The 144,179-nt window shown below is 44.2% G+C and overlaps 2 long non-coding RNA genes across 3 annotated transcripts in view; both read left to right on the forward strand.

The window, feature by feature from the left end:
* Nucleotides 1-41,055: 41,055 nt before the first annotated feature.
* On the forward strand, nucleotides 41,056-110,298 carry LOC136287584 (uncharacterized). 2 transcript variants are annotated; one of them, XR_010720179.1, is made up of 4 exons: nucleotides 41,056-41,269; nucleotides 102,934-103,053; nucleotides 107,884-108,009; nucleotides 109,549-110,298. It is a non-coding gene; the product is annotated as an uncharacterized lncRNA (long non-coding RNA). The 2 variants fall into 2 exon arrangements; XR_010720181.1 differs by lacking the exon at nucleotides 102,934-103,053.
* Nucleotides 110,299-142,678: 32,380 nt separating this feature from the next.
* LOC136286392 (uncharacterized) overlaps nucleotides 142,679-144,179 on the forward strand; it is a 4,838-nt gene continuing 3,337 nt past the window's right edge. Inside the window, exon 1 of the long non-coding RNA XR_010719890.1 lies at nucleotides 142,679-142,874. This is a non-coding gene — a long non-coding RNA (uncharacterized lncRNA). The remainder of the gene's footprint in view (nucleotides 142,875-144,179) is intronic.

Genomic DNA, 144,179 nt, shown 5'->3' on the forward strand with positions numbered 1-144,179 from the left:
CGCGGACCAACTGTCTGGTCAAGATGCTGCTTTTTGAAAGAAACATGTCTTAGAAATTCCTGAAAGTCGCTGCTCAGTGTGTGACATGTCAAGTTACATCTGCTGTGTCACGAAACATCAGTGTGTTGCGGAAGACCATAATGAAAGGTGACAAGACACGCTGTAAACAGTTTCAGTCGATGTTTTTATTTATCCCAGAGCAAATTTCATGCAATATCACGATCGCGGGGAGAATTCAGCTTCTGTTCCATCACTCAGCTAAACTTTTGCCTGTGGTGCTTCTGTCAACTGACCCTGAACATTTTGGGTGTGGAGGGAGGTCAGCCTTCAAGCCGAGTGCTCTCAGGGTCACCGCCCCTGCCCCAGCACTCGTGGTGGTGGGTCTGTGCTCAGCGACCCCTGAGTGGTCAGGAGTCCTGGGGTGGGTGGCATTTCCCCCAGCCTCAGCTGTGTCCCACCACCCATGCAGGTGCTGCATGAGGAATTCCCCCCCCGTCTCCCAGCAAACATGTGGCCAGGCACAGGGCTCCCTGAGAGGAGCTGTGCAGGATAACTCGGGGTTCCCACGATGTGCCGGGGCCCTTTGTGGGGCTTTCTTTGCCTCTCAGAGAAAGCTCATAAACCCATTTGCAAATCCTCCATTTGAGCTGTACAGGTGGCTCATGTTTATCGAGGTTTTCTACTTGGAGCTCATTTCCTTAAAATCTGTCCTTATGTTTGCTAAAATCCACACAGTCCCTGTTCCAAGCTGTGCAAGGCTTTTAGCTCCTTTTTTCCTCTCAGCATTTTTTGCCTATATTGTTGCAGGAGTCAAATGGGGAAATGCACAGAGCTGGGAGATTAAAGATGTAAATTTTATAAACAGAAATCAAAGGTCCTAAATCCTGAGCAAAGAAAAGCCTACATAAGTATGAACATTAAAAAACATACATAAATAGTACTTCAAGGCTGAATGTGTTAAATTATTCAACAGTTAAGTCATAAGTGTTCTTAAACTTAAGTATAAAAATGCCCTTGACAATATTTCATAGCTGTGCATTTCTTTAAAATATTTAGCATTCTCATTAAAGAGAATGACTTTATTTTATATATTAGTTACACTCCTGCTTGTTAATATGAAGGAATTTAGTAGCAAAGAGCATTCTTATGTATATAAGCCAAAGACAATTTACATATAAAGTTGGACGACTATTCACTTTTTATTTATTCCTGGATCATCTGCATCCATGCAGAGCTATATAGCATTTAAACAAATTTGTTCCTTAATGTGTAGTATTAATATCTCCTGCCCCAAAATATCATTTGCTAATGCCATCGCAGAGACAGGTTCATTCAAAGCTACATGGAAGTTCTTGCCTTTGAAAGACTTAATGAACCTTACATTTTTGGTATACTGCACAGTGTAATGCCTATTACATATTCATTGCCAGAATGGAAGATTTCCTTTAACTCTGAGCTTCCTGGTCTAGTTCACTGTAAAACATTGTCAAAAGTCACAAGAGACTTTCACTGAAAATTGTGACTCTTGATAGCAGGATGTAATGGGGAGGTTTAGAATAGAAGAACCAGTGGTATATGGGCCCAGGGGGAATCGTTCTGACAGACAAATGGATGGATAATACAGTTTTTGACATAATGGGATGAAAAAGTTTATGCCAGAAAGAACTGAATTAAAGTTATTACTTTGAGGAAATTTTGAAGTTCTCAAGACCAGCGGTATTACCTGCGTGTGTTTCATTTTACTGCATCTCTGCATACCAGGTTTTTAAACAGGGTTCGTTTTGAATTGATTTATAAGCTTACTCACAAATCTGCAATCAAAATTGTAGCTACTTTCCTGGAAGTAACCCCAGTAACATCATTTTAATGGGGGTTGTTTTGGGAGCAGGATTTTTTGATCTCTCTGGTTTTGGCAAGTCCTGCATCATCAGTTTGCCTCTCAGCTCCCTTTTGTAAGGACAGCAAAACAAAAAAGGCTATTATTCTGCATTTTCCTCTGGAATAGTAGGAGGTTGCATAGAGCTATGTTATTTTGTATAAATTTCTTTTTCTCAGTGCTTTGTGAACTTTGGAAATTCACAGCTCTGAGATCCCCGAGTCCTGGTGAGACACAGAAATCGGCTGATGCACAAACCATTACAAATCCGAGGCCTTAGTTAATCAAGGCCGTCCAGAAAAAAAAAAAAAAAAAAAAAAAAAGGGCACTGTACGTTTTTCTACTTGTTATTTTTAGGTGATGGCAGGGCTGGGCTGCCAGTCAGACACGTTTCTGAGGGGTGCTGTGTGCACGTGTGCACCCAAGGGTTTGACCACAGGTCTCTGGAGAGGGGACAGTGCAATAACAGCCGCCACTCCCCGGAGCCTCTGCCTGAGCTGTGTTTCATTTTAGCTGGCAGGGACTAAGCCAACGGCTGAAACACAGAAACAAGAGCGGCAGAGAGAGGCCCTCATAATGGCAGAGATGAAAAATGTGTTAGCGCAGAACAATGAAGTGATGGTAAATCTGAGATGTAGGCACCAGTCACCACTTGTACCATGCTGTTGTCAGAAGTGTGTTGAGATATCGGAGGGAGCAGGCTGAGAAAGGGAAGCTAATTATACCACATTATTCACTTCTGCTCATTAGGTGTAGTACAAAGGCCCTGCTTTTTATGTATATATTAAAGTGCTGAGGACTACAGGAATAGATAACTTCATGTTTCTTTTGTCTCTCTAGTGGGTCAGTTCAGACAGAAAAATTGTGTTTTCACCAACATGCAGCTTTCCATCCTGCAGAATTAGGGATTTCCGCCTGCATCACCTCTAAGAAAGAGAAAAAGACAACTCCTCTCCCTCTTGAAACCCAACAAGCAAAGCTCCTGTTCCCTGTGACAATTCCTCACGCAATGCCTGTGTGAGGATGTGTGGGATGGTTCCCACCTTCTCCCCTCTGCTGAGTGTAGGCACCAGTGTCCATGAAAAAGCTCTTCCTGCTTAGTCCCACTTCCCCACATAGCCCCAGGGGCAATTTAACAGCCCCTAACCTTCTCCACTGCTGACATCCATGCCTGGGTCACACTGTCCGTCCCTTCATGCTGCCACTTATCTCTCTGCCATCTCAAGACCACAGACACCTTTCCAGCTGAGTGTCAGTGAAATTAATGCAGCTGTTTAATAAACTTTGGGTGGCACATATAATACATTCTACCTTTGATATTTTACCTGCCTCACAATCCTTGTATTGCATTCGGATCTGTAAATGAGCCATTAGGAAAAGATGAAGAGGAAGGCAGAGGATCGGTTTATTGAAATTATTTATATACGAGAAATACCTGACTTTCAAAATCCATGGCTCTTTAATGCTCAAGTTACAGAGAACATATTAAATCTAAGAGGAGAGGAACAAGTATTGCACTTCCACACTGAGGTGAATGAAATCAGATTTGGGCATTGAAAACTACCTTTCTCCACAATGAAAATTGCCTTGCTCTTCTAATTATGAGCATCACAAAAGTCACTGCTTCAGTGAAATACCCTGCAGCTACACAAAAGGATAGACTGGAGAAGCACACATCTACCAATAAGTGGCACTGAGCATCTACTCCATTTCTCACACAGGTTGGCATATCTCTCAGTGGTCCATCTGGTAGAATTGGATGGCATTTATCAGGAAATAATCCAATTGTGGCATGCCAAAACCTGAACATGAAAAGTACTTGTGCCTAGTGTCAATCATTCACCCTCTGACAGTTCAATAAACATCCTTTCTGTGAGGGTTTTCAGGAACACTGACACCCAAAATGCTGGAAACAATGCCAGAGATGGAAATGACAATGCTTCTGTGAAACATCAAAAGGGGCCGACACAACCTGGCATGGATTTTGCCAAGTGTTGCTTAGCAATACATCGTGCTTGTGGGCCACTGGCGTGTCAAGATTAGCTGCGAGGGGAGCGATATTCACACCTTAGCTGAGAACGCATCCTTCCCAAATAAAGCAGCACAAGGCAGGGAAGTGCAGCATCAGCAGGAGCAGGGGATGCCACAGCCACAATATACAATTCTAGGCTTCCGAAAAGCCATCTGCTCTCCCCAGTTGTCTCCCTTGGGCGTGGAAAGACAAAGTGCCTCATCCCAGTGCCACGGGACAGGGTGCTGTCCTGCCCAGCTTGTGGGCTTGGAGGGTACAAGGAGGTCTCGTGGCCTTTTTCTTTCAGAGGGGGCTAAACTTTGCTGCCAGCAGCTCATGCAGACAGAATTTGACCTGAATTGGGTTGGCCTCTGGGCTCACAGGGTGGTGACAACATACGGGAACAAAGACTGAACCTGGAATTAGGAGGTGAATGACCAACAGGACTCCGAATGAAACATGAAATAGGAATGGTTATTTTAACAGCAAAATTAGTGGCAGCAGTAAGAGGATGTAAGGAGCTCTTGGTAACAAAAGAAAAAACTTGTTCACTTCCTGAATTTCCCTAGCGAGCCCCTCTCCCCCAGTGCCTGGATGTGTCTCTGCAGCCACCCCCACCCTGTGAGGGACCCTGAAGGGCAAAAGCAGCTTTTCCAGAAAAACGAAGCATGTGCAGTGGCCAAAGGGAAAACATATTATTTGATATTGCAGGCACCACTTTGCCACTGAGGAGGAAACTGAATCAGGGAAAGTGAAATAACTTGCCTGAAGCCACCGACAGACCTGGGAACTAAATTCTAGCCTCCTTCATGTGCCAAATCCTGGAGCAGAGGCTCACGAGGTCTAACCAAATTGCCTTTTATCTTTGTGCCTGGTAAATGGGAGTGGGAGGAATGTCTGCATATCAAATCAGGGGGTTTTGTCCGTCTCGAAATTCCAGGTTTTCAGATCCAGGAACCAACTGACACCTGGAGCATACAAACTGCCTTTTTGGTGTGGTGAGGACAGACCTGAGGGTCCAAACACAGACGTGCCAGCCAAGCCTGTCCAAACAGAGGTGCTGGGATCTGCTGTGAGAGCTGTCCAGAGCCTGGAGGGAGGCAACTGCCTGGGGAAGCACTTCTGGGGCAGTGCTTGTTTACCACTACTCCTTTTGGCCCAGGGCTGTCTAGTCCACAGACACCATGGTGGTGGTGGGGCTGCAAATTCCATGGAAAAGTTGCTTTCCAACAGAGTGCTCTGAACAGAAATCCTGAGGTGTGCAGATCCTTATATATACTTATGACAGTTTTCCAGGGAGAAGTGCAAGCTAACTCCATCAGTGCCTTTGAGCCTTGACTTGTTAATTGGCATTACTTCTAATTCCCAGCTATATTTTAAGGTATGAACCTAAGGAATTTTAAAGTCATTATGTGGGTGAGGGACTGATAAAAATAAATCCTTCAGGTTTGAAAGTGGCAGAGAGGGAATAAAAGGTGTTAAGAAATCCAGGAGTTTTCAGCCAATTGGTTCAAAAAAGCATCCGGGTGGACTGCAGCTCCTAGAGAAAGGTCACTGATACTACTCTGGATACCTCTTTTTATGAACTTTATGCATCACATAAAATACATTTAAAGCAGTTTAATTTAACAGTCTAATTAGTCATGGTTTTTTCATCTTGTCTATTTAACTATACATGGAACAAAGAGAAAGACACAGGGCCAAATTTGGAGCTGGCACAAATCAGCTCTGCAAGTCCAGGAAGCCATTCCTGCTCATCCAGGGCTGAATACAGATGCCCGTGGCCAAATTTGTCCCTGGGGATAACACCCCTTGTGTCTGAAGACTTGAATTTGGCTGCCAGGCATTAAGTTTCCACAGAGCAGGTCCTTAGGTCTCAGTGTTCAGAGCTTGAGCCAGGCGAGCTGAAAGGTGGGTTGAACACTCAGCAGAAATGGCTTAAAGACTCAACATAGTTTGGAACAAAATTCTTCTGTGTGTTGGCTTCACAGAGGCTCCTGCACACATTTCCCTTCACCTCAGCCAGCTTAATTCACTCCTGATTTCGCTTTAAATTTCAGTGTTCATATAATCTCATGATCTCCAGCAAAGAGCAGTCACATGAGTGCACCCTGCACTGGAAAAGAGTGTCTCTCCACTGCCTTTGATGTGGTCACATTGGTTATGGCATTGCACAAAGTCAGCCTTGCTCTTCAGCTCATGCACAGAAACCCAGAGCACTAACCAGGCCTTGATGCAGGGACATAAATCGATCCACGTGTACCAAGGTGAAGTTTTTGAGCAGATCTCCAGCTCATAAAGCCTTAGGCCAGCCGAAGCCTAGACCTCCAAGTCCATGGCTATATCGTGGTATTTGGGAGTGTTGTGATCCTACTGCTGTCTGTCACTTATGAAACAAATTATTTTTCAGATGTTCTGGATTCCAGCAAAACTCTGCCTCCCATCAGTCAAGGTGTTTGCTTTGCAATGTCCTTTCACGAGAGCATGTACTGGGGCAGGTTGCCATCTGATGCTGGCAGGCATTGGAGGGGCTTGGGAGGAGGCCGAGGTAGCTTAGCCACATGTCATCCCAACCCCGAGGGACACGAGTCCCTTCCAAATGGCTCTTTTCAAAGTTCCTGCGAGGTACCATTTCCCCAGCCAAAAATAACTACAACAAACAACATGAGCACAATAAAGAAATTCAAATATGTCTTAAACCACCTAATAATTAACCATGTTCAATTAGTCTCCGGGGTTTTCTGTGCTGCTGTGTGGTCTCCCTGGAGGCACCACCAGCGCCACAGCAGTGAGTTAATGAGTTCTGGTTGTGTCTTGTCCGCATGCTCAGCTGCCTCACCGTGCTCCGCCTCTGGCCTGATGCTCCTAGGAAGAACACCCACTTCAGAGGACTTTCTCCCTTTTCCTGCTGGAAGCTGATGAAAGGCTGGGTCCTCCCCTGTAATGCATTTACCAGGGCTCTGCAGGGCCATGTGAGTTCAGGGCTCAGCAGGGTGCTACCCCATGCCCCTTCCTGGGCATCACGGCTGAGCTTGCCTCTTTGCTTGCAGGGTGAGGGGTTCCCACATCTGTCACATAAAGCCTGCATCTCTCTTTAGACAACGTAGTTTCAAGAGTGTGGCTTAATTCTCTCTTTGGGGAGGTCTGTAGACATCAGTGCTTCCTGCCAGATCTGGCATATGTACAGGTTACTCCTGTTTCTTCTGAAATCTGGTGTCACTGGACCATCGGGCCTTTTAGCACATCTTTTTCTTACCTTTAATTCATGTTTCGTGTAGCTTTTGCACAGCAATGCACTCTTCCCAAAGTTTTTTGAAGCTCTGATTCTATTTTTTTATCCCTCATGTCTTCAGGTTCAGCCAGAACCTGTGCAGATCCTGTGTCTCTGCAAGAAATTGCATTTTCCTGTGAAATGCTGCACAATCCCAATGGCACTGCGTGAATCCCCAAAGTGAATCATGAGCATGAAGGAAAGGGACCCTGAGGACATATCCAACACACTGGGCATTAGCATAGCTTCCAAGTGTACCTCTCTGTTAGGTAATGGAAAACGTTATTTCCCATCTAGGTAAACACCTGTATGACAGGATGAGGCCTGCATCAGCTCCTTCAGCTGTGCTCTGCTGGGAGATTCCATCTTTAACTTTTCCACTTCCTTATTGTACCTGGGGTATTTTTTTCCATAATACCACTGGGATTGGCCCCATGCCGACTTGTGCAGCTTTTCTGGACTCATAGCCACAAATTCTCCTTTTATTCTTGGGGATAAGTCCACACATACCCAGAGGCACCAGCAGTGGCCCACAGCCAGCACCGTTGCTGCCACCATTTTGCGTCCCCCATGCTCCACATCCCTCTCCTCTGTAATTTCCCACAGTGGACACCTTACTGCACCATTTTCTGCAGACTCCCAATTTCACTGCCCCATGCTTCCCTGGTTGGGGGCCGTTTTCTTGCAGCACTTTGCATGAAGCTTCTCACAGTGCTGCTTTCCAGGAATTCTGTTCTGGACATGATGAATTCCTCTGTGTGGCAAATTTTAATTGTTTTATCACGGAATTTTTTTTTTCTCTGAGTTTTCCAATCTCTTTCCCTGGTGTTTTGCCTCAAATCCCAGCCATAATATATTTCTTCTAATAAGGGATTCCTACCTGACAGTTGTAAGATTGGCACAGCCACCACATGTTACAAAATCTGGAGTTTGCACCCTGTTATCTTTTTCCATGGAAAAATAAGACACTGGCATATGGCATCTCTCAAGAGAGTGGAGGCTGAGAGTGGGAGGCCAAGAAAGTAGAGGGTAAGAGATTTGGAGGCCAGTAATGGGAGCTGAGAGAAGAGAAGCCAAAAGTGGGAAGCCCAAAGAATGGATGCTGAAGGACACCATAATCTGCTCCCTGGCTCTTGCTGGTTTTTTCCCCTACATTCCCTCAGTTTCCCACTTGGTGGCCGCTGACCTGCACTAGTGTGTGATCCCCCACACTTGAGGTGAGGGCAGGAGCTGCCTCAGCCCGCTCACTGCAGCTCCAGACTCCGAGCAGGCCCTTTGGCTCCGAGAGGATCATAGCCCCTGAGTTGTGTCTAATCAGGCAGCATCTGAGATTAATTGTGAGGGCTTTCCTCTACCCACCCACAGAGATAAATGCAGAGGAGCCAATTTGGTAATTGCCTTGAGTCCTGGTGTGCTTCTGAGTTGTTCCCGGGCCAGGATAAGGTTGGGTGAGGGAATATTTGCAGAGACACGAATGGAGCATTTACTGTAGGCTCTGCTCATAAAGATACCAGGGTGTCTTTAACAGGGTAGAGCCAGAGATGTCATAGGTGAATATGAGAGAGGAATCCCCTGCCTTGGCTTTGCTTAGGCTCCCTCTTGCTTTCAAACAGCTCTGGAGCCTGCTCTTGGGGCTTCCTACATCTCCCTTGAACCAGAAAGAAGGGGGCAACCATTTTGACCATCCCCGCTGAACAGGCTATACCTCGGAAGTGATATTGTGAGGACTCAACTGACAGTGCCATCACCCAAAGGTGATATGCTCTTGTTTTTTGGGTGACCTACAGCTTTACCAGGATGGTGTAGGACATATCTTGCTGTGTCATCCAAGATGTTGGGGGGTAAAGATAAATAGTAAAGGATGGGGTGGGGGGAGATGGGTGCTTTACTGGCTGTGGGTAGATAGAGAAGGGAAAAGCAGCCTTGGCACCTGTTAGTGGCCATTAAAAACTCCCATGTTCTGCTAATCTGTGCTCGTAAAAAGGCCATCTGCTAATGCTCAAAGGTCATTAAGTTACCAGCCCTGTTTACTCCTCCTGCGCTGCTGGGCCAAGCCTTTCTCAGAAAAGAGGGCTTAAATGGTTATTATGGTGGCGCCTGCTCACACTGCCGGGTGGTTCAGGATCTGGCAGTATTTTCATTGGAAACACAGACTTTCAGAGATTTTTAAAGTTGGCCATTAAAGCATTTGCTTCTCTCTGCCTGGCTGCACTTTGAAGAGGGAAGTTTTGTGTTGGACGGGTTTGTGATGAAACTGCTTATTGTCTTTATGTTTTCCTTACGAGAAACAAAGGAAAAGCATAGAAAACAGAAGCCCACTTGACGTGCAGCCCTAGGGGCTGTGCTGGGTGTTGGTTTTGGGGTTAGAGGAGGCAGCAGTATGGTCTGCCCGTATAAATGACACTGTCCCCAAACAGGCAGCGTTTGTGTCTCACACGGTCCCAGCACTACGGGTGGCTTAGAGAAGAAGCTGAGGCCTGGACTGTGAGTTGCCTTGATTTCATAGGTTTTAGTCAAACCTTTAAGGTTACATTAACATAGTTTTCTTGTGGTTAAATGGAACTATCAAAAACTTTGATAATTCTTTTTTCCTTCTGAGACTTCCCAGCGATAAAATAAGACGTAGCTGCTCAAGTTTTTATCCTTCATTTCTGATAATGATGGTGTCTGTCTCATAAAAACCTGCCTTTTATCTTCCCCAATTAGCTGAGTTGCTGCACCCTTGTTCTGGGAAGTTCTGAGTGCAGTCAAAGCACCCCCTCCCCAGCTCCATGGGGCCAAGCTGTCCACAGCACCCACCCTCCCAGCCCCGCTTCCATCAGCACCAGTTTAATCTTTTGCTTTCTGCATAGCATAAAGAAGAAACCTGGGTCAATGAATAATGAAAGCTCATTCAAAACCTGGACTCTTAGAGTTTGGTCTCTGCTGCCTTTTATTTTAAGTGGAACTTCTTTCACAGATCTCTTAATTTTTTTTTTTTCCTGGTTAATGCATTCAGGCTTTCCCTTGTGGATTTTGTGAGGTTTTTTTTATCCAGGATTTAGGGGAAGATCACACTGATTGTGTGATTCGCTTGTTCTTCAGATTATTTTTATTTCTGTTCTGACTGAGTTCTGAGGCCAGCTGGGGACAGAAGGGTGCTGTGCTGGCCACTGCGTGTAAATAAGGCACATGGAATTCTTTAGAGAGCTAAGTCAGGAATGGATATCAAAACCAGGAAGGATATAGCTCAGGTTTTTTATACAGTCTTTTCAAACCATTTTGTGAACTTAAAAAATAAAAAATAGAAATAAAATTAAAACCAAAAAATATCCCTAGGTCTTCCTAACTCAGCAGAGATGTTTTTTGCCAGAACCTTCTCACCAGCCAGTCCTTCTTAAATCTGTAACAACCCAACAGGTAGTTAAAATAGTCTCAGCTAATTGTAACCAGGACTGCTGGCTTCTTCTGAGCTATTGTTCTGATTAGGCACCACAGCCAAAATCTTCAGGAGGTATATAGGCAAAGTAGTCAGTGTAAGAACTCAAAACAAGAACTACAGGCCTGGAGTTTTTAAAATTTATTATTTAACTGCTGTAAAAGGAGGCCCCAAGTCTCTGCTGTGATGTGTATGCCATGGGCTGGCTCATCACTTGGTCCAGCTCAGTGTTGCTCTGTTGACTTCATGAGAAGAATGGATTAAAGTGTTACAAGTTTAGGGTTTAATTCAGATTTTCTCGAAGCACAGAAGAGATAAAATTTGTGCAACTTCACACCACCATTCTAACATCAGCTTTTCCAGGAAAGTCCTTTTTTAAAAACACAGCCAAGCTCAGGAGTCCCTAAGACAAGAGACTGGGGGAGAAATTATCTTGTGATAGACACAGTAAGGTATTTGGAAAGGCAATGGTGTAGTGAGCAGCCATCCGTCCTCAGCACCAGAGCGGTGCAAATGCCATTTTCCTTCCCCCTTGATCCCTGCGTTTGAACGAAGTACTAAAAAAGGTGTTTCATCTTTTTGCAGTAGTCAGTACTTGAAATATTTTGGTTCCTTATAGATAGTGACACAGTCTGTTTTGGTGGTACACATGAAAACAAACAAGGAAAGAGACAGAAAGCACAGGCAAATCCTTGGATGTTGTGTTTTGCTGAGGCTACAAAGTGGAGGAGGCAGAGATTTGTTGGGATTCTTGCTCAGCACACACAGAGCCAAATTATTGGTGAGTTTTAGAGTTGAGGGAATAAAATATTTTGCCCAGGGAAGGGTAAGGGATTTCACTTTGCAGATATGCCTCTGTTTTACTGGGTATATTTATTTGTCTATCTTTTGCTTAGGAGTGTTGGGTAGGTCTGCTCCATAGGATTAAATCATATCCCAAACCATCCTGGCTTTGTGACAATACAAACATTATTGGATTTAGTTCCCTTCTGCTTATCCACCTCCCGTCCTCCAAGATCCCCATTATTATTATAATAATACACACAAAACTCCTGCTCTGAGATCAGAGAGGTTTTCAAGTGCCAAAGCAATCAACAAAACATACCTGGTCCTTTTAATCTCCTTTAATCCCATCTTGTGGGACTCTCCCAATAAATGATCGCGTATCCAAAAACTCTTTCTCCGTAATGACATTTGAATTTTAGCTCACAATTTTAATGAAATTGTCTCAAATATGAAGGAAGATGTACTGGAGCCTTCTTATGCCATCAATAAAATAAAAGTTTGAGTTGAAAAATTATCTTATGGAATAAAACAGAATAACAAAAATCCATCATTATCTATGTTTCAGAAAAGGATGGTGTTTTGTTTAGCATTTTAGTTAGAAATGATGTATGACTACATCATAAAACACTTATATTAAAAAAGATCTTCTCACCCTGAATTCAAAATATATATTGTACTCTCTTATCATCCAGTCATTTCAGAGTGAAAGTTAAAAATGCTCATCCTATGGTATTAGTCACTGGTATTATATCTTATAGCTGATGCATTCTTCTAATACTTTTACTTAAAGGGGCTTTTACTCGGGGCCCATGAGCGCAGACATTTATTCTGTTATTAAAATGGTGATTCCATGGGTGGTGGGTTTGTATTATTTTGCCAAGGTTTGATCTGCCCTTTCTCTTTTTTGTTTTGTTTTGTTTTGTTTGTTTTTGGGTTGGTTTTTTTTTTAATTATTTTTTTATTTTTTTATTTTTTTTTTTGGTTGGTATTTTTTTTGTTGTTGTTGTGGTTTGGTTTGATTTGGGTTTTTTTTGGTGCAAACCCACTCAGTTTTAAAGAAAATCAAGTGTTAGCAGAATAAAGGGTGGCCCATGCCATGGTTCAAAGTCTTGAGGGTGTGAGCTGTCCAGGAGTTTTCACAAAACTCCTTGTATTGGGAGCAGGCAATATGACAAAAAACAGGACTCTGCAGCATCCTGGTTTGATGTTTTAGAGATGAAAAGTTTCTCCTGCCTGAGGCATAAATTTGGCTTGAATGAAAGAGCCTAACCCTAAGGCGAAGATGCTGGCACCCAGATTCCTGTTACTGGTTTGAACCACACAGAGCAGAGTCTTATAGCTGACTTCATCTTGTCCTAAGTGAACGCCTTCACCACTAAAAAGTGAATATTGTCAGGAGAAAAAAAGAAAGGGGAGTTATTTTCTGGTGGCAGGTTTTTTGATTTGTTTCTTTTGGGTTTTTCTCTAAAGGAACATGGATCCATGCAGAACATCAGCTTCTCTGAAAACCCAAAGTTTTGCAAGGACGGGGAAAAAAACCCCTTTCCTACACATTTGATAAGAGATTGTCTCAAGCTGTGAGAGTGTGAGGCAGAACTGGGTTAAGTCAGGCTGGTCACTTTTGTGGGAAAGCAAACACTGGGAAATCTGCAGAGTTACTAAGCTGGACACCCCTCTCTGGCCTGCAGAACAATTTACTGAGGGGGTGGTAAAATGGCACAGATTAAGCTCATTAAAGGTTCAGATATTTGCTTGGTTTACACAATGCTGTCCTGCAAATTATATTGATGCTTGACATAATTATTGTCATTATTTATTTTGCTGTAAGCCAGATTTATAGATATTTGTAGCTTTTGTAAGACTAAACATAAGAAACATTAATAGCTTTACTAATTATATCACTGCTTTAGAGATATAGATAGTGATAAAAATTCAGAGTAAAGTGAGCTAGTAAAACATTTTAAAGAGAATTTTAAAGTGAGCTACTGATTGATGATCCCTTGGGTCAGTCTTAAGTTTTGAATGTGAGAGTGGTGCTTCCCATCAGGGCACGAGGGCCTTTTGCCTCCATCAGCTCTTACAGCAGAGACGAGGAAGAACAAGACTTGTATTGAGCGACTGATTATTAAATCAGATTGCATAATCTGAAAAATATTGAAATCCTATAATAGCATAAACAGAGGCTGAACTTATTAAACACAACATGGTTGTTTGTTTGTTTTTTTCACCTTTTCCTTGTCCTCAACCCCTCCTGCCTCCTGGATGGTTCATCTGTACTTCTTTGTCTCTTACATGCTAAAATTGCAACCTCTTTAGAGCAGGAGCTGCCTCCTCCCTCTCTCTCATTATAAATATGAACAGGCCTTAGCACAGCTCTGATTAGGAATAATAATTTCATGGCTGTTAAAAAAGAAATAAAATCTTTAATTGGTAAGCAGAGTCTATAGAGGGCTGTATACAAATTAAAGGTGGGCTTTTACACAGCTGTCAAATGAAAAATCTGTTTTCCTAACTATTGATCCCAGTTTTGCTGTGAGCACCCTTTTAAGGAGGGAGATAATGGGTGAGAAAAGAGTTAATAAATGTTCAGCCATTACTGCAAGCATGAATGGAAATCCATCATCAGTTTAAGTACTGGACAGGCTCTGGATGATAATCCAAGGCTGCTTGACCACTGTCAGTGCCACTGGGAAGAAACCCGCAGGGCCCTGGGAACTGTAATCCTTAGGGACACACCTGGCTCCCTGTTTTTCTCTGATGAGCAGCACTGCAAAGCCCCAGTTTTATTTTTCTCTGGGTTTAGTAATGACCTGGTTGAAACTCCCTTTAAGCCGCTGGGAAGACTGGCAGTCTCTAATGGCCTTTGGATCAGGATGGTGGCACCGTTTCCTTGGAGCGAACAATCAGTGGGAATTTTCTCCCAGGTGCAAGAAAAATACAATTTTCTTTTTTTTTTCTTTTCCTGCCCCCCTCCCCTCCCTTGCTTTGCAATTTCTGATTAATTGGTCTTCCTAACACACTTGTGATTAGTGTATTGCGGATGTGCCCAGGAGGAGAAACTTGGGCCCCACCTCATCTGTGGCGACATCCCACTGCTGTTTGATAGGATGAACACAAGGATGGTGGATTATGGGCAAAGTTTTAGAGCAGACCACGATGAGCCTGTAAAAAAGTCATGGCATGTGATCCTGAATCCACTGAAATTCTCAGTGTTTGGGCTGCCTCCTTGCAGTATGACAACATATCAAGGAAGTGACATTTAGGTGAGATTTATAATTCTCATTGGGAAATCAGGATGAGGCATCACCACTGAGGCTGGTAGAGCTGGAAAAGTTTGGCACTGGCACCCCTATGCTCATCCACTCCATGTCAGAATCTTGGCCATGCAGAGCAACTCAGAAAACTCATAGGGACTTGGTTGTAAGATTCCTGGGGTTTCTTTCTAGGCCTGCTGTAAATATCACAGGGGCTGTTCTCCCTTTGATCCCAAACTAGAGATGAAAGGAACAATTCACACACATTTTTGAACCATAAAAAACATGTGGCTTGACATTGGTTCCAGAAACAGGTCAAGATGTAGGATAATCTTATTTTTTTCCTGAAATATTTGAACTGTCTCTTCTCACCACGTTATGAAGCTGTGCCATAGCCTTAGAATATAAACAAATGAGTGTGCTGTGGGATTTAATTCTCAAAACATGGGTAAGAGGAAAAGTCTGTTTGACATACATTAGCAGAACTTTCTATTCAATATTGAAACTAAAGCCAGATCACTGTGCCACTCCCCGATTTCCTTCTTCTCTAATATAGTCACTGTTCAGTTTTTGTGGGTTGTGATTATGGAGAAAAAGCTTCATGTATTCTTCTAGCTTGGAAAATGACAAGATAACAAATGATTTTATCGAGTAGTCCTACTCATTACTACTACTACTGTGTATCCTACTTTTATGAGCATGTCTTGGACCATTGCTCTCCACCTGCACTCAGGTTCATGGATTTCCTTCACTTCTACTTTGCTTACCAAGACACCTGTTCAACTTGCAGATATTTTAAACTTCTTAGAGGCCCCAAATCTGGTCAGCTATCCTAAAAAGATGACACCCACTAGTTTGTGCACGGAACCCTGAATTTACAGGTAAAATCAGAAATTGTATTTGCCCTCTGATGACCTTCAAAGGAAATTATGAAAAAAATTAGGAGGGCTGAAGTGGTTTCATGGTTGCCAAGGACTACCAGTCCTGAAGTTCCAGAAGGGTAGTGACTGTCTGCATTGATGAAGGATACAGCCACGTTTAGCTGTCTTGCACCAATAAGGATGAAGGCTTGGCAGTTGACTAAAATTATGTCAGGACTAGTCAGATAATATCAGTATTTTTTACCTCCATGCTTTTTCCCCCAAAAAGGGGGATGTAGCATCTTTAATTAAGTGTTATATGAATACATTCCAGATAGACCCAAACACAGGGCAACTGTGTTTCAGAAATGCTGTTTCTAGATTTAAAATGTATTTGAAATGTAATTTAAGAAAAAAGATAATGGAAAAAAAAGGCCCTAAAATAACTCGAAACAAGCCAGAATATAGTAGCTCATCATTACGCTAATATATCAAACAATATGAGCTTAGCTTAATTATCCCCTTTGAGAGTTGAGAAAACTAAGCACAACCTTCAATTTACAGCTGTTTGGTGCCGGGAACCTGAATTATTATTTGAGAAGAAGGGGGGAAAAAAAAGTTTATTTATTGTGACCTACACTCAGTTTTTATTCATCATGGAAAATCTGTATATTCACAAATGAGGGCTATTCATCTGCAGACTGCAGCATTCTTCAGCTGTCCGGGGCTGCATCAGCCGCACTTCTTCAGCTTTTGTGTTCATCTCGAAGCCTCTTCATCCAAATTGTTCATCATCTTGATGGCGGAGCTTTATCTTGCTCTAGTGCAGCTGCATTCCCCTTATCCAAAGTGCCGAGAGATACAAGGGAGAGGGAGAGAGCGAGAGGCAGAATAGAAAAGAGAAAAAGCAATGGCCAGTGCTCATATGAGGATAATTTGTAGTTTCTCAATAATAATAATAAAAAAAAAGGAGGACAGGCTAATTACTGGCTTAACTAGGGCAGCCTGTGGATCCTCATGTCAAAAGGACTAGCGTAATTATTTGCCATCAAAGCACATTCATATTGTGGTACAAAAGAAGGGCCTTTCGCAAATGGATCTCACTAATAAACAGGGCTGAGAGGAGCATTATGTGTCTTCCTGGATGCAAGCGCATTAACACAGTGACATGGAGCATAACTCTCAGCCTGGAGAGGGGGGGTGGAGAGGAAGAATGATAATTATCCCCCCTCCCCAGCTTTCCTCTCCTTTTCCTTTGTGTTGGGCTAGCAAGCCGAACGAGACCCGCTGGAAGGCCCAAGGCAGGCTATTAGTGACCTCTGAGCATTGACAAGGTGGCTACACTCTTAAAAGCCCAGCTCTCCATGTCAGGAGGGTCGCAGGAGCCCGGGAGAGGAGCTTTAAATGGTCCAGCAAACACTTCAACCTTAAAGACACCTGGAAGGTCATGACCAATTTAATGTAGATGAATCTGGCATGAAGAGGGCTCTTTTGAATCCACGGACAAAAGTTTTCAGTTGATTTTTTTTTTTTTCTTTTTCTTGGGTGGTTTTTTTTCCCCCCATATTGTTTTTTCACAGATCTTAGCATAAGGGATGCTGGAGAAAGAGACTTGATTCTGGAGACCACTCCTGCGCTCACTGAGCAGATGTGGTGCCAGGCGGCCTCCAAGGCTGTGGCTTTCCATGAGGAAAAGTAAACACTTTTGGGAAGAAAGAGAAGGGACTTGGATGCACCTTCCAGGCATTTCTGGAAGCGCTGATTTGCTAACACATTTCAAACTCAGATATATTGCAAAACTTTTGTGTGTATCTATAGGTTTATATGTGTATGCAAAGAGGATTGTTTGTTTCTGGGTTTTTTAGTATTCCAGCTACACCAGGCCCCCCCACCAATGCCCACTGGCAGCCCCTGTTCCTTGCCCGCCAGCTGTGGAATTTATCTGTTAAGATGGTGTCTGAGTGAGCCCACTGCTCATGATGGGTTAAAGGGAGAGCTGAGGGAAATGTTCAGCACCACAATTTAGTTTTCCCCAATCTCCTCCCTTAGAGCTGTACAACCTCAGCCGTCCGGGGCATGAGCTGCCTTGTCTGTGCTGATTTTCCCCAGGAAATCCCTTCTGCTCCTCCTCATCTTTTCACGAAGAGGAGGTTTCTATAGGGGCATCTGTGAATAATGGGGATGAGCCACCCACTCCCAATGCTCCACTGCTCTGGAGGAACTTAGAGGTTTACAATGTAGATTTTGCTTCATTTTCAGAAAGAACCCTTCTTTCAGTGCTCATGTCCCAACTTCTTTTAAGTAATTTGGCTCTGTGCATTAAAACAGCTCTGCTGGCCATCAGAACAGTAAACTGGGATAGTCCTTTCTTGTGACAGCCTGGTCTGACAGCACAAAACACGGCAAGTGCAGCTGGCAGGAGGGAGGGTGCCGGTCTGAGTTGGGAGTGCATGGCGCACGGTGACATGGATCCGGGCGTGCAGCCACATGTGACTGGGATAAAGGATTCTGAAGCCCCACTCGTCCGTGCAACAGAGCGCTGAAAGCCAAAGTTGTTTATTTTCCAGTGCTCTTCTAGGTCACATCTAGGTCACGTTACAGAGAGGAGCCCCTTTTCCTTGTCACAGCACTTGGGGACATTACTGTCCATGTCACCTTGATGGGCAGGAGGAGGCCAGGTCTGCACACGCCTGTTAGCAGGAACAGCTCATGGAGCCACTGGGCTTAGGAGGAGAATTGCCAGATTGTCAACCAATCTGTGAATCAGATTTGAAAACTGAGCAAATGAGGTGGCTTTAAAAATTGTGGAATTAAACTGGTGCAAGTTCTTTTGCTGTTTCTTTTTTTCTTCTCTCACCTTTTTTTTTTTTTTTTTTTTTTTTTTTTTTTTTTTTTTTTTTTCCCTCCCCAGTTCTTCTTGCTTGGTAACTTTAGAAAGGAATTGGATGCTTTCTCCATACTCTCCTTTGCAAGGAAAAAAGTAAACATGGGTTTGAAGGGGGAGAAAATAACCCAAGAGGAAGCTCTTTAGAAACCTGATGCAACTCATGGTGAAATAGCAAATATTGATAGTACAGGAGTACAGACACACTCCTACTCAGGCAGGGATTGGGGACTGGGGAGTGCTTCTGAGACATGACCTATGCCTGTAGCATTAAAATTACAAATTTTCACCCATCCAGGAGCTGTACAACCCCTCATCCCCAGCATGGAATGCTGGAGGGATGGACACCCATAGGAGGAGTTGACAGCAGCGGCCCTCCACCCAGGAGACACAAAACTGCTTGTCCTCCTACGTTTCCTTGTCTCTGTAGCCCTACAATATTTTTTCCTTTTCCTCCTATTTTCCTGGATGTTACAAAATTCTGCATACAGCAAATTTTGCCTTTAGTTTATAGGAAATTGTAAACAGGGACTCAGCAGCAGATTTGGATCCACTGAGGTGTGGATATTCTGGAGGATAAGGAACATAATTCATACCATTTAAAAATAAATATCTCTAGGAGAGGTATTAGAAAAGTTACCTTTATAAGGTTGGGAGAGTGGGATTTTTTGTATTTTTAAATGAATCCAGGTAAACTTTCCTGGCTTAGTTGTATTCAGCCATGCCAAGGACCAAGTGCTGATATTAGCAATAAAGACAATGTTATTAGTAGCATTACATCAATGTAAAGAAGGTTATAGAGTTAGCATTTGTTTAAAAAAAATCTGTTAATGGTGACTTTTTGCCATTAACTCACTCTTTTGCAGTATTTTATGCAGTGTTTATGAACCTGGGCATGTATTTCTAGTGTTGCCAAGAATAATCAAAGGCAAATATAGCAGTTGCAGGATTTCTTTCCTGATGAATTCTTACTGCAGCTTCTAAACCCAGAGCTGGCCTCCAGTAAGGGACTGTGTCCTCTTGGAGTCAAAGCCTGCTGCTTGAACTTACCACATAATGCTTTTGAGGTTGCTTGTCTAAAGTGACTTAATTTGTACTGCAGGAGTAGCCTTGTACCCACAAACACACCAAAAGCCACAGTGAGCCAGGGCAGCAGGGTTATTACTAATTTTTTATTAAAATCCCTTAGGCACACACAGAAGGCCCAAAAGCAGCTTTAATAATAGACAACATACAGCACATTTTTCTTGTATTGCCATGTAATCAAATCTAAAGCTTCTGTTCACTTTCTTTGTTTTACCTAGAGGACCAGCTTCCAATTTAGTTGTGGCCTGCACTAAACTGATTTTTCATTGTAATTAATGCCTACTTTGGCCTCAGCCACTTATACAACTTTCCATTAGAGGTTTGCAGCCATCCGCAGAGAATTTCACCAAGTTACCCTCCCGATCCTGCTACACTTGCAATTTTTGTTAAAGTGCCTTTTTTTTTTCTTTTTACTTTATTATTATTTTGCAAAGAATGTTTAAATTACTGGGCCAAATAGGTTTCTTTTTCCCTTTTATTTTTCTCTTTTTTCTTCCCCCCCTCCCTCTTTTTTTCTTCCCCCCTGCCTGCTGCACCTATTAAAGTGGTTGGGCAGGAGTCCAACTGGAAGGAAAGCCTTTAAGTGATTTCAGAAAGGGCTAGTGGAACTTATTTAGGCCTGGGGTCTGCTGTGGTTAATTTTCAGTCTGTGTTTTGTGCTGTCCATTTCCTCTGAAATACTACCTGGGGTTTAAGGTTCCTCAGCACAGGATGTTAATAGGCCTCTGCAAACATTCAAAAGGCAGCTTTCCCACCACTAACCTTAAAAAGATTGTGGCACCGGGCCCAGGGTCAGATTGAATAGATGAAAAAGTATATGCTGTGCTTTTGCTTGCTCCTTGGACCTTTCCCTGTTGGCTTGCCTGACATTTTCAGTGACTTTTTCTTAGTACCTTATTTTCAGCGTGCTTCCTAGAAAATTCTGCTTATTACCTTCTCCTATCCCCCAACAGCATTGCTAACTCGGGCAGCACAACAATTTGTAGCCATACCTCACTGTCCTCTTGGACTTTTCCCTTGCTGCCGCTTCCCCTGGCCCCGATGGACCAGCCGGGCCCTTGGTGTGTCCTCCACATGCCATCACCCAGGGATACCAGGATGCTCCCTGTGGATCTCTGGTGTGCCTCTCCCAAGGAGAGCAGCCCTGCTGCAAGGCTAAAGCAGAGCTAATGATCAATTATGAGCATCTCTGCTACCCTCGCTTTCCTCCCTGCAGCAGGAAATGCAGCCATGGGAGCTCCGGGGTGGTGTGCTGGTTTTTGGGCACTGGAGCCACACATTTCCCAATGTTTGGATTCTGGTACCAACATTCTTGCCTCGATGTGGCACGGTTCAAAAGGAGCTGAAGGGTGCTGACTCAGTGTGCACCCTTCTACATGTGCACTCACCTCTCTTCTAATTGCACCTGAGAAATTAGACAGGCCCAGTGCCAGAAGGTGCCTGGTGTCCCCTGCTCTGAGCTGGCAGCTTGGTGGTGGTGCTGGCCAAATGTGCTGCCCTGATGGGCTCTGTGCTAAGGGGCCAGTTCTGCTGGTCCTCTTTATGTGGGTGCAACTCGTCTTAGGAAAGCAGTAGGATGAATTTAACTGGATTTGATTTGAGGGCTCTCTTGGGTACCATAGATGGGTTTTTACAAATGTGTCCTGTTAGACTTCCCGGGACTGAGGAGGAGAGGTGGATGGGGATTTGGGATCACACAGGTCAGCTCTGTGGTGTTACTGTGCCAGATGTCCCATCTGAATGTGGGAAGAGTAAGAAGCATATTTTATTATTTTTAAAATTAATTTTAAATAAAATATAAGCATTTTTATTAATTTTATTTAATGCCTATTTTTATAATGCTTATTATTTTATTAAAATTACAAGCATTTACTTTTTTTTTTTTTTCTACAATAGAGGTAGCTCTTCTTTAATTGACAGGGGAACTAAAGTAGCATTTGAGAAGAGTACACGGAGACTCCCAGAAGTTCCAGGTGATGGCCACAAGTTAGGCCTTGAATCCCAAACAGTGGACTTACACCCCTAACCAAGCCAGCTGCCCTTCTGGCTTTTGACTGGATCACAACTGGACTCATTTGCAAGCTCAGTCCTTTCTGGCATCCCTGGAAACCAGAGGTGTTTCAGGTGAAGCAGAATGAGAAGGACAACCAGACTAACGGAAAGACAGAGCATTCTGTGCTCTGTGTGGGCTGGGGTTGGGAAGTATGGATACACTGAATCCGAGATATGCGTGGCCCACCTTCTGTTGGGAGGATCCACCCCTTTGCACCCAGTGGCACAACTTCCAGGGATATTTCCTCCAGGAGTCACCTGCAGGACTGTGCCCCTCTGCAAGTACAGCGGCTGCAAAGCCCTCGCTGTCCATGTGCCTATGTGAGCACCCCCACAGCACAGCAACTGATATTGGTCTAAACACATTTGTGTATCTCTGCCTGACATTTGCTCTGTTAAAAGGTCAGGCTTCTGCAGCAGAGACAGGAGCCGTCTTCCTCATTATCACATATTACTGCCAATTTCCAGTTCCAAAGTTTCCAGTGATTTCTGCTGCTGCTCTGGCGGGGGCAGTCCAGCAGAAAGTGCCATGTGCCAGCCTGGAAGCTCTGCTCTGAATCACGCCAACGATGCTCAGGGAGAGAATAAATGACAATTTGGGGAAAATTTGTGGAAACCTGGCAAATTTCTTGCTGCAACAAGTTCATTGCTTGCAGTGACGAGTTGGGAAAATATGTGACAAATTTAACTTAGAAATGCAAGTCCGCAGGAAGAAAGGGCTGTTCTGCAAAGAGCCATTCATATTTTTCAGTCTTCCCACAGAAGTGCTGCTCTCAGTTTCTCTGTAATCTCTGATATTTCCTAATATCAGAGCACAGTGCTGGCAGAAGCAGAACCTGGGGCTAAACTTCAGTCTGTGTTCTTGCTCAGAGGAAGTGGATTCTGGGATCTCTTTGGCTTTTGAATGTCTAGAGGCCAGGCTCAGAAGCAAAGGAGAGGGAGGAAAAAAAAAGTTGTATTTTTCTTGTTAAACGAAGGTCTTGCTGATGGGAAGACACATATGCCAAAATAAAAGTGTGTGTGACACTGAAGTTGGGCAGGCTCTTTGGGAGTTCACTGTGGAGGGTTGTTTGCTCTCTGTTTTCCATATTCTCCCTCCCTCCCACCAACCTCAGGAGCAGTTATACAGATCTTTAGATATAAAAGGGACTCTAAATGTCTGCGGGGTAACACCGTTGTGGAGAGAGCAGATTTTGTTCTTGCTTTTTTGCATTTATCTGGTTATGTCCAAAGAAGAGGCTCAGGAAAAACATTTCCTTGATTGGTAGATGACCTGGCTGGGAGAAGAATGAGCATCTTGCTGGTCCTGCTCCAAGTCCCACGTGCAGTGTGGATGGCCACTGGCTGACATTCCCGATTTTTCCGCTGACTGTTAACGTGCTGTAAGGTGGCCACTCAATGGTGGCCTTGGGAGAGGGGATAATAAACTGCTGATTTAGTAATGGAAGAGTTGGGGGAGAGGAAGGGCCTTACTTACTTTGGCCTCAGATAAGGGTGACACCTGGGGAGCCTTTTACAACAACAACGTTGAAAGAACAAATGCCTCACAGCACAGTTTTAATGTAGGTTTGGTTTTTTTTTTTTTCCCCCAATAACAACCATAAAGAAAATATACTTTGCAAGCAAAATATTTTTTTCACATTCTTCCCCTTAGTTTTCATCCTTCATGTGGTGGTGGCAGACCACAGAGCTGCAGTCAGAGAAGGCAAAATCCATGCTGGTATCTGCTCTGAAAATATTCAGATACTACAGATGATGGTGTAGTAATTTCTCTAAGTGATGCACTTACCTGATCAGCTCTGTAATTCAGGTGGGTGTCCACTGGAGAAGGATTTCCTTTCAGATGGGCTACCACAGAAGCAGGGTGAGTCTGCAGGATGCTTTAGCCATATTCCTACCCTAATTACCCCTAGTTTTTCCCTCCTTGCCAGATCTGGAGTGAGGGAAATGCCTGATTAGGAAAAAGTATTTCACATAATTTCCTTGCTCTTGCATTTTTGTCTTACAGAAAACATTAATTGGTCTAATGTTTCTAGGTGCTTGGGGTGTCCCTTTCCCTTGTGCCAGTTTATTTATGCTAATTCAGTGAAGCAAAAGGGCTCCATCTGAATTCATTGCCATTGAAGTTGTGACTGAGGACAGTTGCAATATAACAAGATGAGGATGACCTCCTTTTATCTGCTCTTGCCGCTATGGAAAGTTAGTGCTGGCTTAAACCCTGGCTGCCATTAATGAAAAATTCCACTATTTTTATTAAATTTCAGAATCATCTCAGCTAGCATGAAAAACAATGATATTGGATTTCTTTTTAAAATTAACAATGTATGTAACACAGTGAAAAAAGCTGACATTTACTTAGTGCCTGGGAGCAAAGAGACTGCAAGGCAGACGGTGAGCTCTCCTTCATCCTGCAGCCTGGGAATGTGAGCTGGAAACATGGGGAGAGGTGGCTCGGGGTGGATCACACAGCCAGGATGAAAGCCAAGAAACACCACCACTATTGCTACCTTTTTGCAGTAGGAGAACATCAGGGCTCGCGGGGGAAGGAAAAAAAAAAAGATTTATTTTAGCAGCTGGCCTGGATGTCTGCCAAAATGAGAGGGAACTCAGAAGTGGAGCCCAGGATCTTGGTTCAAGGATGCAGGAGGTGTGAGCTGGGGCTGGACAGTCACCAGCTCTGATCTGTTCCATGGTCAGGCTGGGAAGGGACCTTGAACCCCCTTCAGATGTCGAGGGACATTCACTGACCAACTGATGTGCACCATTCCCGCTTCTTACAGAGCGAGGAGCCAGCCAGCGAGGGGAGCTGATGTTACTCTTGACTTTAGATTTTTAAGGCATGTTTATTTATGGTTTGAAATTATGGCGTTAGCATTTTACCTTGGGTTCATTTCAAAATTCACTCTCTTTAGGAAGTTTCTACTGCAATCAGCAGAATCCCTTATAAAAGTAAAAGCAGGGAGTTGCTTCATACCTGTTTGCAGGCATTGCAGAGGATGCAGTGTCTAGTAGAGATCCGCCTATCTCAGTGGAAGTGTTATTTGATTAACAGTCTGGGCCAATCTGGAAATGAGCTTGCCATTGAGAAGAGTCCACAGATCACCAGGAACGTATTCTTATAGGGAAGCATCCCCACTCTCTTCCTAATTCATTCCTCCCCACTTTATCCAACGTGCACTGCTGCTGGATTATTGACTATGTGATTTCTTTGCTTGCTGCCACAATAGAAAAGGCATTACTGTACCAGACAGGGAAATAAAGCAGGGCTCTGTGTGTTAGACTTGTGGTAATGCTGAGTAGGGCTGGTACAGGGCATCCTCCTCATCTAGGGCTTGGTCCCCACCTTCCACTGTGGATGCTTAGAGGATGCTCTGGACGTGTAGAGCAAACGTGGGATGAGAGATCTCCCTCCACCCTTGCTGTGGGGGATTCCTGATGCATCTGGGGGGCCCATGTAGCACAGAAATTGCTCAGTTCCAATGATGGCAGGCAGGACCAGCCCTCACAATCTAGGTTGTAAACTGATTTACCTGGAGCTGCAAAAAGTCATCCCACCTGCAAACATAGACAAGTGCTGAGTATCCAAGGGAGACTGTGCAGGAAACTCATGCTAAGTTCTGTCCCTTGTGAAAATATCAGTGCCACAAATCGGCTCTTGGCACGGGAGTGGCTCTAAATATCCCAATCCACTCTGCTTCCCCAGGCTTTCAGGAGCAGGATCTCACTGTTGTGTTTAAATTCCCTCCTCACAAGGAGAGCTTGGGAGAGGTGCTGCAGATTTCTCCTGTTACCTACCTTGGTTCCCAGCCTTGGGTTGGGTGCATTAAGCACAGTGCAAAGATACATTAAAAAAGACATGTAAAGGGTGCTCTGTCCATCTATACCATCACCTGATCAATCCTGATCAGCAGTTGGGAATTATAAATAGCCTAAAAGCAGCTCACCATCATCCTACGCCACCATGGTAATAAATAAGTGCATATTTTTTAAAAGGCTTTTTACTCTTAGAAGAGAAAAAGATATAATAGCTTTTTTAAAAAATATGTCACATAATTTATTCCAACAAACAGATGTATTTTGTTGTTGCCATTATCATTTGATGAAATACTTTAAAGCTGGTCCAAGGTGGTGCATTTTCAAATATAATGTATACAGTACATCGAGCAGTTAGTGGAATTTGGATGTGCAGCATAGAATGGTCATTATTTTTACTGAAAAAAATAAAGGCACTAATTACTTACAGACAAGATACTTAGCACAAACAGATAAGCTTCAAAATGAAAAATTCTCGGTTTATGATAATTATGTTCTCTGCTTTGTTTTCAGAGACTGATAATTTGAGGCTTTAAAATCACCAGGAAGCCATTAATTGGAATTCTTCAATAAAAAATAAATTACATAGAAGTTCATGATGAGTTGTAAAAACACAGAGACTGTATTATGCAGTGAGCGACATTGCTCTACTATTTATAGACATGTGGAGCTATGTAGCAGCAAAAACTGTAAAGAATTTGAGATATGCAGATAGCAATTATTCACGGATCCCAACGATCTGCAGATATTTCAAATAACTGCTTTTAGCAGATCAGCTATCCAATAAAAGCAGGGCTTTATTTCCAAGTGGCACTCTTCTAGCATGTTGCTTCTTGTTTTTGACATCTTGTATGACATTATTCTCCTAGAGCTGATCGTTATGAGAAGACATGGAAATCCGCATACAGGAGCAGGGACTCCGTTGCATGTGTGTGTTTATCGAGAGGAGCTGAGGGGATTTCTCTTAGACAGGTTGGTCACTGTGGTCCTTTCTCCTGTAGCAGGCTGAGATCCTGAAATCCATAGCAGTTGACCAAAACAAACTGTAGTGTTTTTCTTTCCTGCCCCATTTTTCTGCTGTCCCCTTTTTCTTTGCTTTTGCCTGGGACCACATCCTCAGGAATGATCCTGCTAATGGAAGGACTAAGGATCTGCCGGGTAGCACTGAGCACAAAATTTCTCTTGACTTAGGAAGGAGGCAGACTGACTCCTCACTGGAGCTATGTGAGCAATTTGGGGGTATTTAGAGCTACTGTGGAGATCTTCTGTCCACCCACACCCTTCAAACACTCACTTCTGTCCTTCTGGACATGGGGCAGGGCCACCAGGCTTCCAGCAGCTTTGGACTCTTCCATGAGGACACCGGTGTTCCTGCTTTCCTGAGGGCTATCTGACACCTCTTTGCAATTGTTTGGATGCAGCCCTGAGACTCCAGGCACTAATGGGACTCAGTTAATGTTCCGCCCAGAGGATATAAAATACTGCTATATTCCAGCTATGCTCTTTTCATGACCACTGACACCCTGGGCTCCTGCAAGGAGCTCTTTAGATAAAGCAAGGAAAAAAGTGATCGCAGGGATCCTTGACACATGCCACCTAGAGCAGGTTTCAGCTCATTCACCACTGAGCTGAAGGGGATGCACAAAAGAGTGAAGTGGCCTTGGTAGAGCCTGGTCTAAAGTTACACTTCAGGAAGACAGAGGAAGTGTTTCCTGAGGACCTGATCAAAGGTTCACTCTTCAATGCCAGTTTAGTGCCTTCCGGCCACCTTCGTTTGCAGGTACCATTCAAGGGTTTGACGTGACTCCCAGGTGGGTTCATTCTCACCGTATCAGCAAACACAGAGCTGAAAACCATCCTTTTAATATTTTGTGGCTAGAATTCATCGAAAGTATCAGCTGGTTTATTCCCCCCTCCCTTGTTTGTTTAGATCTGTATTAGCGCAATGACAGGGAAGGCTGGACAATGCAAGGGAGACAAGGATAATGTGAGACAATGGAAAAGAGTCTGCAGGGAAGCTGCTACAGTGTCAAGACCAAATGGCATCGTGTCAGAAGACAAAGCCATACAACAAAATTATTGGGTCTCTGCTGCCACTCGAGGAGTATCGTAATTCTTGGAGAACAAAACCTCCCATACATCATCCAAAATCAATTGATAAGAGATCTCAGAGAGATTAAAAACTGTTCCCTCCCATTCATTAGTAAAGGTGGCTTCTGTCCAAAGCTGATTGTTGGTGTGGGCCAACTATGATAAATGCTCTCTTATGCACCAAAAAGAAACACGTCTTAATGAGCGATCAGCTTGTGTACATTTTAATTTCCAAATTGCTATTGAGTCCATACGCAGTTCCCCAGAAGTGACAGTGCTGCTCAGAGGCATGCTCTCCTAAGCAACACTTTGCTTTCTTTGTAGGCTCATGGAACTTTTTAATGCCAAGGCAATCCCAGGACTCAGTGTCTGTGTATGACTAATATTGCAACAGTGAGCTATTAACTTCTATTTTCATGTATTGTAAAACAAGAAGTATTCCTACGTGGTTAGTGCATGTCACCTCAGCATTTGTGGGGTGTGATTGCAGTGACATGGCACCCACAGCTCCTGTTCACTCACAGTTCCTGATGCTCAGTACCTTTGAGTTTTAGGACATTTCACTGCAAGAAAAGCTGATTCCCAACGGGATGGTTCTGCCTGTTCTCCATGACTTGGTTATGTTCTCTTTCTCCATGTGTGCCCTAGCCTAAAAAATGTCCTTCTGCAGTTCCTGTGCTCCTTTGGGAGGGCAGGGACCAGGATGTCCCACACAGCTGCCCCCAAGGCAGCACAGAGAAGATGACACAGAGTCTGCCTTTGCTTTCCTCCTGCATCCCTGAAGTTTACAGCTCAGCATGGAGCCAGTTCTCAGTCCTGGAAAAGCTGTGAGTGTCCCATCCTGACACGAACCCCACAGCTCTTAAGGAGCATCGGTGACATTTACCCTGTGTCTCTAAATTATTCTCAGTAGAGTGGTTCTTGGGCCAGTGACAGTGATGCTGCAAAAGGCCACTTGATGGACCTTGATGCCCTGTTTTATTTATTTAGTTTATTTGGCTTGCAATGGAGACAGGACATGCTTAATATGTTGGCCACATCACGGGTAGCCAAGCTCCAGTGCCCAGCACCTCTTCAGATTAAAGCATTTGTAGGAGGTGTCAGAAGAAATGGAAGGAGTTCAGCATATTTTTTTGGTATGTCAGAATTTCAAAGGATTTCTGAAATTTAATGAACTCATTTAATAGGCATAATTGTCTTGAGTACATGTGAGAAAACTTCTGAAATAGCAGAATTAGGCATGCTCCATTTTGTAGCCTTTCAATGACCTCCAGCAAACGTGTGACCCAGATATGAGAGCCTCCTGTCCACTTGCATAAACATGATGTTTTAAAAAGGCGGGGGGGGGGGGGGGTGAATAAAAGAATTGAGCTCTTAATGGCACATGGACAGAGACATACTGCAATTGCAAAACAAATTCAGATAGAGAATCGCCTCCAGACTCTGCACACCCAAAACTCCGCTGCCTCCTGCGAGACGGAGCTTTGATGGCCGGGGACCTTCGGTCCCAAGTGCCCTGGATTTCCCTGCACAAAGGCTCAAGTGGTAGCAAGGGGCACCGAGCTGCTTCGGGCCCAGGAAAAGCTCTGCTTTAATGCTTGAGTGATGTCCAAGCTGCTATTACGCGATTTATTCAGGGTGCCCTGGAACATACGGCACTTTTTTTGTTTCCTGGCCTCGATGAAGGACATGTAGGGGCTGTAGTGGCTATGCCAGGCAGCGAGGAGGTGGCAGCTGCTTGCTCCAGCCCTCCTGCCACTTGCATACCAGTTATGGTGTGAGCAAAAGCTATAATTTTAAAAATCTCATTAATTAACATGCATTTTTAATACATCATTAACTTCCCATCACATGTCTTGATCCAGAGGAGCTCTGTGGCTGGGTTCTGACCATGGGCTTCTTCGTCCCTACACACAGAGAGGGGTGAGTGGCTCTTCATTAGTTTAGGCCCACCACTGCCATAGTAACCAGCCCTGATTGACAGGACTCTGAATTAATATGCACACTTAGGAGAAGGGGAGGGGGTCCTGCCAGGGGTACCACTGCTGGCCGTGCTCATGGCAGGCTGCGGCTCCAGCATCCCACCTACCCAATCCCCACTCCATTCATTGCTATGAGTAAGGTTTAATTAAAAGCAGGAACCTGCAAAGTGTGGCTGGGTTTTAAAATTATATGCTGTTAGTTATTAACTGCTACAAATTAGGTAGATGTTTTTTCAAGGAGACCAATTTCCACAGCCGGCGCTGGTGGAGCGAAGTTGGCGTGGGGTATGGCACAACTTTCCAAAGCAGGGATTGCCAGCTTTCTCAGAAAACCACTTTTTTGGCCACTTCTTGGGTTTTACGCATGACTGAGATTCAGCATTGTTCATGCTTGCTTGCAGCAATGATACTTCCCTGTCTATGAAAACTCATTTTTCATTTTAACAATAATTCCCAGGCAGGAAAAAACACGTCCTGGCTTCTCCACTGAGCCAAGCACTGAAACAGAATATTGGGCCAAATTATGTTCTGATTTTGCAACTTTAAAATCTGCCATTGCAAGTTAGTGCTGAATTTAGTTTGTTTCCCTCAGGCATTTTCCATGCAATAAAAATTGTGTTTCTTTTTCCTTTTCTTTTTATTTATTTTTTTTTTTCTCATTTTTCTCCTGCCATTTGGGGAAAAGGAAAACACAAATGAGAGAATTAAGTCAGTTGTTATATTAACATTATCTGAACTCTTGGTGTTAGAGGAAAACCATAAGGAAGGCTCAATCCAAGTATCTTGCCTGGAAATCTGAATTATCAGTGTGACTAACTGCTGATACAGTATGAGGTATTTTGAGTCGTGGCAGCCAGTCATTACAAAAAACTCTGAAAAACAAAACTCAGAGAAAAGCAAAACTTTGAGAATTCAACACTTCTGTTCAGCAGTTTAAAGGGAGAAAGCAGTGAGCTGGTTTGAAGATTTTTTCCTTCCCCACTACTTCTGCTGCTTCCACAACCCTGCAGGGGAGAAGCAAACAGTCTTTGAGCTGTAATAGGTGTCAAACCAAGCAAATTCAACAAAGTTTTAGTGAGTGAGAACGGAGAGCAGCATTCACAACATTTTATTTGGCAGTCCCTTTATAGGTACTCAGATGTGGAGACTGGGAGTGTGATACACAGAGACAGATTGCTCTGGGATGGAGAATGAGGAATTTGAGGTACCATGCATAGCACAACTTTTATTGGACTAAGAAATGCAGAGTGCAAACCATGATCTTTGTTACAAAGGAAAAAGAAAACGCTTTTCAGACCAAAGTTTTTGTGTTAATCTGCTAAAAATTATTACAGAAATTATCACTGGTAGCTTTTTTAAAGCCAGTAAGGCTGAAGACCACAACCTACCCATATCTTCAGAGTAGATAATATTTTTTCCAGGAGTAAACCAATAAATGGCATGTAGGGGTGTGTGCATGTTTGAGTGTGTACATGTTTTCCTGCAAGTGTGAGAAATAAAGTAGTTAGTGAGGGAATTTAAAAGCTCATTATTGTTTGTCATCAAGTGTGGCAAAGGGACACAAAGAAATTGAAGAGGCTCGGGGGGGGGGGGGGGGGGAACAAGCAGCCATAGCTGTACTGACACCAATAACTTTTTACCAGGGTGAGGCAAAGCATCAGGATGTGAGACCCTCACTCCTGCCCTTTTGAACTTGCTTCTATAGATCAGGATGAAATAGAGAAGTGAGAGAAAGCCTTCTGTCCCCAGTGGGGAGAGAGGAAACCAGTGGCTCATGCAAATAGCTCAGATGAGAAGCTGAACACACGCCCTGCTCACATCCGCAGTGCTGGCCACGTTGAACAACACCAACGTGTTTCAGACATGGAAACAGGTCTGAAGTAACAAGTACATGAGGGAAACCTGCACCTTCCTCATGTCCACTGATGTGAAGTGTAAAAGATCAATTGAGCTGGGTGGGGCCCTGCAAATTCACCAAGTGCAGTGATGGTGTCCCTAAACATGGGTGATGTGAGGTGCAGGAGGATGAGCTCTGTGGGACATTCTGGCCAGGCTGGGGCTCAGCTGTCCCCAGGCACAGGCAGCAGCTCAGCAGGTCGTGCTCTTGTCCTGGGCACCTGACTGGTGACTCTGCCTGCAAGAGCCAAGGATGTCACATCCCTGCTGCCACTGCCTGCTGGGCAGTTCACGAGTTGCCCTGTGGATCTATGTAAGGAGGTATTTGTGCTTGGAGTGTTTTGTCCCTGAGAGCTGGCCCTGAATGTCCCCTCCACTCTGGGGATGAGCAGGGACATGACGTGGCAGCAAACCTGCTGCTGAGGCTGCTGGTCCTGCCTTTGAGGTGGCCACGGGGCTTTCCACCAGGCCCCGCCTTGCAGGTGTCGGATGTGGGGTGGCCAACACACCCCAGTGGCTTTTCAGAGGTTTTTGGTGTCTGTCTGCTGCTCAAATGGCCGTGGCTGAGGTCCTGCTGGGTCTGGAGGCTTTGTGCCTTAGTGTCATGTGGCATTGCGTGGCCTACAGTTTGCTTCTAAAAGCAAATTGAGAAGTGAGAGGCAGCTGCCACACTCACGGACCCTTCATGAAGACATGGCCCCCAGCTTGGCCTCTTGGACAAAGAAACAAAGTCATTCGCAAGACCCAAATTCCCCACTGTGGTAGCATAGGCTGCCTTTTCACTCACCTTAAGAAACGGAGATAGCAAGGAACGCTCAAAGTTGAACAATACCCAAGCGTATTTTGCTCTTTTGGATTAAAACAAACCCCCTGTGAAATCAGATTTCTGCTGAGGCCAAGGGGTGCTGCTTCACTCCTGCCAGCTCTTTCTGCTTGATTTCCTACTGCACTACCTCAAGGTCCTGGCCGAGACACAAGTCCCACCGTGGCAGGAACTGTGCACCCCATTGAAGGAAAACATTTGCCGTCTCACAGAGCTTCATGTTTAAACAGAAAATGTTGTTCGGGGAAGAAAGCAAATAAAGTGACTCAGGGTTGCTGGGCTGGCTAGTGGCAGGTGTGGGGCTGGGGTCTGCACTCCTGCTGTTCTGGTGGCCTCAGGATGAAGCCAGGCTTCGTCCCGGTGTGCTGAATGTCTGACAACCCAGCCTGTCTAAACTTCACCATGGCATTAAGCAACAGCAAAAAATTGGGGGTTTATGTCTCTATGTATGGTGAGTGTCATCATCAATATTACAATGAATTATCATTGCTTAGGAAGTTCAACTGCATTGCACCGACCTGGACAGAAAAGCTGGAGGCACCCATATTTCCAGAAAACATCTGTATTTTCAGACAGCACCATGGCTACTCAGCAGAGCGCTGGAGAAGAGATTTTACATGAGTGGATGTGTTATTTAAAAATGCAAAGATCTCTTGTTTTACATGAAGAGGCACATTTTCAAACAGGGAAATGGGTACATAATATCCTCTGAAAGCCCCTGGAAGTATGAGTGTCATTAGTATCTCTGCAAAAGTTGCCCTGTCTGCACTCCTTTCACAGTGCTTTGGTGACAATTTGCGAGCGACACTTCAAGGCTGATTTTAGTAAGCCTGACTCTGCCTGTGCTTTCCAGACCTTATTACTCGCTCTTCAGTTGTCCAGGATTTGCTGGTATTTCAAAAAACTACAAGTCCCGAGAAAAAGTTCTGTGGGTTAGCTCAGAGTTTGATCATCCGCATCTGTTTTAAAGTGTCTCCAATAGTATTTAGATAGTCTGGGGACTTGTGAGGGATAGTTGCCCTTTCTGCACTTCAAATTTTCACATACTGACATGAGGGTTTATTCTTGACTGTGAGTTGTTCAAAGGGAGCTTTGGTCCAACCTCCCTGATGGTAAATATTGCATATCCATAGCTGCCTTCACCCTTAACAGTGTAGAACATTTTCTGCATTGTTTTGTTTTATATTCAGCATTCCTTTCTTTTCTACCAACATTTGAGCAATTTGAGTCCCAAGCCTCACCCTGAACATATTTTAACATTATTAGGTTGCATAACCTTTCTCAGGTAAAAAACAGTGAGCATGTTACTCCTATTTAATTTATTAAAGAAAACCCTCCATGACCCTAATGGCTGCCCAGAGTTTCAGGGAGATTCTCTGCTCACACAACTCTTGAACTGCAGGTTCAAATACTCTAAGTATTTTGGTGATACCTCATCACACAGGTCAGTGTTCACCCAAGCCTCTGCTGCTGCTGGGGACCACAGACTACAAAGCAAAATACTAAATTCAAATGCTGAGAGGTAGAGATGTTCTTTTAGGGAGAAATATTCAAACAAAGTGCACAAACACCAGTGGAAAAGTGGAATGGGGCAGGAGTCAGGGAGCAGCAGCCTGTCCCTTGCAAGAGAAAGCAGCAAATAACGAGTTGGTTATAGGAGAGATAAAAGAAAAGCTGACCTCTGCGATAAGCATGGAGGTGGTGGAACGATGAAGCAAGGAGGCAATTATCCCAACTCTCTGGGATGAAGTGGGTACAAGAGCTAACAGAGCTGAGCAGTGAATTTCAGCAGCAAAATTAAAAAAAAAAAAAATGGATCGTGCACAGCTGCAGGGGTTACTGCCGGAGACTGTATCAGAAAGAAGAAAAATGGATATTGCCTGCAGAGGGACTCAACAGGAGAAGTCGGCTCCAGCGTACGCACGAATTTCTGAGATGATTTTCCAGCTACTTTAGATTCACTGCAAACAGGTTTCAAGTGATAAAATTCTTTGGGGGATATGGGTTGTAATGAATGATCCGTTTTAGAAGAGGAAACAAATAGTGGGATGTTGCAATGTTTTAGCAGGGAGAAAGCCATTGTTTCCAGATTTGTATTAATGATACGGAGTAGAAGGAGAATGGCAAGATGACAGCATTCATAAATGAGGGAAGTGATCAAAGATCAGCACCAGTCCCAGGAGGAAGGGTGAGAGCAGTTAGAAAATAGTAAATTTCAGCTCCAATTCTCATATACCCCCTAGGATCTTTTATAAATTTATTTATTCCTGAAGAGTTTTCTGGGCACCCCAACTCAAGGCAGTGTATGAAGCCTGCACACCTCTGTGATTTTGCCAGCAGTTAAATCCAGCTTCAGCTCCTAGTACGGATGGGCCTGGAGTGGGAGAGATCACAGTGCTCCTTTCCTGTAAGCAACAGACACCTGACATTGTTCCAAGGCTACAGTCATGAGTACAGCCTTTGCCATGTGAACAAATGTGTGTATTACTCACAACTTGTAAGAACAAAGTAAAGAACAGTATTTGAACTGCATTTTCTAAACAACCACATGAACTATACTTTGAAAGAGAAAACTTCCTGTCAGGTTTTATATTCAACATTTCTTTCTTTTTAGGAGACATCAGGAAAAAAAAAAAAATTACCTGCCCTGGAGATCTAGATCTGTAGGCAGAAAGATGTAAACTAGGAAATCCCAAAACACACAAAAATTACCTTGCTCAACTAAGATTATATTACTTGCATGATAATAATTATAAACAGACGCACCATTTGATGATTTACAGATTAATTTCTCTTCTCTATTTAGTTCAGCTAAAATTTGTAGAGTATTTCCCCTCATTTGCTGAGTAATTGACTTGTTCTGATGACATCCCTGGGCTTACAAGACAAAGCTGAGTGTGATCTTTCCCTCGAAGCTGGATGTCTCTGTGAAACAAGTGCTGGGATTTCATTGCATCTTTCTGGGCTCAGGACAAAAATTGCTGTTGAGATGCAAACACCTGGACTGTGCAGAAAGGGATGCCAGGGGAGTGGAGGGGTGGCTTGCACCCTTTACAGTCACTGAAACAGCAAACCCAGAGGCTGTACCCTTTAAACAATGTCTGTAGTTCTGCCAAACCCAGAAGCTTTGGAGATACAAACATTTCGAAGAAGTCCATGTCAGGGGCCAGCACAAGAAGGCTTTCCATTTCCAGCACTGTGTAGGCTCTCTGGGGCAACCTGCTCTGCCATGGCCGTGGGTTCCCCACATTTCCTTTGCTTCCCCTGCTCCCAGTGTCACCACCCCAGATTGCCTCATCTCCTCTGGTGAAGGATAATTTCTGCTGTTGACATGTTCTCTGGGCAAGTTGGCCGGTTGTCCTGCAGGGCTGTTTGATGTCTTGGCACAAGATCAGCTATGCCACGGCTGGGCTTTGTCGCTGGGCTCCTCCTCAAGCGAAGCCCTTGTGTATGCTTCATTAGCCCCTGGCACCCTGATGCCTTCCTCTGGTCGGGGTGAGGAGACACCTGGGCTCCAGAATCTCCCTCCTCTTATCAGCCTTTCCCTGTCCTTGTGTGAGTGTAGCCCTGGAGGAAGGCTCTCCTGTGCCATGGAGTGAACAACCTGTCTCATGTCTGAAGGCACAGGTAGCTGCCACATGTGGCACAAAATACCTGTCTGTGCATACAGAGTGACCTTCTGCCTGCAATCAGAGCCCTGGTCACACAAGGTTTCAAGTGCTATTCTTGGCAACACTGTCTCGTTCAGCTCAGCCTCCTCTCCCCAGTGATCATGTACTGGTTCCTCATCTTTATCAGAATGGGCAGTCTTGTACTTAAAACCTGCTTTGGTTTTTGCTGCTTTGTGTTGGTGTTGGGCATTTTTTGGTGGGGCTCTTGTTTTCCCTGTGGACCACACTCCTTCACACTCCCAGTTTGGTCTGTGTCTCCTCACTTCCTGATTTTCCTGAGGAGCTGGTCCCAAGCAGAAATGGGAGGTCAGCTCTTGTGTGTTCCAAAAATTTGTAAGAAGTATTCACTTCTGAATGAGATACTAAGATATTAAATGTGCACATAGAGTTAGAAGAGAAAGTATTAGTGGCATAACCCTTTTTATGATATTCCCTACAGATCTTAACCATAAATATTTTCAGTGCTGAACAAGTGCTACCTTAAATCATTCAATCACTCTCTGTAGGCTACAGCTCACTCAACAGCAAAGTTTAGTCCTGTTTTCAACCTCTCCTCAACAGGGAACACGGGATTGCTCCATCATATTCACTATGGTTTCTTCTGCTGTCCTCTTCCATCCTTCTTGGTTGAGTACTTTTTCCCCAGCACGGCAACTGGTAAGTAACCAGTATCTCACTGGGATTATTTGACTCCGTTGATTTAGTCTTTGCCTGTAATCAAGTCCAAATCTAACCTCTAGCAGAGGGTCGAGAGCTTTTTTCATAAGGGTGACACAGCATCGGTGACCGGGGCCAGGCTCCCATGGACATCTTGTCCTGTTCTGTCAGCAGATTGACACCAGGGAAAGGTTTGGCACAGGCTTTAAAAACTAAACCTTGACCCAGCCGTGAGCAAATGAGAGTGAGGCAGCTGTTTAAAATGCCTGATGGTGAATTCAGATTAAGCCATTTCAATATTGACTGAAATGCTTAATTTTATTGGCACTGGCTACTGTGAACCCACTTCCCTCTCAGTGACAAGCAAGGGGATTGACAGTGACAAGCTCAGAGGTCACCAGGTGGACTTGCCATCCTTGGCTCCTCTCTGAGGGCAGGGCTGGGAGAAGGGATGATCCTTCACACAGACCATCATCCCTGTGGCCTCACACCTCTGCCCTTGAACAGTGGGAGAAAACGACCCAGATGCAACTGGCTGGTGATCTGGTTTTCAGCCCAGCATTTCTGACCAGGGGATGTTGGACTGTGTGGCCAGAAGCCAGTGAGCTGCCAGCAAAGTGTTTGTGTGAAGACACATGTAACATCTTTTGGCTGACAAACTGCATTACATGTCTGTCCCCGTGCCCAGGAGTAGGCAGAGCAGTTCTCTGCTTCAATTCCCTGTGATATATATATAGATATATATATATCTGTATAAACATTGCCAAAAATGTGAACTTCTTGTGTGGTGATTTCTCCAAGCTATTGCCCAAGACAAAGCCAATGCCCCCAGGATCTGTCTAGAGAAGGAGAAGGCGTTCCGTCTCAACTACTGCTGCTCAAACAACTTGCTGACACCAGAGTCCCTAAAAATTGGCTTAGCACAGGGCACTGTCTGATCTAAAACTGGCAGATCAGCAGCTGCTGGAAGCAGACACTCCTTCGCAAGTTCTGGTCCTCTCTGGTGTCACCCAAGCTGCTTCCCTGACTTTTAGCTATGGCTTTTTGTTAATTAGGTCACGCGTGGCCCTGCGTGTGAAGTGCCACACGACGCAGCAGGAACAGTTGAGTGCCGGTGTGTCTTCTCACTTTGTAAGTCTCGCATTTTCTTTGCTCTCCAGGTTATGCCGAGACAGAAGGAGGGACTTGGAGAGGGAAGATTAACCTTTCGCTGGCCACAATTCCTTCCCTCTTATCGCAGAGGCTTCGGCAACGCGTCCCCCTCCCACCCAGCCTATCTGTCTGAACTGCTGAAAGCATAATGCTCCCATATGAGAGATAAGTAAGTGAGCTCTCTTTCTTTTCCATAGGGATGAACTATAGTGTATGCAGATTATTAGGAGAAGAAAATAATATCAGAGAAAGGTGGCTTTCTTAAAAGGCATCGGTAGCATTAGTGTCATGTGTGAAGCACCCATTTGTGACAACTGTACAGACCTTTCAATGGAAAATTGTGCTGTGCTACCTTTTAAAGTATGAAATGCTAATTTTGGATTTACAGTTTTTGAACTGGAGGGCTGCATTTTGCATGGAATTTTGTTTAATTTCCCAGAGAAAAAAGGCATTTGAAACACAACTGCCTACAGCCAACTGTCAACAAAAATCAACTGTAATAACACGCGGCCTGTCACTGATTTATGTGGTGATGTGGTAATCTTCTCAATTTAGCTGGATATTTCTTCTTCATACCAAATAGCTGAAAGTCTTGCTAGACATTTATGAATATCGGGAGGTGCTATTAGGATGATAATGGGGCAAGATTAAAGAGGTGCTCACTAGTTCAAAGTGCCAGTTAAAGAGACAGGGAATCGAGAGGTGTAGATATATATGGCCCATTGGTATAAGTGAACTTTATATTTTCAGTGTTGCTTAAGATTTGGGAGACGGCATATTGAGATCCATCTGCCAGGAGAGCATCTTTCTAAAGGGAGGCTGAGGGAAGCAGCTATAGGCTTCTTTTTTTTCCCCCTAAAAAATATGCTTTTATTTAGCGGGGGGTGTGGGTTGAAAATCTTAGGTATTGAAGCTGGAGCAAAGGACTACGGACGGTGTTATAGCAAGCAGAATGCTGGGAGTTTTCCTCCTTTCCCCCAAAGGTCTAAGCCTTAGCCATGGTCATTTTGCAGCTGGCTGTGTCTCAGCCAGGACTGGCAAGTAACATATCACACTACATGTTACAGCTAAGAAAAGTAAATGGCCTCTCATAAAAAGCTAGAACTAATGCAGACAAAACGATATTGCAAGACTTGAGCTGCAAATAAAGAGACAAGTTTGTGTTTTACAAAAATGTATAATTTACCAGGCATTTCATTATGCTGTATAAAAAGGCAAAAATGATAATTGAAAATAAATGCGGCTGCCTAGCTACAGTATATGCTGCCAGCGTTACTGGAAATAGAAGTGCTTTCTTGCTGAAGAGAGTTAAAATTTTCATACAACTTCTGTCTGCAGACTTGTGTAATGTATCTTGTTAAATTTGTTTCAGTTTGGGTATTTGTTACAGAGAAGCAGGCAAAATGTGAGGCTCTGTCTGTGTATTTTTATATCTAGGGGGTTGTACAATTATATTAATTATTAACAGCATCTTCTGCAGATGCACACATCTGTGGAGTCTGAGGCAGGATTCATGTTGCTGAGTTTATTCCAGAGTGGGAAAAGTACATCAGTTGCCTTCAAGGTTGCCAGAAATATTCCACAGCAGTCCTGTCTTCTAAGGAACATGGTTACAAATATAGATAAACCAAAGTAATGTTGTTGGGGTATTTTGCCCTGAAGCAAAGGGAACTCTGAACTGCCATTTTTCCTCAATACATGGGGCTACTTGGGGATGCTGAGAATTAGTGGAAGAGGAGAACACAGGTCTAGGAATTGTAATTGCTTCTGCACTGAAAGCTTCTTTCTGGCCTCCTCATTCTCTGGTAAGAGGGAGTTGCCACAAACGTGGTGTCCCTCTGGGTCCAAATGTATGAGTCTCCCTTCAGCAGCCCCAGTGCTCTGCACACCCAGTGTGAGAAAACCTACCCAAGGGAGCTTTGGGGGAAAAAAAACCTCCTCTGGATTGAGATTTTTCCTCCAAGGTCTTCAATTTTTCAACGGAGAGAGCTGCAAATGGCTCTCGGCTCAATTCTTCCCAGGGTCTGCTCATGCCCCACAGCAACAAAATGCGGTTGCCCAAGTTACGAGTGAAACTACTGAGTTTCCATTTGCTCTGGAATTAAGCTAAAAAAGAAAAGGTGAGTGGTCTTCCCTTGGCTGCAAGCAGCTGGACACCACTGAGATGGCTTTAGAGGCCAGGGAGGAAGGGGCAGAGAAACAGCAAATGGGAGGAGTTCCTTTTTGGCATTCACATTCCACAGATCCCTCACCAGGGTGGATGGGATGGCAACGGAGTGGACAAGGTACTGGGAACAGAACTCATCAGCAGGAAGGTTATACTTTCATGTGTGTGTTTAAATCCACTGTTTGAAAGTTTCTTATTTTCCATTCTTTCTTTCCATTTGGGCTCTTTTTTTTATCTATAGACTCAGCTGGGCTGCATTGTTCAGAGTAGCGGTTGTGTTTGGATGGGTCAGGCCCTGTGAATTCACTTGGCCTTGAAGCAAAAAAACTCATCATGAATAATGAAAGAAAGGAAAATAATGCCTGAGACAGAAAGATTCTAAAAATTATTAATATCTATTCTTTCCCTCATAATTTGCCTCCAGACTCTTCCCTTTTCAAAATAGCTTGCCATTAGCAGTTGAACTTTCAATAGTCAGTGCTTTGATGGAACTGGTGCTCTGAAGCCATAGGGAACATTATTATTATTATTATTATTATTATTATTATTATTATTATTACTACTACTACTACTACCACCACCACTATATAGAATCAAGGTTCATTTTGATAAGTTCAAAGCCCTGGATGAATATACAAAGGCCCAAGTTCTGCCCTCCACCACATCTAGCCGGCTCAAACTGGCCACTTGAAACACAGCAATGTTTGCCAGGCAGACACTGAAATTCTTGTGACCGTGGACATGTAAACACCAGTGTCAGTTCCCATCCAGTAACTGCTGACAGGAAAGCTGGTCCTGTGCAGAGCAGCACCAAGGGGATTTGCAATTATGAAGGAATGGGATAAATCAGGGATGCAACTGACTGCCACTAAGTAGCTCAGCAACTCTCGGGGGTCTCCACTCAGGCTCCCAATGCCTCGTCTCAGGCAGGAGATTTTCTTGCTTCAAAGGCTTTTATTAAAAACCAGTTCAGGTAAATGCTGACAATAAGCAAGCAAACCTGTTGAGCCTCAAGTCCACAACTTGCCAGGCAACAGGATGCTTCTCTGTGACATTTAAGAGTGCTAACACCTGAAGAAAATATTGCATGTTTTACCCTTTCTGCTTAAAATAACATAAAAATGTGCTGCTCTTACAGTTGCATTTAGGAGCATTTTCAGCAAGCTGTCCCCACCTCAGTCCCAGAATCAAAGGGCTCCCAGCTGCCCCCCATTAAAGGAAACCTTCTCCATCAGTGCCCTGGCCAGGACTTTGAAATAACCCAAAGCAGCTTTACCTACCCCGAAAGCAGATCCACACCAGAATTTAGGGTGTGCTGTGTCAGGGCTCCTAGCAGGGTGTGGATGTGGAGCAATTACAGCCAATGAGCTCCAGGGAGTTAATTAGTGTGTTATCCCAAACACCCGTGGAGCATGGGTTTAGCTTCAGCTTGCTCCAGGTGCAGGCACATTAACTGTGTGCTACTCCATGTTCCCTCAGAGCAGCTCCCTCCAGCTCCTTGGGCTACCCCGAGCTTCGGGTAAGTCTTTCAGTTATTCCTGAAGTTTTACAGCTTTGTAGCACAACAGTGCTCTAGTTTCTTTTTGAGGTGATGAGCAGAGAAAGTTTGATGGTTGTAGGATCTGAAGTTGCTCCTTTCTGTGGCAGTTTTAAGGTGGAGTAGCTGCTTCATGTGAAAGGTGATGTTTTTGTCTTTCTATGGCGAAATCCTATTTTTTTTTCTCCTTTAAGCCCTCGCTCCATCTATATTTACCCTCAGTTCCATGGTTCTGCTTTGTTGCCATGTTTAGCCTTTAGACAGCTGCATACATGTATTGCTTTCCTTTCCTTGTAGAGCCTTCCCTTAGCTGGTCATCTGTGGAGAACAGCAGGATTTTATGGGACTTGGTACTTCTTAAGTCAGACTTCTTTGATTTTCTGTCAAAATAGCAGATGATTATTTTGTTGGTAACGGTCAGACATGCCAGTTCCATGAGCATTATGGTCTTTGCAGTATGTGAAGTCAGAATTGTTACGGCCTTTAGTCAGGCAACGCTCCTACGGAGTGTGGGGATTTTGCCCCTGGTTAAAACAGGGGTTGCCCTAAGCTTCCACTTCATCCCTTTCCCGGTCTTGGAGGAGAGTTGGGAGAACAAAAGGTGCATCTTTTTTCTCAGCTGCCAGACTTTCAGAGAGCCTGGGCAGTGTTAACGAGGCACAGCTGGACCTTGTTTAAACACTTGAGGCTAAAGGGTGAAGCCATGAGGCGCTTCCAGAACCTTCTGGGCTTTTCCAATCAGGCTGCAGATTAATTAATTATCTCTGCCTGTGCTAGAGGTGGAAGGAAGCCTTTTAATGCCTGCCGGGGGATAAAGCGCCTTTTGCTGCCCACTGAAAGCATGGCAGCCTCAGCTTAAATGGGTGAGCCTGTGTCATGTGCCCCATTTCAGGGACTTTAATGGCTCAGGGGAGAAGGTTTTATGTGGCAACCCCCCTGATTCCAGGGGGTTCACCTGCAGCTTGTGGCAGGCTGGGTTTTAAGTCATCAAAATGCACTTGTGTGTTACCTGCAGAGATAATTGAATGTATATGCACATCCCCAACAGAACACCTGTGCTGCCTCCCTGGCATGCATAAGTATTCCCTGCATGCCTGTGTGTTCTCTGCAAGCTACACTACACATTAATGAGACAATCCATATATTGCGTTAGGACAGACCCTATGCAGACAATGCTTCAGGTACTGATTTTTTTTTTTTTTTTGTGTAAATCCTGAAATATGGCTGATATGGTCCACTGCAAAATGAACCTATATTGGAAATGGCAAAATTGTAATGTAAAATATACTGGGGTCAGTGGGGTGTGATGTTTTTTGCATACATTTTTTCTCCCTTGACCCATGCCATTCTCCTGCATATCGGGGGAAAAAAAAGCTTCATCTCACACAGAAATGTGATGTCCTTTACTGCCAGAGGCTGTTGCTGTTTTAAATGAGGAAAAAGCACAATGCATGAAGAAGGAAAATTAAAGCATATTCATTTTGGAAATTAGATACGGTGTCAGGAGACTCTCTGGAAATAGCATGGTTTGAATGGAGTACCAGACTACAAGACAGTTCACTGAACTTTTGACCACTATTTATACTATGGGAGCTTTTGAAATGGGAAGACAGCGAAGTATTTTATAGCTGTTTAATAGAGGATTGTGGTTTTTACTAGACATTTATCTTCCCTCTGAGTGTATATAAGATAAGTAAACATTATGTAGTGTAATTGCGTTGTGTTGGAAGCACTTTAATTTAGGGCTGCTTTATGTTCCCTGTTTGTGGCACATCTCATCACCAGCCACCGTGAGGGGGTGTAGGTGCCACCCGACTTCATCCCAGGATCCAACACGTAGCTGAGCCTGTTCCTGGGATCTAAGTGATGCTTTTGCTGTTTGTATTGGGCAAAAAAGTCTAAAGCAGAGGTGGTTGTGGCCCTGGACTGTTTGGGAAGCTCAGGTAACTTCTAGCTCCAGGCCTGACTTAATTTTTCTCTCATTTCTATATAGTGAAACTCATTTTAACTTCCTCTATGGCTTCAGTCCCTCTTTAGCATTCCAAGTGCAGGGAGCAATACACCCTTCCAGAGCTGGCAGCTATCTTATTACAATTGTAACGATGCATCACCAGGCAGACATGCATGAATGAAACACTGTTTGCAAAACCAGAATGTGTTTGGGGTATTTTTAGGTCCTATTAACTTGGGCTGTTGTTCAGGGAAATAATATGGAAAGATCAAAATTTTGGCGTAAACCTGAGAAAACGTGGTCTCGCTGTAGTCAAGACTCTCTTCTTTCCCTTCTCCCTTTACTTTCCATCTACATAAATTCTTAGCTTCAGCTGGCATGGGGAGTGTTCCACTGTGGCTATGGGTCTTGAGGACCAATCATTTGAGAGGGAAGTGCTCTGGAGAAGGAGCTGCCACTACCAAACCGGCCACCTCCTGGAGCTGAGGACTCAAATGGAGTCATGCTGTACTGGGATTGGTGCACGTAGTGCTGTTTTTCTTTCTGTTTCTTTTCCTCTTGGAGACAATTATAAAAGAGATCACTTACTGCTTAATACTGAGAGGCAAGCCACAAAGCCTTATTTTCGTTTTTATCTTTTTTATTATGATTTTCGGGGAAGTTTAGACTGATGGACATCCATTGCATAGTCCCTTTGTCTTTTGTCAGTTAGCCTTTCATATAATTTAGCCTATGTGGGAAGGAAAAATAGATTTTTTTTTTTTTCCTTCTGCTATGGAAGATGCTTTTCTTCCTTGGACCAGAAGCTCCTCTCCTCTCACTAGCCAGTAACAACCCTTCTGTTCATCCTTATGTCAAAGCCACACTACTGAGCTAATAGAGATCGCTGACAATTAGAGATGAGCTGAAATGATTTGGCAAGCTCTGGGTGCCTGCGAACCTGAGGGTGTTCTCGGATCCCTCGGAGCCTGGCGGGTGCCTTGCCAGCCGCCCGCTTCCCACGTCCCCTGTCCTCGTGGGGAGAGCAGTTGGGATGCTGAGTCCAGCTGGGCCTGGAGGTTGGAGAAGAGTGTGAGGGAGAGTCTATCAGATTCATCTCTTCCCTGCTGGGGGATGCAGCTCTTCCCTGCTTCCCTTCCTGGCTGCTCTTTGTTGCTTCTTTTTGCCAAGATGGCCCAGACACTGTCAGGTCTCTTCTCCTGTGGGAGTTGGATGTGACAATATCCCAGGATGACTCTGTCTTTACCTCAGGAGTAGCTTGATGGGTCACAGCTGGAGAGACAGTGTCCCTGGAACGCACAAGAGACACAATGTGTGGGATAATGTTTTAAAAGGAATGCAAATTCCCCATCAGTGCATATCCCCTCAGGTGTAGGGTTTGTTGCCTCCTTTTGTAATGGCTATTCATTTCACTTTATTTTTCTCTAGACCTAAAGTATTTCTATCCTGTGCTTTCTTGTTGCCCAAGACAGTATCATGAAAATGCCTTGAGGTCCTATTTATGCCAAAACTTTATGGGACAAGTGGTAATTTTAGATGTTTTCCTTAATCTTTATTCAGTGGGACTACTCAAACCTAACTTGAAACAATACCCCAAGTAATCATTGGTGAAAAAGTAAATACCCCAAACAAATATCTCAAAATTAGGATTTGTCATGAGATGGTCTATCACTGGAAAAGGTGGTTGGCTGATGGCTGAGTCATGATCAGCAGCTTGGCATCTCTAGCATGGTTTCTACCCTGAAAGAGAGAATTTACCTTTTCTGCTCATCCTGACTAGCTATTTGTGGGAGTGTGGAGAGAAGCTGCTTCCCCAGCCTCATTAGGGAGCTGTGCTGCAGGAAAATTGCTTAGGGAATTTTTGTACAGTATTTTAATCCCGTGAAACTGAAATGACGAGGTGTATTTTCATTATTTTGTTTCGCTTTTCTTAAGGCTCCAGGGTCTCTTTCACCATAGTGTGGAAATTTGTACCTCAGTGTTTCTGTCTGCCAAGTGTGTCTGATATTTGTGGAGGACTTTGGAAGTGTCTTTGCCTTCAGTCCAGTAAAATTTTTAATCTGCATCATGTGTCTAATAAACAGGAGTGGTAAAGTGCAACAGGTGGCCAAAACCTAGAAATTAGCAAATTTCAATTTGCATTTTGGAGGCGTATGAAATACATCTGTGTAGTCTCTAGAAAAGCAGAGAGGGACCGTGCTGACAGATCTTTATCCTACATGTCTGCACATGCTTTTCTGAGGGAAAAAACCACACAAAACCAGCCCAGAGCCAAGGCGCAGAGGTAGTGAAACAGAAAAACGAGTGGCTTGGCCCCATCGTTTGCACTGCAGTCCGTGTGACACATTAGACATGAGTTCCTTGTGTGTGTGAGGAGATAACAGATCCACATTAATTTCAGAGCTGATTGCCGTTCTTTATTAATAGAAATGTAATGTGGTGCCAACGCCAAGCCCTGCCAGCCTTCCCTTTTCATCTCCTCTTTCAAACATAGACAGCATGGAGAGCCTGATCGGAGGATCCCCCCAATCCCTGTTTATTTCACAGCTTGTTAAGCTGAGGGACAGTAATGGCACCTTACCATGGCTGAGGTGTCAGCTAATACTGTAAATATCACCTGGAAATTTTTTTGGAAGCTGAAAATAGTTTCTGTGGAATAATGCTAATTTAATATAGTTTCATAAATTGAACAGAATTGAATGAGTGACAGTAGATTTGTGAATAATTTGCAAATTGAAGCAGTGATAAAATTTGTCAAATGTGTTTTCTATTAATAGTTTGCCCTGCTCCATGTAGCTGCTGAGTAGTCTTGGTTCTCTTTTTTTTTTTTTTTTTTTTTTGAGGAAAAGATGGAATAAAAATTCTTTTTATTACTTTTGTTATTTTTAAGCACTATCCTTTTTTTTTTTTTTCTTCTTCCCTGTTCCAAGAGCCATTGTTTACTTTTGAAGTAGATGAAAGATGAATTCAGGTTACGTTCTGACATTACAATGAAATTGTCAATAGAAATCAATGCCTTGTCAGATGATGAGTTAGGGGCTATAAGACAGCCTAAGAGTGTCCCTATATCTTCAGGCTCCCTCATTGTGCCGCCCTCCTCGGGAGCCAAGCAACTGTACTGTTATGGAAAGGTGTTGTCATCGTTAAGGGGATAGTAATGGAGTTTAATAAACCTGGCAGCCAAGGCATGGAACCCTAATCCCAGTGCCAATGTTATAAAGCAGCACGTTGTCTGTCGAGCCTGGTGTTCCTATCTGCATTTATTGACCCTGGAGAGGTAATATAAACACAAGAGATGGAGGTCAAAGAGCTCACCTTCAGCTGCTACACATGGCCATCGATGCCTTGAAATACCACCGTGTCAATCCTGTCCTCCCAAAGACCTCGGCGTGCTGAGCCGCGGCTGCCTCTTAACGTGTGCACGGGAATGGCCACGGGGCTGTTCAGGGCTGGGGAATGCCAGTGTTGGAGATGAGGCGATCCCACCCATAAAGGCTCTGGTGTCCCTTGCTGGTGGGGTTTGAGCTCTGCCCGGGACGTTCCTGCCTGATGGAGCAAGGATGTAGCCACACTCCTGCCTTAGGCCATCTCTGCCATTTGCAGCCTGTTCATCTGGGGCAGCTCGGAGCTGGCTGTGCTCTCCAGGTGTGCCTTTGAACTGGGAGGGTCTGGATGCTGCTGCCACGGAATGGCCTGAGAGTCGTTTCCCTCTCCTCCCAAATCGCCCTCAAATCTGTTCAGATTATAAATTCCAGATCCTTTCTGGAACAGCAGCTCCTTCAACTTAAACTAGTTCAGCCCCAGAAAGCAATACCTCTAAAGAGAAATTATTACTATTATTACTATAATATAAACCCCCCAAAATACACCCAAAGAACCTGATTTAGAACAAGATACAGGAAAAATTTATTCTCTCTCTCTGTGGATTAGAGGGGTGGTACTTGGAGCAGCTTGTTAAACAGAAGTGCTTGGCCCCTGGCCTTGCACTGCTGTTTAATGATCCACTCTTCATGTGCCACCTCTCTAATCCATGGAGAGATAGGTACAAATTGTGTCTATAATGTTATATTATTTAACAGTATAATGTATTATAAATCGTAGAATTGCATCCCTGCCTTGTAGTTGGTGAGGTGTGTTGCATAAGAAATCCCCTAATTCAATATAAAGTGGTTGCTCTTATGCATAACTACCTCTCTGGATCAAACCAATTCAGCCCAGAAGTGGTGAGGGGAAAGTTAAAGCTTTTTTAATTAAAAATAATAGGTGAAAATATAACTTAGTATGGTTTTTTAGGTCCCTCATTGGGTTTATAGGCTCCTACCCTCAAAGAGCTGTTCAATAGAGGAGCTTGTCCCTGCAGCAAGAACTGGTCTGCAGCATGTCCTGCCACTTCCCAGAGAATTTCCCTCCCTGCACACTGGTCAGTTTGCCTCAGGACTGATCCTCACTTCTGGTGCTGGATCTGCCAGAGGGAAGGAAAAATGTCAGTGAGGGGCCCTTGAGCAGCCTGTCCCTGCTGTGCCACCAGCCCCTTTTGCAGTGCGTGTCTCAGTGATGTCTGAGCACTGCTGCAGTAAAGTCCAAACTAAGACCCTTGTTTTATTCCCCCCCCCTCCCCTTAAACCAAATCTCTTGTCCTTGGATAGTGACCAGAAACAACCACAGCTTCAAGGAAGACTCGAAAGTATCAAAAATATCCTCATTATGTAACACATCAGTAAAATGAGTATTTTTTCCTGACCCTAATAGTGATCCACTCATGTCCTAAAGCAGTTTGAGTGATGGGCTGTCTGGTTCATTCCGTGAAGTTGCAACTAACAGATGTGTCTTTCCCCTCCCCAATAAATAACTAACCTTTCTTTAATAAATAATAAATAAACCCTGGAGCTGTTCTAGACAAACTATGCTTAATTAAAGCCTGTGACACTAAAACAAGTTACCTCTTTTTTCAATTAGAAAATGTACTTGTGGCATAAAAAAGAAAATTTAGCACTAGGAGTTTGTCTAAATGCATGATAGGAATGGGCCTTAATGAAGGCAAAGAAAAAAGCTTTGTTTGAGTTTTAGCCAGGCTTGACTCTGGGATTAAGGGTGTTGTGATGGGTCCTACCAGGGCTGGTGTTGACCTTACTGGACAAGATCCTGTTGGTCTTGTATGGTTTCCAAAAGCAATGGAGATCAGTAGTCAGACAGGTACCCAAACTCTTCAGGCCTCTTGGAGGCAACGAGTCTGGAAACCTTATGTGAGTAGTAATTTTTATTATTTGTTTTCCTCTCTGCTGAGTTTGGGCAAATCCATAAATATTTAGGAAACCTTATCTTGCTTTTCCTGTGGTATTTCACCTGTGAGAAGAAATCTGTCAGGCTTAAAACAAAGAAAAGGAAATAAACTTTGTAGACCTTTTAATGACTTAAGCCAGTGCAAATTTGTATTGGGGCTGGGGGGAAGGATTCAGTCTCATTTGAGGAGGAAGTGATGTGGGGTTAATTTCTGAATCAAAGCACACATCAGCCATTCCCATCTCCTCCAGCACTCACTGGACAGCCTGAATTACTGACTCAGAAAAGTTCCTTCATGTCCTGTGCTGTCTTTTTTAAGAAGGCAAATATTTCCTCTGTCCTTGAAGGGAAGGTGGGGAGGTGGAGGGTTGTTTCTCCCTGGTTTTAGACATGCCATATACAAGGTGATATCCTTTGTTAGGTTTTCTGGAAAACAGAAAGAGCTGAACTGTTCATGTTCCAAGTTTGTTTTGCTTGGCAAATAGGAAGTAGCGAGAACCTAGGAGATGATACTTTTATTTGCAAACAAGGGAAGTGCTTCATTCTGAATCTGAAACTTGCATAAAGTGGGGGATGTAGAGAATCAATGCTCATCCCTGCATGAGGCCTAAAATCTTGATGTGCTGATTCTTTCTGCTTTTGCTTTCTGCCTTTGAATTTATTTTTCTGAGGTGCAAAGATGCCACCGAAACTCAGAGTGAAGTATGCCGACTATTTTTTTTTTTTTTTAACTGGTGAAGCCATCAGAATAATGACAATGCTTTTCAGGGCAATTAGACAAGACTGTTTTTCACCCATGTCGTTATAATTGTCTGTGGTACCCGAGTTCCCTTCCTGCTTCCTGAGTTGTTTTGCTTTTGCTGGGTGTGAATTGTGTACAAAAGGAATGCTTTTATTCATTTACCTCCTCTTTCTAGTCAGTTTTACCTGCTTTTACAAGTGAAAGCCTGGGGCTGGGAAACAAGGAAAAAATAATACTTGCTGCTTTCCCTCTGAAAGCCCCAAATAATTATGTGACTGTGGGGCAGAGTATTTTTCTCTCCTGTGACTGGCTGCAGTCCCCACTTCTCTCCCAAACCCCTGTGAGCCCTGGGGCGCAGGATTTTCTTCCTCAAGGTGGGCAGGGATTCGTGTCCTCCCCACCAGTGCCCCAAGACAGATCAGGGTCTGCGGGGCAGAGTGGAGGTGGGGAGAGACGGGTGGGATGAACAGAAAAAAAAGGGGGGGGGAAGTGCTTCTTTCTTGGTGAGCTTTAATCGGTGCTCACCTCATACATTTGTAAAACTGACTGCCTAAGAGGTGAAAAAATCTATTTCTCCAGCAGCATGCACTTACTCTTAAATCAATCCAACGCAGTAGGGCACTTTTTTTTTTTCCTCTTGACTTTTCTATTTATTTGCTTTATATGATAACAGTTGCCTTTTCCTGGACCAAAGCAAGACAGCAGAGTGCTTTACCTCCCTCCTTTCCCCATGCTGTGGGATCATTGGAAGTAGGGTGTGAACGCTCATTCATTTTGTGGAGTGTTTTTATGTGCCTGTCTGCATAAAAATAGGATGTAATGATGTTGAGGATTAAAGGTATGGTCAGAAACTTTTTTTAATATGGTGTGAAATACTTGCACTGGGAGCAGCTCTTTCCGACCCTCCAGGACCTCCATACTGAACATACAATAGCAATAAATCCTGGCGCAGATTAAGCAATTTCCCCACAGTAATGTGTCTATTGGAGTTTCAAATAACCCAGAGTAGCTTGAAACATTTGGATATTCCAGTCTGTATCCCATCTGTATGTAGAAAGTTGATGGCAGGGCAGCATCCTGAACTTTGACTCCTTGTAAAAGTTTAAATTGCTGCCCTGCTGAGCTGAGTGAATGCTAATTACTTTGTCTCTTACAATACGTCCAGACTACTTATTTAAAAAAAAATAAAAAAAAAATCCCTCAAGACACAGCTTTTGCATGCCAAATATGTTGCACTCAACAAAACACAGCGAACAGTGGGCCTGTTTGCATACAGCCAATGCCATTGTGAATCTGCTGGGTTTAGTAGCCTTTAAGAATAATTTCAGTTTTTCACTGCTCGTGTGAAAATTGTCAAGGCTGAGCAGTGCCTGCCTGGGCACTGCTGTGGTGGCAGCTGGGATGCACAAAATCCGTGCAGGAGCACCTTGGAGTGTGTCACCAAAACAAAGATGGTCTTGAGACTGAATTTACTTATGTCTGAATCAAGCAGGGTTTTTTGCAAGCAATTAGGAGCCTTTTCCAGGCTGGTCCCAGGGCAGGCATTAGAGGTACAGTCAAACAAGGCCAAGGCTGTAACCCATGGAAGCAGAGTCGAGCAGGCTGTGTCTTCCTGGAGATGCTCAAAATCTTTGATGCTGCATTGCCAGAGTCTAATAATTGTTAACAATTCTGTAATAACAATATTAATTACCGGGGAAGGCGAAGTTCACTGATAATTTTTTGGTTTCTTTCAGCAATCATTAAGCACAATTAGAAGATCAGACCTGATGAGCTCCTGGCAGTATGTTGTTTGTAAGGGCTACTTCTTGAGTCACTGCTGCAGAGCAAGGAGCTGTGGGCAAGAGTGGCTGTGGGATTCAGGCTACAGACGTGGCATCGGGGTATCCTGTAGGGAAAATGTCCCAAAAAGAAAGAAATTGAAAGATAATGGAGCTTATGAGTAGGGATGGACAAATCACGCTGGAAAGTGAGAATCTAAACAAAGGTTAGACCCTCTGCCCTGCCCATTCCAGAGCTGTCGGTGTGCAAACTCACACAAGAAGCTGCTTGTTGGCTACTTGGGTTTTGCACCAGACCAAACCCAATGCCCTAAAGCTTTCCTGAGATGTGGTGGAGAGCACAGGGCTTGTTGTCCCATTTATTCTGTCCTGTCCTTGATTAGCAAGTGGTATCATGTTGTGGGTTTTTTTCCTCATATGTTAAGAGAAAACTAGTTTATTTTCAGCCAAGGGTAAGCTTGTCCTGCACAATGATTACAACTGGGGTTTATCTGTCACCCAAGAGTGCTGGGGACATTAAGATTTGGGGAGGAACTGTGCATTTCAGGTCACGATAAAAAAATTTAATAGAACATGGTCTCCCAGACCCTGGGCTGTGAGAGCTGCATGGCTCACACTAATCTGAAATGTTGCATCCAAGTCCTACTCCCTTGTCCCTTTCCAGGGACAGCCCTGGAAATACGTGCTGGTGTGTACCAGCTGCAGGGAGTTAAGGCAAATGTAGGGAACCAACACTGGGATGTCCTGAGCTGGAGGTGTTTGTATACCGGGTGATGTTCTGGCTCCCTTAAAGACACTTGGAAATCCCCTTGCCCTGATTTTGGAGCAGCTGAGTCTTTATGGTGTCCTGTGTCCCTCCTGTGATCGTGTGAAGGGATAGGTAAATGTGCTGCTAGCACTGCACACAGGGCTAAGGGAGTATTTTGGAAATAGGTTAAATGAAAGGCATTCCTAACATGTTACCACCAAATGTCCCAATGAAAAGGAATGTCTTTTATGGAGGCAAACAGCCTGCAAATAATTAATTGAAGAAAACGGGGGGGAAGGGGCAGAATTAAAGAATTTCATAATATTTCAGACTCAGAAAACGTGTCACCAAATCAACAAACAGAGTATTCATTAGGAGAAATTTGCTTAATTTCAGACCAGGGATGTGGAAGTGCCGTGAGAGTTGTTCTGAGGGATTTTTTAGCCCAATCAGAAATGAGAGAAGACCACAATTATTATGGGAGTCTGTTCTTCTGAGAATGCCAACCCAGTTTTGCAGACCCAAGAGGTCTGAGCAATCTCAAATCAGGTCTGGCTGCACAGCTCTTCCTCTCACCGCTGTCTGTGCCGAGTGAGACGTGAGGCTGCTCGTTACTATTTTCAAAACCAGTGTCATGTTTAACCTCTGAGGCTCCTGAGCTCAAAGTGGAGGAGTTTATTTATTGGGGCTACCTGTTCAAGTAAAGCCTGACTCCAGGAAGTTGGCTGGATTTGCTGAACTGGGTCTCACATGGGGAAGGGCTGTGAGGTTTGGGAGTGTTGTGTGTCGAGAGAGCCACGATTGAGCTGATTACAGATGTGCAAAGTGCACATCTGGGCGTTAAGAGCCTTGATGAAAATCATCAGACCGCAGGCTGCAGCTCCTCCCTGGAGGCGCCTGCAAAAGGTCACCCCATAGCTTTTCCCACTGGTGAGCAGTCCCGAATCCCCAGCTGGAAAACACTTTTTTGGATGCCTTGTCCTCCAGAAGCCGCTGCAGGAGGACGTGCAGGCCCTGATTGCTTGTCACCAGGGCTGATTCAGTGGGGTACCCGCAGCACAGGCAGTGGCGTGGTGGTACTGGAATTAACAACTCAGTGTTTTAGATTACTCCCTGGATTTATTACCTTCTGGGAAAAGAAGTTATTTCTACACCCTCTGCCAACCCTCAGTTTCTAGTAAATGAGAATATACTTGTTCTGGGACTTGGGATGCTTTATGAAAGGAGAGGGGGAGAAAAAAAATGAAGGGAAAATGATTTTGATCTGAGACAGAAATTCAGACAAAGGATTACTCGTGTTGTTTGAACAGACAGTGCATAAACATTACCTTATATTAGAAGGAACAGAGACTTGCAACATCCAGGAAACTACTTTATTCGCAAAATAAAACTAGGCCCATTTCTGCTTATTCAAATACCACCCACAACTTTCTGGGGAAAGATCATATGCAGAGCATATTTGGAAACATTATTAGGAATGCATAAAGTACAGTATTAGTCAATTTTATATGCTCAGTTGCATGAAATCTGTGTGTTTAAAAAATATAATAATTTGCATTTCATGGCTTTTGATAACCTCAGGAGTGCACTTGAAATTCAGCACATGCCCACAGCACCTCCCAGCTCACCCCATTTTTAACTGAAGACCAATGGTTTCTATTAAGGGATCAGGCAGGGACTCTGACAAGCCAGTCAATAACTATGTGAGGTTACTTCATTAATGCTATAATGGCTGATAGAGTGAGAGGCAAAAAACAGGTTCCTGACAGCAGCAAATGAAAATGATAGAGATTCCTGAAGCAACGCGCCTTTCCTTTGTCATTGTCTTTTGCTTGGCTTATTCAAAATGTGGCATTTATGTATTCAGCCTTGATGAATGTTGCAGGCTTTAAGTACTTTTTCCATCTCTAATGCAGTGCCGATTGCACATTGTTCTTTCTTTCTCTCCCTCCTTTTTTTTTTTTCCCCTTTTTTTTTCCCTCCTATAACCTCTGCTGTCAAGGGATTGTGGGCTGAAGGGTTGCAGGCTCTGGCTAAATGGCTTTTTTTGCTGTAAACGGTGAGGGTGACGGGACGATGGATCATGAGCGCCACCGGGGTCACGCAGCGAGTGGGTGGCAGCGGCTGGAGCCGCAGCAGGGTGCTGCAGGAGTCCCAGCCCCACAGGGAGCAGGACTTCAGCCATGAGAAGGCAGCACCCCACCTCCCCAGGTGTTACTGGGGTGCTTTAGGGCACCCTGCTGGTGTTTGGGGAAGCTCGTTGCACAGCTTCCCCTTTTGAGGGATGGTTCTTCCCCAGGATGAACAAAAACTCCATCCCCAGCATTCCAAATCTGGGTGTCCCCTCTGCTGGCTGTTCCAGGGTGGTCCCCGACGGGGTGTCACATTTCTGCCATTCCCCCAGAGCAGAGTCATGTGTGGAATTTGAACATCAGGATAATGGGCCTGGATAATTTAGCTTCTTTCAAGGTTTTGCAAGTATTGCATATAAATGCCCAAACTGGAGTTGGAAACATGATAGAGATTCTTACAGTTTGCTTTCACTCTTATTTCCTTTTGTTTAACTATTTACAGTATTGCACATTTGATTTTTGGTTGCAAGTGCTTTCTGGGAATTGTTTTTCTTTAGGCCACGCAGACCAGAGGGTCGAGGCAAGGCTTGCCCAATGCTGGCCCCTTGCAGAACCTGACACCTTTATGTTTGTGCTGTGGAAAAAAGCTGCTCATTTATCATTGACCAGTCTTAAAAGACAGTGCTAAAGATGAAATAAGTCTCCTCATACTTGTCAAAGTTGCCATACGATGAGTTATAAAAATAATTCTTATTTTAAATTGTTCCCTTCTCCTAATTATTGCTGATATCTCAGCCATGTGTTGAGTATTTTTGTCCAAAACAATCTATTCCTTTCATAGGGTGTTTGTGCACACCTGCTAAATACCTTCCCATCCTCTGGTTTTCTATTCCAAGGCAATTCTTTTCGTGCCTAAACCCCAGTTTGTTTCAAGCCAGCTTCTGAAGATGCTGAGGCTTAATTCAGCGCAGTGTTTAGGCATGTGCTTATCTTTAAATAGTCCCCCAGCAGTCACGTTGCAGAGGCAATATTAGACACATGCCTAACTCTCTGCTGACTGGAGCCTAAAAGGCCTAAATATCCAAATAATTAGATTAATTTGTGGCTTGATAGTGGAAGACTTTTGGCCTAGGAAATGAGAATGCAAAAAGTATGTAAAGCAGTTGCAGATGTGCGTTTCCCAGCGAACTTGGAAGAGACCGCGAGGCAAAATGTTGATACTGGGCGTGCAAGAATGTCTGAACATTAAAGTGCTTTAAGCTTCTTTAAGAAGTAGCTTGGGTACGAACCAAAGCTCGGGTTTAAATTGTTTCCGCAGCAGAAGCAGAGAGGCTCAAAGCTTGCATTATTTATTTTTTTTAGGCACTGGTAACTTCAGGGATTTTCCCATGTTTAGGGTTTAACAAGAAGGGGGCCAAGTGTGCTGTGGTTAATGACATAAGCATTAAAATAGAAGGATGAGGGAGATCCGGACTCGCAAACCTCTTTGGGGATTTTGGGCCAGCCAAATGACCCGCTCAGCAAAGAGGGTGGGCTGCTGCTTTCTCTAGCTTGTTCTCTATGAGCTTCTGGCAAGTGTTGCTGCTTGCCGCAGGAAGGGTCTCCAAGACATCAATGCCCAATCTGGGCATTGCTGTGATAACTTAAAATCAGCCAGATACAGAGGAAGGCCTCAAGCTGCTCATTTCCAGTTGCTTGGGAAGATCTGTTGGAGACCTGGGGCATGGAGAAGGGCACTGGTGTTTATAGCAGGGGGTGGTCATACAAAGTACATTTGCCTGTCTCTCGCTGTAGGCTGGAAGGGGAAGCCTAGTTTGGAAACATAACTTTTTTCAAGGTGTGTGGTTTAACAAGTCATGAAACTTCTCTTGAGGTGGAAAAGTCTCTATTTATTCACATATTGCAAAGTGGTTTTCTATCTTAACTAGCCATGCTAGGAGTATTTTCCACCTATTTGCAAAAGCAAAACTCTGGAAACCAACAGCTTCTGCCAAGGAGGATCAACTCTCTCTTGGGACTTTTGGGGTTACCTGCAAAATGTTTGAAGTGGCCCCAGTTTCCAGCCAAATATTCATTCAGTTGCTGAGTGCACTCTGTGTGTGTAAGCTGATGTCATTCTGTGCCCTGTGGGACTTCAGGACACTTCCCAATGGGGTGATCTCACACGTTGTCCATGGTTTGGCTTGGTCTGTGGTTGGTTTAGTACCTCCCTGTTGGTCTTCACGCAACTCATTTCAGTCTGCCTTCAGTCTTAAATTATTCCAGTGTCTTCCAGGCACTCAGCACCTCTTCCCCAGTCTGTTTCCCAGATGGGAAAGGCTGTGATCCCTCCTGGTGCAGCCAGAGCAGGCTTGGCGTGTCCCCATAACTGCAAATACTGGAGCTGTGGCAATTCCTTTAGACCCAAGCGTCCAAGGCTCCCTGCTGTGGAGCTGAGGTTGAGAAGTGTCCCTGGATGAAAGCTGCCTTCCAGGAGAGGATTTGCTCAAAGGGTGGTTGTGCAGCAAAGCTTGCCCTCTGTTAGGATAAACCCTCCTGGAGAGGCAGCTCTGGGAGTTGCAATTTGCACCTCTCTGCGCAGGCAGAAGTGTGAATTGAGTGAGGAAGCTGCCAGGCTTTGCTTCCTCCTTGGGAAACCACCAGGATTGTTTTCCACTGGGCAACAAGGAGAAAGGGACACACTCATTCTGCTAACACCTATTTGCTGTCCTTGCCCAAATTGTTTTTCTGGGCCCTGACAATCTGGGAAGTGGGTTTGTGGGTGATCCAGCACCTCCTTCCCTGCTCCTGTAGGATGGGTCTGCATCACTGGGCTGGACTGAAGGTGGGAGAAGTGGTGGGCCTGGGTGACAAACCTCACTTCTCTGCCTTCACTCCTTAAAATTATTGACAATCTTTAACTGTTTTGGCTGATATTTGTATGCAAAACCCTGCATTTTAAAAGATTTCCAAGTTAACACTAACCCAGTGTGGTTTTATGTGTAGAGCTGGGTGGTGGCAGAGTCAAGTTTTCTTTATTTTTTTTTTTTCTAAGCTGTGAAATTGCTCAGGAGTAACTGGAAAACGCATTTTCTGACAGGAAACATTACACCTATCTTACCTTTTCACATTCACAGAATGCTCTGGGCACAAAGGAGGGCATTTAATGAACTTAACGAATCCATCAATTAAAGGAAATATGTGCTTTCCATGATCAGATTCTTATTTCAGGGCCAAACTCTATTCAACCCAGCCCAGTATCCCCTAGCAGACACAATTTTAAAATATAATATCAATTGTTGCATATGAATATTTTTTAAAAGAGGCATTATTAGGTAAAAGTCATCAATGCCTGTATTACACAAAGATAGAGATGTAATGAATGCTTTCACAGAAATAAGATTTTTTTAAAGAGTCTCCTGCCAATTTGTCTGCATTTATCATTTGCTCTTTTAAACAAAAGTTAGAGAAATTATTGCTAGCAAACAAAAATCTATTTTAGACAAACACAGTATGTCCTCAAAGATCCAGTTTGTCGTGCTGATAGTCTCATTGGCTGTGATTTGTATATTAAAAAGATTTTAATTGCCCAGGTAAGTGCCTGCACCTGCTAAGACATTGAATATTAGAGCACTTTATTCTAATCTCTTATAATATAGGGCACACTTCACCCATAAAATTATTCTCTACACAATTATAGCTTGGTTTTGCTGAGGTAGAAAGTGCAACTTAACTGTTTGGTTTTGCTCATTATTATTAAAATCATGCAAATGAGGACCATTAGGTAACAGTTGTGTAGTTAACCACTCAATGGCCTGGTGACTGCTTTTCCTCCCCACTACAGGGAAATTACAGGGGTGGGGATGTGGTATCCTGTGGCTGTGCTGGGTGGGCAGTGGGCTCTGGGAGTGTGAGGAGCTTATGTGTAATATTGCCACCCGGTTTTGTGCAAGCTGTTGGGTTTTCTCATGCATCCTATTTCCATTTGACTGGGAAATCTGTGATTTCAAAACGCAGAGATCTGTTCTGAATGGAGAAACTGGCACAAAGTTTGAAATTGTCTGTAAAAAACACGTTTCTTGTGTTCTTTTGAATTAGTCAGAATGTTCTGGTTCAATAAATCAAAAGATTTAGTTCCATTTCAGTATTTCTTTTATAATTAGGGATATAATGCAAAGCAACAGTTCAGAACAACTTTTTCTTTGGCAATGAATAATTTACTTGCTCTGTTCCAATGAAATTTAATTTTAGGGTTTATTCTCACCAAAACACCGTGGTTCAATTTTTGTTCTAAAGGAAATTCTATCAGAACATGCTGGCTCCTGCATCAAGTTCCTGTCCAACAAAATGGCATTTCCTGGTGGAGAACGTTTTATCCCAGCTGCTTTGACCAGCTCTCACCTAGGTCCCTGAACCTCTAAACAAAACAAGGTTATTCATATTCATTGCTCTCCCTATTATTCCTTTATTGAAAGAATCCCATGCAGCTGAAAAGGGAAAATCCTATGCTCTGAAGTCCAGGACACACTGTAGCTCTTAACTGAATCAGGAACACAACACAACTGGTCTGTGCTACGGACACTTCTTCAAATTAATCTGTGGTGTTACTCCAGGGCCTTCAGTGGAGTTGCTTCAAGAATAAATTTGATGCCCCAGTTTTTATCCAGGTGGGTTTATTTGGATATCACAAGGTAACTGTGTGGCCATAAATCCATAAAAGGATTTATGGTTCTCACAGGCAGCTCCTGAAGGTCCTGAGGTGAGATGCTGGAATTATCAGGGTGATTTATTTTGTTGTATGTGAAGGAGGAAATAAATAGTCATAATTTTATTTAGGTGTATAACTCAGAAATGTTGGTGCTTGATGCATACACAAAGGTGCTGGGGAGAGTAACCAGAACCTCCTGGGTCCAGGGTGAGTTTGCACCCAAAGCTGGGCTTTGACTAAGGCTTCTTTGCAATGTGAGAGGCTCACGCAGCCGTAAATGTAGGATCTGACATTGGCAAGGAGCTGTCTGAAGATATTTACTTCCAAAGTGGTGAAATCCATCTTCAGCAGACGTGGCCGCTTGGCTTCTTTAGGAGAAAAAAAATTCAAGATGTCTCCTGTAAGGAGTTTGGACAGACAGGAAAGCTGCTGGTATATGCATAAGGAGAATTATCTGGGATGTTTTAAGTGGAAAGAGTAATGGGATGAAACTGAGCTAAGGAAAACTTCAAGCCATGGAAAAAATAATACAGGCTAGTGGTCTGTGGACTGATCTCCTGAGAGGTCTAGAAAAGCCATGCCATGCTGGCCAGTGAAAACCGCAGTGGGAATAGACTAAAGAAAAATATTGTAGTTGTCAGCAGGATGGACAAGGTGCCCTGTGGGATTGTCAAAGTGATTCAAGGAGTATTTGTATTCATGTTTTGTTTTCTAATTGGCCGAAACATATATAGCAGACTCTCACAGGACTGTGCTGAGCCAAAACTCTTGCTGAAGTCAGATGAAGAACTTTTGAGCCTGCTCTGTTGGAAAATGTCCACGCGTGAAATTGTGGGAGGTACGACGTGCGAGAAATTCCCTCCAAATGCTCATTTTGCTGTACATCCTCCCTACAGGGGACATGTGTGTAGTTAGCAATTGCTTCCAGTAAATGGCTCTCTGATCATAATGAAAATCCAATTTGGAGGAAATTATTCTAAAAACATAATTTATAGCTGGACCCTCACAAGAACAAGTGCCTGGCTGGTGGGATACCTCTGCTTCCAACTGAGTGTTGTTGTTGTATAAAAGGGTTGGGTGTGGGGTTTGTCTGCCCCGCACCTCTGGCAGCATGGTGAGGGGGAAGGAAGTGCCCTCCTGAACATGGCTGGTCTTCCACTCCATGACATCTCATGGCTTTTGTGCACCATGGCCATGTGGTGGCTGGAGGATACAACCCCTGAAAAACCTCTTAAAAGCGGCTCTCATTCTGTTTTTCTTTTTCCTTGCAGTAATATTGTCTCTTGATGCGCTGCTGATGTAAAGCCCTTATTGTTAGATGTCCCATGGGGGAGATCCTTCGCTCTCGCCAGCTGGATTGTCTGGCCTTGGCATAATTGAGGATGGAAGTCTTTCTCCCATTTACTCCACTCTTTTTGAGAATTCACTGCTCCTTCAGACCAACACGGTCTCTGCAGTGTCCCTGTGCTGCAGAGGATGAACCTTGGCTGCTGTGCTGCTTATCAGTCTCTCGTCCCGTGTGTCACCAGGGGTACCTGTCCTTGTCCTACTCTTTCCAGGGCCCTTGGTGGTTACATTCACAACAGGAGCAGCTCAGCACTCTTGCAATGCTGGAAAAGAGGGATTCTGACCACCCTAGTGTTGAGTTTTAGCCCCTTAGGGCTTAAATTGCCATGTTACTGAGTCTCCCAAAGTGGAGGGAATACACTGAAAGTTCATACTATTTTACTACTGCTTTTATTATTATTATTTTCAACGAGATCATTATTCTGTGACCACATCCCTACCTGGTGAATCAAATCTGCAGGCACAATAGCTCCTCACAGACTGTTTCCCCCTTAGTTCCTTTTCTAAATCATAAAGATTGCAAATTGTGGAGAAATTCTATAAACAAAGAGGTTCAGATCTGAACTCATCAGGACAATGCTAAGTTTATATAAACTGCTACTTGTGGCGAGGGGGTATATGACAATTTTTTATTTCTGGCAAAGGACATATTTTTCAAATATGTGTGGGGAAAATAAAATGATCTCAGTAAAATTAGGATGCCTCTAGCAATCAGAGTTTCACTTTAAAATAACAATAATAATTGAAGCACCATTCTCCTCACCTGCACTGCAATCAGTGCTGTACTCCTGTTGCAAATGCCAAAACTTTTTTATTTTGTCCAGGTGGTGTGTCTGTGGTGGGTGAAGAGTTATCCCAACTCAGGGTGAGCTGCTTGGAAAGGGGCTGGAACATCCCACCCTGCTGATGGATGGGCTGCCCTGTGCTAGGGTCTGGCTCCGTGGGGCTGCTGCTTCCCAGGTTCACCTGCTGACCTCAGTGCTTTTATCCAGAGTAACCACACGTGCATTTATCACACAACTTTATGAACAGTGAAGGTTTATTACATTGCACTTAAACCTCGTTTAACCTTTTCTCAGGAAGCAACGCTCTAAAGTGGGATTGCAGGAGTTTGCAAAATTCCGCAAGCAGGAATACCTTGTGCATACTCTTCCTGGGCAGGGTATGCACAAGCTCCCCCCAAGAGAAAACGCAGGTACAAATCCCACATCTATTGTCTTCATTGTTCTGCTGTGAGGAAAAATATTGCAGTCTAGGAAAGATTTATGGGAAGACGTAACTTTAGATTTTATTTTTTTAAATTTCTAAATTCATTATTGGCTCAAAAATATGCATATCTCCCGTTTCGTATGGTGGCACTTGCAGCCCCAATACCTCTCTGTGCAGGTGGCCTTGGGGCAGTCCTCAGGCCCAAAGACCTCCTGCGAGCCGTCATGCTGCTCAAAAAGCTCCAGTCCTGGAGGGAAAAGGGAGAAATAGAAAGCTGGAGCTGAGCACTATAGAGAGCTTCCTGGCAGGAGCAGTGCCCCAGGGGAGCTAATGCAAATCCCGTCACTTGGGATGGTAGGAATTTGAGTGAATGGAGTTCTGGCCTAAAGATAGCAGGGAAGCATCCTTCACAGGTGAGGAAGGGGCTTGGGGGACTCCCAAAGTGGGTAGTCTTTTTCCAAGTGTACTTCCAGTGATTTACATTTCTGTTCTGCATCAGCCCTTAGCTTGTAAAATGTTTGTGTCATTAGGAAGTGAAAAAACACGATGAAGAAATGTGAGGGATGATCAACAGCACTTAGTGAAATTGCAAAGATCTTAATTCTGGCAGAGAAAAAAACCCTTCACTTTTGCTTTCTACAGATCAAAATTAGCTTTGATCACCTCGCACCCTCCACCTCCTTGGATGTCTTCTCTCATAGGAGTTGTAAACACAAAAGTTCCTGACCATTGTTGATGAAGGCAGTTCTTAGAAAGTCAGAGCTCCTGCAAGAAGCAGCCAAAAATAAACACATCTTCCAAGTGGGTGGCAAATGTTGCCAGAGGTTGATAGGAGTTTTCTGTAAGTCTAGGAACGAGTAGAGGAGTTGTAGGAATGGCTCTATTGAAGGTGCTTGGGTGCAGCTTGCAAGGCAACCTGACAATGAAATCAATAATTTACCTCATGGTACAACTGAGATGGGTTGCGTCTTCCCGAGTCAACTTAGAGGTAAGCAAGAATGTGCCATAACAGTGTGTTTTTGAACCACAGGATAGAGGCTTAATTGATTTGCTCTTTATTCTTCGCAAAAGACAGCTGAATGTCAAAGGTCTTTCTTTTGTGAAGTACTGGAAAACCCGTTGTCAAACAACCTCTACTCATTTAATAATTTATCCCATTTTGTAAAAGAAAGGCAGCTGACACGCACTAAATCTAGTCCATGTTTAAATTACTGCATTGAACAATAGTAAGAGGAATGAATAATCTAGTACATCTATTTAAAATTAAACATATATGAAACTGTTTTTCCAAATGATCACCAAGGGCTATAGTTTAAAGGCAGGACAGAAGCCACGAACAGAATGAAAATGCCAAGCAGTAGTTTGCAAGTGGCAGCAGAATTATTTATTCTGTTTTTTCTATACATAAGGAATAGAGCTAAATGAACAATGTTTAAGCATGTCAGAATTTCATCAATTTTGCATGAGCATTCACAAATATCCTGGTGGGGGTAATTGCTTGCAAATACATTTAAACTAATGATATGTTATGTCCTTACTTGATATAAAACTATTAAAAGATACATTATTGCATTTGACAATGCCATGAAGCTGGGTCAAAGCTTAATGACAGATTTCTGCATTCGTAAATTAAGATATACTCTGCTGGAAGCAAATATTTTGTAAAAATAAAAGCCATCTACTACAGAAGTTTGATCATTGATCTAAGGTTGCTTTTTGGCTTCTGCAACCACTGGGCTTGCAGAAGTAGAGGAAAGGGGAGATTCCATTGCAGAGGCAACTCTGGAAATCCCAGTGTGGCTCTTGCACATTCAACAGGAGTAAGGAGGCTTGCTGGAGACACACAGTGGTTTTAACAGTCCCACTGGAGACTTGGAGTGAAGCTTGTGCACCAGCACTGGTGACAGTGCTTAGTTTTCCTGTGGAAAGAGCAAGAGAGTTTAATCAACCTAAGCCTCTACCTAAGCCGGGGAGGCTTTTTAGCCTGAGAAGAAATTCAGAAAACAGGTACTAATGGCATCAAAAGACTCTGAGGAAGCCCTGGTAGGCTGCGGTTAGTGTGATGAGTTTGTTGAGGTCTGGCCATTACTAAGATCCCTGTCTGAGGTATCCCTGGCTGGTTCAGTGTGGCAGGAATGTGCTATGGAGCAGCTCTATGGGCATCAGCTCTTAATTTGTGACACTTGTGCTGGTGAGCAATTTCAGTTATTTACTGAAGGTTATTTTAAATATGAGATATTTAGAAAATTAAATGTCAACAGGATGCAGCTAGGCAGCCTTCACCAGGCAATAGAAAGGTCTTGGTGCACTGCAGATGCCTGGGAAATACTGTGTTGTCCCAGGAGAAGCCATGGGACATTATGATTGTAAGAGAGAGGGACACTGATCAACTTTTACTAATGGTTTCTGGGTGGTGTGAATTTTGTGATGATGGCAGGCACTGTATCCATAATAGCAAAGGAAATATTCCTTGTGGAGGGCAATGCTTCCCACAGACATGTGGCTGCCCTCTGCCCTGCAGCAAGTGCAGAGGCACCAGGAGTGATGATAAACCCTCACTTGGACCATCCAAAAGGCCACCCCAAACTGTTGTGATGGCTGTGGGATGGAGCCTGGATGAGTCCTGGCCTGTGGTTGGGCATCTGGAGGGGGTTTGAGCAGCTGCTCCAGGATATTTTATGGCTTTTGCCGCAACAATCCTGAAATATCCCTTCCCGTCACCTCTCGCGCTCTCTTCCACTTTTTGAATTGCTCTGATTCCCAACATCACTGAGGATTATTATAACCTTCCCTCGTAACGTACTATAAATTTTATTATAAAGCACGAATTCTTCAGCTCCCCAGCCCCATCTTGCAGGGAGACAGCGTGCTGTAGTTCTTCCGCTCGCAGTAATGTGAGCAGAGAGCTAATGAAGATCTTTATGTAAATTTTCCAGTTATCAGGTGAAATCTTCACATCGAAATCTGTCACATGTTATAAAAATTCTTTATGTTATCAAATGCTAATGATAACTCAGAACACAGAGCCCACGGAGGAGCTTTGAAATCCTTCATAAAAACTGCATTCGGCCTCAGCAACTGGAGCCTTGGATTTCTACTCCAACTACTCCAGTTTGTAATTAGCATAGTGCAGGCTTCTCTGCCCTCTGAAACCATAATGTTAATTACAAAAATTACACTGTGTTTAAAAGTGCAATTAAGAGACTGTGCTGCACAAAGGGAGCCGTGGAACCTCTTTGCACACTTTGAAGCCAGGTCACAATGCAGCCCATGAAAGAGAGTCCAAGGCTCGCTCCCTGCTAAAGGCTTGGGAAGATCATAGGGAGAGCTCAGCTAAAATGAGCTCTGGTGGGCTCTGCTCAGCCCTTAATGAATAATACTCTTCCTTGGGAGGGAAAGTGGTAAAAGGCAGAGGGTGGGGGGAGAATATTGAACTAATTAAGGACCTGATCCTGCCGTGGTTCTTGCATCTGCTTGGGATGACTGCTGCAGTGGGGAATAAGTGCAGGATCAGGCCTTGGGAGGTCACGGTGCAATCACAGCTGCAAGCAGCCTATGATTGCCTTGGTATTTACACAGCACCTGAAAGTGAAAAAGCCCCGTGTTTCCTTGTGTCTTTGCTGTATTGAGGGACTTGTAAAAAAAAAAATGAATTTTTCTGTCCTGGTCCTCAGCTTGAGGGTTTGTTCTGCTCTGGGGAGCTGGGGTGTCCCCAGTGATTTGGGTGGTGCTGGACCTGAGTGTGGTGGTTGCCAGTCGAGGGAGCCCTTGGTCCTGCCCTTCTCAGCTCACAAAGGGAGGAGAAGGCAGCTCTAAAGTATTTCTGGAGGGGCACGAAAAAGCTGGAAAGCTGAATTGCACAGTGCCAAGTGTTGCATGAATGACTTGGAAAAAACAGATTAATTTTTTATTTTTAGCCTTTTAAGTCACTTGATAATATGAACTTTGGTAGTGCCCTCCACCAAAGACCTTCCAAGTGCCTTGTGCAAGGTGTTAATTAATTAATTAAGACCCAGAGCACCTCTCTGTGGTCAGTATCTGCACACCAGCTTGTATATAGAGAAATTGAGGTATGGCCAGTGGCCTGAGGGAATGTGGGCAGCTGTGCCCAGAGCAGGAGAACCCCTGGAGCTTCATCTCTCCCTTCTGCAACACCGGACAGTTGTTCTTGTGCATGTGTCCAGCTGAAAGAAACGAGGCATTCCTGTGCCATGGGTGTTCGGGAGGAGGGTGGCATGGGGACCAAACACCAGACCCCACTGTTGCAGCCCTCTGCTCCAGCTGAATTCCAAGGCCACCTGCCACCTCCAGTGCACAAGCGGGAGCTTGCAGTGACACTCACGGGGCAGGATTAGGCCGTGCTGCTGTGGGAAGACTGTCCACCTGGTTCTGATACAAATCACAAGCTGGTTCCTTGAATTTTCCAGTAACTTTTCCATACAGCCTCATGTAAAAAAGCTTCAATAACTGTTCAATAAATCATCCAGCTGACCTTTTCCAGTAAAAATGAGCACTGCCATGGGTGATGCCGAGAGTGTGTGTGTGGTGGGGGCATGGGGGAAGGCAAGAGGGAGCCCAGCTTTGCCAAGAAACTTCAGTGCAGCCAGCGGCCTTGGGTTTATTTTGCTTTGGTGTCTAAAAAAAAAAAAAAATCCTCTTTCCTTCTCTTTGCCTTCTACCTGCCCAACTGGTTATAGACCCAGACAGTTTACATATGTGATCCTTCCTATTTAGAAAATTAATGGTGTTTTCTGGCTCCAAATCACAGCTTGTGGTGCTCTGCAGGCGATGAAAAACTTGGCCAGCTTCAGCAGCAAAGCAGCCATTAGAAAATTAACCCTTGGTGGCAAAAGAGCAAAGGTACCCCAGCGAGGTCCACGAGAAGCGGCAGGCTGCAGCTTTCAGGTGTACCTACATATGTTAGCAATGTAAAACCAGCGCAGGCAGTCCCCCCGGAGAGTGCCCATCAAGCGTGTTTGTAGCTGGATACTGTGGAGAGGGCATGGCCATATCACTTGGCAGCGAGAGCGACCAATATGCCACGGTTTTCATTAGAGCACAGGAGAAGTGCTGAGCGGAGATTATGAATCAGAGATGCCTCTCTCAGCTCTACCTGCGGCTGCTCTCTGGTGTTCCAGTGATTCCCCACCACCCCGGCCTTAGCTCTTCTCCCATCCTTCTGTTTGTTGTTGGCAGCAGTGCACAGAAGCATGGATGTTGGAGAAAACTTAAAATAATTTTTTAAAAAACGGGTGTGAGGGGGCTAATGCATTGCTGCGTGCTCTGTTTTGGCTTTGAGACATGAACTCTTCTGGGTTGCAAAGCATGATTGTAGCTGATGCTGTCGTTGCCCCTGTCCTGGGGAGGGGTCTGGGGACGTGTGAGCAGCTTGTGGGTTTTGCAAAGACCTTGAATTTCCATGATGTGAAAGCTGTCACTTCGTGCTGGGGGATCAATGGCACTTTCCCAACTGTCCCAAAGCAGAGAAAAAATAATGTGGAGCATCCAGAGAAGGAGTAACACTGCAGTTCTGAGTGCCCCAGCTATGGTGCAGCTCCTGGGCAAGTGGAGCCAGGACAATCCATATCCAACACCCTTCCCTGTGCTGTGAGGATGCCCAAAGCCCTGCAGGCTGGCCCTAGCACAGGTGAGGGATGTGCTGCCTCTAATTTGGAAGTACATGGGGCAGCATTATTTTGAGGTGGCCTTGCAACAGGGCAGGTGGGGAGATGCTGCAATGACACTGGTGGCAGTTTTCTTCCTGGTGAGCTGAGGGATCTCTGCAGTGGAGTCTTTCAGTGGCCACTTGGGCTGTGTGTGGCTGTGGGATTGTTCTGGCACCATCCCTTTGGGAGAGGCTTCACAGTGCTTGTTGTACCACATCAGGAAGCGCAAAAGCTGCTCTTAGGGTTTTCCTGTTGCTCGCTGGAGAGTGAAACATCTTTGTTCCCCGTGTTCCTGCTCGTGCCTTGTCCTACAAAAATATTTTTGTCACAGCCTGTGTTTTGAATGGAAAAGCATCAGGACAGGCAATGCCTGTTGCTGGTACCTATAGCAGAGGTGCCAGGACCAGGGTCCTGTGTTGGCTGCAACGGAAAGGGGGCAAGTACTGCCTCTGCCACCCCTGGCTCCGTGCGTGCTTGTCCTGCAGTGCTAAACCTAAAGCTGGCTTTATCTCTGGGCTCACGGTGCTGGAAAACACAGCCGTTAGTTTCACTGCCTCTGACCTGGGGCTGTGTGGAGCTGGGTGAAATCAGCCCATCCTCCTTCCTGCCCCCCCCAAAACTGGGGGCAAACAACAGCAGAGTGTGAATTACTTCTCTCTGGTTTACTTTGACTAAAATGCCCTAAACCGAAGACTGACACGATTACAGATGATGCATTTTCAATTAGCCTTTGTTAACGCTATTAATAAGATTAATAACATACAGTAAAAACGTCAATAAGCTTCTCTCCACAATTTTTGGATCAGCCTTTTGGCTGGCTAGCAGCGAGCCCTTCCCTGCGCAGCCTCTGCGGACTCGGGAGCGAAGTTGCTGCAGTAGGATTCGATTTCCAGGGAGCAGAGATAGGGCACGTTTGTGCTCTCCCTTTGGCAGCCGCTGCTGTAACGCTGCCTGGAGACCCAGGGCTTGCGCTCAGAGCGCCGGCAAACTCGGTGCAGCCGGGGACTTTGCGAAGTTGCTGCACAGCAAAATCTCCTCTAAAAAAAGCTCATTTTGTATTACCTGGGCTGGCGTCGGTGACCCCGTTATGAACTGGATGATAAATCGCGCGAGGAGCTCGCGTTCCTTCTCCGCTTTAAAACGTGCGACACAGCAGCGACCGGTGTTAATGTACAGAATTAATTGCCCCGGTGAGACACTTCTTCCCAAAAAGTAATAATAGTTAGGATTTAGCCTGGCGAATGTGAAAACCCTCTGGTATACTAATAAAATGAAAAGGTTTTGCAAAATAATATCCCAAATAATTGGGTTCCCTCTACCAAAGGACCCCATGTTGTTTCTCTTAAGCAATATATAAAAAAAATTGTGATTATTCCTTTGGACTTAATAAAACGTAATTGGAAAAAATCTTGAAAGAAAGCATAAGGTAATCACTTTCACTTTTCCCAATCAAGTTGATGTCGCTTTCCCTCTTCCATCCTACTTGTAAGGTGAAGAAGTCTTTAATGCATTTGGATCATTCAAGAGGCAAAAAAAAGAAGGGGGGAGGAAAAAAGAAACAAAACAGCTTTTTTTCTCTTTTTATTTACAAACGGACTCACAGTGTTTATTTGTGGTAGTAACATACTCACTGTAACTCTTTGGTTTAAAGGGCTGGCTGCTTTGGTGTTGGGGATTTTTAAAAATTTTTTTTGGGTTTATGATCGTTGGAAGGAGATTTGGGTCTTGATAATTTTTAATTTTTTTTTTTTAAGGTGCATTTGACCGTTCAAACTTTTGAACAGCCCCGGCTTGTAAATCCAGTGCCCGTCGCCCCCTCCTCCCGCTCCCCAGAAACTGCATGCTCCTACTGTGCTGCATTCATAATCAAATTAGTGTGCTGTGAATAGGTTAAAAAAACTGTTATCCAGCCGCTGCCACGAAAGATATTTTAGCCCACTCCCCAGAAAGCCCTCCCTTCCCCGCTCCCCCTGCCTTTTTTCCTCCCTCCACGAGACATAAAGACATCCACGCGGACGGAGAGATCTTTACCTTACTTCTCCTCTGCAATCTTAGCCCTCTTTTATTTATTCCCCCCACCAACCTCCCAACGTAAGAAAACAAAAGTAAATTCTCCAGAAATGAGCTGCTGGTGAGAGAAAAAGGGGCGCTGGGGGGGTGGGGGGGTGGGAAGGCGGAGGGGCTGCTGCGCGAGAGATGCTATAGGGAGACAGCGCTGGAGATAGTTGTCCCAGCTACGAGATAAAAGCTACATTACATGAAATTAATGGAGGCTGTCTGAGACATACATGAATCACTGTTTCAACACTAAGAAACCAGCACAAAAGAATAAAGAAATCTGAGTACTAACTATATCTTCAAAGGTCTCCTATTTACCCAGCTATACCGGGTACTGACACAAGTGGGGGGAAAATATAAGAAAAAAGCACTGCTGTGATCGAATGAATGAGACCATATGAGCTATATTGGTGCCGTATGCATTCTATTTAGCTGATATCAAACACAGTTTAATGAAAGTTAAATAGTTTCTGAGGAGTGCATGAGCTGGAACAGATTAGATTCCACCGAGGGGTCTGTCAGCATATTGTTGCTCACATGTATTCCCTGCTCAGAGCTGCCACAATTCCAGCACTCCATTAGCAATACACAAAAGACTTATGCAGATAGCGGGCATAAGCACGTACCGCCATGTTGGGAAATAAAAAAAAAAAAAAGTAAAAAGAGGGGGGGAAAAAAAGAGAGAGAGGAGAGGGGAAAAAATACCCAGATGAAGGTTTTGTTCAGCACGTTCATCTGAAAATAGATCTCTGTAATTCAAAAGTGATAAGAATAGATGGAGAAAAGGGGAAGTGATGGGTGCTCTCAGAAAAAATAAAATAAAATAATTTTTTAAAAAAGGAGAAATATGTAAACTCCTTTAAAAGAACAGATATTCCACCAAGTATATAATGAGGTTTTGATCTTTCAGGGGACAATGACATGGGTGAATGCTGTGCCCTTTTGATTTGCAGGTTACATCTGGTCTTAAAGGCACAGCGGTTCCCGTGGCCTCTCTGCCCAGAAGTTGCAGTGGAACATGATTTTTTGGAGAAGGTGGGGGGAATTCTTCCTACAAAACAACATCTCTCAGGCTTCTCTGTCTTATTTTAAGATGCGGAATTCATCCCAGAAATACCACTGGACAGCCTGTGTGCCTGGTACAATCGCTGTCACTGAAACTAACATGAATTGAGATTAATTTTTATCACTTCAGAGGATTTTTATTCCTCTTCCTGGGAAAAAAAAAAATCCTCCTTCTCTGAGGTGTCTGTTTTAAAATTAATAGTAGGATAAGGCTGGTGGGGGTATTTAGATATCAGATGGCAATTGCTCAGTGATTATTGCATTTTGATTTAATCTGACAGAACTGATCTTGCACCATGAAATCCGTATTTTCACAGAAAAATAGGAGTTGCCATACTGGAACAGACCATTTGTCCACCCGGTCCAGTGCCTGGACCCATCCATGGGGGTAGCAAATCCCTCCTGTACTTGCACCCTGCACAAATATTTATTATTTAGCACCAGGGGGAACAGTGTTCCTCCTTGCTCCTGACTGTCAGTCTCTCCACGCCCTGCAGCAGCAGCATTTCTTTGCCCTGAAACTTTTTTTTTTTAACCCAGCTAAGTGCAGCCAAGAATATTATTTCAGCCCACGGAAAGGCTGCAAACTCCTTCTGGAGCGTGCCTGGAGGTGACAGGGGCATTTTCATCCGCTCAGGTGTGGGAGGGCAGGCGCTCCCCCCATCTTCTCCTCTTCCCCTTCTCTCCCCACCCTCCTTTCCCCTAATTCGGTCAAAGAAAAGGGGGCACAAGCGAAAACACGATGATTTGTTCGGGTTTCTTTCTCTGCAGCTGGGAGCCTGCCTTATTAATATTATCTGGGCTGGAAGCGTGCAGTGTTTCCTCAGGCATCTCTTCTGAGTCATTTTATCATTATTCATAGGGATAAAAATGGCCCAAACCAAGGATCCATTTAGGGTTGCCTGTCAGATCCACTAAGGTAATTGGCTCCATTTCTTCATTCCCTTCTAAATTAAAATAATTTTATTAAGTGGTACAGTAGGTGTTTCACCTGTGTCACCAGCTGCCTATTAGAGCCAGAAAGGGCTTTTCCACATTATTTCTGTCTGTTCTTATAACATTATGTCATCGTATTCCGCGTTACTTCGTGTCAGAGGTTGCGCAGTCTCGTGTACTTAAGTCCAATGGTTACAAAATGTAGGTCCAAGATGCCCTTTTCGGGGTGAGGGCAAAGTCAAACACACTTGACTGTTCCAGCTCTGCTCACTGCTTCCCAGATAGAATACACATAGCATGAAAAATCACTGTAAGACTGAGAGCAGGGTCCATGGTGTGATTGAAAGTGTACCACTAACAAAAATGATGAACCAGCAGTAGCAGTGACATTCCCAGCAGCAGTGTTTGGAGAGGAAGAGCTGGTGTTAGAGCTGTGCTGCCTGGGCTGGGAGGAAAACATGTGGATGGGTGTCCGTGGAGGGAAAAATGAGTGGCATGACTGGTCCCTGGAGGTAGCAGCCACGGGAGGTCCTGCTGGTGGCACTAACGTGGAACAAAATAACAGAGCCTGGCCAGGTGTGTCTAGGGTTAGTTTCTTCTTCAGAGCAAGGTGGTTCTTCCTCATGGAAATGTGGCTGGGGTCACCCATTCCACTCTAAAGAACTGCGATGAGGCTAGAAAGCACTGTGGTGAAGGTGTTCTGCTTCAAAATATGGAGTTTGCAGCTCCCAGGTTCACGTTTGGAGCATCCAGCCGTGTCAGTCAGGGATGGGGGCTGTGCATCCAACAGCAGTGTTTGCATTTAGTGTTCAAATACAGCATGAAGCATCTCCAGTCAGTTTTTGGCAGGTGGATAAATACATGAGTGTCCATCTTCTTGGGGATGGGTCACTGGCAACTGAGATCCCTACATCCCATCAGGGCAGGGGAGCCAGGAGCAGTTACAGAAGCAACATCAGAGAAAATTGCTGGTTTAATTTTAGGCTCCCCACAAACCACTAGCAAGCAGCCAGGTGGAAGTTTCCACCATCAGATAAGACAAGCTGTGTTATCTGAGAGTGAGAAAAGGTCACTTTTCCAACGGACAAAGTCAATTCTGTCCAGAGAAAGGTGCAGTTGCACAGGAACATTCCTTGTGGTTAGACAGGGAAGGGGTGGGGGAAAGGCATGTCTCTTCGGCTTTCAGGGATCTTGCAACTGTTTTTCTTCAACCTGCAGGTGGCATTAGCACTAAAAATGGATTTTTCTTTCTTTCTTGAAAAGTGTTTAGCAATGAAAGGAAGAAAGCTGCGAGGGGATCTGTAGTAGGACTGCGTGCTTGGAGTTAGTCATGCTAACTGCAGATGGCATTTTTGCATGTTTTATAAGGCAGGGATATACAAACGTTTTAGCACCCTGAAATATAATATCTCCAGTTTCCGGAAGCAGGCGGGCTGGGAGGACCAGAGGAGCTGAGCTCAGGCTAAATCTGTGCAACTGCGAAGGAGCGGAGCAGCGCCAGGCTGGCACCTGTCCATCATGGTGTCACTCCAGCCAGGCAGATTTGGAGCTGCCATCTCACCCCCAGCCCTCAGTTCCAGGTGTCTCACATGGCTGAGGGGCAGATTACTGCAGGCCAAAGCTGGTGCCTGCTAAAATCAATGGGAGAACTCCCTGAGGGCTGAGTGGAGTGGGATCAAACCCTCCTGCACAGTGAAGAGTGCTGGGAAAGAGCTGCTGACTGTGGCTGTTCGGTGGCTTGGATGGCTTGGCTGTGTTCTGGGGAAAAGGAGTAATCCCTGTTTGCCTTCTCTGCCTGGCATGGGGAGATGGAAATACTAATTAGTCTGAAACAAGGCTTAGAACAGAAAAGTTTGTTTTTCCCTTTCTTGGGGGTTTGTTTTGTTTGTTGGAGTTTGTTTGTTTGTGTGTATGAGGAATGGGAATAAGCTCCCATTTTAAATGGTAAGACCCATCCCAAACCCGATCACTAATGCCTCCACCTTCTCAACACACCAAAGTGCCCCACAGGGCAGAGTCCCAGTGCTGTTTCTTCCAGCAAGGCTGGAGCCTTGTTTCACCTTGTCCTGGGGGACTGAAAATGAGACTTTTATGGCCGTAGTTCTTCAGGATTGAGTTCCTGTCCAAGGAAGGTCCACTTGGGGTGCACAAGAAGAGCAAACCTGGAAGAATGAAGCCTTGCAAAGACATTCCCCAAATTAAAAACGTGGAATGAGCATCATAACAAAACACAGTGGCTGCTGGCTTCACTGATATTGAAATCCCCAGAAGAAAGCCAGGAGAGCTAAAGAGAAGTGTAGAAGCAAAAGGTTGCTAGAGAAAGAAATCATCAGCTGAGGCCACAGAGCTCTCACCAGAGGCTGTGTGGAGAATTTTTTTTTCCCTTTCTTTTTTCTTTTTAGGGAAACCATTTTGTTACTGGAAAGTGCTAATTTGAGAAAGCAAAACAACTCCAGGCAAAGGGTGTGCTTTGACAAATTTCCCATATTGAGGAGGGGCGGGGAGAAGCATGAAAAAGAGGAGAAAATAAATGTAGAACGATTGCAATGTCATGGGGGGTAAGTGGTACGTTTGAGACAGGGGCTAAATCACTGTTAAATCACTGCAGGCAGAATTGATGTGAGACTGGAGCACACTGAGAACTGGGCAGGGGCATAAACCTAATTGATTTGAGGCTGGAGCAGGAAGTTAATTGGGGGCCAGGGTGGAACAGTAACTAACAGAGTGCCGTGATAGCCAAAAGCATATCTCACTTTCCACCATCCTGCCTGTGCTGGGTGTGAGTGCTGGCAGCTGGGAATCAACCCAGAGCCCAAAACAAGGCTTCAGCCTGGTGGTTGGAGGCCAGCTCTATGCCTTTGGAGAGGGCTTGGGCATCTTTTAAGAGCTCAGGATTGCTCCCTGTTGTGATGGACCTCGGGAGAGAGCAGTACTTGTCACCCACAGCCTTGTTTTGGCTGGGGAAGGGGAGCAACAATTGCTGCCAGAACAATTATTGTGGGAAAATGTTCACTCTCTCAGAGAACTTCATTCCTCTCAGAGAAGCACCACATGTCCCCAAGGAAACCACCTAGACCAGGTCCACACTTACTCCGTACAAATGTTCCTTTTTTCTTTTTTTTTCCTAAAGACTGTTGAATTGAGCACTCAAAATTTGAAAATGCAAAGCTGAAGGTTGCCTGGGCAACTGCTTTGCACTGAATGAGGAAATGATCTTCTGAAACAAACATTAAGTGATCGTGTAATTAAAGACTGAATCAAAATTCCATTGTACCAGGAAGGAGCCTAAATTAAAGTTGACCAGGCAACTTTCAGTTTGGCATTTCCTAAGTTTTAAGAACTTGATTCAAATTGACTTTCTTTAATTATTTCTCCTTTTGCATGCAGTCTTAATTTTATTTCTCCTAGAAAATTTATGCCATATTGGTATGTTGTAGCCACGCTCACCTCTAGCCACAATCCAAGTTTCAGCACAGGAGCTGTAGAATCCCAGATTCCCAAACACCCACCACTGGAACAGAGGGTGCAACTTTCATCTGCTGCCCTTTGGGGAGTGACAGCTGAAAGAACAACGTGACTTTTGGGTTTGTTATTGTGTACTGTTTGCCACGCTGTGTCAGATGGGCACTGAATTTAGTCTACACCAGATGGACCAAAGAAGGATGCAAGCATGGAGCTGTAGAACAGTCTGTCCACAGGAAGACTTCACCCAAGCCACTTGTACTTAGGCGTTGTTTTAAACACTCAGGAATAATTCTTATTTACCTTCCAGACCCTACCTTTTTTTTTTTTTTTTTTTTTTTTTTTTTTTTTTTTTTTTTTTTTTTTTTTTTTTTTTTTTTTTTTTTTTTGTGGTGGTGGTTTTGGATTTAGATTCCACCCTTTCACTGTTTAAATGACCCAGTGTGTCAGAGGAATGCGGTGACTCAGTGCTCCTGAGGTCTGCCTCAGGCTCCGGGGCATGAATGTGGTCTGGAGCAATTGTCTTGTCAGCAATCAGTCACAGGCAGGAGAAGCAGAACCTCAGATCTGCAGCATTATTAGTACACATGGTTAAGTAAACTTTAAGGTGATGTCCAGTTCTCTACAGTGCATGGATCCTTCCAAATAACTCCTTCTATTTTGTTCCTTTTGCAAGACCACCGTGGCATCTTCCAGTGCATTACAGTGTATTTGCCATTTCAAACCTGTATTTAAGACTTTGCATCAGCAAACTCCTCTCTTCAATTCATCTGGAAGCACACGTGTTTTTAGCTCACACATTTTTTAGCTTACTTAAGTGATAGTTACACAGAGCTCCACCATTCCCTTGCTATTTTCAAGGGCAAGAAATGTCCGTGCACACAGCATGTGCTGGGGCCTGGCTTTTATTATTATAATTGTTATTGTACTTAGCTATCTGTCAATGCAGAGCTTCAATTTGACACAAATTATCTCCGCAGTGGTGCGTTCCTACGGTGAGATGCTCTTGTGCCTCCCAGCTCCAAGCACGGAGGCAAAAGAGTAGTTTTAACCTTCTCCCATCTGCACCCAGTCTAATTTTACCTCATGATCTCACCTAATTCAATTTTTATTTTTTTTGTGAGTCCCTGGATATGCAAATAGTTCCTAAGAATTATGTCAGGAAATATAGTGATAGGAAAGATGTAACTTGTATTTACAGAACTCACTAGGGGTTTGAGGCACCTCAGTTCTCGTCTTTCCAGGGTCACAGGGAGACTCAAAGGGAGTGCTTGCCCATGAATGCTTGGCTGGCTTCCCTCAGTAGCTCTTTCCTCTCACTGCTCAGGTAGTCTTTGTCAACATAATATTTTTTAATCTTAGTGACCATTTTATGATTTCTCCCCCTCATACCCAGTGTTTATGCTGGAAGCAGTGGCAGAAGTTGATGCTGTTTTGGGGTAAGGGGGCTGAAAGACCTCTCTTTCCCCTCGCTGATGAGCACAAGTAGTGCCTGTTTCTAAGCAAAGGAGACTCCGTGTCTCTTGAACTCAGCTTTGCGCTGCCTTCATTTTTCCAGGATAGGTTGGGAAGTTCATTCAAAGTTCTTCCTTTACTGTGGGACATCCCTGACATTTTCCCATTGACACAGACCAACTGGTGTGATTCAGTGACCTTCTGCACCGACCCTTCAGTTGGATTCTGTTCCTGCTTCCTCACCCAGCCAGTCCCACCATCATGTCCTTGTCCAGCCCCACTGTTTTGCTGCCATCAGCTGACTCCCAGTCTCATTGCTTGCCCAGGCACAGGGTCTCTTTTAAAAAAAAAAAAAAAAATTTTTATTCCTACAAGTGTTTTTATCTCATGACTTAGCCCAAACAGCCTTACTCTTCCCCTCATCATTTAGCACCAGTTCCTCCCTGCAGAATCTGTGTCCACCCAAGCAAGGCCAGCTGTAACCCATCTTTCCCATCCCATATTTCAATTTTGCTTGACCTGTTATGCCGTGGGTTTCTTTCCATCCTCACGGTCTTCCTCACATGTTCTCTTCTCCCCCCATTAAATGAAGTTGTTTCCTTTTCTGTGTCTCTGGGACCTGCAGATACCCAGGGAAAAATTATTCCCGCTGTTCTCTCCAAGGTCCCTCTTCCAGCAGCTGGAAGCTGCAATTACAGAAAAAGTCTGGTTTGAGTTTGGCGAAGTTATAAGCAAATGAAACAGTCTCTTAAAATCGGAAGTGTCATACAACCTTAGTAATAGACAGTGCTATCAGCCCCACATATAATATGTGCATGTGTGTAAAAATGAAACCTGAAAACTGAATGAACATGAAAAGGCCTCGACCTACTTTCAAACTGATAGGAATGCTCCCCATCCCTAATGGAAGCAGACAGGACAGGCCTTGTACATCTCTGGCTTCATTTTGCAGGAGTGTGTTACAAGTGCAGAATTAGTGGGGAAAGGAGTCTTGCAGACTATAAAAGCAGGGAAGGCTTTTTTGCAGGATTCATTTGCACAGGGGTAAAACGCACTGGCCCCTTTGAATCCCATCCCAGCGAGTCAGGCAGATGCTGAAACATGCGGTAACCAAAAGTTCGGTCCAAGCCTGGCCCTTCCAGTAGACAGAGCTGTCTCCTGACAGGCCCAAGGTCTGCTCTCCAGCTGCAACCCAGAGGAAATTCAGAGGGAGACTGGGATTCGGAGCATCCTCTTTAAGCCCACCATTAGCTTATTAGGAAATGGAGAGCTCTTATTCCTGGAAGCAACGTTTTGTGAACTGTCATACTCATTTCCTTCACACGCTGGCACAGATTGCCTGCTTGACCCGAGGGCTGAAGCCATTTACATTTTTGATCTGCTCATCTCTCAGAAACCTCCACAAATTAGAAATACCACAAACCATGTTTGTTGTCATGAGGGCAGAGAAGTCTGAAGCAAGGTCTGGGTGCTGTGTTTGACCTCGGCTGAAATACTGGTTCAAAATAGACCTTCTTTGAAGAATCTCAGAGTCTCTAAACTTCAAAGCACTGGCTAATGTCTAATTGACTGTAGGTGAGTATTGCTTTACAGGAGAGCTCTTCTGCACCAGAACACTCAGACCAAGCTTCTCTTGTGCCTTTTAGGTGTATGAGAGAATTCAAAAGCCATTACCATCTCCAAAAAGATTTTGAGTTAAAGCTTCGTAATTGCAGCACTTTTTCTTTCTGTGTTAAGATTCCTAATAAGCTTTTTACAGAAGGCTCTCAGTCTCCCAGCTGAGAAATGCTGTAAGACAGCAAACACTTTATTTCCTTAATCTTTATTCTTCCTCACAGTATCTGTTTGCCATGGGTGTGCTCTGCCTTGAGCTTTTACAGGGAAGACATGTCCATTCTTTCTGCTTCCCTTCGGTCCCAGCACCCTCAGATGGGCATCAGAGTGGCAGAGATGGCTCTCTGGATGGAACCCTCAGAGCTGGCCCACATGTGCTAGCCTAGGAGAGGGTAGAGAGTGAAACCCTAGAGCAAGCTGGTAATGCTGCAAGATTGAGTGTTCAAAACCTCAGTATTTTTCTGTGATGAGGCCATTTATAATCTACCACCATTCCCTCCTGCTGAAAAATTCCTCTAATTCTTCCCATGTGAATGGAGAGCATGAAAGGAGCACTGAAAGTTTCCTCTCTTGTTCTCCCATTCATTTTCTTATGCTAAAGCCCTGTGGACGAAACCCATTCAGAGAGCCTTTCCTGTAATTTACCCATGGTATTCTTATCAAAAGTGTTACCTCCAAAAATATTTCCTTTTAATGTTAATTATCCTTTGAGCCGGCTCACTCGCAGCACACAAAAGGGTACAGAGGCTTGGCAGGACTGGGTTTTTTTTCCTTTTTTTTTTCCTTTTTCATTAAGTTCCACATGTACCTCTCTTTGCATATATGGAGGGGCTTCCCAACCACCTTGAAGACATCACATGATGTTCTGTAGGAGCCCAAGCTAACAAGTATTAAATGGATGGTTATTGTTTAAGGATGTGATGTATTGCTTCCTGTATGACCTAGTGAGGAGGACTTGTGGTGCTGGAGGTGTTAGAATTAAACTGGAAGTTTAAATAAATAGTAAAGAAAAGGTACATGAGCTGTTGCTGGGATAACATCTTTGGAGGATGAGTTTCCTGGAAGGTCTGGTGTGCCCAGGTGGTTTCTGCCAGCAAGGGGACATGAGGATGTGATCAGCCCCCTGGGCATGGCAGTGGATACCTGAAGGCAGCCCCATGGGAGCTGGGGGAGAGTGAGGGGTTAATCTCCTGTCCTTACTGCCTAGCAGGGAAGGTCTCCTTTCCTTAGGTGAGTTAAGTCAGCCTCTGCTTTGTTTGATGCTGCCCATTTGAGGAAAGCTTCTCCCTGACCTTCTGCCAGAGAGACGGATGACAAGGATGGTTTGAACTAACCTTGACATTCACCAGGGTAAATGGCTTTTTCCACAAGTAGTCAGCAAGCCAGGAGAGCCAGTCAAGAGCTAATGAATCTGTACCTGAGGGAAACCGAACAACAGTTGTACTTTTAAAGAAGGGAAGTCTTCCCTGACTCCGTCTGTGCTTAAATGCTGGAGGATTAACTCTTCCAGCTCACACCTGGGCTTTGCCATGTCACTTTTTGGCTGCTGGCAGAGAGGCCACCAGTGGAGATGTGGGTAGGGAAAGCCTCTGTGGGAAAGGACAGGTGCTCATTTTCCTCATTTGTATGGAGATGGATGAAATCACTCCCTCCATGGTAGATGATAACCCCATCAGAGGCCTGCAGTGCCCTCAGTACAGACCATCAGCCAGCAAAGACTGCAGGGTGGTTGGGTCACTGCTGCCTGCAGGTACTGTGCCCCCAAATGCACCTTTAGAGGGGGTTTAAGGCTGAGTTTCAGTCCTGGCCTTTAACTCTGGGCAGTGGAGTGACCGCTGTGGCCATCACCAGAGCTGGCTCAGATCTTGGTGGATGGGGATCTCACACGTAGGCTGGTTTGGAACACCAAGAAAAAGGGAAAAGGGCCCAGCCGCTGCTCCTCAGCCTGAGGTTTTCACTGGAGTATCCTCAGATTGCACAAGTAGAGGCATCCGGAGCCTGCTGTGCCCTTTTCCTGCTCAAGGAAGGAGGTTTCCTTGGCTGCCCAGCTGATATTAGAAACAATAGAAAGAGCGTTGGCAATTGCAACATATTTCACTTTTCTCAGTACTGTCCAGATGATGTATTCCTAGTCCTAATTAGGTTGTTCAAAGCCCAGTTTTTGTGAATAAGCCATCATTGTGAGAAGATTGGCCTGACAGTCCTCTGGCCTGTTCATTCACAAATCTTGCCTGTTGCTTCATTTGGCATTAACTCATTAGGGGATTCCTCCTGTGGCTGGAGGGAAGGACTGGAGGTATTGCACTGAAAAGGGCTTCCCAGAGGGGTCGATGGAAATTAGGGTAGGACTGATTTCAGCCCACTTTGGTGAACCTCACTATTTCATGGGATCTCAGGCTCTTGAAAGAAGTTTGCAAGGGGACTGGCTGGTGGAGCGAGAGTCTGTTTTTCTGGGATGCTCGGGAAGTGACTGCAGCCAGCTTTTGTCTGGCAGCACTTGGACTCGAGGCACAGGGACTGCTTTTCTGAGTCTGCTACTAATTCGTGTGTGCATAACTCCTACTGGCTGGACTAAATCAGCCTCTGAAAATGTATTTATTAATACTTACTTCCTAGGGCTGTTTATTTAAATGTTTGCAAAAGGCTTTGGAAGGCTAAGCAAGGGGAAGGCACGAGCTCCAGCACTGAATCTTAAGCACTGGCAACGGAGATGGTTGGCAAAAACACAGCAATACGTTTTCCTCGGGATAACAAAAGTAGCGCCGATGCCATCTCTGTTGCATGATCATCTTCCAAGGGATGATTTAAAAGAAACCACTCCAGTGTTCTACGGAGGGAATGAAGCAACACTGGGAAAACGAAGTGCAGCTGGGATGTGAGCTGGGTGTGTTTGTTTCTGAGATCTCCCCCAGTGGGGATTTGCCCAGGTTTTGCCAACCGTGTGCAAGAGGCAGGAGCAGAAATAGGTAATGGGACTGGGGACAAACCAGAAGGGACAAACTGGGACTGGGGTGAAGTTCTGCCAGATTTTGTGTCTGCTGATCAGACAGATGAGAGTGAGGAGCCCGAGCACAAACCAGACCATGGGTGCTGGCACAAGGGATGCCCTGCAGCCCCCCAACCCCACGAAGGGCTGAAGATAAAGCCCTGGTGCTGGTGAGGCTCCCGGGGAAAAAGTTGTATACAGAGGAGGAGATAATATTTCATCCCCCACGGGTCAGTTGGTTCTTGGCAGTGTTCTCTGTTTGAGATTTGAGGATTTGCAGACAGACAAACTCCACAACCCAGCAAAGGTCAGTCTAAATATCAGACAGATAAACAGCACCTTCTCTGTAAGCACAACTCCGATTTATGGTGCTCCGTTTTCTCTTTCCTTTGCATGATAAAGTGGAACGTGTGCTTCTTCAGAGGGTGGCAGCTGAAAAATTTAAAGTAACATAACTTCCTGAGGTGTTTTTAAAGAAATATGCTTTCCTGTAGCCACAGCCTGCTTCCTCTTTAAGGCTTTTTTTTTCTCTTGGATTTTATTGCTTTGGAGAATTTCTCCTTCCTGACTCCCCAGTTCCATAGAAAAACGCAACACCTGCCTTGTAGTTGCTTTTCCAAAAACAAGACTTGTGTGAAAGTGTGTCTGTGACAGCACTGCTTTGGCCAAGGACACCCAGGAGGTGTTGGACCCTCTCCCTTGACCAAAGCTGTGCTTTGGTGTTTCAACCTGCCCTCGAAAAAGCCAGTGAGGTACAGGGCAGCATTCCGGATCTGATTTCAGTTGATAACACAGCTCCTTTATCCCAGGCTAAATCCTTGTAGTTAGAATTTGCTCGTGTCATCCTCAGCAGAGCTCACATCTCCCCATGCCCCGTGAAGTATCTTCAAAGTGAATATAAATTATGTTACAATGGAAAACCACCTTTAACAGTATGGGAGTGGGGATAGGGAGACATAGTAAATCAGGATCAGACTCCCTTTAGTTTTCTTCTTCCTGACCTTGTGGACAAGACCTTTGTAATTAAACCCTCTCTGTAGGTAGTAAAAGTTCTGAGTGCAGAGGTTGTACCAGATCCTTTTTTAAAGCTAAACTATATTTCATTAGCCACATAATTAAGGAAATATCACACTGCACCATAAAAGCCTTTTAAAAATCCAGCATTTCCACTCTTTAAAAATACTAATATTGGGGTTTAAGGTTTTTTGGGGGGTATGTATTATTTCTGTTTGCAGAAATCTGACAAGTGCTCTCATCAAGATTGAACTCTAACCAGCGTTAGGAATTGTTGTTGTCTATATCATGGATTCCTGGATTCTGGGACTAATTTGCTTCTAGGCTGACTTTTAGAGCAGTTATTTAGTAAATGTGTGGAAGGTGATTTTTTTTACATCACTGTAAACACAACGTAGTTTAATTATTTGGTTTTTTTTCTTGGTTGGTTGTCTGGGGTTTTTTGTTTGGTTTGTTTGTGGGTTTGTTTTGGTTGGTTTGTTTTTGGTTTTTTTTTCTTTAATCTCCTTCTTGATTCCTGCAAGGTGACATTTTTCAGGAATGTGCTTGGCTGTTGACTGCTTGTCACAGCAATGATCCCAACATTGGTGCCAATGCGACATCATGGTTCAGCCGGTCAGCTCAGCATTTGTGGCTGCAGCCTTGGAATCACACAAATCATCTGCCTAACCTGTAATATTAAGGCCAAAAAAGCCCTTTTAAATAATTTGTGAGGGTTTATAACGCAATACAATCATTGTAACATTATGAAAAATGCTAATATTAGCTTCCAGTGCTTTGAAGTTTGTTCCGGGAATTTGGATTTTGCAAGGATGTCCCTACAGGTTTTACAGTCAGTAGAAGACATTTGGGTGGACAAAGGGAAGAAAACTGAACTTCCTTCTCTCTTCCAAGTTTTGTAGGCTTTGGGCTCAAGGCAGGGAGCGTGAGATTTTATTTTTTTAGCCAAAGGCAACCTTTGAACTATTAAAATAGAAAGCAAAGTTTTAGTGCCTTAAGTTCAACATTTTATCCTCTGTTACGGAGAAATGTTGCTTTCCCTGAAAGCACGGCAGATTAGTGAAGGGGAGGCAGCTGAGCTGAAGCAGCAAACTCAGGCAGCAAGGCAAGGATTGGGACAGTGGTGGTGGACACCAAGGGGCTGGTGTGTAGATGCTGCTGATTAAATCCCTCACAAGGCAGGCCCTGGTATGAGCAGGTCCCCCCAGTGCACCTCTTACAGCCCATTCACTGCTACTTTATGAGACAGAACAGTGACACACTATTAAAATTGGTTATTCTAGATGGTTCACCTGGGGATTTGCTATAATTACTGGAATATTCCCCTGCTCCCTGTGGTCAGGGCAGTGGAGATGCAATGCCATATTTTGCTGCTGACACAGCCCGGCATACAGATGGCTTCTTGGGGCTGCAATAGAAGTAGCATTCCGAAATTACTTTCTTTCTGGGGATTTTTTGACTCGCTCTTCCATGACCCAAGTGAGCACAGGCTGATGGCTGAGGCTGGGTGCACATCCCATAAAACAGTAAATAAACCTATCAGTGCGTAGGCATGTCCATATCCGAACATGAATGCTGGGTCATTCTGGCGTGGTAGAAACGAACACTTTGTCTGTGCAAAACATTGTGGGTGAGAGCAACAGTGACAACAATTAAATTTCATCTCCTTTGGAGAAAGTCTGTTTTTAAGCTTTTTACTTAGACCTGAGGGCTTTGTTCATCTTGCAAGGCCTGTGCTGGTTGTGAGCTGGAGCCAGCCAGTGCAGCTGGGACAAAGTTTCATGGCACCGCTGCATGATCTTGAAAGGCCATATTCTTTTTCTTTTCTCTTCTTGGGGTTTCTTTGGGAAATGTTACCAGTCTTGCTGGAAGACCACATTTCCCAGAACGAAGGACGAGGAGATGTGTGGTGTTTCTGCATCTCTGCTGCAATGCTTTCTTGGATTTTGTTGGTTTTCCCAGGGTTGCAGTTGTACTCTCCCCTCTGTGTGATCAGCATGGGACAGTCCCCTTGCCACTTCCCCAGTGCTTGAGCATCACCTGAGCACCGCTGGGCGTTTCCATGGTGACCACAGCAGGGCCAGTCTCCATGGATACAGTGGTACCCTGGCTCTGGGATGGGGAGCTGATGCTGGTGCCTGGGGTACCTGTCCATCTCAGGACAAAGTGGCCTGTGGGGCAGCAGGACTGGCAGGTTGGGGACAGCAGTGGGTTGGGAATATTAGGTTACAGAGAGCAGCTCAAGGACAGTTTGTCACTGCTGCCAGCCTCAGGGCACAGCGCTCTCCTCCTGGCACTCTCTGAGGCCTTTACTTTCCCTATGGGAACAGAGACTAAACCCCAGCCCCATTAATCACCCGGCTCCAAAGATCTTCCACTGTGTCACCGCGTGTGGTGGCAGGAGCAGTGTCCCACCTCTCTGCAGGTGTCCCTGTCCCCGGGAGGGCAGGGAAGTTCAGGAGCAAGGCCCCCCACAAGAGTCACAGACAGGTGCTTTATTTTGGTTGGGCTCACACGATGTTCCTGTGCAGCTGCACCAGACCCATGAACTCTGCTGCACCCCCCGTGAGAGGAGTGGCTGCTCGCTGCAACTCACGTGCAGATGCTCTAAGGCTGAGCTTAAGTGAGCAAATCCTGGTGGTCAGGGATGGCTTTCTGTGTCAAGGAAGGCTCAAGTGGGTAAGGTCAGACATGAAAATAATCTATGCAACTGCTGAAGAGTTTTTTTTTAAAATCTGTACATTAGACTCTGAAGGTGAACTTTGTATTTCTTGATCACTGGGCAGTGAAAGGAGGTATGTTGGCTGCTTTTATCCCTCCATTAGTTTGGTTGAATGCTGCCTGCATCCTCAGACCTGACGGTAGCTGTTAAATAATCTGCCTCTTCTCAGTTCTCATGGGCTGTGAGTGAAGGCACAGACTGGTGGTGTCTCCAAAGTATTGGTGAAGGAATGGCAATTTACTACTTCAAATGATCTAATCTAGTAAGGGCAAAGAGTGACATAAGCACAATAGTAAACAGTGTTAGTGTCACCAAGGACTCTGGGAGGTGTTGCATCCTCTTCATGTGATGTGGCTGGAGGCTTCTTTTTTTTTAACTCTTCTTGAAATGCTGTCAGTGATCCAACTATTTATCTGTGTCTCCTGGGAGACACAGACCAGGGCTCTGCCATGGGGCAGGGGGAAGGCAACAGGGAGGATTGACCTGGAATTTGTGCTAAAAATTATTGTGCCAAGTGAAAGACAAAGAAGATGAGGGAAGTGGATTCGAGGGGCTGAGTTCAGCCCAAACATTCCTGTTGACAAGAAAATCTGTCTGATTTAAAGCACCTCCAGGTAAACAGGTGCAAAAAATGAAGCACCTTCTTTTCTGCCCAAATTAGCCAAGTCACTTTTGAAAACGACCTCTGCCTGCTTTCCAAACCTTTTCTGCACATGCTGGTGTGCCCTGGTCCCACTCATGTCAAGATAAAGCTTTGCCCTGGCTGGAAACAGCAGGACTAAGCTCTGCCACAGCCTCTGGGCAAAAGCACTTTCCCAAGTCCCCAGGTACCTGCTGCCTCGTAAGTGGCACCGGGTGTTGCTGGCACTGCACTGGCACTGCAGAAGGGGAGAGAAAAGGATAATATTTCTCCTGGTTTGCCCAACTCCCTTGCTGTGTGCAGTTTTCACTTGGCAGTTTGCAGGTTTTTTCCAGAGCAAGAGGGAAAAGTTAGCAATGAGATTGATGACCAAAGAAACTCCACTGTAGACCATCTCCAAAGTTTCTTTTTTCTGTTGCTGCAGTTGGGATGAACCCTTGGCTTAGTCCCAGAGGCCCTGTGACCTCTGGGCTGCACAGGAATGAGCTGTAGAGCCGCTGCCCTTCATGGGCACTGTGGCCAGAGAGGGCCTGGAGCTGGACACGTGAAAAACTGTGGCAGTGCCCACTGTACCTCGGATCAAAGCCTCCCAGCACTTACTGAAATTTATCTGCACTTTAAAACGTATAAAAGAGTTTAAGTGTGTGCTCCTTTGGCTTTGCCCAGTGCTTGAGGACTAGAGAGGTGCTTAGCAACTTTCTGGATCTGGATGGAGTTAAAAATAAAAATCAGGGGTGCTCCTCACTGCTACCCCAAACCACTCCAGAGAGAGTGAGGAGGCAGGGACAGCGTTGCCATGCAGCTGCACCCCTTCCCCTTCTCTCAAACCTGCTCGTAGAAAATAATTCAGAAATCACTGTCCTTATCTCCTGTCACTGCTGTGGAGTAGCAGTGCCGGCCATGCCGGGGCCTTATTGGAGGCGTGGGTGCCCCGTGGCACCTGGCTGAGGGAAGGTCAGCACTGGGACAGGCCTTTGCTTTCCTTCCTCCCCAGGGTCTGGCTGCTGGAGCACCGAGAGCCCTGGAGATTGTTAAGCACTAAATTTTATTTATTCCCTCTTTTATACGAACGTATTTCACTGGAGGAGAAGAAGCAGGGCTCGGTCGGTCGCCACATGAGCATCCCCTCTGCATCCATTTTAGGTTGTGCCTCTCAGGAGCAGTTGCTTTAGGGGAAGGAGCCACAATGCATGGGATTGAGCGGGAATGCAGATGGGGCTCTGGGGCATGAGGCCACAGAAGTGGGGGAAATATCGCCTCGCCTTCACCAGGGATTTTATTTTCCCTCATGAAAAGAGAGCGGCCTCTGAATGTCAGCCTAGCCTGCCTGTCAGTTCTCAGCTGCACCATAGGATAAAGCTGCTGATCCCTTTTATCCCCTTCTGGGAGTAGTATTAATAGTATATTCATTTTTGTTCCATTTATAATTCATTACTGCCCAGTTATTTGGATTTACTTGTGTTAAAAGGCATAACGAGACAAAAACTTAGCTGGTTATGAGCCCGGGGAGAAGGGGAAAGCTCTTCCCCTCCCTCCTTCCCTGCCTTGCCTCCAGGGCAGGGGGGAGCAGCCGGCCAGGGCTGAGTGTGCTGGGGAGAAGGGGAATGTCACTTTGTTCCTGGGATATTAAGCTTTGGAGGTCACCATTGCTTTTGTGGCCATTGCCTCCAAACCCACAGGAAGAGTGTTAGTTCTGTCCAGACTGGCACATTCCCAGACTGATGCACCTAAATCTCACTGAATTTAACTGCAAATCAAGCTCCCGTGGGTGTTTAAAATCCCTCCGTATAACTAAAATATTTATACTAAACAGATAGGAGCATGCATTTTAAATAAAAATTTCTCCTTATTGTTTTAACCTCCCACTTCCCCCTGCTCCGTTGCTTTTATCTGTCACATGTCTGGCTCTCCTCTGGGCATTGCAGGTTCAGGGCCAGAGGGTCTGCTCTGCCCACAGCACACGCTCCAGGAGAGGCCCAGATGTTTAGAACGGGGACGAGAGGGGGAACCTCCACAACGCAACAACAACAAAAAAAAGCTGTGGTTTTTAAACCACCTTTACGCTTTCCTGCTCCTGGGGCCAGCCCCCTGCATAAGATAAAACAGCCTGGAGTCTGCTTTATCTCACCCCCAGCTGCCCACCCTCCCGGGGGACGCTCCCGAGCAGAGGCGCTCAGCCGGACACGGCCGCGCCGACCCAGCTCCGGTGCCCAGGGAGGGGCTGTGGTGGCACCAGCCCCACGGGGACCCTGTGGCCGGGTCTCACCCCACGGCCGGTTGTGTGGGGTTTTCCTGTCTGTTTGCCTTGCGTGAAGCAGCTGGGGCTGCTGTTGAATTGTTTTTTTCCCTAAGCTGTCAGGTTGCCTTCCCAGCAAACTGTGGCTTTTGTGTTGGCTCTGGGAACCCTTTTTACACCAGGACAGAATTTAGTAGGTCCCTTCTTACAGCTTGGCCCAAGTAGAGAACAAATTTGCTCTTGAGGCTGTTCTTGCAAACGGCGCTGGTGCCCCTCACCCTGCTGTGACCACCCATGGTTTTTTTAGCTGGCTTAAATTAGCTGCTGATATAGGTCTGGGCAGGTCAGCCTGGACATTCACATCCCAAATACGCTTTTGGGAAATGATCTAAAATATGGGCAGGAAGTTTTATTTTGCAGATAGACTCATGCAGAGCTCTGCAGATGGGGAAACATAGATGGACACATCAGTCAGATGGGGAGTCTTTGATCCTGAAAGCTCCCAGTCTTTGAAGGATTTTTTTGTGTATTACTAAGATTCCCAGTCTCAGCCTTGACCCAATTGCTCCCTTCCCAAAGGACATTTGCAGATATAGAGCTAGAGTTACTGGTGGGCTCCCAAGAGGAGAAATCCCAAATTACTGAGGAGTATACTGTGGGTTTCCCAACTGTAGCTCCCCAGCTTTTGATTCAACACCCGGAAAAGCCTTTCTGAGGTTCATGGAGCCTCTTGGGAAGAGGTTTTTGTATGGCAGTTGCTGTTTCATCTGGCACTGGCTCCATAATTTCCTTTTATTTCCTTTTTGCAAGACTGTGGACTAGGGGGCAAGGCAGTACCTAAGGCTGGTCCTGTAGACATAATGGTCACTTATAGTCAGCACTGGTAATAATTACTAGAAATAGAAAATATGTAATTGGAAGTAATTTTAAGTATTTCCAATGAAACTTTATATGTTCTCAGGGTAAAAGTGACAATATTTAGGCCCAAGTACTTCTGAAACTCCTTCTGGGCTTTGGGCTGGATACTGGCCTTCACAGTAAAATTTGGACACTCTCTCCTGATTTTGGAAAAGTTACTCAGGATTTGATTAAGCATAAGTGAGAGGAGGTTAAGTGTACCCTGTAAAACTTTTAACATGTTCTTCTTTTATCTTATGTTCTCTGTGAAGCCATTGACTTTGTTATAAACCAGAGGGGAGAAGAATGTCACAGTGGTGGGTAAATGGTTTCTTTTTTACTTTGTTGTTCTCCAAAACCCACAACTTAAACCAGGTCTGGACCCCACCCCTCATTAGTGGCACCTTGTGGTGCTTCTAAAAAAGCCAGAACTGGAGGCCAGTGGCCCATCCCAGAGTGTAACACTGGTGCTTTTGCACTCACCCAGGGGCAGGAGCTGGGCTTGCGCTCAAATTTTTGGTTTTGTCATTGCCACCAGTTTTAGTGGCACACAGGGCAGGTGGCATATGGAGAAATTACGTAGCCATCGGACTCCCCTTCTGAAACACAGCACCTACTGACTTTACCCACCCCTTTTGGTGTATCTTTGGGTCTGATGTGTTTCTGAAAGGGGAGCAGAGGAGGAGGAGAGGGGGCAGGGAAGCTGCTGGCAGCCCCTCTTAACAGGAGCACGGTTTGCAACCCCATTCACAGACATTGTCTGGCATTGTTGTACCAGACACGCTCCATTCATGGCCCCTCTCTTGTCCCTTTTCAGCAAGTGCCCACTGGTCCTGCTCTGTTTGTCGGCAAGAATGAGCCGCCAGGAGGAGGAATGTTTCCCAGACGGGGGGTGAGGAGGTCAGTCTGGACCTCTGGACATTTGCGGCGCGGGCTCGCAGCCGTGGCATGTGAAAGCAGGGGGACCCTTTGAGGGCCTGGCAGCCGTTTGTTTGGATATGTGCAGCTCAGATCATGAGATTAGCTGTCAGGTCATCTGCTGTGAAATCCATTATGAAAAACACCCGGAAACTGATGCTTGACTTGAAATCCTTAGTTGGCTAAATTGCAGAAATTATCTTCCAAAGCTTTTGTCAGCTCCGTATGTACGTGTAATATATTTATACATGTGCAGATATAAAATAATGTTTGCAGTAATGCCTCATGCAAAATGCTCGTTGAGTAAATCTGTCACTGAAACTTCAATTCCAGATTACTGCACTCCAAGATCTGCTATTATCAGTGAAAACACATCTTTAGAAAGTTCACAACAGTCTGAAGTAGATGAGCTATTGAAATGCAATAGAAAATCTACCCCTCACGGATTAGTCAAACAATGAATGTAGCCCTGCACGTAAACATTGTCTAACTGTATTGGCAGGGTAAATGGTTCCTGATTTACTGCTGCAGGAATAGGTGGCATTTCCTCTCACTGTGAATACAAATATCAATTATCTCGAGGAGAAATACATTTCTTGTCTGTAAGCGTGGTCAAGCGATGCAAATAGTGGCAACAAATCAGTCAATTATCAAATTATTAAACATTTCCAATATTATTATTATTAACCTCTGGTAGCAGCAGTCTACAATTTGCCAGAAAATAAATTGTTGGTAGATCTTGGAGTACTTGAAAAAGCGGTTTTAATCTGTGGACATCCTGAAAAACCACAACCCTGAGTAAGGGAGATCAAAGACAAATGAAGAGCCTGGGGTTTTGGATTTCAGAGACAGTCTTTCATGGTGGTGGTTGTTGTTGCCACTCTGTGTTTTCATACTGCCTTGTGTGCATTATGGATTTGTGCAGTAATAGCCACACTTGCCTTTGCAGCCATTTGGAAGTAGCAGTAAGGTATGAACTCCTGAAGGAGAAAAAGATAAAAGAGGGGAGCGGAGTGATGCAGGTATTGCTCTTTCTATCGATGGCCAGTGGTTTCTGCTCTGTCTGCAAAATATTTCCACGTCTTCCAAATGATCTTCCCAAAGAGCACTCTCAGCCCAGTGTGTTTCGAGGGAAATGTCTGAGGTACAAAGACATGGAGAAAGCAAGAACTTAGATTTGTGGTAGGTAGAAAGTTTAGATCATTTTAGTCCAATCCGTTGGAATCTTTGTTGAGTTGTTTTTAAAATGAAATACCCTCCCCAAAGACCCTTGGTACCAACTCAAAATGCTTATTGGCTCATGCCCTGGGTGCAAAGGGAACTTTCATCTACCCTTCTACAAATGAATAATTTTGAGGAGGGGGTTGGATTTGGCAGGTTTTCTTCAATTCTCTTAAATGGCGCACAGGCACTCAGAACAGATTTTTGCAGTGCCTCATCTAACAGCACTGGCCTCATCTCAAAGTAGCTCCAGGCCTGACCAAAGGAAGCTGGTATCCAAAAAGACCAACAAACCAGTGATGATGTGGCAGAAAATTCCCTTTCTGGGCAGGTGATGACAGACTTGGTCCAGCCTCAGCAAAGGCAGCTTATGCAAGTCATGGATGAGAGTGTCACCATTGTACTTTTTTATTTGCATAAAACAATTATCACATGGACAGTGGCTCTGGAGTTGTCTAGACAACATGCTTCCGATGGTATCACTGACCTCAGACACACTGGGCTGGCTCTAAATTAGCAATGAGCAGGGCTGGAGGGATGTATTATGGCAGTTATAAACCATAAGAAGGTATTTAAATAGATAGATAAGACACATGCAAATCTTTCCATTGCCATGACAACCATCTTGATATAGGTTTTCCATACGTAGCAAGAACGACAGTGCAAAAGGCGCTGGAAAAATAGCAAGAACCTGTAATGATAATGAACCCTGACAGTGTATTAGTCTAGATTTTGGTCACTTATTAACTCTTAATAGAATACAAACTTCTATAGTAATACAGTGTTCAGTGGGTCAGGGAGCAATTACTTCTAAACCTTTGCTATAAGGATCTCTGCTATATGGCTATACCTAATGTACCAATTCTTCACAAATTGATCTGACTGATTAAAAAACACTTTGCTATTAGATGTAAATTGCTTAGCTGCTCAAAAGCGCTTCGCAGGGACGGGTTGCACAAAGCATGAAAATATGTCATTTATGGACATCTCTATATTTCCCTCCTGGTTTTATTGGCCGGGCGAGGAATCTCGTAAATCTGAGTATGTGGATAATTGTCATGTAAGAGCTGGGGCCGCCAGTTTCAAAAGGGAAATGCAGGGCAGCCTCCAACACGTGTGTGACCCCTCCATACATTACCTGTCTGAGCAGGGCAGAGCTGGGTGTTTATTCTTTTTTGTTCTTCCTTCTTACACTTCTTCATTTCTTCTGAGTGCAAACCCGGTGGTTTGAAGGCCAGCTCACGGCTCTAATGATGCCTCCTGTGGCCAGTAAGGGTCCCCTCCAGCAGTGTCTTTCTCAGATAGATGCACAGGATGAAAGCAGCTGCTGGAGCTTGGACCTGAAGGCATCTTGTCCAGCCTGTCTGAGTCCTCTTGCTTGTTCTCACACGGTTCAGGGATGCCGGGGTGCTGGGAAGGACACAGATATGCTGCCCCACTTCAAACAGCTTCCTCCACAAGGCAGATGTATCAGTAGTGACTGGGGCCTTGGGAAATGAATTAGGGTCAACCTTGCAGGGCTCTGTTGTTGTTGTTGTTGTTTTTTCCTTGATGGTAGTGAAGATGCTTAGGCTTAGAGGTGACCTAATTGCAGCCTTCCAGTACCTGAAGGGAAGAGAGGAGGAGAAAGAATTTTTACGAGAGCATGTAGTGACAGGACAAGAGGGGATAGCTTTAAACTGGAAGAGAGTAGGTTTAGATTGGATATTAGGAAAAAACTTTTCTGTGAGGGTGGTGAGGCCCTGGCACAGGCTGCTCAGAGAACCTGTGGATCCCCCATCCCTGGAAGTGTCCAAGGCCAGGTTGGATGGGGCTCTGAGAAACCTGGTCTAGTGCAAGGTGTTCCTGTCCATGGCAGAGAGTGGAATTAGATGAGCTTAATCCTTTCAATGCAAACTGTGCTGTGATTCTCTGATTCTATGCAGTTGTGGGGACCAACCCTATTGCAGACTAATTCCTTGTTACCACTGCTCGCTGTTCCTGTAATGGATGGTTTTGTTGTGGAAGGATATTTGGAGGTGGATGGCCCACACTGTGCTTCCACATTGCCCTGTTCCCTTCCACCCTGGCAGCCGGTGGGTTCCCTCCCTCCCCAGCCCAACTCTGGATCCAGAGCAACTGAATCTGTCACAGCCTCTGTGCCATCTCCTGTCACCTCTACCCACTGCCTCTGTGCTATCACACTCCACATTTAACCCTTGCCATCCTTGTCAGAGCCTTTCCTGAAACGCCATCCTTTTATTTATGCTTTGAAGTAATAATTTTGGCCAGCACCATCAGGCTTTGACTGTGCACAACGCTCACACCAATCTTCCTCCTTCAGACTCCTTTGGGGCTCCTGTGAGCCCTTGAAGAGAGTAGGCAAGGCAGGGTGCTACAACTGCTCATTGTTTGAACTGCAGCCACCTTGCTGCAGCCTTGTGTTACCTCTCTGCCCAACTTCCAAGGTGGGGGGAAGCAATTTGGGTGGGCCCCATCCTGTCCCCCTGCAACATGCAGCCCCAAGCACAGCAGCTCTGACCAAAACCCCGCGGGTGATACCGTGGTGCAGAGAATAATTAAAAAGCTGCACTCGTTTCTCAGATGAGATACACTCCTGTAGTGTGTAAATCAGTCACAGTCCTGGAGGAATAATCCAGGCGGGATAATTGTGCAGGGGAAAGGCTCCAGACGTGATAGGGGTTTGCATTAGCAATGCCTTTTCATCCATCTGTCTTTTGACCAGAGCTAGAGAGGGCCAGAATTTTACTTATAAGGATGTTTTGATCAACTGATTATTTCAGTGAGAGAGCACCTGAAGTACAAGCTCCTGAAAATACCTTGTTTGTGTACAGGAGCAGCTAGGAGCTAGAGACTGAAAGGTTTCTTCAAAGATTAATCTGTTTAGGATCTACCAGTTCTCTTATGATCCTGGAGAATTCAACCATCAGCTTGACTGGGGGAAGTATTCCACCTTGAGTGTTTATCTGCTGAGCATGGTGGAAGCAGAAACAGGATAAAGAAGAACCTGGCTCAGGGCAGGCATTAAATTATACAGCTTATTGGTAAGCTGCTGTTATTTATTAATTAGGCTAAAGAGGAGCTGAAGAGTCCTGCTTATGGTCTGAGCTTGACTGTGGTGTTCAGGGGTGTTGGGAACCCCTGCGACACATATCCCACTTTTAGGTGTCACTAGGGGAAGGTTAAAGGTGTTGAAGCCAAAAAGTATCCCAAGAATGAATGTGAAAGCAATGGAAGGGCAAATACGTTTGTCCTGCAGTCAAATGCTTTTACAAGTCCTAGGTAACAAATGTGTTGCTACAAAGCTGGTGAAAAGTATATTCCAGAGTTTAGAAAAAGCATGTTGGTGATGTGGAGGAGAAAGTGTCTATGACAGACTCCATCTATGTGTTTTCTTTTTAAGATCATCTAAACTTTATCGAAGGCTAACCACAGAACTGAAAATTGTTGGTATTAACACTCCTGGGCATCCTGTGTTCTGAAGACTCAATTTCTTATCCTGAATACGTGTTCTGGCTGACAAATTTTGGGGTGTTATTTTGCCTTCTAGTTAATTCTGATGTTCTTTGGACATCTGGGAATTTAATTAACAGCTTTTGCATGTATTTAAAGGAAAGTAAACTTTCCTGGAGCCTCCTGGTGGTGAGGAGCCATCTTATTTATGAACACTGGCACCTGTCATGTTAATTTGTACAAAGTTTTTGATTTATCCTAAAAGAACACATTACACAGTGGATTTGGAGGAGTTAAAGGGAACCTGCAGGGTGACTTTAATCTTTATGTCTTTATATACTTGAGGGCATTTTACTGCACCTCTGCACTGCTTTCGCCACACAATCGTTTTCTGCTTTAGAAATGTAGCCATTTGGATCAATAGCTGCAGTACAATATATGGTACTTCTGATAGGAGCCTCACAGGACACCTAAGAAGCACTGTGGTAATTTTGCAAAACGCTTGGCTACACTCTGAAATATATCTTAAAAGTAAAAGTTGGCAAAACAGACACTGTGCAAAATTACAAGAGCCCTGGTAAAATTGTGCTTACTGTATTTGTGTGTACTAATAGTAAATTAGGAAAAATGGTTTGTAAAGGGATATTCCTGGCCTGAAACATGGGTGTTTTGTTAGGAAACTCTAAACTGTTAAGGGCTGGGCTATCTGCATTTCTTGCAGCAGCAGTTTTAAACTCCTGTGGAACGTGTCCGCTTCTTTGGAGGGATTTTTGAAGGGAAAGATTTCCAGCTAAAGTGATACGCGTGTGTTTCCTGGGCTTGATTTAAAAGAAAGCAGAAGTAAAAAAGGATGTTTGGTGACATTTACTGAGTGCACAAAACAAGAAATGAAAGAGGATCTAAAAGCATACGTCCCTTAAAGCGTTAACAAACGTACCCTGAACGTTGCAGATTTTACAGTAAATTCTTTATCTATAAACAAACCGGGTTATCACAGCTGTTTATTGTACTGCTAGCCCTGATCCTAACCTTTATGTCTTTATTGCTTACATACCATTCCCTTGTTTATATGTCTGTACCAGCCTGTGCCCTTGAACTTGGCCCCGCCGAGCCCTGACCCAGCGCTCGCCTGCTCGCTCATGGGGGTCACAGCGGCATCAGAGATGGGACATCAACACCCCAGCAAAGCCTCGCTGCCTGCCAGGGGCACAGACCACGGGGACACGAGGAAAGAGCAAGAAAAAGGATGAAAGGGTGGGCAGGATTCCCTCTGAGGAGTGTTTGTGGTGCTGCCCTGCTCGCCAGGGCCCGTGAAACCTGCCTGGGAAGCTGCACTGGGAGAGGGCAATGCCTCTCTACAGCAGAACCATCAGCCCCCTCCCCTTTCCAGCTGCCCAGCTGGGGCCTTGGTGCTGCCTAAGAAAGACTTTTCCTCTCTTTCCCCCTTCCTATGATAAGCTGACAGCCAGGCATGCCTTGTTCTGATAAGTCAGCGAAGTTTGGTTTTCCTATGGACAGACAGCCCGTGCCCTCCAGCATATTCAGCAGCAAGGTTTGAAGGGGAGGATGGAGCAGGCAGCATGGGGATAAGCAGGGAAAGGGATGTGGCTGGGAAGATCTGCCTCCAGATCACTGGTAAACTTCATTCATAAGCCAAAAAGGGTTTTGCAGTCCACATGGTGGGTTTTGGGACATAAAGGATTTGGGCTTAGCTCAGTGGGCAGTATTAGAGTGTTCCACCACGACCTCAGCTGGGGCATGCTGTGGGATGGCCCCAAAAAAGGGACTCTCTGAAATGTGGGCAGCACCATACACATTGGGGCAAAACCATTCAAGCCTGAGCCTTTCTCACCACTCCTGAAACTATTGTCCTGGGTTTGGTTTCAGTTAGTTGAACAGGCTCTTCACTAAAAACAAACCTCCTGGTACAAACATCTCCAGGTCAGAATCACATCCTTCATTTGCTGCTAAAAATAATGGCAATGAATGGAAGAATTTGCAAATTCTCCTAGGGAAAAGAAATTATGATCCCATTAACCTACATTACAGCCATCGCCATTAAGAGATACCATTAACCTGCAGTTCCCACACTGCCTTGTCAGAGAGACTACAGTCATCCCTATAATTCTGGAGATACTACAGCCATCCCATAATTGTGTGGTTACTCTTGGCAAATGCTGACTTTTTAATAGGCAGCGTTGCAGCCAAGTACTTTGTTGGATTATAAGCCCCAATCCACATAGCCTTTCGGCTGCTCTGTCTCAAACCACGCTTGGGATGAAAACTCCACAACAGGATTGCCCCCCCCCCCCCCCCATGCCATCCAAAATTATAGGATTTTTACTGTCTTACTAGGTCACAAGTGGCCATAATCGATCAATACAGAGGATGATGTGAGTATCAAGAGTTTTAATGGCACAACAGTGTGTGATAGGAGTTGTTGTTTCACTTTCCAAAGTAACACGTGTGTTTTCGGTGGCTTTTCTTCACACATTTACTGATATTCAGCTTCCAGAGTGAAAGTGCTCATCTAGTGAATGAGTTTAACAGAGTCCTACTAGTTGGAGAATTGGAACGTTACTGCTTAATATAAAGTGTATATATATATTTATTTATGTATATAGGGTCAATATTCTATTTTCTTAATCTCTTTTACTTACTTGACACATTTAGGCTCTGATTATGATTTTTTTGTTAAGTCTGTGAATTTTCATATATTCAGAAGCTTGAATTTTCCTCAGCTTTTTACTTTATACTGTCCTGTCTACCAACCCCAGATGTTGGTTTTTTCTTTTTTTATGGGCTTTTGGGGATTTTTTTTTTTAACTCAGAGGTAGCAACTGCTGGGAAGTCAGTGTGGTTTTGCAGTAAAGAAGCTGGAGTGGTCCTCAGGATTCATAACTTGACTTATTACAGGTTTTTTAGTGCTCAACAACTTTCTCAAATCTAAAAATAAGCAAATCTGTATGTTGAGGGCTACAGTAAAGCAGAAAGTTTTTCTCATAGGTTAAAAAACCCCCCAATAAACCCAAGTAATAAGATGTATATTTATGTAACAAGAAGTCAGAGTTATGAAAAATGCTGCTGTGGATTGCAATTCCACATGAAATGGTCCAGTCTCGGAATAGGAATCGCTGGATGCTGACATGTAGTGATGTGCACGCTCTTGTGTCTGAGCTGCGTATATTTCTAACTTTGCTCTAATTATCAATCACTTGATTCATGTCAGACCACTCACATTTAAATCAAGTTTTTGTGCTATTTAGACAGGTACTCTGTAAACACAGGCAGAAGAGATGGTTTCTGAAATGAATGGGAAAGGCTGCCTGAGTGGCTGTTGGAGTCCATGTTCTGGATGAACAAATTAAAAGCAGGAGTCTTTCATGCTAAATTTGTATGGCCCTCTGCACAAATTGCCCAATTTATTTAAGTATTTTCTGGTGGCGAGATGTTTTGGGACGTGAGGGCTGATAAGAAGCATTAAATAAAGCACTGCAAGTCAAATTTAAGGATAAAATGAAATTCTTTCTATGTTGGGTTTGATGTTTTTAATTTAATCCCTGGTGGACAGTAGTCTGCATTACAAAACCTTCACACATAATTTGGCACAGTTTGGATGATTTGCAATCTCTCCCTGGCTGTCTCTGCAGAGGATGCCCCGAGCAGGTCCTGTGTGGAGGCTGGGTGACCTCTCCTCTCTCAGGAGGGTGGTCTCCTCAGGTCACCGTCGGGGTCATTGCTGCTGCAGAGCAAGGAAGCTTTGACTGTTCCTTTGCTTGTGGGGGTAAACAGAGGACTTCAATTTCCACCACTACTGGTCCCTAACCTTCAGAAGCTTCAGAGGGGGGTGGGGAAGAGATGCCAAAGGAAAGTGCAGAGCAAAGAATGTAAGGAATTTTGCTTATCTGTGACAAGTTTCTAAGCGTGTTTGATTATGGTAATAAGGATACCTCATTAACAAAGGATTTTAAAGGCATGTACGCCATTGATAATCAGTCAAAGTACAGCATACATTTTTAACTTTTTTTTTTTTTCTCCCCAAAGGGCTATGTTTGAAATACAGCAGCACCTTAGTTAAAATGTGGAATTTCACTTGGTACAGGAGGGTGGGGCTGTGGCAGCTAAGGAAGGAGCTCTATCTCCTGAAGATAAAGTCCCCATCACCAAGAGATGACTGTAAAACATGCACAATTCCCAATCCTTAAAACTCTCCCTAACTGCAAATCTCCTCATTGTTTTAACTTATCTCTGCCCGTGCTGTGCTGAATTAGTCCTTTGGAGTCCCTGAATGGGATCAAGGGAAGAGAGGAGGAAAGGAAGGATGGGAATGAGAGCCAGTGAGGAACAGAAAGCAAGATAGCCTGAGAAAAGGAAAGGAGGTGGGTGTTAAGTGTAATTGCCCTTTGGCTTCCTGTGAAACTGCAAAACCTTTTGAACACGCTTGTTGAAGCAGCCCCAGGGATGTTTTCTGCACCTCTGCTGCATGGGAGGCATCTGGCCTGGTGCTGGGGTGGGTAAAAAGGGAAGAAATGGTGCAGCAGGAGTTTTCCTCCTCTGCTCGGATAATTTCCAGTGTGCGTCTTGCTGGAAAGTGGCCCAGTGAATGACCCCCCCCACCAGCCTCTGTGCTGATCTCCATGTAAGGTCCCTTGGCCATCCCCCCTGACCCAGACCCCCACTTGAGGGTGGGAGAGAGAGCCACCCCCTGTGTTCACCCTCTTTCTTGGCCAGCCTGACCCTGCAGCAGGCAGCTGTTTCCACCAACCAGCCATCCGTGGGAATTTACTCCAGCTCCACCTGATACCTGGAGTATTCCTTTTTTTGCATCCTTATCTCCTAATGAGTTTATAATCTAGAACAGAGCAGTACCCCTGCAGTTTTCCAACCTTCTTATCAAATGATTTTGCTATCAGGCACATTCAGATGACTGAGGAGCTGCTTCTGGCCCCACATGGGCTCCTCTGTCAGGGCTTCTTTTCAGAAGGAATAGACTTGAGCAGAAATTCACTGTCATGTTAAATGGGAGAAAAGCAAAACCCACCTATGCATGGAGCTCTTCCAGCTTGTTTCAGGTATAATATTTGAGTGCTGGCTACCCACCCCTAAATGTGGTGGATATAACCCAGTATTTTTTATTCTATTGCTTTTGGGTTGAAGGAAGTATTTTAATATCCACATACCTCTAATAAACTAAAGCTGTAACGAGGCTTTCTCTATTTATATTGCTCTTTTGTTGTCTCCTATGTGCATTTACCATTGATTCTTGCCAAACTGCCCTATATTGTAACTATGCAGTTACAAACTGGTGTTACTGAGGGGAACTGAGGAGGGAAGGGATAGCCATGAAATTACTGGTTGCAAACAAACACTGCAGTTCTATTTGGGCCTTTCTCAGAAACACCTGGAGATTACTGCATGCAACCTTCCTAATCAGCAAATCAGTCAGCCACCAATTGTTTCCTTAGCCACATCAGGCACAAATGGAACAGATGTTTAATTTACTTTTTTTTATGGTAGGAAATTCATATCCTGAATCATTGATATCTTCTTTTTGCAACTTGCTGCCATTAATGCTTTTATTTTCTTTCCTCTCAGTGTTGCCTGCCATAAAAGGTAGGAGTGTCTCTGTGTGTGAATGAGGTGACCTGATGTCTTTTTTCAGGATGGTGCATGGAAACCAAGTGAAACTCTCTGGAGCTTCACTTGGACGTCCTTTCAAATCCAAGGGTTGAGGAGGGGAACGGGGGACACTTGCTAATGTGAGCAGGAACTGAGGGACCCAAAGCTTTGCAAGCTCTAGAAACTCTGAAGTAAATGGCTTCGGTTGGCTTGAGACTGAGCAACAGCCAGCTACAACTGAATGCTTTATTGCCGTCTGGAAGTGTTTATTTTCTGAACATAAATTCAAGGGACAGATTCAAGGCATGTCTAGAAATAAAGCATATCATCATGTGAGCTAAGCTGACAAGGACAATTTACTGTACCCTGCATTCGTTCTGGGCCAATCGGAAGAGAAGAGGCTATTAACATCCTGAAATTCCCGCTGTTCGGCTCTGCCTGTCCCTTCACTGAACTCGGGAATGGCATGTATTAACCCCTTGAGGGCCTCCCGTGCACGGCGCACATCCCGGGAAGGGACACTTGTTTGGGCCCCGAGCCATGTGCGGCGTGTCCAGCTCCTATTGACAGCAGCAGCAAACGGCTCCGAGAGCCCGGCACGGGCGCTGCTGTCTGGAGGCCCAGCACAGGGTTAACATCTCTCCTAGAGGCGCTGTCGGTGCTGAACACCAGCACTGACTTGCTCTGTTTAAATACGAGAGTTCACTGGTCAGCTTGACCTTGAATTCTCTCGCAAAGACAGGAACAAGTTGACATACTGCTCGTGTTTCCAGTGGCTGCAAAGTTCAGGGAATACAATGCAACTGCAGCTCTCATGCCGCGAGCGTCGCTTAGAGAAGGGAAAGGAAAGTTCATTTCCTACTTTATAAACACTGCCAGCAAGAAAAGTAACAAAACCAGAAGAGAAGTCAGAAGGTAAAACACAAAGGGCACGGCAGTAGATATTGCAGAGGAAAGGTGCCATTCATAGTCAGGAATGTGTTATAATAAAATCCACAAGCAAAAGTCCACAGAGGACTGTTTGCATAGCAGCACTACAATATCTACATGTGTAAATAGAGGGAACAGCCTTTAAATCTATGTTGCAGCAGCAACTGCTGGGTCTTCTACCTGCTGCTTGAAGTGACTTGGTGGGTGTCCTTGTATAGGACAGCATGACCAGCCCCATTCCAACAATGCAGCTGAGGGAAATGTGTTATTATGGCTCTGAACAGGAATTTTCTGCATACAGCACTGTAGAAGGCCAGTGCAGTTAACTTAGCTGGTCTTCAGCTGCTTCTTTTCCTCTGTTAGGGAGTATGGATTCAGGACAGCTGATGGCTTTCACAGTAAAATCTTGGGCTGGTGCTTCTGATTAATTATTAGTGTCTGTCGTCTTGCTCCTTCTTTTTTAGTGAGTTTACTGCTGAGGAGCCCGTCTCATTCATTCCCTGGCACTGCACAGGGCTTAAGTATCGCAGCCTTCAGTACCAGACCAGAATAATATAAGAACCACAAGGAATCATTTATCTGGCATGACATATTTTATGCTCTTGTGTAAGTTTTCCTAAGGGATTTCTGAATGTCCTACTGGGTGACTGTGAAGACTCCAAGGACTCAAAGTCATGGGCCTCATCTTTATTACAAGCCCTAAAACACTCAGCACAAAGACAAAGCTGAGTGATCTTAACTTTTCTGAAATTAATAGACTGTATTGTCTCACCAAAGTCCTTCCACAGATCTCTTTAAGAGCAGAGTGGTTTGGGGCTAGAATTGATCCTTATCTTCTATTACTTACAGGAATGTTTCTGTGCTTTAAAAATTCAGTCCCCATTTCTTACTTTCAGACTACCCTAATCTCAAATTAGCCTTCTTAGCAAAGGTCAGGAGTGCAGGAGTGCAGGTCTTATTGGTTCAATTAAAGGAAATAACACAAAATCAGACAGGCTATTGCAGGAGTCTTTGTCAACAACTTCCTGAATGCTGAGAGGCTGCTCAGGCATAAGCTGTCTATACAGCCAGATAACTCTGTTATTAGAAACATATTAGTGTGAGAAAATGGAAAAAAAAAATATACATGGCTAATAGATACATTCATCTGATGGCGTTAACAGCAAAAGTCTTGGGCTGGTGCTTCTGATTAATTATTAATAATTTGTTGTTTTGCTCTTTTTTTTTTTTTTTGGTGTGTTTACAACTTAGCTTTGCCTCTCCTATTTTTTTTTTTCTAAAACACACATAACAAAACTCAGATGACTATGCTGCTATCTGTTGTACTATTACTTGCCTTAATAATGTCCTTAATAATGATGAACTGTTACGCTTCCAATAATGTACCAATAAATATTTTGGAGTCAGGGAACTGGCAGGTATGTGGAGAGGGCACTTTATGTTAACAGCTGGTATACTGTTCTTACACTGATGAAAACAGGCTAATGCACTTGTGTAAAGATCTTCTTTATAAAAGTGATCTCTCTTTCTCTCTTTCTCTCTTTCTCTCTCTCTTTCTCTCTCTCTTTCTCTCTCTCTTTCTCTCTCTCTTCCTCTCTTTCTCTCTTTCTTTCTCTCTTTCTCTCTCTTGTTTCTTTTTTTTGTTTGTGTCCTTGTGCCTGAACATTTGACCCTGGAGGAGCAGGATGGAAAGATTGTTTAAAAAGCAGAGAACTGTTTATTTCAATTTTCTCCTCTTTTTTCTCCCCTTTGCAGATCTTTTTACAGGTAAATCACTCGCGATATGGGAGAATCTCAGAAAGTTCAGAGGTTTGGGGCAGGAAACGCCTCCCCTCCCCCTGAAGTTTGGATTCAGAGCTAAATTTATCTGAATGCTGTCATTTCCCTGCTTTTCCCTCTCTACCTCCTTCATTACATTCCTCTTTCTCCCTCCCCACTCCCAGCCACCCAGATCTTATCCTTTCCTTGACCTGCAGCTCCCCCTCCCTAGCCTGCCACGGCTCTAAAATGTCCGGAGGCCTCGGCTGAAGGTGGCAGCTTCTCCTGGTGGGGTTTTTGTCATTCCTGAGCTGAACCATAGTGGGAAGTGCTCTGTAATCCCCTGCCCTCAGAGGCTGTGTCCATCAGAGATGCTAAAAGCAGGTCTGGTGGCCACTAAGAGGGGAAGGCAGCAGTGATGCCCAGCAGAGCAGCCTGGGCTGGCTCCTGCCTTGCTGGGTGTGAGCATCTGCCTGTGATGCAGCAAAGGGCCCCTGCAGGTACAAGCAATTTGGTTTAGGATTTAGGTAAAAGACCTCAGAAATAGGTGTTGAAGTTCAGCCAAATTTCCATGCTGCTCCTGCTTTTCCCTGACACGTTCTGCACATTTGCATCACTTATCACGATCTTGAGCAGGTCTGTCCTGGTAGGAAATACACAGAGTTCAGCAAGAATCGCGCCTTTTTTTTTTTTTTTTTTTTTTTTTTTTTTTTTTTTTTTTTTTTTTTTTTTTTTTTTTTTTTTTTTTTTTTTTTTTTTTTTTTTTTTAATGTTATAGTCTTGCACTGTGGCTATTCTAGTTTTACACTGAAGTGGCAGGCAGCCAAAGACTGGAGTCATTATTTGCAAACTCTAAAAATAGAGTCAAGATTTATAGGAAGAAAACAGATATGTCTTGTTATAAAACCATGAATAAGGATTGGCACAAACATAACGGTTTATTCTTTTTTGATATTGCTTATTGTGAATTGCACTCTATCTTTCGGGGAGATTCACCAGATAGTTACAGTGGAGAAACGCTTTCTTTACTTTAAAGTGCTGCAAAACTGCAGCTTATTTGTTGTAAAGACTTGGTTATTCAAAGAAAGTGATAAGAGATGAGGTAGCCCCTGGGAATTTTGTGCATTGTTGGGGTGGACAGTTTGTTTTAAAAAAATTATTACTGATCTTCTTCTGCAGGTCACTGCTGATAAAAATTGCATTCTTCGCCCAGCGAAAAGGCTCCTCATGAGTTGCACTTCTGGTTAATACTGCTTGTTACTGTACACCTTGAACATCACATCCCTGATCTAACTGTAGGTAATAACACTCCCTGCTCTATCACCTTCCTCGTAGGCTCTGGCAGGGCAGCAACAAAGAAAAAGAATTGAGTGGAGAAAAAAAAAGAAAAAAAGGAGGGAGGAAGTAAGCAGAGGGAAAAGAGAGGGAGAGACTTTTACAAAGAGTTAAAAAGGCCTGATGAAATCCTTACAATGTACACCATATGGCTTGACATTTACCAGATTAGTTAAACATTTCTACTGGGGATAAATATTCCTGCACATCGATGTAAAGAAATTGCATGAGACAAGGGCACATACAGCATATTTATGCCATAGAGTAATCATTTTTTTTCCCCCTCCCTTCCCTTTGGCTAGCAGAATTCAGGTTACAGAGCATGTGAGGGACAAGTGTACTAATCCCAAACAAACCCCAGTTCTGTGCACTCCTGACCTGCTGGTGGGGTGGCTTCCAGCATTGCCCCAAACCCACCTCAAAAGCCTCCCCCCAAAAAAAGTTCTGAGTGAGAAATTTTGCTATAAAAAAATACCAAAACCCCAACTCTACAGTGAGGCTGAAGCATTAAAGTTTGTCAAAATCTATCTGAGCACTTGGATTGCCTGTGGAAGATGACTGTGATGGCTGCCAAACTGATTTGAGCAGGTTGATGCAGAGGAGGTGACTGCTGGTGCCCGTGTCTGGTATAGCCTGCCCCGCTCCTTGGTGAGCAGCCCTAAAGCCACAGATTTCATCTGATCTTTGCAAAGGCTAACATTTGTCTCCTGTCATTTTAGTGAGATTGATGACAGGCTGGGATGGGGAGGAGGAGGGGGAGCGCAGCGGGAGGACGGCTGATCCCCACAGCCCCTATAGTTGGGGCCAAGCCCATCCAGACTTGCTATCCTGGACTCTCTGGTCAGCTCTGGCAGTGGCAGGAAGTTGTTCCTGCACCACTCTAGCAGGAATTGCACGGGGTTGTTACAGGAGATTGCAGGAACTGGGAGACAGGAAGGCAGCACTTTGCACCTTATGTATCTTAGTAGATTATTCTCGTCACAGGCAACACAGGGCAAAATGTTATGACAACCATAAGAATGTAGTTTACTGTGGCTTAATGTGGCTGGGCAGTGCAGGGTAAAGCTATCAAAAATATATATTTTTTTTAAAGTTTCCAAGACAAACTAACCAATGTGGACATGCAGCTATTTTTATTCAAACCCCTGAATTTTGGCAAACTCTTTCCAGGCTATAGCAGAAAAGGCTTACTCCTTTTATTATTAGTAGTAGTAGTATCCCAGTGCCAAACTAAAAATCGGACACCTTCCACTTGGAAGCTTTCTCACAAGCTGATGTAATAGGGGAATCTTCTGCAAAGGACACATGTCCTAAACTGGGCAGCCAGTTGCTGGCTGCAGCATGTAATGTGCCTCGGAAAAAAATTAGCTTTCACACTTGTGCAGGATGAAGTCTATGTATCTTTTCCCATGAATGAATGAGTGACTATCAACGCTGACGTTCGATCTTACCTCAAAATCCTAGAGATTTGCGTTTCACCAGGCACATGTATGTATACATGGAAAGATCTCAGCACTTCTGGGGGAGAAATGCAGAGTGAATGTGTTACTGCCCTTGTGGAGAATTGTACCTGCAAATCTTAATCCAAATATTAGATTGGAAACCACTGAGGCGAGGGCTGGAAGCAGCCCTAGATCCTCTCTGGGAGTTGAAGGGGAGACGGGTGTATGAGCCAGTAAGTAACAAGCTGGAATTCAAAATATGCCTGATGTAAAACCTTGGGCTGAGACATGTACAGGCTTGGGGGAAAGCTCAGCTCCAGCCCCTCGTGTTGAGATTTAAGTGCCGAGACCGACGCCATATGGATTTTAACTGGTCAGTGTCCCATTACACCAAAGAGACATGGTGTGAGGACAGGGTTTCAGCTGCAGACAGGGAAAAATGTCGTGGAGAATGTGAAAACAAGGTGTCCCCTTATTCTTGGTGGTCAGAGAAGAGCAGGAACTCCCACCCAAGTGGGAGGGCAGCTTGGGCCCCGCACGAGCCTTGTGCTTGGGTGATCACGGGTGGCTGGGTTGATAAAGAGTGAGCCAGAGAGATAAATACCCGTACGAAGGAAAATAAGAACAGATAATGGATTGGTGCAAGTCGCAGTATATTTCCTCCTGGTGATGAAAGGCTAAGAGTGAGTTATAGATCTTTCCTCACGATAAGAACAGATATTTCTTTCCAAATCATTTATCTATAAGATACTGAGATATTATTTTGGTCTGCATTAGTATTAATCGGGCTCTTTGCATTCCCATCCTGGTCTTTAGCAGATGACAACACGGTAGGGACCCCAAAGGTTCTGTCTGCACCTCCCATGGGGGAGGTGTTGCTTTTCATCATTGGGAGCTGGGAAGAAAGGGAATGTTTATCCAGGTGTCTCAGGTGATGGTGATGGCTATTTATGCATGACCGGGGTTTAAATCTTGCTTTGTTCAGGTCCTTAATGTACAAGAAGCATTGCTGAGAGTGTTATAAAATCTCTTACTGCTCTGGGATAGAATTAACTTTTAAAAAACCGCAAACATTTACACATTCGGGTGATATGACAGGTGTGTGCAAGGGCAGGAGACTGTGGGGGGCGAAAAATGCAGCGTGGTTTTGTCAGCTGGGAAAGATCAGAGAACCAAGTTTGATAGTGAGGGGAAACGGCTTTTAAAATTTTAATTATTTTGTTAATAGCATCATTATTGAGTAGATGTTTTGTATGATTTAGTAAATGGCTGTTTCTCGGCCCGCTTTCCCCGGGGCGGTGGTCGGGAGCCGTGTGGTGGCAGAGCGCGCCTGGCCTCACGGAGGTGCCACCATCTTGAGAGGGTGGGAACGCTCGGGGCCGGGGGGAACAGCCGAAACAAATAAAGCACAAATAAACTGGGGCCAGACGGGGTTTGGGGCTGTGGGATGAGGGGTTTAGGGACGGGCAGATGCCAGCTCCCAGCGCAAGGGCTGTTTGTGGACAGAGCAGCTGGCGGGACAAGGGGCCTTGGGTGTGTTTTCACGTGCTGTAACATCTGCCTTTGCTGTCTTGCTTAAAGCTCTGCTTTTGGATCTTCTTTGCAGTGGTCAGTAAATCCTAGTGTTGCGCTTGCCCTGGTTTATGAGATTTCCAGGAGATTTGTCACTTGGTGGATCAGGCAGCTCTGAGGGCACAGGTTTTGGGCTGACGGGAGAGGACTCTGCTGTCTCCATCGTGTTAAAATGAGCTTCAGGTTCAGTACATTAATGTGTTAATAAGGGAGCCCTGTGTTCCCACACTGCTCTTAAAGGCGTTTTCACACTGCTGACCTGACCCCCTTAATCCTGGCTTTCCTGGAGGAAAAGCTGATCCATCAGGCCTCCTGTACTTAAAATGGGATGAAAGGGAGTGATGGGCCTATTTCAATGCTGGTGTTTCTCAGGTACCTCAAGCAGCCTTGTTCTTTTTGTATTCATCGCTTATTTCCCTGGAAAGGAGGAAAAAAAAAAAAAAGGAAAAAAAAACCCTCTAGATGTGAGGGCTCAAATCACTGAAGATGAAAAGCAGCAAAAGGAAATAAAGAGGTCAAACACCTAAGTTAGCTTGTGATTAAAAAGAAATTAGTGGGGCTATTTTTAATTTGTTTAAATATATTACTTTCTATTAAAGAGGTCTTTTTATTTCACTAAGTATGAGATGAAGTGTGTCACCAGAGGAAGATTTTTTTTTCAGTTTTAGTATCTTTTCTGTTCAAAAATTAGCAGTCTGATGCCACTGAAGTCACAAATGCGGAGACAACAGGAATGGCACTAATGTGGGGCTTTTCCTCTACAATACACTGCAGTCACCTTCCAGTTGGGTTTGCAGGAAATCGGGGAAGAGAGACATAGACTGTGCATAACAGGTATCTTGCGGAGAGATTTGTGGTACCACACAGCCCCACAAATACTCAACCTCAGAGTGTTGTGCAGCCTTGAGAGCCAAAACTCTGCATCTCAGCCCTCAGACCCATCCCAAGGTGCTGGTCCCAGCCCAAGGCACTGCTGGGAGCTCCCTTGGAGGCTGGAATGCATCTTGTATCTGAGTTTAGCTGCCAGATCTTACGTCTTTTTTTGTTGAATCTGCTAGACTATGGATATTTTCGGGTTGCAGCTGACAGAAATTAGAAAGGATAGTTGTAAATGAAGTTTTGTAATGCCAGAAGTTTATGACAGAGCTTTTATAATCAGTGCACAAGCTGAACGGTGATCTAAGTGATCCAAGGCTTTCCATGAGATTGCTGGTTTTCCCATTTTTCTTTTCTTTCTTTTGTTAAATGAAGTTCCTTGAGAATAAACACAGCAACTGGGTGAGACTGCAAACCTGTGAGTCTGTGAGGGAAATACACCATAAGGTTTGAATAAAAATAATAAAAGGTTTGGTTAGGAATTTGTCACAAAGCTCCAAAACAATGCAAACACCCTCGGTCTCTTGTTTTGTTCCCAGCTGGGAAGCCAGGCCAGAGTCACCAAGTCTTGCTAACCTTCTGAGCTGAGTTGTGAGAAATTGTTCTTGACATCACATGAGCTGGGCCACAAGGCAGGACTAATGTGATATTTGCTGTCGAAGGTTTCCTAGGAAACATGCTACTTAGAGCACTCAGCCCTCCCTGCCACCCTTCCCGCATCCTCCAGCTTCCTGCGCTCCCACAGGTTTTGCAGGGGGCAGGGATGTCCCCTCCGACCTCCGGACACCCTTGGCACAGACCTCCCCTCTTCCCAGCTGAGCAGAGAGGGGCTGTGGAGATTCTGAAGCTCACCCACCTAATTGCCCTTTTTTCTCTGATCTGTCTCTCTTTTGTTTTTCCCCAGCACTCTGCAGTGGGAGAAGTAAGAGAAACGAAGCTACATCCTGCAAGACTAGAGATGGAGAGGAGGAAGTTTGAGCCTTCTCAGTGAACTTAAGCTTTCCTGCCATGGGGGAACTGGTGGAAAAAGGTTAGGAAAATCAGCAGATAATTTACAATTTAACTTGCCACACATTTTGCCAGCAGTTTGCATCGCAGTAGGTGCCATGGTAGATAACCCATAAGCGTTTTTCAGCAGAATGGAGTTCCCCGATTCCTTCCCATAATTTCACCTGGTAGGTGCTGTCCTTAACATCAGCCCCACAAAATGATTCCTGCCATCCAGGCCAAACTTTCAGCTTGGCCATTTGGAGCAGCAGGAGAGTTCCCATTGAGGATGGGATGAATGGAGTCGGTTCACACATGTTAACCAAATGCAAATCCTTCGATGGAAACTCATGGTCAGCTTTTTCCACTGCTATTTTCAGAACTTCACAAAAGACCGTGCTGTGATTATATGTATTCATGATATGTATATCATGTATTCAGCTCAAACAATATTTGAATGATGCATTTAGAATTCTTCCTAAAAAAGGACCATGCTTCTGTAAACTGCATCATATTTGTAAAAAGAGAGGAAAAAAATCTAGCTTGCTTTTCCTTTCTTCCTCTCTTTCTTTTTAATATATCATTTCATAAGGCTGTAAGAATTGGTGTTAATGCTGCATTACACACAGACACACTTCTACATAATCATATGCATTTGCCAGTATTCCATACACAAACAACCCTATGGAATCCCGACTCTTCATTGTTAAGTTTGTCTCCGTATTTTTCAAAGCAAAGCAGCTTTGGATGTCAAACAGTTGCTTTTTTCACTCTCGTTCACTGGGCTTTGTGGAAAATGCAGCCAAACAAATAATGCTTTGGGAGTTTTGATGGTTGGCTGGGTTTTTTTGGTTTGTTTTCATTTTTTTTTTGTTTGTTTTGCCATTATTGGGGTCTTTTTGTTTTTTTGTCTCTATTTTTGATTTTGGAGGTGGTTGGTGAGATTTTTTTTGTATTTTTTATGTATATTCATTTTGTTTTTTATATCTGGCCATTTATAACTGCCTCTTTTCTCTCTTGTCTCCTCTACTGGTAAAACACCATTTTTATGATTCTGTCATCAAGTGTCCTTTACATTGCCAATATTGATTTCCCCTACCCCTGGAAGGCCTAGAATGTCACCTCCATGAGGCTCCCTGAAGCCACTGGTTTGGAAAACACGAGCACTCAGGATGCTGTTGCCAGACACTGGTTTCCCATGTGGTGGAAAGGAGACAAGTAGCCCCAAGTCACGGGGCTGATTCATCTCCCTCCGTGGTGCCATTCTCTTCACCTCCCTGCGTATCTGTGTAGTGAAGCTGTGTGGCCAACATGTCCCATGTGCCTTGTCTTAGTAATCAAAGTGCAGGGAGTGGAAAAGAAATTCCATTCTGGATCATTTAGCTCTATCTTCAGTTTCTGGTGGCATCCCAAAGAATGGGGTGCCTTTTGGGCTGGCTTTTCTGCTTGCCTTCAGGTTCAGGAGAGCAGCACCTGCTGAGCCCTGCAAAGCCAATGGGGCCTCTCCTGTAAATCTGGGCAGAATTGTGGTCTTTGTGACCAGAGACGGAAAATCAGTAGCACTCTTCTCTTTCTGTTCCAGTCCAGAAAAGATTCCTCCAGGTGTGAAGTCTGATGTCAGTCAGCTTCAAAGAAAAAGCACCAGCTGAGCTGAGGATCTGCAAGCAAGTCTCAGGTCTGCACCAATCTCTTAGATCAGCATTTTTCTCTGTAGAGTCATTTTTTCCTTGCGTGGAAGGAACTCAACCTCTACCTCTGAGATACCATCATGAAACTACATTGCTCATAGAAGGCAGAACCTTTCTATGTTTTGACAATCTGCCCAACATGTGAGATTCTGGTGGTCACCCAGACCATTTGTTGTTTTCAGAGCACTCTCAGAATGTCAGTCCTTGTGGCAGCATGTGTAACATGTGTCAGGGGCTATTGTTAAACCCCACTCCCAGCTGAGGGAGGGAGGGAGGAAAGGAGATACAAAACCACAGCTTGAGTTATTGTTGGAGACAGGACTAGAACTCGGCATTTCCTGGGCTGATTACTACCCTTCACTTCTCCCTCAGCTGGTATAATTAGCATTGTTCTGGACCTCTCTTATTCCCATGCAAGCACACATCTGAATGCATTTTTCTTTGAAATTGTCTGTCTTGGGGTCATTTGTGTTGTGCACTTCAGGCTGTTGATGATCTGTTGTCTGCAGTGAAATGCTCACTGGTACACAGTAAATCATGAAGAGATGCAAAGGCATCCATTTGTTACTACTGATTGAATCTCTGTGGGTTTCTGGAATGGGCTACCTGTAAAACTTTGGGAGCCAAGTCTCAAAAATTCCCAATCCTTTGTGGCTCTTTAATTTTTTTGTTCTTGGCTGCTAGCCATGCAGACGGATGTCTTACATCCTTGAGATGAACTTAGTGCAGTCCTCATTGACCTAGCAAGCCATTTTTTCCCTGATGACAAGCTGGGATCACATTTTGTAATGACTGCTGCAAGATTGTCTTGTTAGGAAAAGGGCTAAGGTGGGATCGTCTTTAATGACAATGAAAGCACCTCATAAAACCTGATTCTTCGGTTTTACAGGCATGGCTGTAAGAATTTTAGCCAATGCAGACTTAGTAAATCAGTCAGTCAAAAATTATGTCAGTTGAAGTATAATGTTCATGGCAGTCCAAAAACCTGAACATGTAGGTGATTTGGAGGGCATTTTGTTAACTCTTTAATTGGTCGTTTGAGTGCTGGAGGCAGTAGCTAATTGCCTGTAGGTCAGAGTAGTCCTAGAGCTTAGGTAAATGTGTATTGTCATATGTCACATTTTCATATGGCTTTTTTGCACAGGTTGGTAAAAATGATTGCTGCATAATTAAAATTAAGACAAGGTGGGAAAAGTGATTCAATTAAACCCCTGAAGCCATTGCACAAATTATCTGAAGTACCAAAAACTAATGAATAGTTAAAACTAGTTTTATCTTTTTGCTCTTCATTCCTGAATCCTGAGGGTATCAAAGTGGCTGAAGTCTCTCTCAAAGTTCTCAGAGGTGAGTTTTTGGGTGGGCAGTGCAAGTATGAGTCAGCACAGAGGAATCCAGGCCTTTTAAAATACCAGCACACAGAAACTTTGTTACCTACTTGTTTGGAATTGAAAATAACCAGACCTTAAGCACAAGAGACCTTTTGGTTTCTCCACCAGCCCAGAATTATTTTGAAAACATCTGCAATATTTCACTCTGCATGCAGCAGGTATTATATACCAGGGAGGGTGATGACAGTAAAAATAAATGAGATATGTTGTAACCAAAACATCCCAAGTTTTACATCATACATTTCACAAGCCTAGCAAGCATCCTGTGCTTTGACTTGAAGGCTCAGGGCATGTGGTAGTTTTACAAATGTCTATTAGTATTAACAAATATGTTCCATTATTAGACAGTGTGCCACTGCCCCAACCTCCCAGTGCAAGAGGTGAGTTAATATGGCTTATAAAATATTAGAGTGCTGCAGGCACAAACTGTGGAAATCAGAGCCCTGGCTAAGCAGGAGGTCTCATTACATTTTGTGGGACGACTTACTAGAGGCCTGAACATGAGCGTTAAAGCTGCCTCCCAGCTAAGGTTTTTTATGGTTCCTGTCCTTTCCCAGAGCCATACAGCGCTAGGAGGTTTAGAGCAGCAAGGTCTGCACCTTTGGATACTGGCAGTGTGCTCATTCTGACCGCATTTAAAATGGGAGAAATGAGATGGGTGTGTTTGCACTGTCCCTTTGCTTTTTAACAGAATTGTTGGAGCCTGAAAGTAGCAGGGCACCGAGGAGCTGTGCTCTTGTTGCTTTTTGAGTTTGTCTTTAGTTTTTTTTTTCTTGCGTGGCTCTGTGCTGGTAGCTGTAAACCCCCGTTTCTTGGAAACAAGAGTGTTTCTTGGCCAGGTTTCCCACGACTGTGAGTGTCTGCACAGAGAAGACTCAATGTGTTGAAACTGTATAAAACAGTGCATCTTTCAAGGGAGTAAAAACGTCTGGTTGTTCTTCGTTAGAATAGATACTGCCCTGCAGGATTTCTAAAATATGCCCTGGTAGGGACTGTCTCCAGCCATCCAAGTGGAGGTGTCTGTAGACATTTCCCCTAGAGGGATGGTGTGGATGCATAGATAAGGAAGACAGTACCTTTTAATGCTTCCACCTCTTTGGAAGTGATTCTCGCCCTGCACTTGAAACAGTCAAAAACCTTCTTCTGATGCTTATGCAAACCTAATCAGAAACCTTAAGTAGGAACTAATTTACTGTCACAGGTAGCATGTTCGTCTTAGTACTAGCTTTATTAAACCAAAAAAATTCCCTGTTGAGAACCAGGGTGATTCAGGGAATAGTAGGTTATGAAAACATGATGATGTCAACTCACTAGATGAGTCTTTCATTAATGGGTAAAGCTTCTGTGGGCAGAAAAAATAAACCTTCCTAAAGGTTTCTGTGGATCAAAACCCCAAGAGGTGAGGAGAGCAGAGAAAAAGAAAAAAAACCTGAAGCACAGGAGGTGTTCAAATCACGTGAGCTCTCTGCTTTCACATGCTTCCTAGTGGAAAAGCAAACAGCCAGACATTGTCAGGAGTGTCCAAAAAAGTCAAAATGTGAGTGGACAAGTTGCAGTCTCCCCCCTCAAACATTTTTTTCAGTCTTTTTTGATGTGTGTTCAGCCTAGACTGCTGGTAATCAGAGACAAAATTTCCACTGCCTGTGATTCAAGAAAAAACACTGCTTATGTCATTAAACAGAATGTTTTTCTGTAGCCTTTCCTGAATGGTCTTGGCTTGAGACCACCCAAACGCCAGGTGAAGTAGTGCTTTGGACAAGTCGAGCTTTTCCTTCCACTCCAAGGCATAAGCAGCAGGCTGCAGCTGATTTCATAAATGCAGACGGATACTTTCAGGAGGCTACCAACAAAAACCAGGTTATGGGATGAGCTGTTGTGGAGTGCACCGAGAGAGTGCTGAAATTGGTACCCTGCGTATAGGAATGTGGAAATGACCCAAGAGTGTTTGGGATGCCTTTATGAATTTCATGTATGTGTACAGTATAGTATTGTGTTTGTAGAGATGTATATGGCAATACCATGCAGGACTAATATGAGACATAAAAGTTGTTAAAAGACAAAATGTGACACATTCACCATTTTTCTTCTGGGTACAGGGAGTGAGTCAAGGTCATGGCACCAAATTCATCTTTCAAAAGTGCCTCATTTCACTGACTATGGAAGGCTTGGATCACTGCCTTGTGTTTACTATAAAAATACATATTTCAAGCTATTAAAAAATTAGTATTTTGATCTGTTAATACAGACCTTTTCAAAGAAAAAATGCAAGCTTTTGCCACCAGCCGGGTCCATTCCCATGTCATACCCTGCAAATAACAAGTCTATGAAAAAAGTTTAAAACTTGGATTGAGGAATGCAGCCAGGGTTGCTGGTTCAGGAGCCAGGAGCACAACCCCTGCCTGCTGGGCTTTGTGGAGAAGACCTACACTATCAAAGCTCTGGAAGGTAAAGGAATGCATTAGGGCTTTGAAGAAATTCTTTTGAAAGCCTCTGGAAATACAAAGATGGTGAGAAAGGCTTTCCACAGACTTTCTGGAAATGCCCTGTGAGTCACTGGTGGGTTCCCCTGGGAGCTGGAGGAGGCAGCAGGAAGCTGGTAATGGCCTATTAAATTCGATAGGATGTGCTTTGGTGATGGGTGGTGGGACCACGGTGTTCCCATGTGTTTGCACGAGTGAGAAGCAGAAGGATGTGCACGTTGTGCTTCCTTTGGGGGGGCGCATTTTCCGTGGTTTTAATACATGAGACAAACTTAAACCTTGTTTCCAGTGAGTTTGAGGTCCCACCATCGTCGTTTTCTCAGGGAGCACACCCCTTGCTCACAATAATTCCATGTGCAAGGGCCAAGACCTTAGACTGCTTGAGGCAAGAGTTCTTGGGTCAGCCCAAAGGGCAGGGATATGAGATACTCCTTTGGCAGTGGGGTTGCCCAGGGATACATCTGGAAGGGAAGGTCTGCTCTGCCATGGGTAGAGCTATTACAGTGCTGTGACAGCCTTTCCAAGAGGATAATGTTCCTTGGGTGTTCCCACCTTCTCCTGGCTTATATATAAGGTGACAGCAAGGCTGGAAAAAACCCTGCTGGGTGCCCAGAAGGAGACAAAGTTAATAATGACCAGTGTGCAAAGAAAGGTTTGACGTGAATAGAATTGGATTGATTGCCTTAGACAACTTTATGGCTTTGCTTTCCTTCCTAAAGTTTTTTTGTGGGTTCTTTTTTAGTAAAGTAAATCACAGCTCATGAGATGGCACCATGTGAGTGTGTCAGAGTATTTTTGGTGGCTCACAATTAGCCTTGATAACCTAAAGGATGGAGGTTGGCATATGCCATGGGTGGAGTCAGGGATATTTTGTATCTTTGTGTCTGTGGACGTGTGACAGATTTCTTCAGTCAGATGCAGGCCAGGCTGAATTTAGCCACCTTGGCCTGGATATTATCCATGTGGCTAAAATTGCCAGATCATTTACCCTGGAAATTATTGCAGTGGTGCACTGCCAAATGCACAGTTGTATTGTTCCTTTGCTTCGTGCTGTTGGGTGTTAAATGTACCTCTGAGCCTTAAGCAAGCCTTGATTGAGTGTTTTTTGTTTACAAGAAATTACAGAGGGGGAGAGGAATCTTTCAGTGTTCTTTCAGGATCTACCAAAACCTTTGGCATTTACTTGTAGCTTAGGTAGTTATGACATAAAGGGTGAGAAGAAAGTAAAAGGGCTTATGTAAGACTTCAGGTGATGGATCACTTGAATTTATAGTGGGAAATCTCTGTTAGTGAAGGCAGGAGCAGGAGCCAGAATATTTTAGGATTTTCTGCACACAATGAGAGATCAATGACTAACCCGAGTTTGTGAGCCATAAAATGAGCAGGCTGTTAAGATCTTAAGGAGGTGGTGACAATCAATCTCCTGATGATGTGGAGATGAAGGTTCTCCTGTCCCCATCTACACCAACAGCTGTTTGCTTGGAAATATGTACAGAGACACTCTGCTGTGCTAAAAACTCCTGTCTTGTGCCATCAGAATACTGAGACTGTCCAGGCTGGGAATTTCAGGAGTCCCTTTTTAAAACATGGACTTGTTCAGGTATCCCTGAAGAGCAGCTGTTTGGGGCACCACATCTTCTGGAGAGCTGTCAGGATCTGCATGCTTGAGAGGCATCCCAAGCTAGGGAGATGTTTGCTTTCCAGTTAGCTCTTGTCTAAGGAATAGAACTACAAGAACAAGCCTTCCATTAGGAAAATGACTGTAAATGACAAATTCTCCACTGTTGTTCCCAAAGCAGAGAGATTCATTCTGTTAGGGTCACCCATTCTGCAACAGAACTTCTCTTACAATTTCATGAGGAGATAGTCTTATGTCTCTGTGGAAAAGGTTCATCTTGCCATGCAGTCCTCCTTTTGGGTAGGATGGGGAAAGCAGTTGCCAGGATGAAAGAGTAGCAGCTCTCCTGAAGGAAGCCAGCTGGCAGCCCTCTCTGGGAACCAGCACTGCCCACCAGGGAGAGGCTCTGCTCTCCTCCTTCAAACCACACATTTCATTGTGCACTTGCAAGGCAAAGGTGGGCATGATACAAACCTGCATTTCAGTCAATAAAACCTCAACACAGAGAAGAAATATTATGTCCTTTCTTGTTTGTTTTACAGAAGAGAACAGAGGCTTGCTGACACCAAGACACACTTTTTTTTTTCTTTTTCTTTTGGCTTCCACTGCCATTTTCCTCTGTGGAAAGAGGGAGACATTCTGGCTCTAATTGCATCTGTTTTCACTATTACCAAGAAGAAAGCTTCCATTTTCCAATTGAACTTAAGGTCCAAGGACCAGCTCAGTTTCCCTCAGTAATTTCTGAATCTCTCTCACGTGGTCATCTCTTGTCATGATGAGCATGAGAAGGAAACCAGGAAGGGGCAGTCCAGCTTCCCAAAGCAAAACCTTAAGGCTCTTTCCTGAAATTCTCAAAAATTTGGGTCAAGGTTTATTGCCAGGTTGCATTACAAACACGCATGACTCTAGATGCTCTGTTCTGTGCTGCCTGCTTCTGAACCTTGAAAGTCTCTCTGTTTAGAGCTTGCAAACTAGAGTAATCCCACTGCTGTCTTGCATGGATTCAGCCTTGACTCAGGGGAATAGACAGTCAGGGTGCACATCCCAGGTCTGTTTGAAATGCTGCAAATGTTTCCTGAAATGCAGTGTTCCTTTTCACCCCGTTTTCTTCCATTTCCCAACATGACAGCACTTCATAGCCTCCGTTTCCCCTCCATCTGGCACTTGCCTACTTCCTCTTTCCCTGCAGCCCACAAATGTTTGCTGCTCTGGGAGCCACTGCCCTGGGCCCCGGCTGCTGTTGGATAAACAGGGGCTAATCTTGGAGATCAGGGAAGTAGTGGTTTTCCTCAGAGCTCTGTGGTGAGGTCCCCTCTGGCAGCAAGGCCCCACTCCCTATTTTCCCCTTCCACCCCTTCTCCTGCATCCCTGCACCCAGAGTGAGTCCTGGGCATGGGAAACAGAGGGGGTACAAATGAAAAATGTGATGGATCAGATGGATTAGATAGAAGATGGATTGATTTTTCTTTTTTACTTGAGTAACTTGAAATTTTAATAGTAATTAAATTTTTAATAATTGTAAGAGATTTTAATTTTTTTATTTTATTTATGGAATGAAATACTGTACACACCCTTCCAGCCCAAATATGAGTGTTCTTTCTAAAGTTTTCTTTCTAGGAATGAACACCCCCATAACAGTCATTGCTGAGCTGTTTACAGTAGACAAACATAAAAGGGCTGTAAAAGCAGCCAGAGATCAAAACCAAAAGAAAGATTCTCAAAAATGTTTGGCACTGTTTGCTCACCTTTGGAATATACATCCTGTTCCTCTTCTTAAAAAAAATTATTTTATTTTTTTAGTATAGCTGGGTGAACTGGTATTTCTTCTGCTCAAGCTGTCTCTAAACTTGTATTTCCAACAGTGGCAGCAGATTATGAGATGATACTTATAGAAATGACATTATATCATTCTTTAAAATACCCATCCTGAAAGGCAAAATCTGGAGAAATTATAGGACTAAGAGGCCTCCTTTGAGAGGCAGAAACTATTTTAACTTGTTATTTTTAGAGCTCTGCAAATCACATATTTTTCTCTTCACTGGCAATTCAAAAAAAAAAAATTGGAAATTGTAATAAGTTTAAAAAAAAGATTCTTTCACAACTTTTTTCTATAAAATGGAAAGTTGAAATATGTCATTTGTGGGCAAATGAGATGCCTCACTTTAATTTCACCATTTTTATTTTAGTTCCTTTCCTCAGATGATAAAAATTAGACACAGAATGGTCTGTTTTGAGATTGACTGCTCATGTGGATGGGATGGGGGTTCTTGGCCAGGACACCTGTCCTGGAGCACAAACAGTGACATGGACACAGGGACAGCTGTCTCCTTATTTGGCTGATCCATTGTAAATGTTCCTGTGGGTCTGTGGACCTTGCGCCCACCTCCACCATGCACCATGAAGATTAAAAAAAAGATTTGATATGGAATGTTCCTGAGGAATAATGCTGATACCTCCTGTGATTGTTGGCATTATCCTTGAATTAGCCTTGCACATTGCTTTCCAGGGATGGGAAGTCCTGTGTGGGGAGCCCCACCACGCCCTGGGAGGTGCTGGATCACCCGGCTATGGAGCATCCATACCTGTGGAGCACCCAAACCTATGGAGTATCCCTAGGGATGAAGGAGGGATGCTGCCCTTCCATCCTTCCTGGTGCTCTGCCCGCTGGCACAGGGTGAGCCATGGGAACAGCTGTTTCCTGTGAGGAGATGGGGCTGGAATTGGAGCACACCGCTCTGAAACCTTCTGGCATTAAGGAGGGTTGAGCACTGAATTTGTTCTAATGAGAGGGATCTTAAAGGGGGTCCTGACTGGTAACAATCAGCCACTAAAATCTGATGCAGTAGGAAGAGATGGGTGCAAGAAAAGGGGAGTAGGAGCAAAACAGCAGCAGAGAGAGTAAGCTTGGGGCAATAAATGAAGATATTTCCATTTGGAAGCAGAGGTTCAGGAGATCTGGGGAGGGTTGGATGATGGGTGTGATGTTCTGTGAGATGAATTACGGGGTTTGAGTGTCTTAGGAGCAGCCAGGTGACTGGATCTCTACAGGATCTCACACGGGGAGATCACACTCGTGATCTCACACTCATGGGGCAGTGTCAGAGAGCACCTTCACTTGCCAGACATTCTGCTCACAAGCACATGTCCCAGAATATCCGGTCTTGAGCCCTTTCCAGCTTGGGAAAGGATGACTTCAGTATTCATTGTGGATAAAGAACAGTAATGCTTCTATTTCCTTTCTCTGTTCTTCTTTTTTAATGAGAAAAGATCTCAGTAGAAGAAACTTGTTTTTCAGAAATCTCACTTCCAAAACTTTTTCCTCAGTGTGATTCAGCCTGCAGTTTTAGAGCTTGTTTAATTACATTTTTAAACTTCCCTCCCTTAATTACTCCTTTTTAAAATTTTTTTTTATTAACACCTAAATATGCTACTATTTGGGGCACAAACAGACAGAGATTACAATTAACAGAATAATTACACTCTTTTTGTCAGTGTAACCTCATGGTACAGAAAGTATTACAAATCTATTTTAAAACATATTAAATGTTCATATTAATGAGGATAATAGAGAACAAGTACCAGCAAACTAAATATTGTTAATGATTTTGAGCTATTAAATTCATTACCATTTCCTTTCATAATAAAGTGGTTAGTTGCTAATTAGACCTTTTTTAACTCATCATTATTGAATTCATTACATTGTGTGCAGTTAACCCTTAAAGATCTGCCTGGGTTTACAGATACAATTAAAAAATAATTTCAGCAGCATCTGAAGCCGAGATGCCATTCTCAAACCCACTTGTATTTTTTGACAGTAGCTCCATGTACTTTTCTCCTGGTACATTTTCTTGACACATCATGCCTAGCAGCTTCTCAGCTGTCACAGCAGCTCCAGCAACACGTACGATGGAAACATGCTGTATTCATTTCATTTAATAGCGTTTAATGTTAAAGCTAAAGTAGAACCCACTTGTTTGGCCAGGGAAAAAATACCCATCAGCGCACTAAATGGTTGACGTCAACGAGCTGCTCCTCTCCGAGTTAAATCTGCTGGGAGCTGGGATGAGGTACCTTTTCCTCCTACAAAGACGGATATGCTCGTGCCTATCTGGGTATCTGGTCTTTCTCTGCAACCCTAGATGGAAATCCCATCCCTGCCAGAGTTCATGTCAAAAATTCTCTTGATTGCAAGGCATCCCTGAACTCACCTTTCAGCGGCTCTGAGGGTTTGCACCACTCTTGAGGATGGGGTGAGTGCCACCGTGCCTGTGTCTCATCCCACGGAACTGATTCCTGGAGAGGGCACTCCTGAGGACTGAATCAAAGGGCTGCTTTGCTTTTCCTTCCTCCTCCTGTCCTTGCTCATTCAAGTGAGGGAGAGAACAGAGCCTCCATCTCTTAACTTCTTTCTTTTTGTACTGTGCACACTTTTTTTTTCTTTTCAAAAACCCCAAAACACAAACATCCTCCTTCCCCTCCAAACACTTTAAAGTTATAGGTATTTAAATAACGCTGGGACTAATGGACAGCACTCTGTGCTTTGCCTGGTTGTGGCTGAGCAATGTGGCAGGAGAGGGGCAATAGTGTGTGGCTGGAAAATGCCATTTCTGGAGCAGCTCTGCCGCAGCAGCAGGGCTGTCGCAGCACCGGCAGGCAGGTGTGCACTGCTCACGTTACTTGCTACAAGCAGCCCCACCAAGGAACAATTTTACTTGGGTAGGAAAGGCTTGGTGACACTTATTGCTCCTGTGCTTGATGGCTGAAGCTGGGCTGATGGATACCCTGCAAATCCGGGAGATAACAGATGAGCAGTGCACGTCCTGCACGGCTCTGGAGAGGTTCTGGCCGCACTCCTGTCTGGGTGTGGTGCGATGTGGGGGTACAGCTGTGGGCCCCATGCCTGTTCCCTGGTCAATACCCACATCACCACCACAGATCTGTAACCTCTTTTTTATTTAAAACCAGCTCCCTTTCACCTGTGAACAGCGAGGGTATAAATGTGCCTCACCAATCACATTGGACTGTTGTATTATACAGTCTATTGAATGTTTTTGGCAGGCACGAGCCCCTGTGCTACTGTGTCCTTATTTTATTATTGTTTTGAGGGTAGAGCTGTGTGATTATCCATTCTTGCTTCAGGCATAGCAAGCCATCTGGAATGCTTATTAAACCCACAGGCAGATCAGAAGGATATAACTCTGATGATGTACATGTACATGGGCTGTACTACATCATCAGAGCATTGCTCCTCTGATGATGTAGTACACATTAGTGGGCCTAGATAATGGATTAGGACTAGCAGAGTGAAAGTTAGACTTTTTGAAGGATGGATATGGTGAGGTTTTTTTTCTCCCTCTGGGTAACTGCTGGCATAAGATGTGGAAAGGAAAATTTAAAAGTGAGCCAAGGAGGCTTCAAAACTTGTAAGTGCTTAGCTTGTCAATGGGGAGGGACAAGTGGTGATCAAGAGGCTTAAGGAGACAGCTTTGAAACCCTGAATCATTGCAAGGAGGTCATATGTACTTGTCTGCTCGAGTGAAAAGGGACATGGAATGTGTCCAGAAAAATGCCGCTTCTCTGCTCCCCTTTGGTTGGTCACCACAGGATGGATTTTGGGCAGGACTTTGGCTTTTCCTCATCTTCCAGTCCTGCAGCAAAAAACCCAACACCCTGTGTTATGACACACAGAACTAGTTTTTCAGCATTTTCCAAATTTATGCTCATCACATATTTGCAAGTACTATTTAGAAATAAGCTTTTCAAATGAACGAGGGATCTGATCAGCTTTCAAACTAGCCATGTGTCTTCTTTTCTGAGTATGAAAAGAAAATCAACATCAGTAAAAAAGAAAAACAATCTGGGCACTACGTACGGGCTGTAGGTGAAGGAGGGAATAACTATTTGCATCACTGTGGAGTTCTAAATATAATTTCTATTTCTCTTTGTTCATAACCCTTTTTGCAATGCTTTTCCGAGGTAGCTGATATTTGTCTAATCATGGAAAGGTGTTTCGTGTCTAAACAAAACCTTTTCCTGTGAAAGCTGAGAAGGTTTATAAAAGTTAGGTCATTCAGTCGGGAAGCTGAATGTGTGCTATGCAATTTAGATAACAAATTGCACACTTTAAATATCAAACTGTAAATATCAAGTACTCAAAAGAATATTGACATTTTTGAGCAATTCCAAAGAGTAACAGAACTTTCAAAGAGGAGCCGTACATAGTGAACATATGCTCTAAAAATCATAGCTGTAAAGTAAGGCAAATGCCTGTTTTAACAATGGCAAATAGCAAGTGGGGAAAGGGATGGGTCATGTTTTATTAATGCTCAGTGTGTCTCAGGTTTGTAAACACCCTCACCTGTGTGCCTGAGGAATGCTGCAGCGTGAGTGGGGAGGTGCACATTTGGCAAAGCAACAATTCGTGATTTTGGGTGCAGAATAGCAGTACCTGAGTAATCGCTTTGCCAAAACCTTCATTTTAGGGTGACTGTATGGCTTTGCAGTTTGATGGTGACCAGGTTATCCTTAAAGTGTAAAGGAGGGTTAGTAAAAATTCCCAGTTAGAACTGGAGTTCATAATTTACATGACTGTCAACTGGTAGTTCCCATTTGACAGATTTTGAGGTTTTCTTTCTGAGGAACCCCAGTTTATGACCCTTATGTGCTTCTCTTTATTTGGGCTTGATATATACACAAGGAGAGTTTGTTTTCTCTTTCTGAGCAAGTATCCACAGAAATTTCTGTTTCATTCCTGTGAAAAAAAATAGAAGGAAACTTGGAAAACTCTTCTCTCTCATTGCAAATCAAATGGACCCTTTTTGGATAGTCCATGCTAGCACAGCTCTTGGATAGCAATTTTGACAGGAGGAGGATGTGTGGGTGTCCGTGTGTGCGTGTTGATTTCCAGATTTGCACCTCTCTCAAGTGTAGCATCCAGCTTTTGCCCTTTTTCAAGCCTTTCTTCTGTTCTTTCCCTGGGTGCCTTACCATGTTTTTGCTTCTCTCCCCAACGAGTTGTCCTCTGTCCTCTGGAATCTCCATCCGTACATGCTACTTCAGGGCTGCTGCAAAGCCAGCCATGTCCCCCACTCACCTTCCCCTGCCAGTTTGCTTCTTTCCCTGCCACCACTTTGTCCCCAGCTCCTGTTCTCTGGGGAAGGAGATGACAAACTGTCACTTTCTCAAACACCCTCTCCTCCACCGACTACTCTTAAAGAGGCAGTGGGATAAATGAAATTCAGCATTCAAAAGGCTCAACTCCTCCAGAAAATATTCCACCCACAAGTGGGGAGCTTCAAAATCCATTCCTAGCAGTTAATGCTCCATCCTAAATGACACAGCTTTTCAGTAGTGACATGTGCATTGATCTGCATTACAAAAATAAGAGAAATAGCACTTCTTTTCAGCAGCAGATAATTACCAGCATACATCAGGTTCCCTCCTGCTGATACCCACAGGGTGGAGGGGATGGGAGTGGGCATTAGGTGGAGGGGATGCGGCCGGCTTGCACGTTCAGTCGGATAAATAATATCGATTGGGATTTGTGTGGAGCCTGGGCGCAACCCTCCTGGCTGGTGTGATGAGCCACGGGGGGACATTCGCTCCAGTTACAGGATTTCACCCCAGTCATGTCTGCCATGCAAAGGTGCTGGTTAGGCGTGAGCAAGCTGGGAGCCGAGAGCTTCTCCAGCCCTTATCAGGAAAGATCAGAGCCAGGTGCTGTAGCTCAGGTGGAAGAGTGAGATGAACTACGGGACAGACGTGTAAGAAACCCTCCCAGCTCCATCAGTGGGGTGCAGACACCCCGGCAAAAGTGCAGAACGCCCCTCTCTGCCTTGCCTGCCACCCCTCTGCATGCAGGCTGATGGAGCTGTGGGAGGTAATTCCCAGTGGCTGACTGCTGATTTTTGCAGTCTACATGATGAAACATTGTGCTCCACTGGGACCAGGGTCTGCCTGAGGTGTTTGAAAAGTCCCCCTCCCTGGGGTTCAGCTCCGGGCTCTGATGAGCAGCCTCTGCTCAATTCAAGTGAATTCAGCTTTGCAGGAGCTTCCGAGCTCCTTCTGCAATGAGCCCCCCTTGGGCAGGAGACACGTCGAGTATCTCTGAGAGAAGGGGTGACATTCACCAGCCACCAAACGCCTTCATTGTCCTCAGGCAGGACAAGGGCCTTTACTTGACTCACCTCTCTTCAGGGCAGATGTTTAAAGAATCACTGCTGTTGTTTTTGTGGCTGAACCATCAATACACAAAACTACCTTCATTTTCACGGGAGTGCTGCTGGAAAAGTTGCAGCTAACAGGGAAAGGGGCTGCTGCTGCCTATGTGGGACTTTCCCATTTCTCACTTCATAGTCTCTCATACTTTAGAGGCGAATAAAGCCCATTAGCAACGGGAGTGAAAGTGCTCTCTGGGTCTAAGCACGCTCCAGTGTTTTAGCTCCACTGAATTTCCTCTCATCAGTGAATGCAATCTGCCGTGAGAAAGTTTTACTGTCTCTGAGTCCTTATGAAAACATTCTTAGATAATTGAGACATTCCCAAACAATTAAGATAACCAGATGTGTCTGTTATTTGTAATTACCTGAACATGAATTCTTTCTTCAAGAACAGTTCCATTTTTTTGTGCTTTTTGAATTACTCCAGATAATGGATAGGAAGATTAACTCCTCTGAAAAGTAATATGTGGTTTGTACCCAGTATGTCTCATTCTGATGCAAAATCACCTTCTCCCAGAATTAAGTACTGGGGCTAAAACAATATGTGAAATGAACTTTCCAGTTTTACTATACTTGTGATCCCCTGCCTGCAGTGCCCTTGCAGGTGATGCCATGGGGTGAACTCGGAGGCTTGAAGTCTATGAACAACCCATGAAGAAGATGCTAAAATGATTTCTTCAAGCAGGGAAAATTGCTGAAGGCTCAAAAGTGGTTTCACAAACCACTTGTTAAGTAGCAAGTTTGAATAAAAGGACTTTTGCACATGCTGCATTTGCACCTAGAGCTTCTGCAGCATTTTCATTTTACAAAGTACCTGGCTTTGGCTGCATTGCAGTGCACAAGGAGAGGGAACTCGAGGCAAATCCACAGTGTAGGAAAGACACCTCTGCATTTGGTCATTACTTCTGGGCTTCAGTATCAAAATTGGTATTTCCAGTCATGACTTTCTGTTGCAAAATGTGTCTTGTAAGTCTTCCCCCCTTCCCCAGTTCATCAAACTTCATTCAGAGCTGGCTGTTCACACTCAGCTCCAGGGTTGGCATTTGACCATCCCTTTTCTGAGGAGCATCCTTCCCTCTGCTTGCTCCTGCTGGTCTCCCTCCTGCAGTGCCTGCAGCTGTGCTGCTGTTTCACCGGGACATTGGCTCCATTCCCATGTAGTGCCGGCTTTTTGAAGGCAGCTCCTTAAACTCAGCTTCTCCCCAGGAGCTTTGTGTCAGTGGCCCTTTCTGCACCAGGGGCTGTAGCTCTGTGCTGGTTATTCAGGAATTGGAGTCATTACCTTCAAATCCCTTCTGGTCCTTTTCCTGGCAGCGTCTCTGCAGAGAGACAGGCAAAGGGCAGCACTGTTGCAGCTCAGGGCAGTTAAGCTGTTTAATCCCAGCTGTTATCCTCACATCTTACTGCTCATCTGATACCTGGGCACTGGAAAGAGGAAGCGGGAAGTGTCCAAGTCCCAAGGTTCTGGTCTACTTTTCCTCTCCGGGCTCAATGGGCTCATCTTTGTCTTCTCCCCTAACTTCTTCCTCCCATTCTGTATGTGCTTGTAATTAACAGTGAGACCAGTGGTGATGATGTCACGTCAGTTGTTCCAAGAAGAGTTTATTTTTCAGAACAAAAGGAGGAAAAGCAATTCTTGCATGAGTACTTTGTGACTGGTGAGTTCAATACTAAGGGTTTTTTTCCCTTGAAGCTCTTTCTCTCTTTCTCTTGACAGGTTTGCTCTGGGCGCTGTTATCTTTGTTGTCCCAAAGGAATATCCTTGAGTGTGTTAGTCATGTACATATCAACTGAGACTTCTGTCACCACTTTTGTCTGGGTGCTGAAAATAGATGGGGCTTGGAGATGGTTTGGGAGACTGGTGAGAAATGCTTGTTTTCACTCCTACTCATGGTTAGAAGGTCTACTCAGTGTGAGGTTAAGTTCATTCTTCTCTGCTGCACACAGGGAGCTGGGACACCTTTCCCAGGTAGGAGGAGCATATGGTGGAGGATCTGGTTGTTTAAATTGCCTCTCCTTCAAAAGTGGAAGGCTTTTGAGTTACCTGGGAGCCTGCTGATGTTTTCAAGCATTTTTCATACCTGGAAAATGCAAGGCAAGATTTCTGGTGCAGGGAGGCATTGTAGCACTGATTTCTTCACTGGGTTCCTTCAGGGCTGATTCTCCTCAATCAGACTAGTCTTTTTACATAATTTTATATTTTATATTGTGCATGTTTTTGTGCTGCAAGAAAGGAACACGCGCATTTCTTTTGTGTGGTCATTTTGTGTTAGTCTGCACAAAACGTGTCAGTCTTTGGAGGTGAGCTCTGTACTGGTGGGGAGAAGGAGCCTTATCTGAAGCAAACCATGTGCTGAAGTTTGCCTTCAGGTGAACTAAGACTTTACAAAGACTGGCTTGGGATTTCAGGAATGGCTTGAAGACCTATAATAAAGTAGAGAGTTGCACAAAAGGATTTAATTTTAATAGCATTGTGTGCGAGAGCAAGAGGGAGAAGGCTGGAGTTTAGTCACACGGAACCAAATTATAAGGGAAGAGAGGCAGAGGGAGAAGAAAACTGGGCTAGGTCAAAAAGATTGCAAAAAATTCCAATAAAAGATGAGCCAAAAGCACAAGGCATGAAACAGGCTGGTAGAAATGTGTTTGTTCAGTTTGAACGTATTTGGTACTGGGACAAGAGCAAGGTGAGAAGGGAAGGGAAAGGAAATTGAGCCTAAAACTACTTCTACATCTACTATTGAAAATTGTAACCGCTACTGAAATATATTTTTTCTTCCCTTTGAGAATGTGTGAGTGCCAGGTTTTTTTTCCCCCAAGAGTTTCTAAGTGTCTTTTTGTACTAACAGTAAAGCAGACATCGTGGTCCTACAGTGAGCAATATAGATGGTGTGGCTGGAGGTGCCCAGGAAAACAAATCCATGGAATATGTCTCTTTATGAGCACCTAAATGTTTTGTCAGATGCTAGTTGGTCTCAGGAGCTCTTCTGGTGGAGCACTGGGGGATTTGGCAAGGCCAGGAAAAGTGCTTCAGGCTGGGAGCTTCCCAGGTCTCAATTCCTTCAGACTGCTCAGGCAGCTCCTTGTCTGTCTCCATCCTCGTGGATATAAAAGGGTGGTTTACAGCCCCTGCCTCATAAATGCACTGTGCCTTTCACGGTCTGTTCTTTTCCACTGTGTGGAGGGACAAGGAGGGGAACCTCCTCAGGGCTGAGCCAAAGATGGCCGAGGACAGCCCTGGCTTTGGGGGTCCCACTGAGCCCCCTGCACAAGCAGCATTCACACCTGCTTACCCAGCCTGCCCTCATCACAAATCCTGCATTTCCAAATAAATATTTTAACAAAAGGGAGTTGTGTAGATTGTTAGTGTAGCTTATTAGGTTTTAAAAATTCATGTTTCTAAATTCCCAGTATTATTTTCCCCTTGCTTTAAAGAAAAAAAAAAAAAAAAAGAAGAAGAAGAAGGGGGGGTGGCAGAATCTCTTTTCAATAAGGGTTTAATTGTCTGTTTCATCTGGAAAGCTCTCTGAATTGAAACTCCCTTCTCCACAGTGCTACCTGAGCACTTCACAATTTTATTCTCTTGAAGTGTCTATTTTACCATTTGTCTCACTTTCAAGCTTTTAGCTAGAACTGGACATTTGTGGCCAGACAAAGGAATTTAAACTAAGTAGCGTGTTATGGACTACTTCAGGTGACTCTGCTTGGATTATATCACTCTGACACTGCAGCAGCTAAAGCAAAGGGCATTAACACGAGCCTATTGAATGTAGACCTGCAACTGAGATGAGAGAATTTCACTGAATTTCCCATTGCATCTTTCTACTGACCTTACCCCTGTGTTTGGGAGATGCCTGAACTAAGAGAAATATTTTATCTTCGGGGTTTTTTTAAGTTCCTAGAGAAAGATGCTTATGTATCAGGAAATTATATGCTTTACCTGGGGTGGCTCGGGATACGGGAATTTGGTTTTCTGTCTCATTTGATTACCAGCTTGGAGCTTAGGGTTGAAAATGGAGTAGACTTACTGGCATTAATAGTATGGAACAGAGGGCTGCTTTGTAATGGGTGGTGAGGGCAGACACCTGAGTCTGGCAGAGTTTTGCAGTAGGGGACAATAATGAATATGAGTGGTAAATCAGTGAAATGACAGATAATTCCTCATGGAAAACTCAAAGAGCCACTGGACTAGAGCTTGGAGGTCTGTGAAAGAAGTAGTTGCTCTGAGTAGGTGCTCACGAGCACCTTGTGCTGCCATCAGAGGTACCATCACTAGGAGGTAATTTAGGACATAAAACCCCTCCGCTGTTACTGTCTGTACTTAGGCACATTGCAGGAATGCCCCTTCCAGTACTGCTCAGAAGGCATAAAATATGCTAAGCAACTGTTAAAGGGGACGAAATAACACGTGGCAGAGAGAGATGAAGGATATACATAAAAATATATAGGAGACACTTCTGATGGAAATGTGAAATGTGACATTTTTGTGTCTGGGATGCTGCAGAGTGTGGTGGCTGTGCTGGTGGCAGGGCTGCAAAAGGGTTGTTTTTCTATTAAGGGCAAACAAAATAAGGGCAAAATTTCTTAAGTTGAGGAATTTTGTGGTACTGAGAGGCAAATTACTGCACGCCCTGGTACAAAAGAGCAGGAGTAAACAACACAATGTGCTGGGAGTTGCAGCTGCGTGTGCAGCAGTGCCGTGCATACATTAAGTGCCCGCGTTGTCAGGGCAAGTGACAGCGGTGACTGAAAGCCAGGCAGGAGCTCCTGTCAGCGCCGGGCAGAGTCACAGCACTCCTAATAACGAAGTCTATTCTGCTTACATCTGACATGGGCATCCAGAGCCTCTGCTTTGGGGAATTTTATTTATTTTGACCCAGGGAAAGCTGCTGAGCTGCTCCATTGGGTGCAAACCTCCTGCCGTGGCAATTAGACAAACTCATCCATGCTGGTTCATCAGGAGGATGGAATTTTCTGCACCCTCTTTTCTTTCTGTATCTTTTTTTTCCCCTCCTGCTGGACTTCACTGTGGGAAGAACAAAAAGAAAAGCATAGGGATAGCTAAAGAAAGCTCTTTCGGAGCTGTACCTTGGATGCTCTGACCATTTGTGAAGTTATTCCATGAGGGGCAGTGAGTCATGGAAGTCTGTGGTTTTGTGCCTACAACTGTGCACCAATTTGTGCAGAAAAGGGACTGCACAGCCCCAAGTTTCTCCTTCCTGCCCAGGAAAACCCATCAAAGGCCAAATCAGGAGATTTAGGCCATGTCCCAGTTTGATTAAGGTAGGTCTGTGTGTGACTTACCCTGGGCTGAGCATATCCAAGGCAGGAAGGTAAACATCCCATTGTGTTGGATTTGATGAAAGAAAATCCTGGAAAACCTTGTGCTTTTCTAAGAAAACTGCCAGAGGCAGATTATTAGGTCTGAATTAAAATGCAGACGAGATTCATTAAATTGTTGACCCTGCCCCCTCCAAAAAAAAGTCAGGTTGCCATCTTAAATTGACAGCATTAGAGACAAATTATGTGCACTGATTAATAAGCGTGGGCTAAATTACGGCTCAGAGAGCGGGTGGAGCGCAGTGGGAACAGGAGCGAGAGAGGGAGCGCAGGAGGCAAAAGCCACCCTGCCTGTGGGCACAGAGCAGTGCCAAGGGCTGGGGGGGTCCTGTGGCACCAGGGATGATGGAGGAAGGAGCAGGAGGATGAGCCCCCTCCAAGGACCCCATTCCCTCTGGGATGCTACTATGACACCTTGGCTGCAGCGTGCTCCACTGAGACATCGGTGTTACAGATCTGTGCTGAGCTCAGGGACTGTGTTACCCCTTTTCTTTGGGGTAGGGAGAGTTTTATATTCACAAAAGGAAAAAACCCCACCCAGTCGTTGGTTGGGTTGGATTTAAGAAGTTAAACAAGAAAGGTAGGGTAAATTAGAGAAGCTAATTTCTATCACACTGGGGGAAAGAATATACTGACCATTTCAGCATTTCAGGCAAAAAAGGGGAAAAGCAGGCATCATAACGTGGATTACTCACAAGATATAATTCTCTGCAAATAGTATGACCGGTACATAAATAGCAAAATGAATGTTATTAACATGTTAATTTTACTAACCCTTTAACCTATTGATTAGCCAAACAGAAGGAAACAGCATCTTTTCATGCTTCACCCCCCCTTGCTTTTCATGTAATTGGATTCAAATTCACATCTGTAGCTACTAAACCAATGTTTTCAACCTTTCTTCTACACCTCCCCACCCCCAACTGTTTAACCTCCCATCTCCAGCGCTGGCATAAATGTAAGGCTTTATTTGTGAATATTTCGATAAGCACTTTGCCTCCAACTATATTGTTCAAGTACCAGCATCATTGTTACAGCTGTAATTGTTACTATCAAGACACAGTTCTTTGTAATTAGAAAGTCAAGATGGTATTCAGCAGTATGGCAGCACAGATTCTCATTTGTTAGGCTATTAGAAAAAAAATGTTTACAGAGAAAACAGTGTCATTGTTTAGTGCTCTTAATTGACCATCTGCCTGGTAAAGAAATGTCCAAAGAAGGATAAATAAGACTATAGTGCACTTATTTATTTATTTTCTTTGTGCAATGAGTAAATTAGGAAAAGCAACAGCAGATCCAAACTAGACAAGACATTGCTAAATCAGGCTGCAAGTGAAATCATGTCATGAATACATTAACTTTTATTTCTCTCAGTGTCAAGACTCATGTCTGCATCTTCCTCAAAGTTTGTTGGGAAGAAAAAGGAGGCCAGATCTTGGTGGGCACTGTGGAGTTGACAGCATTCATCTTTTAACAAAGTCAAGCATATGCTGCTTTGAGTGCAGCATCTTTGCATGCTCAATGACGTGTTTAATGTCACCTTTCCCACTGTAAATCATCCCTGAGTAAATCCACAAGGGAGAGTGGTACTAGGAATTAAGCAGGAGAGAAATAAAATTCATGACCATGTGGTTCTATCTCAGGGAATTTGGTACGTATTGACAAGAGAGATTCACACCTGACGGGGCCGAGAGCTAATTTGTAGTAGGGTTGTTTATCTTCTGCCTGAAAGGAATACTTTTTCATATTTAATGTGCATTTTCCTCATCTCCATGTGTGTATGTGTTTGTGATTTAGCGTGGCTAAGGGTGCATCTGCTTTTGCTGCTTGGCAAAAATGTAGTTTCAAATTTCAGGCTAATTCAAAATTCTGAGTTTTCCCTATGAAGAAGTAAAGGAGAGCCAGTCTGGCCTTCAAAAACCAGGTTTGATGTTTTCATTGCACAAGGCACTGTCTTAGGTAGGGAGTATTTGATCTGTTCTTGCAGCATTTGTTTACAGTCTTGAAATGAGAAATGAAAAAACCCCAACAGTATTACCATGCTAAACCAATATGGTAAATGACCAAACTGATCTTTTGTACTATTTGTCTTCCAACATTCCAGGTGGAAATAAACCAGTACATTTATATGTTGATTTATTACAGTGTGGAGTTGGAAAAGAAAAAAAAGAAAAAAAAAAAGAAAAAAGAGAGAGAAGCAATAGGAAAAAAAAAAAAGGCAGGAAAAGGAGATACTAACTAAAAAAGAATTACATTTATAAATAATAATAATTTCTTAAAACATTACAAGCGAGAGGAGCCCCAGTTCTTTCTCCTCCCTCCCATGAGCTGCAGGGTTCATGCAAAACTGCCACCACTCAGATGGTGACAGGGGGCAGAGCCAGTGACAGCAGTCATGGGGCAGGTAGGTAAAATTTCCCAACACTTCAGAAGCTGACAATGTTTTAGCCATCAGTTCTTCAAAGTGAATTTCTCTCCGTAAAACCTCTCCTTTGATGCCTTCACCTGTTTCCTCAGGTGCATCATCCCTTGTCCATACGTTCCTATTGAAACTTTCTGTTTTTCCATCTCCCTCTGGTTGCTGTACTAAATGCTGACCCTAATATGTTTTGTTTCTTCTTGTTCCCTGGGTATTCACTCTTGTACATAGATTTATGTTTTTGTTGAGTTTTGAGGGAGTACCTCAAAGTCTTGGTTTCCTGCCTGATGGCTTTTGAGAAGGGGTGGTAGCTAATGGAACCTACCCATAGTTTGTCTTAAAAAACACCAAACAAAACCCAATGCTTTTAAAGTTAGAATTCTCTTATTTTCCCATTTCTGCACATTTTTCACGAGAGCCAACTGCATTTTTTCAGAAAGAAATGACCCACCTTTTAATTTTTTTTTTTTTCCTTCTCTTTCTAGTAGGGAACTAATGTAATGACTTCCATTCAGCAGGTGCAGGAAGGTGAGAAGTGGGCAGAGTTTCCAGGGTACTGAAACTTTTTCCTGTCCTGGAGACACACAAACTTATGAATTCCAAGGCTTTTCTTTGATCTCTCCTGACCTGGAACCGATGGAGTAGTGAGACTGGAAGCCTACTCGGATATCCTGTGTGGATGAGGTCCCTATTCACACCACCCCCTTCCTTAGGCCTGGATCTGTTTGAGAAGTGTTCAGTAATGACTCCTTGCAGGTGGCTTCACAAAGTGCCCCTGTACTGCCTTGCCCAGCTCTGGGGCTGTGCTGGCACCCATGTGTCACCTTGTCCCCATGTCCCCTCCATGTGTGCTCTGCAGAACCGAGCAGAATGAGCGGCTCAGGAAAATCTGATTGACACCAGTAGTTTTAAGCTCATGCATGTCTAGCTACTTGTTCAATTTGTTTAGTCCAGTGGTCTCCTTTATTAGGAGCCTTAGGGTTTTTCTTTTGATTTGGCAGGATGATTATAATGAGAGCTCCTTAGTGCTACTCCACCAGGGTATCTGCCCACTTGCTCTCAGCCTCTGCTGTATAGCTTGTGATTAATGTAAAACAGTCAGATGCCCTTCAGATCAGTCGAATTTGGGGATTCTATTATAAACATGAAAAGCGTGCTGACCGCACAAAGCCCTTGGTGGTACCAATTAAAGACAGCGCCATTCAGTTGGCACTTCTCATGCCGCTGCTTTTTTCCCTTTTTTTCTTTTTTCTTTTCACGGCAAATCTTTTCCATGGCAGCGGTGGCCCCGCTGCCACCACGCACCTGTGCCATGCTCCAGCCCCGGGGCACGGCTTCCTCGGTCAGTGGGGAAGCACCTTGCTCTCCCTCTCGCTGCCCAGTTTCTTTGCCCCTCCACTTGTCCTCTATCTGGCCAGGTGTGAGCAGTGGGATTCAAGTCCAGTCTCTCTTTGTGTCACTGTGCAGGGCCAGCCAGAGCTGCCTGCGCTGCCCCCAGCAGAAAGCCCTGAGGTGTCCCCTCCCCACTGCTGCAGAGGCTCTGGACTCCACTGCAGATCATTTGAGAAATTTCACGGTAAGACCCCAGGTTATCATCATTATCTTTTTATTTCAGTCAGTATTCCAAGTATTCTTTGAATGTCACGAGTGAAGAGCTGGATTACACACAAAGTGTCCAGTGTTAAATCCTATTTACATGCAAAAGTTGTGCCAGTTTAGCCTGAGGTTAAATCAGTGCAAACCCCTTCTGTGAGGACTCTTCTAAACTAATGAGAATGACCTCCCATAATTTCTTTAATTAAAGAACAACAACCACCTAAATCAAGATAAAACATGCTTCATATTAAATAAGGTTGGCCAAGCAAATGGGTTTGCATTGCTTGAAGTGCTGACTCCTCTTTTTACACTGACTGAATCCCACAAATGCTTCGGACAGAGCCAGTCTCAGCTCTGGGTTCTGACTCCGCAGCAGTGAGAGGATGTCACACCTGCCCCTCTAAAGGCAGCAAAGGCCCTGCCTCTGCCTGTGAGGTGGCCAAGGTCTCTCTCCAACATACACATTGTGTTAAATCCCATGCACCCCTTCTGATATTCCACAAATCCATACAAACTGACTGGATCAAGGCAAAGCGTTTTTTCATGGAAGTTACTCCCCCCGCCACCACTCAGTGTTTATCAGAAAGGAATAAAATTGCACTATATAAAAGCAGAGAGAAAACTCCTTTATTTCTGAAATTTTATCTTCCAGAGACAAGTTTTTCCTTGCATAAGACTCTCCATAAATCTGAGGTCTTGTAACTTTGATCTATTCACCCCCTGCCTACAACATAGACTCCAATCCCACCTCTTCCTTAATGGACTGTAAGGAATTGAGGAACACTTGTCTAAGAAAAAACCCCAGTACTGGTTTCCTTATTTCTTTGCTCATTTCTTAAATTAGAAAAAAGACTTTTAGAAGCCACTTTGAGGACACTTTCAGTTGTGAAGGCAAGAGTCACCCTCCTTCCTTTCACTGCTGATTCCTGTTTATGCGTGGATTATGTCACTGTCCCCATCAGTGCTCAGGGGCTGCTGGAAGGGGCAAAGTTACCCTGTCAGGGTGTGCCTGAGTCTGTATTGTGCTGCAACAAAACCTTAGAAACAAAATCACTGTGATTAATCCCAGCAGAAAATGTGAGCAAAACCGGAATGTGATTTTCTTCTCAATCAATATCATGGAGCTCCCACCGATCTTCTAATAATGTTTTGTTTATGGATGGAAAGACACTGAGGTCCCAATATATTACAGTCATTCATGGTTAGACCTGTAAATGAACCCCCAAATAATCGTCATATTTTGTTGCCTGCTCCACATATACACTCAGCTTACTTGTATATAAATTAAAGATAAACTGCATTTAATCCTGTTAAGCATTAAAATGTGAGCAAACAAATTGACTAACAAAATATGGGAGGACGGCAGAAAAAGAAAATAAGCTCAGAAAATAATTGGTTCTAAGGAAGTTAATGAAAGTTTGTAGCATGCTTTTTATATGAATAGAGTTCAGAAGAGATTATTTTTTTGAAGTGTTACTCACAAATCTCCCGTATCCACAATAGATCTTTTGTTAACTGTACCTGCACATTTATTGTGTACGACAGCCTAATAAAATGAAGTCATTTTAATAAACATTGTATCAGAATATCCTGTCTTCTATGTGGCATTGCGAATTTCCACTACTGAAGGAAACATTTAACATTCTCACCATTTTAATACTTTTAATAAATATTTGCAATTCCTGTGATAATGCATAATGGCAGAAAAATGCATTGCCTCCAAAATTTATGTGGCTGCTGGCAGGTGGCCATTTTCCAATTTTCTGTCTCGCTAATATACATTTATTATGTATTTCTAAGGGCTTTTCTTTTCAGTATTTGGCTTGCCATAAAATTGCTATTTCTTTTACAAGAGAAAGTGCTCGTGACAAAGAAATCTCAATTGAACCTAAACCTGACAAACGGACATCTGCTGGCCAAGCCAGAGAAGAAAAACATTTTCCCAATGTAGCTCTCAGTTTGATGCCTTCCCATCAGCCATAGCCACAATATGTTTGGATCAGAGGCTCGCACTCTGAACTGCTAACAAGAATCAGTCCTTGCTTAGTGATATTTCCTGAAGTGTGACATTGTGTTGCATCATGTTACCCATGACACAACATGGAATAACATCACATTACATGATGGGTTATGGCATAGGCAAGAAGATGCGAGTTAATACCATGCATTACATTTTATTTTGTCTAAATTGCAGGAGCAGAGTGTACGATGAGCTGTGAGTGGTCTCTTCTATGCTGGCTTTGTGCAATTTATACAACAGCCATCATTATAGTACCTGAGTATCCACCAGCACATAATTAAACCTCTATTGATAGCTGAAACCCTTGAATCTCTCACTAAGCACATATCGTTCTCTGTGTTTAAGTAGCAGCATTCATTTGAAGAGCCAGGGAGCAGGGACTAGGTATGAAGCCTAAACAGGCAATAAAAAGTAGTAAAACTACTAAGATGATGGATTCTTACTCTCTCAATGCAAGGAAGCTGATTTTGTGAAACTCTGTATGGCATTCACAGCAAAGCAGGGGATATCCTGTATCACAGAGCATGTGCTTCTCGAGGATCCTTTCTGGGAGCAAATGATGCTCAGAGAGTGTGATTTGTTATCACAGAGCTATTTGTGATGGCCAAGATAGAAGGGTACTGAATAAATATCTACAGCTCTCAGGAGCTGAAACATGAGGGTGCAGGAGATGGAAAGAAATATCTCAAATAGGCAGAAGAACAGAGCCTCTCTACCAAAGGTGACTGCAAATTCAGTAGTTTTTGTTTTATTTTTTCAAAGCTGTGAATAAACAGCATAATCTAAATCAATAATATACTGTATGTTAACTTTTGTGGTAATAAGCCTCGGTTAAACTAATTCCTCAAATGATAAATGCAGTCCCAGTAGAAGAGGGTACTGTACAAGAGGTTTAATCTCTGATTTGCTGGGGAATTATGGGCAGGTTGCTTCATAGTCTGAATTTTTGGTTTTCCCTTTACTTGACCTATTTTGGCCCCAGCTCAGGAAAGAATCAGTATTTGGGAAAGTGCTTATTTGACTTACTGTGAATGTTTCAGAGCTTTCCTGTATCACGCTTGGAGATCCTGCAGCACAGGATATGGAGAAGACAAAGGCACATTTTGCAATGATGATCATGGGCTTATGCCCATGTACTAAAACTGCAGTTTGGAACTGGCCAGGTAGAAAATTTCTGAGTATTTTTTTTTTTAACTGAAAATTTAATGTGTCTAATTCTTCTTTGTCAAATCTTCTATTTCTCTATTTCGAAGCTAATTCAACTGAATTAGGTGCAAACTTTGCAAATTCTCACCAGAGTTTCCCAGCTGTCCAAAAAATTATGGTTAACCTTAAATATCTGCCCAAAAATATAATAACTTTTAATAAGTAGTAGTACATGGCTACTTAAGCTAACTATATATTTATACATGTTTATTTTATTAATATAAATATATAGTTATATAAAATATTTATCATAGTGTGATATAATAGGGATTATACATTGTAGGATATTGGATAATACAAATAGTATTGTATTGAAATACATAATTAGTATTAGGGATTCAAGAGAAAAAAATGCCATGATTTTTCTTTGCAAAGGATACTATTCAAATACTGGGGGGAAGGATGAAGGGCCCCTTTTACCCTCCTCCTGATACTTAGGTCAGTGGCCAAGTGTAGATTTTACTACATAATTTATTTCTTGGTCTAATTGATTTCCTCTTCCTGAATTTGCAGCCAGTGCTGCCTTTTCAGAAGTGCTTTGCAGCCTTGCTGCCGTGCAATACTTTGTTGTGCTCAATCCATCTCACACTAGAGACGTGTCTGTGCTTTGTTTGCATTTGTTTTATGAAGTGGAGGACATGAGGTTTTTGTGTCGCTCATGTTTGATGCGGGTTGATAAGAACCAGATATTTGAAGAAATGGAGAAAAGCAGATGAAAGATTTCCTGTCCCCTCATGGCCAGTTTTCTCTTAGATGAAATGAAGGATTTGTGAGTGGGCACAAATGAGTGATACAATCATGTTTCATCCAGAAGGTTTAACTGTATCAGTGGGCTGCATTTTAGTATTTTTGATAAAGACTGTCTTCTGAGAAGAATTAATGAATTTCTTACTCTTGTTGTTGGTTTCATCCATGTCAGTGAGTTTCATTTGCTAGCAAAATATTTCTCAGAAGTAACTTTTCCTTCAAAGGGTGGTCATTAAAAAAAAAAGGGAAAAGGAAACAAACCCCCACAAAAACAAGCAAAGGAAAAGACCTGACAACAGGGAAAACTGTGGCAGTTCTCCATGGATCTTCTTAAGCTCGTACATTTTATAAGTATTTAATGTGATTCCTTGTAGGAATAGACAGCAGCAGGTGACTGCAGTAACTTTGAAGAACAGTTTTTTTCTGTAACTTCATTTCCAGTGTGGCCCAACACCATTCTTAACAGAAACCACTTGCACAGCATCCCCATTTCTCTCAGGAAAATCAGTATAGATTGGTAATAATGCAGAGCAACATACAATTAAAAATTAATAGCAAAATGATTACATTATTCTCTTCTAGCAGAAAAAACCCTCTACCCTACAACAAAGGCCTTTAAAGCACTTTGGCTGTTTTCCAAAAGAGCTGATTAATACTACACCTAGCACTGCTGCCTGCTCTGCCAGGCAGGAATTGCTGAGTGTCCGTCGAGGAACTGGGCAGGCGGCAGGGAAGGCTCTGCTCCAATCCCTGTGCCCTCGGAGCGCTGGTGGTACCACCAGGAGAAGCTGCTCATCTGGCAGCAGCATGGCGGGGCAGTCCTTTGGATCATTCCAGTAATCTGTGACATTCCAACCGGGAGACAATGCGTGGGGGAGCCGGGAGAGTGAGGAATTGCTTTGCTGGACTCCAAAACAAAGGCTTTGCAGTGTTACACAGATTATTCTGATCACAAAAATATCCTGCATTAGGGCTTTCAGCCTGAGATAATTGACCTTGACATTGCTCTCAGCTGTGGGCACAGAACTCTTGCTGCAGTGACTTACCTTGAAGAACAGTGTGCAACTGCACAGAATATTTACTTACTATCTTCTTCTTCTTTTTTATTTTTTTTTTAATTCTTGAAAACTGTGCACTGCAAGGACAAGTAGGCAGAAGTGTAGTGAGAGATGGAAGGTATTCTATGTGGATGAACACATGAAGAGGTGATTATGTATTGCTAAAAGTCTAATCCCTGGATAAACTACAGTTTGCTATTAATTCTTTGGACTTGCTTAGCTGCTACTTAACATTTCCATGACTTAACAATTATATTCTTGAGCTAAGAGTAACTTTTCAACAAAATGTGTAGGGATTAGAAACATTGATAATTATATTAATTAATATTAATGGGAGTGACAATATTTGTAGTCATATGACAAACATAAGGAAAGCAGGGCTTTAATTTTATCAATTAATTCTGTTTCTAATTGCTTTCACTATTCAATTGTCAGAACGTGTTCTTCTTGCAACAAGGAATGTGTTAAGCAGGAAAAGCACAGACCAGAATTAAGGGGAAAGAGGGCTCTGCATTTGTATATGGTGCTGTCTGTTATGCAGAAGCACATCGAGCCTTCTCTGTGGGCTTTGGATTTTCCCTCTATTTATTGTAAGTGCCAATCATCTGGAGTAATGGGTTCAGTCTCATCGAGCTGGGTTAGTAGGCAAAGAGGCCAGTCAGGAGCAAGGAATGTCACTGATTGAAGAGCTCTCCAAATTATCAACTGTTCTTCCCACACCTTCCCATAGGTGCAGGATGAGCTCAGGACAGCAAGGCAAGCAGGCCTCAGAAAAGAGAGCTCAATGTGTGTATCTACAGTGACTCCTCAGCTTTAATACCTTTGATGGGCTTCAAGTTGTCTCTGGAGGAAGGCAGGGAGCTGCAGTCCATTGGCCTTAATCCTTCCCTGTGCTCCCGTATCTTTATACTGCTCCACCAGCTCCACACAGTAAAACCAACACAATCCACCCTCCGCTCCCTGGTGTGAGGGAATTCCCTCACCAGGCCCCTTGCTGAGCGCTGCAGCTGCCACAGAGGCTTCCTGGCACCAGGAGCAGGGCAAACCCCTCCCTGCAGATGTGTCCAGAGCCCTGAGATCCTGCTCCTGCTTGGTGTCCCCGCAGGCTGGGGCTATGCAAACCCCAGCCTTAAAGTCCCCATGTCCTGAGCCTGCTCTTAATGCAGTGAAGTTTGCCCCTGCACAGAGCCCTCACCACGGAGCCATGCAAGAGGCTGATAAAACAAATAATGATGATCTCCTGGGGCAACTGCAGTAAACAGCGCTGCCAGCTAAGAATGGTGCCTTTGATGGCTCTGCAGGCAAGAGCTCAGCCATCTCTCAGCTGCTGAACCCCAGCTCGCTGCCCTCGCAGGCTGTGCCAGCTGCTCCTGCAACACTTTGGGAGCTGCTCTTCCTCTCAGCTCATCCCTCCTCTGCTCCTCCTCAGGACTGCACCCCGACAAGGCTGTGAGGATGTCGCCAAGCACTGTACAGGTAAGGGACGCTGTCACCCAGCACATGCTGCTTTAGTGGCCTCTGGCTTCTCCCAGATTACCTGGGAGAAGTTGCTGCTGCCTGCTCAGCTGTGCAGATGTTGGTCTCTGCTGGCCTGGGGAGTTCCTCACCAACACCCCAGTAAATCTGGGGGCCATGCTGATAAGGATGAGGATGAATACCCCCAATTCATTGGCTTCTTGTGGGCTGGAGACCCTGCCCATGCCATTCCTCTCCTTGTACACATGCGATGCTGATCCCCAGTATATCTGCATCTATGCGTATTTTTTGGATAAAATCAGAAAGCACAATTTCATCTTGTGCAAGCCACATCATTGTCAGGCACGGTTAGGGCAGATTCACATCTTGTGGTATAAATGTTCCTTCTTCCCTACATCCTCTTCAGGGGACAGAGTTCAGAATAAGCCCTTTTGTGTTTGTTTCCACTACTCTGGGATGGACCTGGGAGCCTTTGCTTTTCCCCATCAGGAAGCACAGGTTTAACGTATTGAATGCACCAGAATTGCTTAATGAGTGCTCAGTGAAGATTAATAAAAGTTTGGACGTGACTCAGGCTACAATGGCTGAGAAGTTTGAAAGCTTTGGTTCAAGATTACAGGAGGCTGTGAGAAAATATGGTATCCAGCAGCTAGCATATAGTGTGGATATTTCACTATCCAGGGATCTCTAATTACTAATAATGTACAGGAACAGTATGATATGTCCTTACAATTGCAGAATCCTTTTCAAAGATAATCTTTAATAGTTTATTTGACAACCTGTAAAATTATAGAAAATTATTAGTCTTGGGAATTACAAAAATCCCCATAGTACAGTCAAACAATAAAATTATAATTACCTGTGGGTAATTGAAATTTAACTGTTTTTTTATTGTATATTACACATCAATAGCAACATAAGTTCAAGAGTGTCCCCCTCCCCTCCCTTTTCTTTTCCCCGCAGAAGTGGGGAAAATGGACAACCCTGCTGGTATCTTGTGAGCCCTTGTCACAGAACAGAGCTTGAACAATTTCGATTAAAGCAGTATGTTCGAGACTGTCATTAGACCTGCATTAAATTACATATCTGGAATGTTAAAAATAAAGAGTACTGAAGCTTATTCACAGCTGCCTGTGGTAAAGTATGTAGTCAAGGTTTTTATTATCTTTGAAGTTCTTATTTTTCTCTTTTCTAAAACTTATTGTTTCATCAAACAAATACCTAGCACATTTAAGAACAGTGTGAGCACACGAGCAGAATTGCTGGAGCTGGATAAAGCATTAGCGTGTTTCCATTCTGTGCTCAGTTGTATTGTTTAGTACTAACAATGGTAATTTATCAATTATACAGGAGGGAACAAAGCCCTTCACTGTCTCACAGCTCCTGAAGTACCTGGTACAAGGCCCAAAGCTGGAGACCCTCCCAGACCTCAGGAGGCACCATTTACCGTGAGCATTTGCAGGGCCAGGATTTGCTTTGTCCCCTTGCAGTGACCCCATGGAGACTGCTCAGTACTCAGCTCCAAGACTTCCATGGCTTTTTTCCTAAACCAGAAAAATTATAACTTTTTTTTCTTTCTGACCCAGGGACCTTGATAATGAGACATTACAGCCTGTTCTTGTCTAGGTGGTGAGACCATCCAGTTCCTCTTGTCATGGTATTTATGGTGGCTTTAGAGACTTTCACACCAAACTGAAGGACAAACCCCAAGCTTTTGCTTGGATGCTCCTTAGCCAGGACAAACCCCTAAACATGGTACGTTTGACAATTAATTGTCTATACAGCAGCTTTGTTATGCACTGCTGAGATGCACAAAATCCTCTATAGAAGGACCAGACTGACTATTTTCATTTGATTCTGTGAAGTGCTTTGTGATCATTCTGTGAATATAACAGCACAAGTAAAAATACTGCTGTTTTATTAAGAGTTTCAATTAAAATGTTTAATACACAGATTTTATCATGAGAGAGGCATCACAAAGACTCAGTGCAGCATAATGGAAAGCCAGGTATTGTTATGATTATCATTACTATTATTTATATATGATCACTGAAGTACTAAGTGAAAACTGGGAAATGGAGTTCCTGAGCCCCAAAGAGCTCATAGTAACAGCTGTTTCTGAAGGATGCAACAACAGCAGACCAGCTCTGCTTCATGGAACAATTAATGGTGCATACAACCCAGTCTGGAAATTCCTGATCCTGAATGGGTTTTCCCATTTTCAAAGATCAAAGAAGATAAAATTTCAGTTGGATCCTGCCTTTTATTCTGGTACCTCTTACTCTTCCCACTGCTTCTTTTCTCTGCCTGTTGGTGTGAAGGGCACCCCTGCACATTAGAACTGTGATGTATGTGTCTGTTTATCCCGCAAAGCAGCAGGAAACTCCTCATCCAAGTGGTATTTGAATGCCTTTGCAAGGGAGAGATATTCTGCCTTCCTCACTTGTCCTTCCCATCAGAGATTTTCAAGTGTCTTGGCCTCCTAAAAGCTAAAGTGGAGCTTTCAATTGATATTTAAACCAAGTGTAAATTTTTCAAAAGCAGAAAGCCCAAGAGGAGCTGTATCATCAGGGCAGTTAATGGGCTAGGCTGGGCTGAGCAGAGGCAGGGCTGGCCCAAACGAATATTCCTTACACCAAAGAGCTGTGACCTCGTGTAACACACAGAGCTCTGTTTGGCTTTGCTCTTCCCTAATCCTGACCCTTGACCAACACCTGAAGGCTACAGGAAAGTTTTTCTCCATCCTTATCTTGACCATCATTCCTTGGCAGATTGCGGCTTCTGAGCCCAACACCCTAAAAAGAAGAAGCTGGGGAGTTGTTGTCCATTAGGATTTATATAGATAGGATGCTTGGAAGTTAAATCTTCCAACCATTACAGTGCACCACAGTGTAAGACTAAGAGCAGGAGATAAATTTTCCTGCCTTTGAAATTCTTGCTCATGTCACTCCCTGAGCTAATTTTTACCATTTTGACTCTGGTGTGAAGAGCTATTCAACGTGAGCCTCTTATTCTGCACTGCAGTGCAGGGATGAAGCGAAGGATGAGCAATTGGAGCTCTGTCAGGATTACACCCAGGTCAGATTTTTCATTCTGCTAAAAGTTGCTTTTTTGACATGGGAATCAGGAAAATACATTGATGCAATATGTTGAAAAGAACCAAAAGGTTGTTATTTGCTCCCACCAATATACAGAGACACAACCCTCCTGTAAAGGGAAAATATTTTCCAGTGAAAACACAAGCTTTGACACTGAGTGCAACATAATGGGAGGGCCTTAGAGGGGCTTTGGGGAGCTCCTTGGGGAGAGGGGGCTTTCAGTGGGCTTTTTTGCTCCTGTCTGTAGGCTGAGCTCACAAATGTTTGGGTAGAGAAGGCTGCAGGCTTCAAATCTAAAAAAAAAAGAAATAAAATACAAGGGATTGGCTATTTTTCTTTCTTGTGCATGAGGTTATAAGGTTAATAAAAGAGTTAATCCCAGCCTGCTCTGCAAAAGGGAACAGCTCACATTTGTGAGACTTCAAAAGGCTTCGGAGTGTCTGTGTATGGATGTTGTTATTTCCTGTCAGGGCTATCCCAAGAAGATAGGGGCTGGGAGCTGATTTTTGGAAGAAGAGTTTGGCCTTTAACTACATCAGCTGGAATGAAGCTAAAAAGGTTAGTATAAAATGATTTCGGGAGTAAACTCAAATTCAATAAAATTCTGGGTATTTTTTTCTTTTTTTTTTTTTTTCCTGTGAGAATCTAAAATTAAAACTTATTACAAAGCAGTGGAGGCTGACCAGAGCATTTCAACCAGATGGCCCAGAGAATCTGGTTGTGTGGGTTCATTTGGGGGTTTTTTGTTTGGTTTTTTTGGGGGGGTTGTTTGTTTGTTGTTTTTTTTTGTTTGTTTGGTGTTTTGTTTTGGTTTTTTTTAATCATTACATGACTTTAATTTTTAAATATGGTTTTGGTTTCAAAGGAAAAAAAAGTCAATTTAGAAAACATTCAGCAAATTAAAACAAAAAAAAGGGAAGTATAGTAGGAAGAAAAATATCATTTTAGTGAATGGTTTGGTGGAAACATAGAAGACCTGGAGAGCATTCTGCCTGACCAACAATCTTGTTTTCAGACAAGGGAAATGTGGCCCAAGCTCTCTTGCTGAGTCTTTAGTCAGCAGACAAACATGTTACCAGGGGTGCTGCTGCCCTTTTTTAGAGGTGCAGTTTTTGGCGCTCGCAGTTTTCAGGGATTTGCTCTGCCTGCTCCATGGTGCTGCTGGGGCGGAAGCAGGCTGCGACACAGCCATGGCAGAGAGTGATTTGTGACAGAACGGGCTCTTCTCATTGTGGGGTGTCCTCACTGGTGCCGTTGGTGCAGGACACACCTGAGCTCAGCTCCGGCCCTGTGGCTGTGCTGGAAGGTTGGGACTATCCTGGTCCCTGTCCCCAGGCAGCTCAGCCTTGGGCCCAGCTGATACAGCACCAAGCAGTGATTTACAAGGAGAGCTGGGTGTCCATTTGCTTCCCAGCATTGAGGGAATGATCATTGCCCAGCATAGAAAATTACCTCAGGCCTTGTCAGGCTTTTCTAGAGAAATAAATTCCACAGCCTGGGTTCCTTATATCCTTCCTGGCTGCTTGTCCCCCTGCACAGCTGAGGGTCCATGGTCAGACACAGAGTAAATGTTATAGTCGATATCCCTCAGCAGAGAAACTGCACTGCAATTTCTTTTTTCTACTTTTCTTCCTCTTGCACGAGGCTCCTGTGCTACCACCTAACCATTTCCTATAAGAAAATGGCATTGTGTTAAAGTTATATAGTGTACCATATTAAATTTTATAACAGTGCTTTGTGTTTTGAAAAGACTTTGGGGGGAAACAGCATCAATCAGGGAACCACATTTGATAGACTTGGAAGGGGCCTCCTGGGTCATTTTGTCCAAGACCTCTATGAAGCAGGAAAGCTTCTGCAAAATAC

Source organism: Chamaea fasciata, unplaced genomic scaffold (genome assembly GCF_029207755.1).
Source record: "Chamaea fasciata isolate MVZ Bird 193981 ecotype frontalis unplaced genomic scaffold, bChaFas1.0.hap1 SCAF_3, whole genome shotgun sequence".
NCBI lineage: Eukaryota > Metazoa > Chordata > Aves > Passeriformes > Sylviidae > Chamaea > Chamaea fasciata.